Raw genomic sequence first — 117,278 nt, 5'->3', positions numbered from 1 at the left:
CCAAACCTTATTTTAGCTTCAATCTAAACAAGACTCACTAAATGAGGAAAGGTGTGCTGCCTCTCCCTGGATGTCTTGTGTTGCAGGCATTTGTGATAATGAGGGTGGAGCATCAAAGAACCAAGATCCATGTCCTTGACATAATGGTTTCCTAAACAGAGCCATATAGACAAATGCTGTCATAAAAGTATAATAACCAGTTTCTCGACATATATTAATTAATTCTCAGATATCCGGCGTGTCTCTGACCAGGTATCACGTGTAAAGGCCTACTCACACTTTATGAATCACTGGCCCGTCATAAAACAGGTTATCCAGCGACGAAACTCCTTCTTCAGAGTCTAACATCATGTGGGTGTCATTGACATCCTAAAAGAACAACTACAATATGGATAATTGAGATATAAAGCTGTTTTTAAGCATTACAAAATACTGAGGTCAAGCAAGTTATTTACTGTGAACCCTCGAGTTTAGCAGTTAGCCGGCTGGCTAATGTTTCTCTGAGGTAAAAAATAATTAGCTTATCGCTTAATGTGTGCGGTGAAATATCTGTTGGTACACTTTGTGTGAACATAAATAGCAAAGTGACTATTAAAAGTCTAAAAACATTACATACATGTACATTTTTCTGTATTGTACATAATAAAACAGCATTTTATGAGGAATACTTAGTAACTGACGTACTCTTGAAGGCGGCAATCGAACCCTTGAGCTGTGAACTGTGTCGCGCGCGCGCAAGGTCATGCGAATCATCATTTCGACATTAAAACATTAATTGTCGCTTTATTACAGAGACCAGGTAATATCAACAGGGATATACCTTGTAGCGCTATACACAATGTATTTTACGGGATTAGAGAACAGAAAGCCACACTATTTTAATTAAATTAATAAATGTAACGCCTTTTACGTTCTTTAGTCAGATTTACTGATAGCTGTCTGACTAGACGTATATGGGGGGAAACACCTTTGAAGGAATGTCTTGTGTTTCCCCAGTTCAAACTTGATATGCACATGCATTCATGACTTAACATACATCATTTTACTGTGATATACCGTGCTATGAGTGCTATTTTATTCAAAATAACTGGTTGGGAGTGCCATTGTCATTATTTCTGCTTATCTTCTGTTCACTTTACCGTCAGTACTTCTACTTGCCACCTATTTGGAATAGTCCACTTTTTGTTTAGGGGGCATTATTTACATGACTCATACAAATGATTATTTTTCTTCCGGTTAAACGTATCCAATATGTTTTTCTTGTGTAAAGTTGAATCATAAATAAGTAGCTGCCTTTAGGCAACGATACTATCAACCATTTTGAAAATACATTGTGTCAAGTTTTTGGAGTCCCCCTCAACGAGGTGCAATGCCTTTGTCTGTGGACCATCGAGCAAATATGGCGGCTTCGCAATAGATGGAAAGCTTGAGCGAGCAAAAATGAAATGATTTCACTTCAGTTTTATTGTCCACAATCGCACCTGCAGAAAGGTAGGCTAAAATGCATATGGCAACAACATTGAAAGGTGAAACCATCAAAGTGTCCCCAATATTTGGCTACGGGCAAGGGTTTTTAAGCTTGATGTTGAACATAATGGGCTTGATTGCTACCTTGCTAGCACACTCTCATAGCACACTCATGTAGTAACAGCAATGCCTAAACAGAAAGATGTCAGAAATATATTTCAAGTTATTAATGCACGTAATTCTTAATCGGCACTGCCAGTTTGAATTACTAAAATGACTGTTTGTGAGTAAATTGGTTGCAGGATTGAAGGCATTTAATGTTTTGTGAACCACAAATTATGCAATATACAGAACTTGATCCACAAAGATATAATGTGCTGTTTAAGGATTGCATCACAACAATGATATATCATGACAACTCAACTGTTAACACTTTTAACATGCTATTTAAACTGTTCGTGTGTTATTTATACATTTAGACATATATGTTTTCCTAAAGATTCTTTTCTGAGAGCATGTGATTTGCATACCTTTGTCACATTAAGAGAATAGATGGAAGAGATTTCCTCTACTATCTGTTGGTTATTCTTTGTACAGTATTGTCAGGTGTTTTATATCTTATTTATACAGTGTGTCATAATGCACATAAGTAATTTGTATTTCTTCCTGTATCTTGTATGCACAGTGTAGTACCTGTTATTGGTGTCTCTGTTCCTTCTCTGTATAAGCCATAATGTATAATGCATACTCTGTAATGTTATTATTTTATTATTAAGCTAAAACTCTGCCTAGTTGTGTGTCATTTCCACTATCACTTTAAGCATGCAAGACCAACCAGTTGGGGTGCTTACCAAAAAAATGCATGTACAATAGGAATTGATTAGCTTACTAAATTGATACATGTTGAAATTTGCTTTGGATTTTTATGAAGTTATTAACCAGCTGTCAAGAGACGTATGCATTGACGTTGTTAAAGGGTTAGTTCACCCAAAAATTTAAATTCTGTCATTAATTACTCGCCCTCATGTCGTTCCAAACCCGCAAGACCTTCGTTTATCTTCGGAAAACGAATTAAGATATTTTTGATGAAATCCGAGAGCTCTCTGATCTACCCATATAGGCAGCCTTAACATTCAACCATAATGTTATGAAGCAACAAAAATACTTTTTGTGCACAAAAATAACAACTTTATTCAACCATCTCTTCTCTTCAACGTTATTCTACTACACTATTCACGTAAGAAAACCAATGGAGCACTTCCAGGTTCTATGTCAGAACGCAGGCTCAGCATTGGTCGGCTTCTGCGTCAGCATCACACGCATGCGTTGTGGTGCTCACGTGAACAGCATCAGCCAATGGTGAGTCAGCGTTCTGGAACCGCTGTACTGTGTTTACTACGTCAACAGTGTAGGAGACTCACAGACGAGAAGAAATAGTTGAATAAAGTCGTTTTTTAAAAATTGTCAAAAAGTGTTCTTGTCGCTTCGTAACATTAAGGTTGAACCAATGGAGTCACATGGACTATTTTAATGATGTCTTTACTACCTTTTTGGGCCTTGAAAGTTGCAATTACATTGCTGCCTATGGGTGGTAAAGAAACCTCTCGGATTTCATCAAAAATATATTAATTTGTGTTCCGAAGATGAATGAAGATCTTATGGGTTTGGAACGACATGAGTGAAGGGTCCGTCATTATCAACATAGCTCAATGAGTCAGTATTTCCCGAAACCATAGTTCCAAAGAACATTCGCAAACAGCATCGTAAATTTGTGTGGTTGGAACGACAGCTCTCTACCTGTGGTTAGAAGCATAGTTTCTTCAAAACAAAGAATGCAAAAGAATGCTGCATGGGGTGTGAATTCCTTATTTCGGTGCTCTTTGGATATAAGGGATAGTACAAACTCAAAAAAATTAAGAATTTCCAAGGCACTCGGTTAATATAGAAAGAATTAAAAAGCCAGTATTCATTTAAAAACAGGTGACAAATACACCTACCTACGCGTTACGGCGTCAAGCCTTCATCAGGGTGTGAGGACCTGATGACCCTAGGTAACACGTAGGTGTATTTGTAAATCCTTGGAAATTCTTCAATTTTTTAAGCATAGTTTCTTGTTTGCATAACGTGGACTTAATAAATCCTTATCTTGAGCAAAATAAGCAAGCCTACATTTAGTACAATCAATATCTTTTATTTCGAATACATAGAAATGTCATTTATGTCTTTTAGTTTGTCAAGAGTTTTAAAGCACCGTTTTTGAAGAGTGCGCATGTGCGTACGTGTATGGAAGTAAAATAATGCCAAATGTTGGACATTGGACATTTGGACTTGTTTAATTGCATTAACCATGCTTGCATTTTAATGCATTGTATTTTTAGGGCTTGCATTTTTATGGGCTGCAATTCAACATGGTTGTATATTTAAGATGTGAATATTTCAATTCAAAACATTTCACACACATTTTCATTATTAGATTCTCAGATTTCACTTCCAAAATATTCATTTTGTTTAAAAATACAACCTATAATGCTCGACAGGCAATTTTGAGTCCATTTTATTTCGCTTTACAAATTCGCTTCCACAAATTCGACAGAAAATTCACCAGTTCACATCCGGGAATTGCAGGAATAGCAGTAGATTACCGAGCATAATCTCCATCTGCTGTTAGTCGGCCTCACCAGCAGCGGTGCAAGCGGCTGTTGGCGAAGACCAGAACAACGAAGAGTCATTCATTCATTAAATGGATTTACAGAAATGGATACATATTTGTCATGATTATCAGGGGCAGTATATATATGGAAAAGCTGATAAAGACACAAAAGCTGTACACAAAAGCTGTGTTTACATTTAATGGCGAGTTCAGACTGTATGATTTTCAAATTCGTCAGATCACTGCTCTTTTCACACTGCATGACTATCTGGGGTAGCATTCATTCACTGCTGTGTTCACACTGCACAATGAATCGGCAACAGGAGGTTTCACACTGTATGACTTTACAATAGGAAGAATCACCAACAACTCTCTCCGGTGCGCAAACTACTGTTGTCAAAAATATCAATATTTCGATATGTATCGATTCTGAAACGATACGATACTCATTTTCTACAGTATCGATACCAGCTGCGCTCTCCTGTCCTCTCCGACCGACAGCGAGTTGACACGCACCCGCCTCCTCTCATTCAGTCCGGTTAACCCTCTGAACACGACGAATGTGTGTTCTGCTGGATTTTTCTTCATGACAGCGTGTTAGTATTGGTGTGACCGGTCTGAATTTCGCACGGGATTGCACAACATTTTTTCAAGTAGTGCAATTCAACAAACTTTTGTTTCAGAAACATTTGCCATTATTCTGCTTCCATATACGTGCTCTAGTACTTAAAGGGTTAGTTCACCCAAAAATGAAAATTCTGTCATTAATTACTCACCCTCATGTCGTTCGACACCCGTAAAACCTCCGTTCATATTCGGAACACAAATGAAGATATTTCAGTTGAAAGCTGATGGCTGAGAAAGGCTTCAGATAGGCCTCCATTGGCATTCAGTACATTTATACTCCCAAGACCCATAAAAGGCACTTAAAACGTTGTTACAAAGTCCATCTCACCACAGTGGCTGTACAATAATTTTACGATGCGACGACTAGTTTTTGTGCGCCAAAAAAAATCTAAATAACACCTTTATCCAACTTGTTATTGTCTTCCGTGTATGCCTCCACGACGCATGCGCGAGAATATGACATAGCGCCTGCGTTCGGGAATCCATGAAATGCACACTTAAGCCCCATTTTGAGAACTACGGCGAGACCCAAAGCACGATCAATGTAGAATCCAACAGCTTAGACACGCGTGTCTTTCTCTGCTTGTAAACAAATCGCTTCTGGGTCATGTGTCCGAACGCCGGATCTGCGTCATATTCTCGCGCATGCGTCGTGGAGGCACACACGGACAATAGACAAGTTGACACAAGACAATAACAAGTTGGATAAAGGTGTTATTTTGATTTTTTTTGTGCACAAAAACTATTGTCGTCGCATCGTAAAATTATTGTAGAGTCACTGTGGTGAGATGGACTTTGTAACGACGTTTTAAGTGCCTTTTATGCGTCTTGGGAGTGTAAATGTACTGAATGCCAATGGAGGCCTATCTGAAGCCTTTCTCAGCCATCAGCTTTCAACTAAAATATCTTAATTTGTGTTCCGAATATGAACGGAGGTCTTACGGGTGTCGAACGACATGAGAGTGAGTAATTAATGACAGAATTTTCATTTTTGGGTGAACTAACCCTTTAAAAACGAGCCTATGATCGAAATAAAGCAAAATAGCTGAGAAAAATGAGAATTACTCCTCAGATGCCATGTCTGTAATTTATAGCAAAAAATCTAGCTTGAATTTGATCTCAAACTAATTAAATAAAAGAAGTTAATACTCCACCTGCATGACGTCATTAACCAATGTGATTGAACAAAAATTTGCGACAATACGTTTTCGGGAAACAGTCGTGACTAGCTAGTTGATTTCTTCAACGGTGCGTCGTACTATAGTAGTAGGTAGTTAAGCAGTCAGTTACGTCGTTGTATGGGAAATGCACCCCCTGATCGGAATTTACGTGGTTTGTCACTTTCTCACACCTCTTAAAACATAAACATGTCAGACGTTGTTATAGGAAACATGCTGAAACTCGCTGCAGAAACTTGTTGCAAAGTGCCGGTCGAGCAGAAAATTACAATATAATGGAGACGTGAATTATGAGACCGGCGGAGATGATAGCACGGAATTAAAGTTTCTGACACTGCCTCAGAAGGTGTAGTAGTCCAGCTAGGGGTGCACCGATCCGATATTAGGATCGGATATCGGCCGCGATACTGAAAAAATAGCTGGATCGGGGATCGGAAAAATTAACAGATCCACAAGCCGATCCAGGTGTTTTTTTCCGTCGCAGCAGAACCTACGTCATTCGTCAGCTTCACGTGTGTCGCATGCTAGAAGGGAGCGAGCCAGAGAGTCGGCTGTGTGGAGGAGATATTTCACGCTTGCCACGCCAACTAGTTCGTCGCTGTTTCGAGGGTATTACTGCAAAGTCAGGGTCTTTCCTGCATTGACATTTTTTTGACGGCCAAAGCCTAATTTGATGAGTTATTGTGATTTACGAGTGATGTAGAACAGATGCTGCGCTTGTGACTGAGTGACAGAGAGACCGATCTGAGACCTCCTCCCCCGCGCGCGCTCTCTGGGTCTTCAAAATAATCAGTGTTCGCTCTCATATTTCACATATTAATCCAAATCAAAAGCTCGGAAGACCGAAACCATGTTGCACGTGACACATTCGGACAATTTTGTCCTTGAATTATCACTGGGTGTGAATTGCGCTCAAAAAACATTGACTCTTCTCTGACCAGCTGACATAAAGAATACTTTCAATAAGCGGGAGACAAATTATATCCAGTTATGAAGTGTTTTCTGTGTGTTGACATCTTTCGCGATGTTCTAACAGACGGGATTCGCACACAACGCGTCTGCTAATGTCCGATTCGTGACCTAATGACTCCTTTGAACCGAATCATTTTAACGACTGGCCAGAACAACTGATCTGTCCAACACTGAACTCATGAACTCAGTTTATTAATTTACTCAGAACGCAACTGAAATGAGAACACAAGTGTGCTTACCCATTTTAGCAAGAGTGGGTAGTAAGAATTATTTTTAATTATCAACAGTATTTCATCTTATTTCTGTTGACAATGTGTAGTAAAATAAATAGGCCTAGCCTACAATCATTTAATCTGGAGTGAGGTGAAACCAGAACAAAGTTGTTATTAGCTAGCTGAAAATTTTTATTAAATTGCATATGGTAGAAAATTTGACTATTTGTTAATTTGTAATGCTACTTTTTAATATTGATATGATTATATACCAAAACAATTATCTGTAGTGTAAAAAATGTTTGGTAACTGTCAGATTACTATTGTATGTTTGACCAATACACTGTTTTTTGTTTCCACTGCTACATTTTATTTATTTAAAGAAGTTAGATTACATTCTATTTTAGATTTGAATGCACAATTGTTTTTTAAATAAATAAGAATTCAACACCTTACATACATATGTTATTTTGTCTTAGTTATGTTTAGTTAGTAAAGTCTGGTGCCTTTAGTCTCTTCAAGGAAGGTATAAGGTGGAAGATATACAGTTTATTATTAATTCAACAATATATCGGATCGGTATCGGGTATCGACAGATACACAAAGCCCAGGCATCGGTATCGGTATCGGGACTGAAAAAGTCGGATCGGTGCACCCCTAAGTCCAGCGTGGCAGCTACACATTGTTATTTTGTACAAGACAACATCTGTATTAACCTCAATTTTGTGAAGCAACGTGAGTGCTTTGTTTGCGAAAAAAAACATAATTTACATTAGTACTGGACGGTATACCGAATACCGGTATTTATTTTTGTTATTATATGAGTTTTGATTATACCGCAATACCGGTATATGTAGCTTAAACAATGTTCGGGACGCTGCGCAGCGCATCACTGTTTGAGAGGGGTCCCATTTCACTGTTGCACTGTAGTGAGAGCACAGCTGAGATCGCATTACAGCCTATGGCTGAATCCGAAATCGCCCCCTAAAGCCTCATTCACTATTCCCTACATTATCCACTTATATTGTTCACTTGAAGGAGTGAATGAAAACAAGTGAGTGAATTCGGACAGCCGTTGATTACAGCGGAGAATTCAAACTACACACGGTACGTGCGAGAGAGGTTTCTGCGCAGAGCGCCGTGATGAGATTAACAACGTTCTCCACATGGATCATTTTGCACATATATAGACCGGAGCTCGTTTATGGACCCATTTCATTTACTCTAGTGCTCTAAACATGAACCAGCAGCGTGTATGCGCACATATTTCATCACTACTTCTTCAAATTAAATGTATGCAAAGGACACAGATACAACCGTACGTCTGATCACGACCGCGATGACACGATGGGTTATTCTGAGACACAGAAGACGATGTAAGTTAATAAATAGACTGACAGTTCAAAGAAGAATGGGCAAAAATTGAACTGCTTTATTCCTTCTGTATTAAACTGATATGTGTAGTTTGTTCAGAGACTATAGTGCTTAAATGTATTGAAAATATCCTTAGACCTTTTAAATGTTCTTCCGCGTTTCTCTCTTGTTTTGGCAGTTTGTTGTTATATAGAGGGTTCGATTTTTAAAATGCTTAAGTTGCCCTCAACTCTCTTTTTTTTCTCTCAGTGGTCATATTTTAATATTCATGTGTCTGTAATGAGTGTGTTGCAGGTCTGTGTTTTATTGGTTGTTGTCTCCTCACAGCATCATTTTGTGGGGCTTTGCAAACCTGTATTAACTCTAGTGTGGAATCTTTCTACAATATTCACTCATCATGACAGTAAAATAGGGCATTCTAGTCAATCTCCTTCAGTATTTCCTCTCTCAATCAGTAGAAAATGTGGTTAACACCTGGTTATGCATAGGGGAACAAAATACCGTCGTATACCGCGAAACCGATATCATTTTGAAAAATACCGTAATATACATTTTTGGTCATACCGCCCAGCACTAATTTACGTCTTTATTTAGAAAATATTATTCTCCGAAACACGTTCATGCAACAAGGTCTTATATCGCGGCATCACAACACGCATGTGCTCTTGTGAACGCGCATTGGAAATTGATATTTGTAAATAAAGTGGTAGATTATGCTTTCTTGCGCAAACAAATCGCTCTCGTCGCTTCATAAATTTGAGATTAAACCCCTGGAGTCACTGATTACTTTTATGATGTCTTTTCTACCTTTCTGGGGCTTGAAAGAGGTAGTTGCATAGCTGTCAATGGAGGGACAGAAAGCTGTTAGATTTCTTTAAAAAGATCTTCAATTGTGTTCCGGAGATGGTTTGGAACGACATGAGGGTTTATGTTTAATGTCACTAACTTAATTTGAATTAATTTATATATAATGCTTTTCATGCTCATCTCGTTTTTTTTGTGTTTTTGTCCCCAGAAACGGTCCTTAGGACTCTTAGGAATGTCTGATTTGAAGGAGAGTGCCAAAGTAGAGGAGAATGACACCTCAATGTCAAGAATCTCTCAGGACCTTTTGAACAGCGAGACATTTTCTGCAGAGGGCGCTACACCAGGGCCATCAGTGCACTGTCCTCAAGATACCATGGCACTACTCTGTGACCAAGGAGACCTCCTGACCAGTGTTGGTTTTATGGACTCCATTTGCTCAGATGGACCAGCCAAGGCTGCTTACGTCAATGGATCCACCTCACCCCATATATCAGATGAAATCTTGCTGGATATTTCCAAAAACGTACCAGTATTCCTTCCCAAATCATTACAAGCTCAGCATTCTGTCACAAATAACGTCCACTTTGAAGGACCTGATACACTCAGAAAAGAGGGGGAAATAACAATCAGGCAAACGTTGACTGCGGAGGATGTGGAGAATAGGGGCATATGGGGCTTTGATACAGAATCTCCAGAGAGTTCATTAGATAATTATGATGATGGAAATGACCTTAGCTGGAATCCCCAAAGGGAATTTATGAAGTTCCTGTGGGATGATGATAACGGTCTCGAAATGGAGGAAAAACTGTCTCCCGTTCCTTCACCAATCAACCATAAAAAAAGAGTTCCGTCACCACTCGGCCATAAAAGAAGAAAACGTAAAGAAAAATTGGTGTTAAAAGTCGATCCTTCAGAGGACTTATACTCTGGTTTGAATTTTGATTCAAAAAAAGATCATCAAGGTGAAGGAAGCCGGACAGAGTGCAGTCCTGTTAAGAAGAAACGTTCCCCAAGGAAACCATCCAAATTAAAGTCACCCATTGTAAAACATACTAAGTATTTAAATGGAGCTGCTGAGGCAGTCAAACACATGTTTCCCAAACCAGCAAAAAAACCTAGTAGTAAGACTCAAAAGATGGGATTGATTAGAGAAACTTTGCCATCAGACTCATGTTCTAGGGAGGAACCTACTTTTTGTCAACGTAACAGCAGTTTTAAAGAGAAATCGCAAGAAAACAGACAAATTACATGTAATAAGGATACAACTAGTTCAAAGCCATTCATATGTAAGGAATGTGGGCAGTGTTACCATGATCGTAGTTCGCTGTTAAATCACATAAGTGTTCACCGGGGCAAGCGACAGAAAATTATGGAAGAAATAAATGAGCATCAAATTAAAGATGAAGGGAAAGATGCAAAGTTGCAATGCCCCCAGTGTACCTTTGGAACTAACTGTCCGAACACCTTTGTGCAACACGCTAAGACCCATGAGAAGGACAAGCGATACTATAGTTGTAACAAGTGTGATTTTGTTGAAATGAATGAAGTTGAACTGAGACGCCATTTGCTTCATAAGCATGGCATCAGTGGTTCTGATCTGACTGTTTGGAAATCAGATGGATTTCAGGAGCGCAAAGTCAATAAATCAACGTGTCCAATTTCCTACTCCTGTTCTGTTGAAAGAAAAACTAAAAACATAATTGGAAATCATGTTAAGGCTTCATGTCAACCGCAGTTTAATGATGAACAGGAATCCTCACATTCCCTTGACAGCAGTGATGAAGAACTATCGCTGACTAAACAGCCAACCTCTGTTTGCAAGGTTCTTACATCATGTGCAAAACCAAAAGCAAAGTCACCAAAATTGTCTGAGAAGCTCCGGGCACCGGACAAAAACGAGAGCTTGTCGTCTGATCAGAAGTGCGGCCTATTACGAAAGAAAAAGGTGTGGACGCACAAAAGTGTCCAAAGCCAATCAAGACTTGACAAATCAATTCACACACTTTTATCCAGAAAGAAACCTAGTGATCAGAGTGCCTCAGAATGCAACACTCTTCAGGAGCCTGATGGAAGCAGTACGACAGAGTTTCTTGACGATTCCCTCAATTACGAGACCCCATTCTCTGGAACTAGTTTGTCCCCCTCAAAGTGTCTGAAAAGATCGGCTTATTCTAAAGAAGGGAACACTAAAAGAACTTTTAAGTCTGATGGAAATGTAATTTCTTCAGAAGATGTTGGAAACACCAACTATACACATTTAAGTTTGGAAAAGCAAACATTGAAGAAGTCACCTTCCAAAAGGAAAATGTCAACTCCATTCCACAATATGCAGGGCCAAGATATTCTTTTAGACTTCCCAAAATGTCGTCAAAATTTAAAGAAACCTGAAACATCCAAGAGGAGTAAAGAATTTATCAGCAACGGTGACTTTATGTGCGATTCCAATGCTGATCTTAGACCTGAAGAATGTGAAATCGACAAGAATGCTAATGCACGTTTTGTAAGAAAACAGACTTCACCTGCAAAGGCAAGTCACTTTGAGAGAAATCACGGTTCCCCGAGGATGTTTTCCGTCAAAGATGAATACAAGGAAGAAGAGATCTCCGAGTCAAACTCCACTGTAAAGCATGAACCGAGCTCAGATGTTGAGACCGATCTGAAGGCTTGTCCATACTGTCCTGCTGTATTTGAGTCAGGAATTAGCCTCTCTAATCATATAAGAGGACATTTGTACCGAGTGGGTCTGAAGGCACGTCTGAAGGCTGTATCTGCAGCTAAGGTGACTTCTCCTGACAAAGTACCTCCAGTTCGACGAAGAACATTGCCACAGATCAAAGCAGGTGATGCTTCTCTTGTACTTAATAGACTTAATTTCATTATTTTTTCCAAAATTAACAAAACTTGGTGTAGAAATCAGAACAGTGACGATGTATGCCAATTTTTATGAATGGACTATCATCATAATATTTGATATTTAAGCTGTAAAATGGAAAGATTGGAGATTCACTGAGAATGGAAATGTAGAAGAGTTGGTAAATACACATTTTCTTTGAGGTGTTCCTTCTCCAAGCTGTTTTTCGGTGCCCTCATGCTGGCCACATGTACTTGATTTGTTTTATTGTCAGGAAAGGTTGTGGTTTAAAATTCCAACACAACCAATGTGGTGCAAGTCAGCTGACATACAGGCTGGTTTGTGTAGACTGTTTTAGTTTGGACAAATTTAATTGGCTTTAAAGTCATAAATATTTGTTGTGAATTAGGCTGATTACATGTGGTTTCCATTTTGCTTTCTGATCCCAGCAGAGGAGGACACATCCCAGACTGATCATTCTGCAGATCTGCCAAACGACTGCCAACAAACGGAGCTCATCTGTCCTCTCTGTAGGGAGTGGTTTGACAACAGGACTGGGCTGTCCAATCATGTACGAGGCCACCTGAAGCGACTGGGCAAACCTACTTCCACCTTGTCCAAATCTCCAGTCATCATATTGAAAGAATTGATGCGCGACAAGAAACAGTTTCAGTCGAAGCTACAGGTTCTTGAGAAGAAGTGCCGCACCAAGTCTTTCCATCCTATTAGGTTGAATAATGGACTAACCTTCACATCTACTGTCAAACGGCATAAAGATAAGGAGGAAAAGAAAAGGATAGAGATTAATAAAGGCTCCCCACCAAGTGATCTGATTGGCATTTTGAAGAAAAGAAGAGCCCATGAAGAGACCAAAGCAAAGCACTCATCCCACACGGCAAGAAAGACTCTCCTTTTATCTTCAGGCAAAGACTGTGGCCTGGAGATAGAACCTTTCAAAGCAGAGCCAAATTCACTAGAAGGTAATGTTTCATTTGTTCCACTGATCAACTGTAATAAAGCAGGACCATTCCTTGAAGGAACAGTTCTTGCAACAAAAAAGGAGATTCGGTGTCTGTGACTGTTTGCTCAGTCTTATGTTTGACCAAACCCATATGCGTGAAATGCAGAAAAAGAACAAGCATACTGGTTTGGAACAACACGAGGGTGAATAAATAATGTCAAAATCTACTCTTGAACTATTTCTTTAAACAACATGAAATGATTAATATACTCTCATATTTAGTCAATGAATGTTTCAAATATAACTATAACTATTTCAAATGTAAATATAACTGCAAGCAGCAATTATCAGGGCCAAGCACAAAGAACACAATAAGTCATGCCAACATGGCTGTTAGCACCAGACCAACAGCAACAATGAGCAATTGAAGACGTATTAAGATGATTTTAGACAAAGCGGTTTCATCTATCGACAAAATCCATAACTTTTTGCCGGCATGGTATACTATGAAGATGATACAATTAAATTTTGGTGTAAATCAGGATAAGTTTGAAAAGTAGGTTTTTAAAGAAAATCAAAATGGCGGACAGGAAGTTCGGCCAACTATGGCAAAATTGGTAACTATGTTCTCAGCATCTAGGAATCTATTAAGTTATGGTAATGGGAATCTATAGTAATGTTACGGCAATGCGTTCTTAAAATATAGCATTTTACGTCAAAATTCTAAATGACTGACGGCCAAAATGGCCGATGAGGGAAAATTGGATATTGTTCCAAGTTTATCTTTTCAGAAGTTATAAGCAAAAATAGCCATTTTTCATATCTCCTGACCACTAGGTGGCACTGTGCTGAAACTGCAGGTAGCCTCAGGTCATGGTTGTCATAACACACCATGTTTGGTCAGAATATGCTAAAGCATTACAGAGATATAGACTCGCATTCATTTTGATGGACACTTCGAATTCGTTTGCACGTTATTCAAGAACGGTTTGACGAATCGACTTGAATTCCGTAACTTTTTGTCTGTATTTTGTCTCAATTTTCATGAAAAGACTGTCCTCTATCCGTGTGCCAAATTTCATAACTTTCCTGCAAGCAGTTCTATGGGCTGCCATAGAATAAGAAGAAGAACGGCGATTACAATAGGTGCCTATGCACCTTCGGTCCTTGGCCCCTAAACATCTAACATTTATTTTCAATGTAGCCATACAATTCAGTCTGCTTGCTGATTATAGAATATATTTATTATACTCATGTACTAATTTATATGAATGACAAATGTTGGGCTTCTTCAAATATAGACTGATCGCTACTGCTAAATGATCCTTTGATGAGAGGCCTGAAATTGAGTGAATTGAACATGAAGAGTACATTGATATGTATTACAGTATCTGTAATGACCATAAGTGTTTCATTTTTGTGTGTTGTGTTTCTGTTACAGAGAAAAGTGAACTCAATAGAAAAGTTTGCGTGCACTGTAATGCCACCTTCCACAGCGGTGTTAGTCTCTCCAATCATTTGAGGGCATATGCACAAAGAAAAAAAAAAGCTCTTCTGGATGGAACTAGTATGCACCTTTCTTTCCTCCTATGTAAATGCATCTGTGTACTTGCATTTGGCTTTTTGTTCTACTTTCATAGGGCTTAGATCTTGCAGAATGCATGTCATATGCTCACTTCCTTTACTAAACTTTGCTTTGACTCTTCCAATTTCTCATAAAAAAAACAAGTAACGTAAACATTTTGAATTGTTTTTATAATGTGAAGGATAATTAAGGTGCGCAGAGCTTTACACTGACACCTGATGGTTTATCATATTGTAGTTGTTGCACGATGCCTTTGTAGAAGTATTGTTATCATTTGATTTTATTTATTCACAAATGCTCAGTAATAGAGGGTTTCTGTGAGTGGCATTCGGCTGGTCATGTGAGCCAGCCACCACGAGGGTAAGACTTTATTTGTAATATATGGAATAGGTGCTTTAACATATTTTGCTAAACATTAAAAACATGAAAAGAAAGTTCAATGTTGTTATAGGTTGAAAGCACATGATGTGCTTTTTTAAATGTTTATGTAGTTTCTAATAAATGCATTATTTATTATTGCAGCGTACGACTGTAAACAGAGAAAGCAAAGATCAAGGTCTGGGTCAAAGAAGAAAACGTATCCGCTGCTGCACACTCCAGAGGAAATCTATAGACTTACTTGCAGGTAACCTCAGTTACAAATATATACAAGTATATTTAATATAATAGTAATACATGTTGTATTTTATACAATTATTTTTGTGTAGTTTTGTTTCTTGTTGTTCCATTCTATTCACATTTGTCAATGCATCATTGTAATCTAATGCGTAATTGTTTCCACATGCAGGTTTTGTGACTTAGTCTTCCAGGGCCCTTTGTCAGTGCAGGAGGACTGGATAAAGCATTTACAGAGGCACATTATGAATACCGCTGTACCGCACACAGGGGCAGGGATGGTGGAAGTCACCTCCTTCCCCAAAGACTCTTGCTCCAACACCATACCACAGGCACAAACTTCAGTGATGCAAACATCCTCGTGAGCCCAGGAACACACACACACAAATTGTCCTAGGAATATCACTTGTGTGTAAATTAAATTGTTTGGTTATTTGGTTTAAATTTTATATCGCCATCAGTAAGGACTTCTCTTTTTAATCTTAACAAGGATCCATTCTTATCACTGACCGCTTTTTAGATATTGTTACATTGTGCTGGTGTTGTACATGGTCAAAGAACGTACGAATGGTGGGTGAATATGTTGAGATTTCAGTGGGACCCACCACCAAAAGACAACCTTTACCTCAGATACTTCTCACGTTGGGTTTAATCTGTCATCGCAGATTCATGCTCTACAAAAACTGAAACGATTATGTATGTGGATTTTTATAACAAGCCATTTTAATTTGAAAACCAACACAATTTTGTCTTTTTGTTGTCCCATCTATGAGCCTTGGAAGGTGCACAAATGATGCGTATGTGTAAAAATGTAAGTCTATATATTTACTTGATTCAGAAGTTTAACTCATGCCAACACATCAGTCATTGTGTGAAACATCCTGTTCTATTGATATTTAGCGGTTCAGACAGTATGCATGTCATAACCCCCTGTTTACACCGTTTCCGCTCCGGTAACATTTTGGTTTTCACTTATTACCCTGTTTTGATTTTATCTTAAACCTGTAAGTTTGCCACGTGTGCAAAAAAAAAAGAAGGAAAAAAAAAACATTAACTGTTACTTGTGTAGGCCATTTTTTTTTTTTACAGTTCAGATATTTTTGTGTATAAACCTTTTTAGGTAATTTATGTGAAAAATGTAAATCACTATAAACATTTTTGCTGTTGAGAATAAAATGTTTTTGTCGTCTTCAGCTTCTTGGTATGTTAAGCTGTGAATGTAATTCAATTTGTGATTGTGTTGATATTAACAGTTTGTACCAAATAATCTGCATATTGCCAACAATGTTAGCATAATTATTCTAGTCTAATAGCCTAGATAATCATCACAGACAACTTTAGATAAAGCTGAATTACTGAACTGAAATACATGCAGAAAGCAAAATCATCCTCTCTATCGAGGCAGACCTACAGTCATGTGAATGAAACTGGTGGTTTTAACAGCAGACCCTGAGAGTATAGGTATATAAATTCTTAGTTTTCCCCCTCTGGCTTCCTTTTTCCTCTAATAATACATGAACAAAAGGGTCCTAATTTTCACATTCAGGTCCAGACACACCCGTTGCTGAAAGGTACAAATAAAAGAAGAACCACGCAGCCTCCATTCACAGTGGCAGACTGTATTGAACTGAAGGGCCCAGTGTCTTGCAAATTTTTCCCCAGCTGTAACCACAAACACGGTAGAAATGTCTAGGGGCAACAACAGCAAAACTGGAAGGGGGTGGGCAAATTCTCTATAAACCAACCTGTTTGAAATAAGGCGGCAGACAAGTTGAAACATGTAGGCAGAAGTGTTGTATGTAAATCCCTGAATTTACGCAAGTAGAGCGTGCATGTTTGACTACCGAGACAAAATAAAAAAACAGAAGTCACAAACTCAAATTAATTTAATTTGTGATATTCGCAGGTATGGTTCTTTGTAAATATCAGTTTTTAGTGCTCAAACTACAGGTTGAAACCTTTGTACAGTTGAACACGCTGAAAACACTGTAACGGTAGCACTTTATCTTACAGTCCTGTTCCGCATGTACATAGGCTACTATGTACTTATAGCAATTACAAAAATTGGGTTATTACTAGGTAATAACCCTGAACCTAGCCCTAAACCAAACCTTAACCCATGTAGTTCCAATATATTACCAGTACTTGTACACTGAAAGTAAATGTATTGTAAAATAAAGTGTAACCACTGTAACATGTATCCAAACCTATTTTATACACAAAATGTAATAATCAGAATAAGACATTACATTGCAGAAAATATTAAGGGCAGTAGGCTATTACCAGATGTTCTTTGCCAACCAAGCGTGTGGCATATTCTAGGATACATTCATTACGACAACGCATAAGTAAACGTCAAGCAGCTTTACAAGGTCACTGTGGTTCTAATCTTGAGGTGCAGCATGTACATCACCCCCATCTAGCAGTTCCGGGTGCTTGATATGCCTCTTATCAGCACAATACAGCAAAAACACTTTATAAGTTTCACTGTTAACAAAGGAAATAGAAAACACATTCTCAGATTCAAAAGCGTGTTGCAATATTGCTGCTATTGCTAAAGAGAAAACGTGAGCTTTCATCACATCTTTCCTCATGTCAGATCATGTCTTTTAGATTGTATGAATTGATGATAAGCACTGCTTCTAAACTCACAGGAAACTTGTTACATATAAAAACATTTCTTGAAAAATTAAGTTAATTTTGTTTTCATAATTAAAGACCTTGCTGAAAACTGGTGCTGATGGACACTCTTGAAAATGTAGGACACTTTTTAGGATAACTACTGACCTTTATACATAGTTCATGTCATCATTTACTCAACCTCACATTGTTCAAACCTGTATTACTTTCTTTCTTTTGGGGAATATAAGAAGATACATATAAGAAGATATTTCGAAAAATGTTTCAGTGTTTTTAGTCCATACATTGAAAGTATGTGTGGTCAGCCCCACTGATGGACGAAATAACAGTTGAAACATTCTTTAAAATATCATCTTTTGTGTTCCACATTAGTAAGAAAATGGAACGCATTGAGGGTGACTAAATGATGACAGATTTTTGTATGTTTTTGTGTGCACTGACGCATCAGTCTGCATATTAAATATAGTAACATAAATGTATATAAATAACACAATATACACAAGTAGATGTGTAACAGAACATCATTTAAACTAAACATACCTCTAATTGGCAAACAGAAGCAAAGTTATTTTGCAACGTTTCTGTCATATTTTGCAACAAGCGTTTTTGCTTCCTGTCTTCGAGGCCCATTTATAGACCATAATATGTTGATGACATATTAGCAAGTCCGTAGATATGTCTGCAGATTTCAAAAGAATTTAAACGTCCATCATTCATAAAAGTGTGCATATATAGCCTTGCATGTTCGTTTATTGAATATTTTGGCTAGTTTGATTATATTTTCATCTACCAATAAGAGTGAAGTACTCTTTATAATGCTTAAATCCATTCTGAAGAGTTCCATTAGTCGCTACTAATACTTTCCTTGACCTCAATAGGCAGTGTGTCGAAAAGATGATCCTCCACGACGAGGAGGTTTTTCCGAAGAAGGCGACACTGGCCGAGCTGGAATGGAAGGCAATCTAAGCAGTTCCCTTTGAGCTCAAGTTGGGACAGTTGAACTAACTGCCCAATGGACTCTGGGATGGAGGTGATGCTGTTATGACCCACTAATAAAACCTTTAGTTTGGAACATTTAAACAGTTGATTAGGCAGAACTTCTACCTTGTTACCCGTGATAGCAAAATGTTGCAGGTTGTGAAGGTGTCCAACCTCCACTGGTATGCTTGAGATGGAGTTGTTGCTGAGGTCAATGTGCCTCAGTTTGGGCAGATGAAACATAGCTGGAGGAAGGGTCTCCAGTTTATTGTGACAGATAATGAGAGACTCCAGACTCTTCACGAGGCCTATCGAAGGTGGAATGGCAGTTATCTTGTTGTACCACAGCTTGAGGCACACCAATCTTCTCAGGTGCTGAAAGCTGATGATTTCCTCAATGGTCCGGATATTGTTATTCTTCAAATCCAGTTCTTGCAAGTTAGCCAAGCTAAAGATGGCATGGGGGATCCTCTCCAAATCACAGTTCTGGAGCTCCAAATCAGCCAGGCTGGTCATCTTCTTCAGACTGTTCAGTACCAGTAATTTAGTCCCATCATTGAGTATCACCAGTTTGATGAGATGTGGCGACAATTCTGTTAGATTTGAGGGTATTTTGTTGAGATTGCTTTTGAGATACAACGTCCTCAAGTGTCTCAGATCTCTCAGTGACTCCAGACCAATCATCTTGTTGTGTTCGGAGTTCAAGTTCCCAATCAGGTTCAGATCCTTGAGGCTCCTCAAAAGATAAATCCATGTTGGGATTTCTGCAACATCAGTAAACTTAATGTGAAGGCATTTCAGATGGTCGCGGAGAAAAGTGAAAGCGGTTTGTTCGACTTTAGCAGGGCAGTTATATAGATGTAGCTCCCGTAGGTTGGTCATCTGAGAAACTTTGGCTGAAATCCTGACCTCAGGAATAAGCTCTAACTTGAGGACTTCCAGATCAGTGAGGTCGAATACCGCATTAGGGAGACCTGACAGCATAAAGAGGTGAAGTTCTTGTTCATCTTGAGCATTGGATGTCACATGCTGACGTAGTTTTTCAAATGTCCACTCGTGGTTAAGGCTAATTTCTCGTAGTTTGTTCTCACTAACTTCGGAGAGAAATACGCCAAATCTTTTGGAGTACAGCTGATCGTATTGGTCGACCATGTGTAGGAGAAACGCAAAGTCATTCTTGACATCAGGAATATCACTGAAGCTACTTTCCTCTCTGACTTTTTCAAAAGAGTACTCCTTAAGAGGTCTCCTGAAGAGCCAGTAGAGCGTGTACAAACACACCAGTCCGTAGAGACATATCATAGCCATAAAGGTGAAGAGAAGTTTCCTTAACATGAATGCCATGTTGTGCGTGCAAATGAATTGATCATACCCGGTCAAACTTTCGATCTTAGGTTTGCATACATGGCAGAAACTGATATTTGCAGCAAACGTTGACGTATAGCTCAAAATCAAAATGATCTTCAGTGCTTTTATTGCTGTCTGAGCCACATAGAGTTTGTAGATGAAGTCACTGTCTTCGATGTGAGCTCGAAATTTCCGCACTTTCTCAAAAAGAGCCTTGGCCTGTTCTCCATCTTTTTTGTCCAAGGTGGTCAGGCTGGGAGCTTCTGCAATAAGCTTCTCGGTAGGAAACTGCACTGTTGGACTTTCCATCAAAGGAGTAGACTGACTGCTGTCCTCCGAAGATACATGTTTCTTGTAAACCGCACCGCTTGTGAACCTTTGCTTGGTTTCCTCAGAATCTTCACAAGCAGTTTCGGACAAAGCTTTCGTTGTCCATGGCGATTCGAAGCACCGTCCCAAAATGGAAACAAAGTGTTCAATCTTTGAGCTGGTCTTTGGGTACTTGAACCAAAAATTGCTGCTTACCATCAGCATTATGGTGTGTATGAGGGCAAGGTAAGGAAAGTACTTGTTATACCATGGTAGGGCCTCATGGTAGCACATTTGGTTGACAAAAATATACTGCTGATAGTCCAGGTTTGTTTTACGTCCTCTGGGTTCAGGATGAGACCTCTCTTTTGAGGGGGTAGGTTGAGTGTTAAGAAGTTCATGTGCAATGCTGTCAGGAAGGTCTTTGGTTGTTGTGGGTGCAGTCCCCGAAGCTGATGCGAAACATTCTAGTCCATTTTGAGCTGCTTCATGGTTTGTGCTCTCCTCAAGAATGGGAAGACATGCCACTTGGTCTTTGGATAACTGCATAGTCCCAGAAAAGATGGCTAACATCAACATTATCACCCCGATATAATCCATGAACACATCCCACCATGGTTTCAGAATACGGTAGGTTGGCTGGATGTCATTAAGGGAGGCAACTTCAGTGAGACTAAACATCCCTGTAATGAAGAGAAGTGCAGTCAGTGCATGTTTGAACAGAACTAATTTGATTCTTTTACTTCATGTCTTAAATGTTAATGATGTACACATTTGAAAGTCTTGGGTGTTTACTCTTGGCCATATTTTAAAAAGAGTAGTTTACATTTAGTAATTTAGCAGATCTTCATTGAAAGCGACTTGTGTACAAATGTGTATATAAATGAGTGAGTTAAAGCATACAGCAGAGTGTACTGACTGCGCAGTGAAATACCTGCTAGCCACATATGGCTTCAAGTTACAACATGAAAGGTCCGATCCATCTCAAGAGTGCGTTATGTTTGAAATGGCACTTCACTGCTACGTCTTACATGTCCGTGTGGCATGAGAAACACGTGTCCATTCACTTATGATATGATTCCTGATTCCAGGTTAAAACATTTTTAGCAGTCAATGTGGTATTAAAATTCCAATTCTGTTTTTAAACATACTCCCAGTGGCATGCACACAATTCGAGGGCAGCTTTATTGGATGTCTGCTATTTTCTCAGTGTTGCGTGAGAAATAGAGTCTGGAACCACATGGCAGCTGTTAATCATTAGAATTGTCTGTGTTAACTATTTATGGTGTTTAAGAAAGATATAAGCTAAGAACATCATTATTTTGACTTACATAGCTGGTCATTCCATAAAATTACTGCCTTATGTTATGTGCCTTTATTTTGAAGGCATAGTGAACTTTTCAGGACAATTTCAGGCTTTTTCCATCACTTCAATTCAAATTTGTTACATTTGTCAGTAGGGGGCGATCTTTAAAAACAAAAATACAGAAAACTATGTTTTAATTTAAAGTCAGTGTTAAATGATCTGTCTAAGAAACACCTAGTAGTGTCATGACAGCAAAAGGACAAATGGCTAACTATAACACTGACAACCCTGTTACTGTTTAAGTAATGAATTCCTTATTTTTATTCAATTATTAATATTATTATTAATCAACTTTTTATATCACCTTGGCTTTTCAGAATGGAAATGTACCCATTTAATCGATGACCTAGTAAATGATAAACGTTTCCAGGTTGTTCTAAAAATGGTTATTATCAGGCGAATGACTAAATGAATGAAACGTCTTAAAATAGAAATGTTCACATTCGCATAGGCTAATGCAGTAATATTATGTCGGGATCTACATAAGGTAGACCGAGTCTAAAACGCGAAACTGAACTAACATAACCTGCAACCCCTGGGAATAATATAGGAAGTAGGAAGAAATAACCCTCAAAGACCCAGATAAAAACATTAGAACGCTCTACTTACTGTCTCTGCTGACGGTTTTCACTGGGATAGAAGCGTAGGCGCTGTTATCTTGAATGTCATATTGCTGTAGACGCTAGATTTGACAAAAGTTGTCGTTGAGCAGGAAACAGACTACAAAAGTCAAATACGCAATCGCCACCAAACAAGCTTCTTTCAGCATAGTAATGTAATGTCCATGTACCCTCTGTCCATAAGACGTCTGAACTCGGCGAGAGGCTTAAGAAATGCGATTCTTTGTCCGACTTGCTCCGACTTGTAGTTCAGCAGTCAAAATGACGGAGTTGTTCCGCTCGTCAACTGCGTATTTCATTGGACGATGACAGACGAGCGTTTATGGACCCACCGGATAAAGGTGAATTATCACCAAAAAGTCCTATAGCGATGAAGACGCGCCCTGTACAAAAAGCACGCGAGAAAGGTGTTTTTCAATTATAGGTGGAGTCTATGAAATATTACAGTTATGACATCCATAACCATTTAATAATAAAGACTAACCCAGTGCGCTCTTTCTTCTTCTTTTTTCTTCTTCCTTTCTTTTATGAGGAAACTAGGACCCAGATGCTTAAATAGTGCAGCATTGTTTGGCTGGCACAGGGTGCAGGAAATGTCTTGGTAACTAAAACCAACCCACCCTAAATGGTTTTTTCAAGTTTCAGCTAGTTTGTATGAGGAACATCCTTTGCTGCCTGGCTGAAATCATGAACACGCTAATTTTTCTTCCTCTTCTGTCAGTTATTGTATTCCAGCAGTGTTTTGGATGCTTTTAATTTTTCTTTTTCATAAAATAACATGCTTTTTTTAAATATATGCTAGTTTATTGGCAAGGAGAAATGACCTATACATTTCTACTCTTTATGCAAGTTCAACACATTTTTTTACACATGCAGTTGCCATAAAAGTGTACAAGATATGTCACCACTTGTTTATCAGTGCATTTGAGTCTTTAGTGCTCTCAAGTGTCATTAGAAAGAAACAGATGATCCCTTAGAGAGATATGAGTGTTCTCTCCACAGCATGATTATACGAGGGCCCAACCCTTAGTTTTTGAGAGCAATCTGAAATTAAACCCATAATAACTTTGTATGACATATCTACAGTATTAACCACAAATGATTAATGGATTTAGGGATGGTATATAATTCTCAAATTGAGCATAGGCTAATTGTTGCGGTAGTTTTTAAAGGCTTGTCAGTAAACAGCAGAAACATGACAAATAGTTTTAAATGAGACTGCAAATCACGTGCATTTTCCATTGTCGTCATATAAAGCCATGTGCAGTTCTGCACCTGTGTTATGTTTCAGTTCAGACAATGTAATTTATTATTCTGTACTATTTAAGAACATATTTGAGTTTAAAAAAATTACACAACTAGGCCAGACTCAAACATGTCCGTTGGGCTATAATTTATGACATTTTAAGTAGGCCTATATTTTAGATTATGTGTGTGTGTGTGTGTGTGTGTGTGTGTGTGTGTGTGTGTGTGTGTGTGTGTGTGTGTGTGTGTGTGTGTGTGTGTGTGTGTGTGTGTGTGTGTGTGTGTGTGTGTGTGTGTGTGTGTGTGTGTGTGTGTGTGTGCAGGTTTATATTACATTGTGGGAACCACAAGGATAGAAAAACCTGAAATCACCAACAATGTGGGGACCAGCCAGCGGTCCCCATGAGGGAAATGGATCAATAAACATACTAAACATACAGTTTGTACAGTATAAACTCATTATGCCTATGGAGAGTCCCCCGCTCCCCACAAAGATAGCAAAACACTGTGTGTGTGTGTGTGTGTGTGTGTGTGTGTGTGTGTGTGTGTGTGTGTGTGTGTGTGTGTGTGTGTGTGTGTGTGTGTGTGTGTGTGTGTGTGTGTGTGTGTGTGTGTGTGTGTGTGTGTGTGTGTGTGTGTGTGTGTGTGTGTGTGTGTGTGTGTGTGTGTGTGTGTGTGTGTGTGTGTGTGTGTGTGTGGGCATGTTTTTGTGAAATATCAGGACACAAATGTGTATAATGACATGGGTATGACACAGGTATTACAAAAAGAGGGTGAAATATGAGGACGTTCCCCATGTCCTCACTTTTCAAAATGCTTATAAATCACACAGAACAAGTTTTTTTTCACAGAAAGTGAACTGCACAGTCTCCTGTGAGGGTTAGGTTTAGGGGCAGGGGCAGTGTAAGGGGATAGAAAATACGGTTTGTACGGTATAAAAACCATTACGCCTATGGAATGTCCTCACATTTCACAAAAACAAACATGTGTGTGTGTGTGTGTGTGTGTGTGTGTGTGTGTGTGTGGCCTAACCTGCTTCATCTGGGACTGTCACTTCAGTAAATATGGGTAGTTTATGCATAATATTCCCATGAACATTTTAGATTAACTTTAAACGATTACAAACCTAATTTTAATACAAAGAATTTGATTATGAAGAAAATAGCCAATCAAATGCGAAACACAGACACTTTAATTGAATGCCTGGAATGCCAGATGAAGAGGCGACTATAAGTGAAAAAATATATCGAATTAAATGCCTGCAGGTTTTTAAGTTTTTAACTTTTTTACATGCTGTTGAATATGAGTAAATTTGCCGAATCATAAATGCGTAAATTTGGCACTTATGACTCTCCGTCTCCACCCAGTGCACGTGACCTAGAAAACCTATAAATAGGGGTAGGTTTCGTCCATTGTGTTCACCAGAGAGTCACTGCCGTGGACAACAGATACTAACAGTATGGCGTCGACGAGCCGGTTAGTTACATTTCTGCTGGTTTTATTGCTCTCTAATATCGATTTGTAAACGCATGGCATAGACGACCTTTGAATTTTTCCGCTGTGGGCCTCTGGAGGCTTTTAGTCGAAGTTTGTTGTCATCGTGACGTGATGCGAATAAAGGAGGTCTTGTGTAATGAACACTGACATTTTCTGCTAGCGCATGTCGGCTAGCCTTTCGCATCTCATGAAACGAAACAAAATGAGAGCTGGTTCCAGTAAGTGATATCGAAACACCAGCTGTCAGAGTTTCAAATCTGCGTGGAAGGTTGAGATACCTGTCAAAACCGAATCAAATAACAGTCGTCACAGAGCTAACAGCGCTAACTGCACGTACATAAGTAACAAGAGGGACACTTGAAAACTCAGGAAGTGATTCCATTTGTTATTTATAGAATAAATAATACTTTTTATTTATGCCAACTCATGTCTGCGTTGTTGAGGCTGCAACATCAGTGTCCGAGCCCCCGTTTAGTCCACTGTTGTTATTTTTTTTAAGTTTAAACGTCTGGAAGAGCTGATAATATATGTTGAAGTTTTTTAAATAATAAATGTAGACGTTATTTTGTGGCTGTATAGATAAATAATGGATAAATAATGAAAACACTTTTTTTTGTAGTTCCATTTTTTTATAGATCTGCAAGTAATAGAAATAATAGAACAAGCCTTTAACTGAACATATGACTTATTGAGTAATAACAACAATATGAATTAAAAACATATTGTACGCCAGGGAAGGATCTTTCATATTTAAAACAAGTCAGGTTTACCTTGTTTTATGGATTTATTTATATGTATATGTAATTTAATCTGTGTAATTAATTTTTTTTTTAAACTTTTCTTTTTTATATGCACCTGCTTTAGATGAATGCTTGTTCTGGTTTGTTTGGCATCTTCCTGTACTGTATCCTAATCCACAGACAAACAATTTTTTTCTCATGTCAGCACAGATATCATGTCGATTTTTCCTGACTTTTGGAATCTTGTCTGTTTCAGTGGAGATTCTCTTCCCAAGGTGCAATGCCCCAATCACCCCGATGCACAGCTGGTGGAGGACTACAGGGCAGGGGACATGATCTGTCCTGAATGTGGCCTTGTAGTAGGTATGAGTTTCCACCTGAATATTAGAGATTTGAGTGGATGTTTTTTCATCACTGACCAAAACAATAAGCATACATTTCCTTTCTTTTCCAGGTGACCGTGTAATTGACGTAGGGTCAGAATGGAGAACGTTCACCAATGAGAAAGCAACTAAAGACCCGTCTCGTGTTGGTGACGCTCAGAACCCTCTCCTCAATGGAGGGGACCTCACCACCATGATCAGCAAAGTAAGGAACTTGACTACCGACTGATTTTATATTTTAAAGGTTTGGTGTTCTCGTCATGATTATTTAAATATATTTTCCATATGCTATTTTAGGGAACAGGTGCAGCGAGCTTTGATGAGTTTGGAAATTCCAAGTACCAGAATCGGAGAACCATGAGCAGCTCTGATCGTGCCATGCTGAATGCCTTCAAAGAGATTACCACCATGGCCGACAGGATCAACCTCCCCAGAAACATCATTGTGAGTGTCCCAGCCAGCCTACTCTTATTGAATTAGAGGCAATGTAATTATGCACAACACGGAAGTACCCTAAACCAAACCAAAGAATTATGTTGTGAACAATTCATAGTCATAGTCACGAAGCCTTGGAGGGCAAAATGGCTATATAACTCCATAGAACTGCAGCACAAGCCTGTCAAATTTCCATCTTAAAACAAAAATATTTGAACAAGATGCACGTTTTGGCCATATGATCCATATACAGCATCTGCTGCAGTATTTCAAACACTAAAAACAGCTGAATGATCTAAAACATTTAACGTGAAAAACTAGGGATGCACCGAAATGAAAATTCTTGGCCGAAACCGAAAACCGAAAAAGAGGAAACCAAAACCGAAAACCGAAAAACCGAAATAAATTATGCCAATTATTAGTACCATTGCATTTATGGCTATGACTGTGTACTAACTTTACTAAAATCAAGGCATTGCAATTGCATAAATTAATATTAAAGTTTCAAAGAATAAATCAATTACAAATTATGCCAATATTTATTTAGCACATTGCAACAATGCACAGTATAAAATAAAATTCTAACTAAAATGTTTAACTTGACCCCACTCATTTGTACATTAAATAATAATGTACAGGCCTACAGAAAGGTTTTAAAATGAAATGTTCTCTCATAAAAACAAATTGCATTTAGGTCTAGTTCATTTTAAATTTTTCTCTGTAGGACTACTACAAGAGAGTGCATTCAGAACAAGTGCAACTGCTTAAAGATACAACTATTTGCTCTGTAGGCCTTCAACATAATAGTGTATAAAAACAAAGACTGCCATAGCCCATATGTTAACTGTAGAATAGGGGTGTAGTGGTACACTAAACTGACGGTTCGGTACGGGTTCGGTATAGCAGTTTTACAAAATGGCTTATTTATTTTTATTGATTTACTGAAAAAAAAAAAGTATCTGTCCTTAAATGAATTAAATTATAACTAAACATGTATTGAAGATATTGTTGTAAACTATATATAGGGAGCCCCTTACTTGCACATTAATATTAAAGGTTAACAACAGAGCCCAAACTATTAGCCTAAATTCAGTTGCTATTTATTTTTAGGTCTAATAATCAACACTCAAATAACATAGTACGCAAACATGTAAACTTCACTTAAGGCAGTTTTTGCAATAACTTCTAAATCTAATTATAAAATAGTTTTTTATCCAATTCGTTGTTGAAATATAATCATTTATAGACAGTGTCTGTCATTTTCAAATAATCAAGATATCATTAACAGGTTAAGTAGAATATAATGAATGTAACGGCTAATATAGAGCATATATTTAGTGAAAGAGTTGATTTATTCTAGTGAATAAAATTCTGTGGACACTGAATGACTGCCTGAGGTAAATGTGATGCTAACGTTACATGACACTGTTAAGTTTACAGCAGATATATTGACGTCTTTTCGCCGTTGAAACACTGACTGAGCGATTACACCACATATGATATGTGACAGTAAGTTGTATTTTATCCTCAACACACCTTAGATGTTCATTCATGTTTATTCTTAAGGAAGAGATGATCGATCGCGCTCACAGATGATCGCGTTCACACACGCGCGCGCCGCCGCTTGAACTGTGATGTGATCAGTGATGCCACATTAAAGAGTGTCAAAACTGCATTTATCTTTTGAATTTCGTGATGCATGTTGATCGATGTTGGTGTGGGAACTCGGATTGAAGTGTGTTCCGCGCTTAAAACATGCCCACTGTTAAAGATTGCATTCGGAAACCGTTCGGTTTCACAGTGAAGTCTGGTCCTCTTCTCATCGAGAACATGAGCTCTCGCTGTCAGTGCTTGTGCATGGAGCAGACGTGGGTGTTTCTCAGATATACTGAAATGCGTCCACACCGCAGACATGTTGCTTCAGACGAGCACGTGCAGGTTGCGGTTTCTGTTTGCGTCATCACAACATTTCGGCCATGTTGTTTCGGTGATAAAAGTCTTTCGGCCGAAGATTTTTGGTGGCCGAATATTCGGTGCATCCCTATGAAAAACACTTTAGTTGGTTGCACCAATAAGGATTCAATTAAAGGTGGGGTAAGTGCTTTCTGGTAACCGATGTTTGATTTAAAATCACCAAAACAAACACGTCCCTATTTTGATAGCTCCGCCCCACACATACGTAACCCAGGCAACGATTATGGCGGAATCTGCTGTTCCAGCCATAGATATTAGGGATGCAACAATACAGTTAGTCCACGGTTCAATACATACCTCGGTTTTTAACCACGGTTTTCGGTTCGGTTCGGTTCTGATGGCTTGTTACATACATTTTTTGTTATTCTATTCTTAGGCGACAGGAACAGCAAGAGGTTAAAGAGAAAAAATACTATTTTTTACTTAAAAGAATTGAAAAACCTTACTTAAACTTAACTTTACTTAAAAAAAAACCTTGTACACATTCCTAGTGTATTGGATAATATATAATAAATATATATAAAGATTTACACTGGCAGCTCAGAGCTGTACAGCAGCATTTAAGTATGAAATTGAATGAATGAATGTAAAAATAAAACACTACATAGACTTCACTATAAAATATACATCGATTCTTAGCTACTGTATTAGTTTTTCAGTCAAGAGCAGTGAGTGATTTTCTGTCTTTTGTTGTTGTATTAACATTAAAGGGATATTTCACTCAAAAATGACAATTCTGTCATCGAGAAATGAATACAGGTTTGGAACAATATTAGAGTGAGTAAATAATGACATAATTTTATAGGTGAACTGTCCCTTTAAGGATCGCGTGTTCACTGCCCTGTTGTCAATTTAAGACTTGCGTGCATCTAATATACAGACACGATTGCGATTTTACTTTCACTTAAGATATAACCGACTGTGTTTATGTTAACCATGTGTGTATTTTACAGTATTATCGCAGTAAGACGACTACTTAGTCCAGTAATCACGTGTTTGACAGGCGCGCGCTCTGAAAAGCGCATGTTAAGACCGCGCACGCGAATGAAACCGGCAAGGCTTTAAAACGCATGCAAATAATGAACTTTAGTGATTGTGAATATGATATCTATAGTGTTCCATGAGTAAAACTCTACCACTAACGTGTGATGTGAATGTATGTCGTGTTGTTCAGTATTGGGATGGAGGCAAATGATAGAATTTGTAGAAAAATAATTAATTAAATGCGAAACCGAAAAAAACCGCAATTCACAAGCGCGTATTGAACCGTGAATGCCGTACCGAACGGTTCAATATTATATTGAGAATTGTGGCATCCCTAATAGATATGTATACGTAGATGCCTTATTAGCGGCTGTTTCTATGGGCCGCTATATGTTAGACATCCAGTATTTTCGAACGGTCAAAGTCGGTCGTGAACGCTTTGTGAACATTCAAATGTTGCCTGTGCCTCTGCAACCGTAGTTATACGGATGCATGTATGAAATTAATATCTATATATCAATAGACTGAAGCAGAGGATTTTATAGGATTTAGTTTATCATTATTGGTATATTGGTTAAAGATGTTCTTAATATCATTAATATTATTGATCGTCAGAGAACCCATACAAGACACATCAGCTTTAATGAAAGCAGTGAACTCATTATAAACAAGTTAATTGGAAAGAAATCATAAACCATCAACCAATCGAGGCAATTACAACACGGCGTGTAAGCCGTGTAAAAATCGGGGTCGTCATGATTGATCTTTTGCATTCGTCTGAACAACAACGGCAGCAGACTCGCTGAATGAAAATGCACTTTCACTCTCTGACAGAAGGCCACGCGTATGGAACAGCAGAAATGTGTTGGTTTCTCTTTTTTAACTGCCTCCACCTATCGTATATATACAATTTCTGAACAGTTTATACTGTTTTCAAGGTCTACCCAGGTCTGGTGTCTTGTGCAGAAAATGTCCATCTTCAATGTTGGGTCTGCACAGATCATGCAACACACACACACAAAAGCTCCCTAGAATCACAGCTCTCCCAAGGTTGGAGAGTCTTAACTAACTATCAACAAAACACTTCACCAAAACATGCTGATACTATGTGCTTCTCTTTCGGTGAGAGGTACAGACTGGCCAATTCTTTAGTGTTTCAGTAAAAGGAAATATAAAATAAAATAAAATAAAATGAAAGACAAATTCATATTTCATCTCTGGAAGCAGTCACCACTCAGAGAAAGATAAAGGAAGAAACAATCATTGGTCCTCTTGATTTAAGCAAAATCATAACTGGAAAGAATCATTAAAGTCATAATAATTATATAGGAGGATGAATATTGATTGAGGCTTTGATTATGAATTTAAGTAGGATATATATAATGAAGCGGCGGTACATTTCAGAATCTTTCAACACTTACCCCACCTTTAAGCAAAGTTTAATGCTAATCTAGGGTTTGTTGATATGGGTTTTATTTTAAATCCAGTTGTTGCACCACTTAATTTTAAACACACCGCACAGGTGGAGGGTGAACTGACAACAGGCTAAAGAATCCTTATTTGTGCAACCCACCTTAAGGTGCCGTAATGTACTAAAACAGTGATATTAAAAGATCAAATTCAGTTTATACCTTTTTGATGATGCATTCTATATACAGGCTAGTAGATGAGCCAAGAATATGAATGCAACCCTTTATAATGGGTTTCAATGGGAAAAACACTTAACGAGAATCCCTGTGTTGCATTAATAAATTAGTGCATACATAAATTAGAGTTTCCACCATGTTTCACATTCATCTAGAATTCGGAGTTTCCCACTTGTAAATATTAGGGCTGGGTAAAAAAATATTGAATTCTCGATTTTAATCAATTCTCATTTTTACGAACCGATATTGATTCTTAAATCTCAAGAATCTATTAGTCATCCTGTTTTCAGTTGATAAATGAACAGAACATTGTACAGAACTTAAGTTACTATTGATATGAAACAGATTTCAAGTCTCATTTCAAATTACGTCCATTTTATTACGAAATTCATAAACATAAAGACCGTTTTGGCACTGTGGCGTGAGATCGCTCTGGCTCCGCTCAAGGGATGCGGCACATGAACTGATCTTCTCTTCCGCCTTAATACCAGTTACTGCGCGAAATAAACATGAATGAACATCTGAAAGTGTGTTACAATCTGTATCATCTCATGGAATCGCTCAATCAGTGTTTCAACCGTGGAAAGACGTCAGTAAAACAGCTTGTAAACAATGTCACGTAACAATATACCTCAGAAAAACCATTTCCAATGTCCATAAATTCGTTACTCAACCAGAAAAAAATAACTCTAGAGAAGAGCATTTGGTTAAATATATGCACCATATCAGCCTACATAATCATTATATTTTTTTTAAGTTCTTCAATATTTAATGCATGTTTGAATAAATCAGGCATGTTTTTGATAGCCACCATTAAATGTATACATTTCATATAACTTTATTATTATAAACAAAACATCACTGAGTGTAATTTAAGTGTTTGTATAAAAATCTGTTCATTTTTACCTTCAATATTATAGTAGGCTAATGTAGTACCAACTGACTCCCATAGTTTACAGCATTAGTTAAGAGATTTGTTTTCCTTGAGAAAAGTTGCCATGTATTGTACCTGATATACATCCAAAATAATCAATATTGAATTGCAAGCTTGTGAATCGAATCGAATTGTGAAATTTGTGTCAATACCCAGCCCTAGGGAATATGACTTTAACTCATGCTGCATCCAAATTACTGTCATGTGACCTACCAGTCAGTTGTGTCACTTCACCTCCATTCATAAATCCTCTCCCTTGGCCTTATGGGATGGTAAAGTGTTTTATTGAATACGCACTTCAGAATCTCAGCGGAAGTTGTTGGTCATCCAGGGACTTTTCACCTCATGTTTTTCGGACATACTAGTCTTTTGGTGTACTGTTTATCACATACTATATAGCAGGGAAGTATTCGATTTCGGATGCAGCGTCAGTGAAGTGCCCCTGTTTAAAAATGTTTTTCTTTATTACAGGACCGAACAAACAACTTGTTCAAACAGGTTTATGAACAGAAGAGTCTGAAAGGCAGAAGTAATGATGCGATCGCTTCGGCCTGCCTTTACATAGCGTGCAGACAGGAGGGCGTCCCTAGAACATTTAAAGGTAGAACCTGCATATTTTTTTAGGATGTTGGTGAATTTGATAATTATACTGCACTGAATTTACTTAGCTTTTGACATGAAATCATAAGCATTTAATTACTTATTTAATAAATGTTTTCCTTGTTATAACAATTCCTCCTATCTCATATTAATATACAGACAACTATAAGCGAGCCATTTGTAGGTTAATTCTGCCGAAAAGTGTGAACACTGTGGCTTTGTCATGCTACAAAACATTGCATTGTTTGCTTGACCTTCGTGACCAGCACGACACAGCAACATTGGCTCAGCCAATAGAGTGCAACAGTTGGATTCTGGAAGTAAAATTTTTATTTATTTTCTCATTAGCGTAATTGATTTTTAGCAATAAAGTATAAATCCTTAAAGACAGACCTTACTGTGAGCTATGAGGATGTTAAACGATGGTATATGCTTGTGTTGAAGTCATTAACCTGCATTATTTCAAATACATTTTTAAATAATCATGTTTAACAGCAGAATACCATGTGAAAAACTTCATTAAACATGATTCTGCAGAATAATCTCCACCAATCAGTGAACTGTGACAAGTAATGTACACCAAAATAACACTTTAGCGCCCGATGCTCTCAAACTACTTTAAATCAGTAGTTTTATATTTTACCATCATTTGAAATTTGTGAGATTTTTAAATGGTTTTGTTCAGTTCATGGCTTAAAGATTCCTATGGGAAAAATACTTCTGGGTCCAAGGCCATTGAAAAGGTGGGTGGGCAATGTTGCTCTCAATAGCGTGAGTTTATTTGTTTGAGCGACCAATGGAAGGCAAAGGGAGAGTTCAGGAACACCTCTTATGGTGATGGTACACGGGGCAACCTTTTGAGCAATGTTGCAGGGTAATGTTGCCGAGCGATGTTGCTTGGGCACTTTCTCATCGAGATTGGGCAATACATTGTATCTGGATACTTTGGATCGGTCGTGGGGCCTGTGTCTTACCCGTTCGCCCATTGACGGCAAAGTTGCTCTGTGTATCATTACCTTTAGTTTTGTAACTCCATTTGGTGATGCTAGTAATACAGAAATGAAACCCTTTACCTTTAGGATTATGCTAATAACTCATGCTAGTTTTAAACAGGTCTTGATATACCAATTTGTTTAATAATTCGTATCTCCCTCCACCCCAGAAATCTGTGCCGTGTCTCGGATCTCGAAGAAGGAGATTGGCCGTTGCTTCAAGCTTATCCTGAAGGCTCTTGAGACAAGTGTGGACCTCATTACAACCGGCGACTTCATGTCACGTTTCTGCTCCAATTTGGGCTTGCCCAAACAGGTGCAAATGGCAGCCACTTACATCGCCAGGAAGGCCGTGGAACTGGACTTGGTTCCAGGGCGCAGTCCAATCTCAGTGGCAGCCGCAGCCATCTATATGGCCTCGCAAGCGTCTGCTGAAAAGAAGACACAGAAAGGTAAGAAAAAACAATCCACACATGTTAGCATGTTCATGTCCTTGATATATGAAGTTATTGTTCTCTCTTGCAGAGATTGGGGACATCGCTGGAGTGGCAGACGTCACCATCCGTCAGTCCTACCGTCTCATTTACCCCCGCGCTGCCGATCTCTTTCCTCCCGACTTCAAATTCGACACCCCTGTGGATAAACTGCCTCAACTGTGAACACCCATGTGCCCCACACTCACCGCTCTTTGTACTTTCAGAATTTTTGCCCTTTTCTCTTTGAAATTTGCTGTGAAGGCACAAGCCTTTTCAAAAGACAACGGCAGGGATTCGGCAAAGTGCAGAAGACACATTCCAAGATTAAACACAGATTACAGGCTGTACTTTCATTTGTGTGTATATAAATTGTACATATGTCCAAGTGGAAATTTGATCGGTGGTTCCAACTAGGCATATTTCTTACTGTAACATTTTCTTTTGTAGGAAATTATTTTGTTAGCTTGTTTGCATTATATTTAGTAACTTAAATAATAAATGCTTTTCAGAAAAGCATGGTGAACATCCAAAATCAGGTTTACAAATACCTTGAGATTTGAACGCGAGTAGCTCACAAATGGTTCGTTTCCCTCTCTTTTTTTTTAATATACGAGGGAAATGGTATGAAGTGGAAGTTTCTGTTTGTGTGTTTCTGTACTCGCAGTTCATTTATTATAAAAGTTTTCATGAAATACGAGAGGATTCTTTTTGAAGCGACAAATCATTTACAACCTCATTAGGTCTACAACTTGCTCAGAAAGAGGCTCACAACGTACAGTACATAATAAACATTTAATTTTTGCATTTGCGATGGCTGACAGTTGCAAAACCTGTTATTTACACCATTGCCAAGTCAAGCTTCACAACTGTACCATTGAAACATTTCCTTTGCATCATGCTTAGACATATAAGTAGTGGGTAGAAAACCTTTGTACAGTCCATTGTTTCCCACAATATAGATAAAACATGGATATTTTAGACAAAAATTTGTGCTTCCAGCTTGATAGTGTTCATGTAGTGTGGCCTTTATAACACACCAACCTCAAACTAGTATCTACCCCTCCATTTGGATTGCTCATTACACACATGAAGCTTGTTTGAACATCTAGAGTTATTAGTATATTCATGTTGATATTTGGTGTCTAGCATGGATTCCAGTCTGTCCTGACTCATGTCCATCATTTATGAGTTTTTTTGTGAACAAAAGCCTACGAAATGGAGGAATTTCAGTAGGGAACAACTAGTGCGAACTCAACAAATGAGGTAATGCGATTGCCTATCACATGCACGCACACACACACTACCATTCAAAAGTTTGTGGTCGGTAAGATTTTTGAAAGAAGTCTCTTATGCTCACCAAGGCTGTATTTATTTTCCTCAAAAATGCAGTATAATTGTAATTTGAAATATTACTACAGTTTAAAGATTGTTCTATTTGAATATATTTTAACATGTAATTTATTCCTGTGATGGCAAAGCTGAATTTTCAGCAACCACTACTCCAGTCTTCAGTGCTAAATATATTTTATAACTGACCCCCACACTTTTGAACGGTAGTGTAAATCCACTGACAGCTTAAGTCTGGTTAAAAAAAAAAAGACTGAAACTTGACAGAAAAAATAACTTAATGAATAAAAGAAGATACATTTCCTGTTTCAGAGCAAAATAACATACGACTAGAGTTGAAGTTATGGTAGTTAACATTTGTGGTTTTCATTGTAACTAGGATCATAATGCATTAATACTGTACTGTAAGGAAGAGTATAGACTCCACTGCATAAAAAGGGCTAGATGTTTCGGTAATGGTGGCAAATTGTACATTCACTGGATGAGGTACAATGCATCAGATACCTATTATCTCGGTCTATGGCTTTAAAATAATTAACATTGACATTTAACAGCCTTTTTGAACCAGTCACATTGTATGCTTCAAATACAAAAATATCAATATCAAGGCTCATCATTTTCAGCGTAACTGATGAAATTCCGACGGCAAGATGAATGTGGATGTGGCCTACTGAACACTAGGGGGAGCCAGTTAAGCACCTGATCACATGGTTCTCATCACGCGCTGTGGTTAGTTGTCAGTATAGTTGAAAGCTATACTGGTCAATTCATGTTTTTCTCGAGCAGTGCTTGGGTCCAATCCTTTCTGATGAAATGTCAAACAGAAAATGGGTTCTGGTATTCCTAAAATAACGCTGAAAACAAAATGGGGATATCTGCAAGTGGTCTGATTCACATTATCTGCATCTGTGTGTGTCTGTGTCTAGAGGGAGGGATGCCAACACATGGCTAACACCAGTCTGCAATATAGTCAAAGTCTACAAACAGGTCCTGCTCGTCCTGGTTTAAGTGCCGGGGTTCTCTGGGCGGTGTCAGCACCGGAGCCTCTGAGGTAAATTCATCATCAAAGTTACTAACGTCACTGGAACCTTGGATTGTCGGTACAAATGGCGGCTTCACTTTCTTTGCTAATAGTCCGTCCCAGTCGATATTCTGGAAAAAATTATGTACAAATAATATTAATATTCAGAGCGAGAGAGAGGTAAAAAAAAAAAAAAACTATTCTTGGTAAAGATTCAAGATATGCAGCCAGATGGTACCCTGAAGAACAGATGTTTCTTCACATCCTGTGCGTCGCGTTCACCAGCTCCAAGTCGTCGCTCTGGATTCCTTCTTAATAACTGTGAGCAAAGTAAACAAAATTATAACGAGACTGATTGTCCAACAAAATTTGTCTACACTTGGTAAATCCACACTGGCAAAAGCTGCTCTTGGTACCAACCCTTCTCATAATGGAGATGGCCTCTGTTGAGAGGAATCTTGGGTAGCGAACCTCGTCATTTACAATGCTGTCAAACACCTCTTCTTCATCATCACCAGGAAAAGGAGACTACGGAAACATGAATCCACTTAGTCACACAGAATGGCAAAAAAAATGCTTGGCTACTTTTGAACCAAAAAATGATCTATGATTGATATTGGTGTCACAATCACTTTTCATGATTGTCTTCTAGTATGTTTTCATAGGGTGAATTAAGGGTGAATGGGACACTTTTTGCCATTGAGATGACTTGAAAAAAGTGGCCCAATCAACCTGAATTCACCCTATGTTTTAAGTAGCATCACAATGTCCTACGCCTACGCAGTATGATGGTTATGAGTACACTACGGTTCAAAAATTTGGGGTCAGTAAGATTTGATTTTCATACATTTATTCAGGAAAGACGCATTAAATTGTTCAAAAGTGACAGTAACGACACGTATATCGTTATATATAATCTGTATAACAGATTTCACAGCACAACTGTTTTCAACACTGATAATTATAAGAACTGTTTTTGAGCACCAAATCATCATATTAGAATGATTTCTGAAGGATCATGTGACACTGAAGACTGGAGTAATGGTGCTGAAAATTCAGCTTTACCATTACAGGAATAAATTACATTTTTAAAATATATTAAATTATAAAACCGTTCTTTTAATTGTAATATTTCACAATATTACGGTTTCTTTTAATCAAATAAATGCAGCCTTGGTGAGGCTTCTTTTAAAAACATTCAAAAATCTTGTAGACCCCTAACTTTTAAACAATAGCCTATTTGGAGAGATGAAGAAGAAATGAAAAACCAAAGTGAATGAGCTCTGACCTCCCCGACAAGCATCTCAAAAATGAGCACGCCGAGCCCCCACCAGTCCACTGCACGTGTGTAGGAGGTTTCGGTTAACACCTCAGGAGCCAGAAACTCTGGAGTGCCACAGAAAGTGCTCGTTCTGTCTCGGTAGCCCATTCCTAACACAGAAACAGGTAGAACATGTGCATCTGGTGCTTGTACAGAGGGCAACACAACATGAGCAAATACCCTTACCTTCTTTGCAAAGACCAAAGTCAGCAATCTTGACAAATCCCTCTGTGTCAAGCAGTAAGTTATCCAACTTCAGATCTCTGCAGAATACATGAATTAATCCTCAAATTATTTAAATGAAAAACAATAAGCATATGTGTCAAAGGTTGAATAGTCGTAAGCCCCGATATACTTGCGGTGAAGGTTTTTTTTGTTCTTCACTTAGGGGTAAAAAGAAGTTTGACGTATATGACCAGGGGTAAAAAGAAGTTTGACGTATATGACCAGCGGTATAATGTTAGCGAACATCCTGACACTGCCATACTGATGAGTGGCGTTTAGATGAATATGTCAATATTATTATGTAAAGCATCTGATCATAGCAAAGTGGATGTTTAAGCACTCTAGTCAAGTCACGTCACGTTTGTTTTTATAGGCCAGGGTTCCTCAAACTCTGTCCTGGAGGGCCACTGTCCTGCAGAGTTTAGCTCCAAACCTGATCAAACACACCTGAGCAAACTAAGCAAGGTCTTCAGAATCACTAGAAAATCATAGGAAGGTGTCTTTGATCAGGGTTGGAGCTAAACTCTGCAGGACAGCGGCCCTCTAGGACCGAGTTTGAGGTTTGAGGGTTTTCTCAAATGGAAGTCTGCATCCTACAGAGACTGCGTCCTTCCTAGTTCAGTCCTTCAGAGGCTTGTAGGCTAGTGTCCTCCTCAGCAGTTAAACGCTAGAATGAGACGGTCTAGTAAGTGTGCGTAAAGTGTACATCACACATGTTCCCGCCCTCACGGTCATGGCACGAAAATACAATTGAAATAGCCTAGAAATCTCAAGCGGCAACCTCCCGCAGTTTCTCTAGAAGCCAATTTGGAAGTGACTTAAACTGCCATTCATCTACTGGCCGCTAGAGACAGGCTCCAGATGGGAGCAGAATCTCATTGAGCTCCATGTTAAAATGCCCAACTTTACAACAGAAAAAAGCCAGGTACAAATTGTGGTTTTGGTCTATACGGCTAATTTTACGGCTAATTTAGTTCTGTATAATTAAGGGTGTGGCCCACTTTCAGTGACAGGTGGATAGCCATTTATCTGCTGTCTGTTAGTCACCACGTCCCCTCAGCTCAACCAGCGTCTTTGCCCATTTTTTATTATCCGGGAGTGACGCGCGATGATGCGCTGGCAAGATGGCAACAGCCAGCTCGTCCCAACTTTACGCTTCAATTCTGCTCTTCAGAATCCTATGGGTGATGTCACGGACACTACGTCCATATTTTTTTTACGGTCTATGCAAAATCTAGACAAATGTAATTTGCTGCCAGGGTCGTCTAGCAACTCTCCCTTGGCTTGCGGGCTTGAAAAACCAAACTCTAGTCAGGCCAATCACATCGTGTATAGAGTCGGTGGGCTGGCTTAACATATTGACGGCAGAGTTGCGACGGTTCCGTGTGACTTCCCTGCTTTTTGAAAACAAAGAAGATGGCTGCTGCTGCTGCTGCCGAACAGCAGTCTTTCGAATCGGCTTTGGCCGCTCTGGTTGACTTAGAGTTCAGCTTTTCTTTGAGAAAAGAACGGCACTGAAGTCATTCTTAACCCTCAGAGCCCGACGGCATCGCCCACGACGTCACACGGCACCTCCGATAAATATCTATAGGCTTGTTCGACTTCACCCAGCGATGCGCAGACCGATCGGCGGCTGACTTGAAGCAGTGCATGCCGGTTAGAAATTTTGTCCGACTTGAGGCAGCGCCGACGCCACGTGACAGTGACGTATGTCAACAAAGTGCCGCGAGAGCGATTCGAGAGCAGCCGGCGATTACAGCCGGTGCAGTTTCTCGAGAGCGACTGCATGAGGCTGCACGGGCTCTGATGACGACACAGCCGTTCCACGATTGGCCAGATTCACCGCATGACAGCGATCACGTGTGTTTCGTGTTTATTCTAAAACCTTCAGCTCCACTAATGCGCACAAATCTGTTTTTTATAACAGTAAAACCTCCTTTCATGTAGTCGCGATGTTATATTGTCATGTTTATCAAAATATAACTGATTAAAAACATAGACCCCACTTCATTGATAGTGTAGGCTTATATGTTGAACTTTATTCTTGTAAAAACACACGCTGTATTAAGCAGTGCATAAAGTATTACATGACAATAATGTCTCTGAAACATCTGTGTATTGCCAAATGTTGCATTTGTTTCACTTCAGCTGATAAAGTGTGCAAACACAGCGCGAGCGTCACCGCGGGAAGCAGAAAGTGTCCGACTTCACGTCTGTGTTTGCAGCTCCTCCCCGCCTGCACGCGGCTACTCTCGCCGATCAGGTGCATCCAGCCGCAGCCGATGTCGAACACACCTAATATTATTTCATGAAACTTTTATCGATTTTCTTACCGTTTTTTCCAGCAGAAAGCTAACGAGCTAGCCATCACGGGGGTGTCTTTGGTGTCTTTGTAGCCTTTACAGAAGGTTTTCTATCCAGCCTGGAACATGTGCATCTTTTTGGAGTTGTTAGCAATAAATCAAAACGCTTACATCCAAGATATATCCACTTGATGTCCATAATTTATAAATTTTCCGTCATTTTTGCCGCTAACGCGATGCTAGCTGCCATTTTGGATGAGGGTTTGACCAATGACAGGCTGATCCGTCATCCACGTTGGTGTGCGTCATTACGCATGAACCACAGCTCTGTTATTGTGGATAGAGAGAGACACACGGCTAGTAGTGAGGAGAGAGAGAGAGAGAGGCGCTGCAGTTTTTAGTAGTTTTGTGGAGAAAGTTTGAGGAAAAAGTTTGAGGAGAAGTTCCTGATAGGAACTGTTTTGAGGCTTGGCACCAGTAAATATCCAAAATCCAAAGAGGCCAAAAGCGCCTGGACTTTTTTTGGAAAAATGTAAATAGTTTTGGTTCTGTATAAGTTATCATGTTTATTCCTGAGTTCCAGGACTCCAAAGACTTGAACAAACTGTTTTCCAGAGGAAATATGCTTAGCTTTTATTTATTTGTGTGTGTTTTCAATAAATATTTGAGTGATTAAATTTCCGTTTTATGTTTTCATTTGTCTTTATGGTCCCATAACTTATTTTACATTCAGGTGACATCAATGCAACTCAAATATACTGACAGTGCAACTTGTCTTGAAAAAAAAGAGGTGTGTCAATTGTCTGTGCACAACAGGGTTGATGTTTTACAAGCTTTTTTAGTAAATAACACCAGGCGGAAAATTTATTGTAAAAATACCCTTAGGTCTTAAAGGGTTAAAAAAGGAAGATGTGTTCTGAGTTTTGCCGACCGGATATGGCAAAAGTTTCATCTATCAACTAGCTTTGTTGCTCTGGTTGGTTGTAGCGCTATCCTATTGCGTGCAGAGGGAATTTGATAGACAACCGTTTACCCCCCCCTCGGATTGAGCCCTGCCAATGGTGTGTTCCCAGACCCAACATCTTGATGTGGGTCTGGCTTGTCAGGATACTATTGAAACCTAATTTTGGAAAAATACTTTGCACTACAAACCTTTATATTAACTGCCTTTCTGTTAAAGCAATACAGTGAAGGACAGCCGTCTGTGGTCTCCCAGTGGCTTACATTATTGGCAGTTTAGTGTTAGTGATTAATTTACAGAAAAACAAAAAGACAACATCTATGCTTTTATGTCCGAAAACTAGTGGTGGGCATAGATTAATTTTTTTAATCTAGATTAATCTCACTGTAATCTTGGAATTAATCAAGATTAAATGGCTCATTTGAATTCTGCCGAAGGCATTCAGAATATGTGTGCTCGTGAGTGAACGTTTGTCTTTTTGAAGTTTGAATAATAAATAACTTCTGTCCCTTTAAGACCTGACGCACGCATGGATCCCAAACACTGTTCCTGTGAGCTGGTTCCGACTGTGTTTACGTTAAAACTCACCAAGATGGGCATTGAGACATTTTTGAGTGTATTTGACCATTAATAAGATGGATAAAGGAGCTCATTTTTGCACTTGTATGTCAGAGGCGGCTTTTTTACGGTATGTGTGTGTGCGCTTCAGATGCGAGCGTGAAATCTGTGGGAATTAGTAGAATTAACGTTATGTGCAACCCCGGGAAAATTCAGACCGGTCACACCAATACTAACACGCGGTCATGAGGAAATATCCAGCAGAACACGCGTTTGCCATTTTCAGAGGGTTAACCGGACTGAATGAGAGGAGGCGGGTGACTGTCAACTCGCTGTCGGTCGGAGAGGAGAGGAGAGCGCAGCTGGTATCGATACTGTAGAAAATCTCGCCCCCTACAGTGCAACTCGGCTAGGTATACATTAGGGCTGTCAATCTTCCTCCATTATCCCATTAGTTTTTTTTAACATTCAAATTATATTCGAATATTTAATGCTCAAATTTGACAATACAATTTTCAAATCGAAATTTGCTCAATATCGAAAATACAAACTTATCCAAACAAATTAGCATTAAAGAAATGTAGAACAAAAGTAAACCAAAGTGCGCTGCTTAAGTGCATAACAGTGACACTAACATTAGGCTATAGGCCAGGCTATAATAATCAACATGGGCAAGATTTGGTCCTAAATGTTGTTGGCCAAAAACACAAGGCGATCTACGTTTTCTGGATCTAGTGCAGAGCGTTTTTTATTTACTATAATTCCTGCCGTGGAGAAAACCCTTTCTGCTTTAACCGAGGTGCCTGGGATGCTCAAGTAGCGTCGTGCCAGCTGGGCAATGTGAGAGTACTTATGTGGCATTCACACCGGAGAAATGCCTATTCGCGTCTTTGCATTGACTTAACATGTAAATCACTCGTGCGAATCGCGTCATTCGCGTCCCGTGTGAACGCACCATTAGACCCTGATGTCTTCCACCACGACAGTGGATCGCCGTCGGTGGGCAGCGGGGTCTCACTCTCGTAGATCAGCATTTCTTGTTGCAACATATTGCCAATGTCCAAGGTAGGCTTACCACCCCATGCGTCTGCGGCTACGCCTTGGAAATAAACAATCCCAAAAAGATCCCCCAACACTGAGAGCGGTTTTCTCCTGGCATTGTGTCCCCTTCGCCATGGCTGCTCCCTCCTCATCTTCCTCATAGCTTTCCTCCGCAATCGCTATCAGCTCCGCTTTTACTTTCTCACGTACCTCCTGCTGCTGGTCTCGTTCCAAATGAATTAGCCGATGGAAACGCGGGTCGAGGTAGCTAGCGATATTAAGTAGCATGAATGCGTCTTTGTTGTGACTGTATCGCTTCTCGAGATCCATTGAGATCTTCGCTAAAGATAGTCAACAAATAATTTTTTTAATTGTTTTTTAAACCCATTCGAATAGTAGTTTTAACAATCGATTAGTATTCATTTTTTTTAATATTCGAATTGTATTCGACTAACGAAATTCTTTTCCAACAGCCCTAGTATACCCAGCTCCCAACCCAACTTTGAGAATAGATTAACGGCGATATTTTTTTTATCGCCCGATAAGAGTCTCACGTTAACGCGGCATGTTAACGCCGATAACGGCCCACCACTACCGAAAACATTATTTTTGTCATACATTTGATCAAACGTTTTTCGTCAGATTATTTTTGTGAATTTAAATGTGTGCAAAGGATTGTGGGTGATTTAAGGCTGCGAAGGATACATCCTTCAAATTGAGATGGCCTTCAGCGACGTTTGATGACGTGGCTGTCAAGATATGCAGCCTTCTGATTGAGACACGTGTGTTTCTTTGATTAGAATTACAACTTCAGTTTTTACTATAAAAGCAGCTCTCCAGCATGTTTATATTTTTACTTGCCAACGTCTGACCTCAACGGACTGAACAGGAAAAATTAATCAGAGACAATTTCCACGTTAAAGAAGATGGAGCCTCCGCGCACACCTACCCATTACGTAATCACCACAAACAAATGGTAGTTCAAAGAGGTTTACCAGCCGGAGTGAACTTTTCTGGGAAGTTCGGTTTCAAACTCCAAATAACAAACTCCAAACAATCTTCATTTTGACCTGATTTTGTTTAAAATGTCACGCCAGTTTGTTCTTCAATTTCATCAGAGTATATCGGGCCTTAAGTACAGAGCACCACAAATTTTTCCACATACCTGTATACAATCTTGTGCTCATGTAAAAACTGCAACCCCAGGACGACACAAGCTGCATAAAACCTGCAACAATCAAAAACAACAGAAGATGTAGTGCTGATAAAGGCTTTATTACAATCATCTAAAAAAATAATAATAATAAATATAGCTGCGAGCAGCCATTAACGGGGCCAAGCGCAAATAAGCCAATATAACATGCCAACACGGCTGGGAGGGTGAGACCAACTGCAACAATGAGCAATTAAAGGCATTTTAAGATGATTTTAGTCAAAAATGGCTGAAAAATCACATATACAGTCACTAATAATATCATTTAATGGTTTGTCACTTTCGACCAATAGGTGGCGCAGTAACGAAATTGATGTGGTGTGGTCAGAGTGAGATGACAATGACAAAGGCAAAGTTTGGTGTCATTATGTCAAAGCATTGCAGAGATACAGCCTCAAGAGTAATTTTGGCATCATGGCTCAACTTTGTCGCTGCAGTATATGAAAACGGTTTTGTTTGTTGACACGAAATTAATAAGTTTTTGCTGTCATGGTCTGAAGATGTTACGATTCGATTTTGGTGAAAATCAGGCAAATAGTCTAGGAGGAGTTCGAAAAAGTAGGTTTCTGAAGGAAATTAAAATGGCGAACAGAATGTTTGGCCAAATATGGCAAAATTGGAATCTATGTTCTTGGCATGACCCAAGGAATATATTGAAACCATTTTTATGACAATAGTCAAATTTAATCAAAAGTTATTAGCATTATTGGAAAATTCACTATAACTTTTGTCCACAAGGTGGCGCTGCCTTGCAACTTTTTGTGTACTTTCAGGGCTTGGTGACAAAGACACAGACCGAGTTTCGTAACGATACGCCAATGCGTTTGTAAAACATAGCACTTTGTGACAAAATTCAAAATGGCCGACGCCCAAAATTATTGATATGGGAAAATTGGGTATGGCATGGCTCGGCGTGATGCCCCGACTCTAAAGAGACCAGTTTTGTGATATTTGGCTAAAGCGTTCTTAAGTTATAATCAAAACTAGGTGGCACTGCGCCGAAACGCTGCAGGCAGCCTCAAGTCATGGTTGGCATAACACACACCAAGTTTGGTCAGAATATGCTAAAGCGTTGCGGAGATAAGGCCTGACTTTCATTTTTGTGGGCACTTTGTCGATTTCGTTCGAGCGTTATTCAATAAGAATTTGACTAATCATCTCGAGTCTAATACGGTTTGGTCAGCATGGTCTGAAGATGATCTGGTTCAATTTTCGTGCAAATTGGAGCAACGGCCTAGGAGGAGTTCGCAAAAGTAGGTTATTCAGTTAAATAAAAATGGCGGGAAAATTATTATGACGGAAAATGACGTCATAGGGTGCAATCGAATTGGCTTGAGCCAAGGAATTAGAGGAAAAAAGAATTTTGTTTCTAGCCCTTATGGTTCAAAAGTTATTAGCACAAATATGAGTCAAACTTTGGACAGGTGGTGGCGCTAGAGGGATTGTTTTAGAGATTCCAAAATTGGTGTGGTTAATGCTGGGACTGTCCTCTATCTGTGTGCCAAATTTCACAACTTTCCCGCAAGCGGTTCTATGGGCTGCCATAGACTTCGTGGCGGAATAATAATAATAAGAAGAAATCTAACGATTACAATAGGTGCCTGCACCTTCGGTGCTTGGCCCCTAATAATAATAATTCTGTCACTCACGTTGCCCGCGGCTCTGAAAACACATCCGCATGAATATGCATCATGAGGTCTCCTCCTGCCGCATACTCCATCACAAAACACACATGCTCCTTGGTCTGGAAACACGCAAAAAGATTGACCAGGAACGGGTGCCGCACACTGTTCACAGTCTCGAATATCCTCTTCTCACACATCAAACTGGGAAAATAGAAAATAAGACAGGATAAAATAAGCTAGTAGTTGATAAGTGTTGCTCACAAATGATCATAGATAAAACAGAGGAGAAGATTTTACCTTTCAACCTCATCACGAGCAACAATATCCCCCTTCTTAAGGGCCTTGATGGCAAACATTTCACCTGTAATACTGTATTCTGCTAGTAACACCTGAGGGAAGATGTAAAGTGATACAGTCAGATGTAACTAGATGTACAACTAGACGCAGCAAGCGGCAACCTCCCCCAGTTTCTCTTGAAGCCAATATGGAAGTGACTTAAACTGCAATTCATTGACTGGCCACTAGGGACAGGCTCCAAAAGGGAGCAGAATCTCATTGAGACATTCTAAATGTAGCATGCACAAAAATAGCCAAAGTACTTGTACCTTTCCAAAATGTCCCCGTCCTAACACTGCAACACATTTAAAGTCTTTAAGACTGAAATGAAACTGTTCTTCCTCCTCTTCTTCTTCCCTAAAACAACAAAAGACCTTCAGTTAAGTGTATATATGTTAGTAGAAGAAAACATAAGAATTATAAGCAGATCACCTTATTTCTGTGTTCTTTTGGACAGTAATGAGCTGTAATGCTGACGGTTGAGTCTCACGTTCCACGACTTCCTCCAGGTCAGACTGAACAATGATGCTATTCCTGTCATTTCGGTAGTCAAATGCGGTTAAAGTGTCCTGTAAAAGAAAAAAAGCCTTTCAGCTGCCACTGTTTATACAAGATGAGACTGGATAGCCGTTATCTTTATGTTAATAAAAGTAACGGTGAAGGCATTTCCTATTCCTTTCAAATGCAAGGGGGCAGATGAGAGACTGAACATGAATTACACGTCTGCTTCTGATCTTTATCCTCAGAGTCTTTAACTGTGCTTTCAAGGAAACAGATGGCATCAATTCAGATGCCTGGGCGGCTTATCTCTACAACAACCACATGATGTGTGTGATGTTACCTGTTTGTGTTCTTTGTTGGGGATCTGGTTCTCAGACAGGACTTCTCTTATACTAACAGGAGAGTATTGCTTTGGTGTAGCGTCTTTGTCGAAGTCCAGTTTTGCCACTATTGGGTCACTATAGAGGGCAGATAAATACAAATAAAAGCACTGCCTTGACAAAAATTACTTGTTTACCAGTGTGTTTTGTGTGTCCAATACCTCCTCAGAGCAGGGGTTCCTGGGTGACTGCTATGTCCAGTCTCAGCTGCCAGCTCTGCCATTTGAGGACTAAATGAGTTATTGGGAGAGGGAATGGCCCTCCTCACCAGGCGTCCCCATGTACCGATACTCATCTGAGGGGCCCGCAGAAACGTTCTCTCTACAGACATGGGATACAAGAAGAAACACATCCATCAGACCCCTATAAACGATTTGCTTAGAGATCATGGTAATATAAACAAGAAGCAACAATGACAATAACATAACTGGTGCTTCACAAAAGAAAACTGTTAGAAGGTGCAGGAGCAGATGTGGGACTGAAGCCCAGGTCTGTTGACATATGGGAATAAATCACTTGCTTTATTACAAGCAATGTGCCTGCATTGTGAAAAGGCACTGCATTTATAATTGGCCCATTATGAGTTATTTAGGTTGAAATCAATCTCTTTTTTTGTCAATTTTTATATTTACCCCATCAATTCATGATTTCAGTAAGTGGCGTCCAGTTGTAATCTTATAAACTATATTGCCAAAAGACATCCGATTCTTAATCCGTAGGGTTTAATGTGGAGTTGGCCCACCCTTTGCAGCTATAACAGCTTTAACTCTTCTGGAAAGGCTTTCCACGAGGTTTAGGAGTGTGTTTATGGGAATTTTTGATCACTCTTCTAGAAGCACATTTGTGAGGTCAGACACTGATGTTGGACGAGACGGCTTGGCTCAAAGAATCCGCTCTAATTCATCCCAAAGGTGTTCTATCGGGTTGAGATCAGGACTCTGTGCAGGCCAGTCAAGTTCCTCCACACCAAATGTTGGAAGGGGACATCCCCAAACAGTTCCCACATAGTTGGGAGTATGACTATGCTTGAATTCACTGAGGTCCAGAGAGCAACCCATTCTTTCACAAATGTTTGTAGAAAATGCCTGTCTGCATGCATAGGTTCTTGATTTTATACACCTGTAGCCCTGGAAGTGATAGAAACACCTGAATTCAATGATTTGGAGGGGTGTCTCAATACTTTTGGCAATATAGTGTATTATTGTTCAATCAAATTATAAAGAAAATTGTGACTTATTACTTTTGGTTCATCCCGCACACTGAAAATAAAATGTTGAGTGCATTTTATTGTGGGATACAGTACAATAACAGTTGCATATTACTCTTTTTGGCAAATGTAGTAGGTCATCTGGGTATTTATTCTATAAAAACAATCAGTGTTCAAATAGAATTTTTAAATGTGCACTACCAAAACAAACAAAAAGGCCACAATTTAATTCTACAAGTCTGGCAAAAAGTCCTACAAAGCAATTTTTCCAATTGTTTTTGGTGTAAGAAACCCTATATGACCCCTCTAAGGCCATGTGTCCACCAAAGCGTTTTTTCCCGAGGTTAGCATATTTTTCCAATTGTTTTCAATGGTAGCGCTGCATTTTTAAAACGGCAGCAGTGCGACGAGGCGCTGAGCATCTATTTTACGCTGTGGCTGCCGAGAGTTAAAGAATGTTCAACTTTGGGTAAAACGCAGCTCTCACTATCACTTTTTATCCAGCCATCCAATCACAGTAGAGGAGGGGCAGGACAAATACCACACCGACCAACTGCTATATCCTGCTTGTGCAAGGGCAGCAGACGACAACAAGCAGCATAATAACAGAACAAAATAATTGAAAACAAGAGCCAGAGAAAATACCTTACATTGTATAGACACTTCTAAAGACATTTCAAACTATCTGTGAAAGGAGATACTAGATACTTCTGCAGAAATTCTGTATCATAGCAAGAAAAGTGTCTCAAATGAAGAAAAAAAACTCATTTGCCCACAGCTGGCTAAAAACACTTTGGTGGACACACGGCCTAAAGGGACTGAGGAATTGTCCAATTACAAAAACGTCATAATTCTCTACTATGTAGAGGAGATGGGCTCACCTTGTTGCTTTGAAAAGATCTTCTTCTGCCTTTGGAGTCTGGTTCTTCGCTCAATGACTGGATTAAAAAAGGTAACCTGTAATAAAAATGGCTTTCAGATCAAGCTCTGAAAACTAATCAAATTCCACTTCAGATCTACTAGGCTCAGTTTCTTTAAAGAAGCAAAGGTGGGAAAACCTGCCCGGGGGTTTCAGGGGCCACTGAGCGTGAGGAATTCCTCTGACTTTCTCACAGAGCTTCAGGCTGCTAATCAGAGGGCTCTTTGTGAGAAAGTATTGATCGCTGAGAGACAATATTGTAAAGTTACCTCTGCAAACAAAGTCCCTTGTGGCTCAAGGTAAAGGCACATTCCATGCCGCTGGTTGTCCAGGAAGTCCTCCAGTCGCAGGAATTTCACTGCACAAAGAGATCGCCAATCTCTCCAATACACTGAGATCTCCAGCTCACGAGACTACGATACAAAAACATTTGCCACAGCATATAGAAACAAGATGCAGGAGTGTTATGAATGTATTGTGTATAAATAAACATGTACTGCGAGTTTTACCCGATCTAGCTCTAATGTAAACTTCTGGTCCCACGACTGATTACTGACTGGTTTCCAACTGGTCTGACCAACTACAGTGTTGTCAAGCTTCAGAACAGCACTAATCTCATCTGGAGACAAACAGAAACACATACACACATTAAGCCCCTCAACTGGCACAGTGCTTTGATTTTTAAGATTTTTAATTGTAAGAAGTCTAATAAAAGGCTTGTGAAAAGCCACTTGAAAGTAAGCACTAAGAACTACTCAACTGGACAAGTCATCATTTTTGGAGAGATTTCGAACGCTGGTTCCTCTGCGGTTCCCACGGCTCATGAAAGAGGAGCGCGTTTCACTGGGGCTCCAACCGGGCAGCGGCACCGATGTGGCTTTTGACCGGCCAGGAACATTGTCTAACAGGTCCTGACATCCCATGAGTCTAACCTCTAACTTGCCTGTTTAAGTCGACAGCAGTCACCATTAAAATACACAGCTGTTCAAAAGTTTGGGGTTATGATTTTTTTAAATGTTTTTGAAAGAAGTGACTTGTGATCACCAAGGCTGCATTTGTTTGATCAAAAATACAGTAAACATGGTAATATCGCCTACGTGTTACGCCTCGTGACTAAACAATGGGCGCCAATGTGAGTGTGCACACCATAGACCGTAAAAAAATATGGACGACACGACTTCATTGACTTCCGCTGACCAGAGTTGAAGCTTTCGTACGCCGCACACGTCGCTGACATCTTGGGACCGAGTCTGCGCAGTAGCGATCTCGGGACCGGAGTTGCGCAGTAGAGAGCAGGAAGTAGAGGCGCGATTTTCAAAAGCCCGCCCACACTCTCACAGATGCAGAACATTTCATTATGTTGGTGTGAAATAAACAGTTAAGAAAATGGAGAAATTAAAGCTAAGCTCCAATCTCCTCCCAAAAATCCAGACAAAAAGTCTGTTAGTGCCTTAGGTGGCAACTTCACTAAGAGAAACCGTCAATCTCAGCTGTCAATCATGACTTCACACCACCCGTTTTTATAGCATCAAAATACTAACTAAAACTAAACTTATTTAAAAAGACGAACACTTGAAATGAAATCATTGTGATAAAAACTGCCTAAAATGACAGAAACCATCTTTAGGAAACAATTATTTGAAGTGTAATTTAATTGTTTAGTGTGTCTCGCGTCCATTCTAATACATGGAGAGGTGGGGTTTAGGAGCTATACCGGGACCAACAACCGGGGGGCCGATCAAGGCGCGGAGGCTTCAGTTTCTGAGAGGAGAACTACAGGCTTGATGCACACAGACGCGCAAAACGGCAGTCTACTGTCTCTCTTCTTCTGTGTGACAAGCGAGTGTCAGAAGCGTAAAGTGGCGCAGCACCACCTTGTGTACCGGGAGCAGCCTTTACTGAATTTGCACGTTCACTCTGCAAAACGCCAGTGAAAATCGCTTGGGTGTGAACACAAAGACGCGCCGAAAAACAGTGGCAATAAGCGCCCGCAAAAATCGTCCCGGTGTGGCCTCAGGCCTCAAAGATGAATTTCTACCATGAATACTTCAGTCCTCAGTGTCACACGATCATTCAGAAATCATTCTAATATGCTGATTTGGCTCAAGAAACTAATCATAATCAATGTTGAAAACATTTTTTCCAGGATTCTTTGATGAATACAAAGTTCAAAAGAACAGCATCTATTTAAAATAGAAATCTTTTTATAAGATCATAAATGTCTTTACTGTCACGTTGGATCAATTTTATGCATCCTTGATGAATAAAAGTAAAAAAAAAGTACTGACCCAGCATACAGCTTCATATAACACTTAAATAACATATTAAGCTACATCAGAAGGTGATACGTGTTGTTCACCTGTGAGTGCAGCTGGTTTGGTGCTGTACTGGTTCTTGACAGTGCTGTTGTGGTTCTGTGTGGATATGAAGCTCTGGCGGGGACTGAGGGCCGGAGAGGACATGAGCGATAATTCCTCCATGATCAGACTGCTCATGGGGTGGTTCTTCGGCAGCTCATTGAGTCTCTGCTCCAGGGAATACTTCAGTAAATCCAGCTTCTGATTGGACTCATTGAATCTGGCTTGGGCCTGGATTTCACAGAATTACAGCGGAGGAATTAATGGCAGTTGCATGGATGCATAGATTAACCTTTTTTTGTAGATGCTAAGCAGTATAAAGTTGTCTGGCTATCACCAGGCCAAGCTCAATCTTTTAAGATTGAACATTAGTCTGGGGAGTCTGCTCTGTATTTTCCACTGCACAAATGGCGTGATCAATGGGCATAGTTTAAAGGACTCTACGCAATTGGATAGTCCTTCAACCAATCAGACCAACGATCCGGGTGACATACAGCTGCAGGGCGAATTGCGAAATCAAATCACCAGCAGATCGGGCTGGGTCAGAGTCCTGCACGGGTTCGGGTACCCGCGAATATTGCTGAAACGGGTGAAAAATATCCTAACTGTGTTGGATACGGGTGCGCGTGAGGGAAGGGAGAAACACGGGTCTAAACATGTTTGTGACCCGTCACATGCAAGCGTAAAAATATATGCATGTATATTGTAGATGTGGCCCAAAAAACTATATGCATATTTTTAGGAACACATCTACAAAAATATGCCTTGCCTGTATTTCAAGTTGCTAAAATAATTTCAAATCCATATCAGTTTGTGCGAGCGCGCGCCCTCCCAGGAGAATCACAACCGCGCCCGCGCGATCTGCCTGCACTGCACTTGTCGAGATGGATCCTGAGGGGTTGAAGAAAATAATAGCTAGAGGAGATTGTAAAGTTGTTGACAATAAGTCCAGTGTGTGGGAGAAATTTGGAGTTATCTCAGATGAAGAAAACAATATTGTGAAAGGTATTGCTGCATGCAAGGGTCTGCAGGACTCTGGGCTGGGTTTACCCAGTCTAGTTAAACCCGCCAATAGCATGCCAGGTGGATAAGCCTGAGCTGAGCTGCAGGGTGAAATCAAATTGCCGGCAGATCGGGCTGGGTTTACCCAGGCTACAGTACAAGAATAGTTCACGAACAATTATTTTTCTGTCATTATTAACTAATGTTGTTTCAAACCTGTTTAATATTGTTTTACATGGAACACAAAAGGAGAGTTTTCATGCAGCTCTTTTCTGCATATAATGCTGGTCAATCTGACTGTTGACTAAACACATCATCATTTCCGGGTCCAAGTGCTCTTCAGATCCCAAAAGCAAACAACAAACGGTGCTAATATACACTTTCATGGTGTGCAGTAGAACTATCAAAAATCATGATCCATACCAAAATCTGAGATGGCCAGACAGTGATTCATCTTTTATGAATCATTAAAATATTGGTGTCCAGGGCACCATGAGACCAGAGATTGTAATGGACATTGTGAGTTTTTAAAAGCTTAGCTTGCTTAAATGTGTGCTATAAATAATTAAACAGCGCTCAAATACAGCTGTTGAGATCGTATTCTCACTTGATGAATTAGAGGCTTGGACCTGTAAACAGTATTACAAGGAGATAGTGAACATGTCTGTCAAGAACATGACAGAAATTCAATTATTATTTGTTTATTTCACACTTACATTAAAGCAAACTTACAAATTGAATTAAATGATATTGTTTTCTTTAATTTAATTTGTAATCTTGCTTGTCTGGAATAAAATAATTTATTTAAAAAATGTTAACTTTAATTTAATTTTATTTCACACAAGACTGATCCAGATTTTTTGGAAAAATCGTGAATAATGAAAAAGATTTATAGATCGGGGTTATCCCGCTGAATTGGACTGATGATGATGCATTGATGATGATTGACGATGCATTTAATACATCTTTTCAAAAGACACGCTCGGAGTTGTTAAAAAAGAAGACAAAAAAAAACAATTATTTTACCTTTATCACTTCTCATTCATCCAAGTCTTATTTGATAAGATCTATTTTTAAAATATTCTGATCCTGAATTGAGTGCCATTTTCCAGCATCCTCTGTTGATTGTGTACAAACAGGCTAGGAATTTAAAAAATCACTTAGTACATGCTCGTTTTCAGAATGCGACTCCGAGCCCATCTCAGAGATTACTCAGCCCAATACAGAAGGGTAATTATCAATGTGGTAATTGAGCTCAATGCAATGATACATTTAAAACATCTTTTTTCTGTCATCCAAGAACTGGTAAAAACAATGTAATTAATTCTGTGATCACGTGGGTCTCTACTAGGGATGCAACAATACAGTTAGTCCACAGTTCAATACATACCTCGGTTTTTATCCACGTTTTCGGTTTGGTTTCGGTTTTGATGGCTTGTCACATCAGTTTTTTACTATTCTATTCTTAGGCGACAGGAACAGCAAGAGGTTAAGGAGAAAAAAAATACTATTTTTTTATTGCAATACTCCATAAAATATACATTGATTCTTATTAAAGTTACTGTATTAAAGTTTTTCAGTCAAGAGCATTGAGTGATTTTCTCTTTGTCTTTTGTTGTTGTATTAACATTAAAGGGATAGTTCGCTCAAATGAAAATTCTGTCATCGATTACTCACGCTCAAGTTGTTTTAAACCTGAATAAAGTTCTTTCTTCTGTTGGACATAAAATATATTTTGAAGAATGTTGGAAACCAACCAGTTTCTGGTCCCCTTTGTAGGAAATAATAATATGGAAGTCAATGCCTACCATCAACTGTCTGGTATTCAACTGTCTGTGTTCAACAGGAGAAATGAATACAGGTTTGAAACAATATTAGAGTGAGTAAATAATGACATCATTTTAGAGGTGAACTGTCCCTTTAAGGACAGCATGTTCACTAGGCTGTGCTGCTGTCAATTTAAGACCTGCATGCATCACAGACACACGCCGATTTTATTTTCACTTTAGACATAACCGACTGTGTGTACGTTAACCTTGTGTTTGACAGTATTAGCACAGTAAGACTACTTGGTCCAGTAATCACGTGTTTGAAAGGCGTTTGGTGCGCGCGCTCTGAAAAGCGCATGTTAAAACAGTGCAAATTAAATGTTAAACCGGGAAGGCTTTAAAACGCATGCAAATAGTTAAGTTTCGTGATTGTGAACTATACTGCCCTACAAAGGCTAAGTGCAGTAACTACGCAAACACTGAAACTGAGAAAAATGGCTTTAAAGTTTTTACACCAGCCAGTCAAACATGTTGTGGGTAGATTAGTGGTAATGCATTCATGTATTGCCTTCTTAGGAATAATTTTTTTATAGATAAAAACCATGACCACCGATACTGCACTCTGCCTTTGGATGACCTTAAACAACTAAAACACTATTGCAAAGGCAAAGTGCAGTATCTACAAACTAAATGTGTTCATCCAACTTTTTTAATTAAATTCTTAATACATGTTTATAGTAATAATAAACTTTATATAATACAGAATTTTCATTTTCGGTTGAACTATCCCTTTAATATGGCCATACATCATTTCCTAGAATTAGAGGTTAGATAGTAAGTTAACTTACGTATTTCTTCTCCCTTAAGCCTAACTTCTAAGCTATTCTCAAACATGTACATTTCCTGTTTGTGCTATCTACACCCTTAAAGCTATAATTAATAATTAAAATATAATTATTATGTATTCTTAGCTAGCCTATCTGTGAAATCCAAAAAACTGATTGGCACCTTTTTTTGTATATTAAGTAGCCTACGAAATTAGTGCGTGAAAATAGAGTACTTTCAGTACATTATGCAAGTGTACTTTTTCACCTAGTGTGCTTGCTGTCGGCCGGCTGCGCTTGTCCCGTTGTCCGGTTGTCACCTGCTGACTGGCGCCGCTAACTTTTAGAGTAACTTTGTCTAACAAGATAACTTTACCAGACCCAGCTAACTTTTGAAGGAGTAACCCCTGTCAATACAATTGGATTAGCTGCCTGAAACGGAGAGATGTCCGTATCAACAAACACCAACGTGATTAAATCGGATTATCTTTACGTTATCAGAGGATATTGCCTTTAATAGAGCAGCACAGGTAAGTCAAAATTTGCTAGCGGCTGGCTAGTCAATGTTAACTGATTATAAAGCCGTCAGTTGCCTTATTATGAGTTATTATTTTGCCATCTTCCTTACCAGTCTTTGAATATTTGCGTTTTAACGCGAGTTCAACCATCATATGGCTGGGGGATTGTTTCTGTGTGTTACGATTGGGGCAAACCGCATCCAATCCCCATTGTGACAAGGCTGAAACCGCAGTATCTGCTGTGTCAAGAACGGGGAAACAAAGCTAGAACGCAGTAACATCACTTACTGCGGTTTGCCTTGGTATTGGCTTGGATTTTGTAGTTACTGCAATTTTGACACGCTCGTTTCTCTAAAACTGGACAAAATTGAATCAGCAAACTTTGTCACAAGACAGAACAGATGTCACAAAGCCCATTTCAAATCTTAACTCAATTTTGACCAAATGTGTAGTTACTGCGCTTTGCCTTTGGACGGCAGTATAGTGTTCCGTGAGTATAACTCTACCACTAACGTGTGATGTGAATGTATGTCGCGTTGTTCAGTATTGGGATGGAGGCAAATGATAGAATGTGTAGAAAAATAATTAATTAAATGCAAAACCGAACCGTACTGAACCGTGAATGCCGTACCGAACGGTTCAATATTATATTGAGAATTGTGGCATCCCTAGTCTCTACGCATGTTGTTTATTTGATCCGATGTCCTTGTGGTTTGGGTTATGTCGGAAAAAACGTCACGTCCATTAAAACAAAGAATTAGTGAGCGTTCTATTAGAAGAAAATATGTTAATTATCCGATTGCGGCCCACTTTTGTACATTGAATCATGATGTGTCCTCAACGTTTTTTGGGGGATTGAAAAAGTGAGTGTGCCACCTAGAGGGGGCGATATTGAATTCTTACAGAGAAGCGAGTTGTTTTGGATTTTTACCCTTCAGACTTTATCACCTATGGGTATGAATGATGAATCATTATTTAATGTGATGTAAAAAAAGAAATGTTTTGGTCGTGTTATATTTAATTCAGTCATTGAGTGTGATTACTTATCAATGGTTCTCTGCAGTGATTGGTCATGTTATCTTTGTAAATGTGATGGAGTTTGAGTAATATGTTTATATGCCTGATGGAGGTCATGAGACCTAAATTTCAGATTTTTCTCTAATCCTCTTTCCTACGCACCTATCTATTACCAACAGGTGTGCGATGGTAATTGTCAATTAATTATTTGACACAAGCAAGCGTACAAATTAAATTCTAACCTGACTTGTAATAGTCAAAAAAAATAATAAAATGTATATTCTATTCTGTCAGGCTCATACACTGCTGGGGGTCTCTCTGACCACCTTGTTTTCCAAGACTGCAAAGGTCAAAATATACTATAAGAAACTATAAACATGTTAAAACTAGTGCTGTCAGTTAAACGCGTTATTAACGCCGTTAACGCAAACCTATTTTAACGGCGTTAATTTTTTTATCGCGAGATTAACGTTCTTTTTGGTCTAACAAACTTTGTAGTTTTTTCACATGGTGTTACAACAACTAGTAACGTTAGAAAAACTACAACACCACTCCGGATGCAGCTAGACCGGAAACAAAACATCAGGCACGCTGCGGCTGCCCGCACTCGTTTGGGCCATTAAAAGAGTAGACGTGGATGGCAAGCGTGAGACGCCGAAATGAGAAACGTATTAAGCCATGGTTTAACTCAGGGGTCTTCAACTAAAAGTGCTTGTCTTGAGCGCTGCTTTCTGCTCTGATGGTGCGCTCACACCGGACGCGAATGAAGCGTTTTGCGCGAGTGATTTAAGTCAATGCAAAGACGCAAATAGACATTCTGCGGCGTGAATTAAGCGGCGTGCATGTCGCGTCATTCGCGTCCGGTGTGAGCGCACCATCAGCCTCTTCTTCACTGCATGCTTGACCGCGCGTCTGAGTCTGAACGTAGTAACAATGAGCATTGCAACGTTAACTGTTTCATTACGTCAAAAGGCTTCGCGGTCCAGATGGACGCATCTCGCGGTCCGGATTCGGACCGGAGTCCACTAGTTGGCGACCCCTGGTTTAACTGCACTATAGGCGGAGTCCTAGTTTACCTTGCATGTGCACTTTGTAATTTTATTTTGGATCACCCTGTTTTGATCCCTTAGAAAGGGCTGTTGAAGGGGCTGTTTGTGCAACAAAGTATTTTTTTCACCCTTTTATTGATGGACAGTGTTACATTGTGTGAGCGATTATTTGCTCCAAGAGTGAATGACTGCTTCAAGTGAGAATGTTGGTGTGAAATCGAACACTACAGTATGCCAATGTTGTTTTCAATAAAACAAACATTTGAACAAAGCAAGCCGATCCACTTTTCTATGTTGATAAGAGCATTAAAATAAGAAAAAATAATGGGTCAAAAAGAAATCAAGGGGCATTTAGAATAAATAAAAATGTGCGATTAATTGTGAGTTAACTATGGCATTAATGCGATTAATCGCGATTAAATATTTTAATCGTTTGACAGCACTAGTTAAAACTTAAAAAACCATTAAGTCAGTTTTAGACGATATGATGAAAATACCTCTGAGTGCGCCCTCTTCTCAGCCAGTTTGCCAGAGCCCAACAGCTTCATGACATTCTTGGCCCCCTCGGCCACAGCGTACTCTATCCGTGTGTGATGGCAGAGCTCCTCCACCCGCAGGTCCAGTGGACTGATGATGGGTTTGGCTGCAGCACAACGCCACAAATATATTTATTAGATTGTGTTTTGTTGAACTGTGAATGCTAATGCTGGAGGAACTACATTTGAGTGTTACCAATGACATCATTGTTGTCGAAGCTGAGCTCGCTGGTTTGGCTGGCTTTGAGGATCTGCATTCGGATGAACTCGATCTTTGTTTTGCTGTCTTGAAGCATCTGCTGTGCTGTCGCAAGCAGTTTTCTGTCCTGCGAAGTCAACAGCAAAGTCATAAAAGTCATGCAAATACCAATTTTATGTGATGAAATGTTGTATGAGAGGAAATTCTCTTCCTCATGTTTTTTATTTTCACTTGACTTTATTAGACATTTAGCCATCTATAATAATATTTTTAACGTTGGGAGCACTCTCGTGCAGACTGGTCAAAGGCTAAACATATTCCAGGGACTGCGTCCCGTCTGACAGACTGTGAGAAGGAAAGGCTTCCGTTTACAAGTCATTTCCTGGTTGACATCAGCCCTTGTTTAATTTCCCAAAGGGCTGCACTGTGCTTCAGGCCTCTTAACACCACATCCTGACGGAGTGTGAGTGTAGCCAGAGGGAATAAGCTCACCGTCAGCCCCACTCCTGTGGCCAAAGCTCTCAGGAAAGCTGTACTTTAACATGTCATTAAAAGAAAAGCAGGAGGTTCTGGGGTCCATGTTTCTAACAAAGTGAATTTAGATGTATTTTATGTAGTGCTGTCAGTTAAACGCGTTATTAACAACGTTAACGCAAACCTATTTTAACGGCGTCAATTTTTTTATCGCGAGATTAACGTTCTTTTTGGTCTAACAAACTTTGTAGTTTTTTCACATGCTGTTGCAGCAACTAGTAACGTTAGAAAAACTACAACACCACTCCGGATGTAGCTAGACCGGAAACAAAACATCAGGCACGCTGCGGCTGCCCACACTTGTTTGGGCCATTAAAAGAGTAGACGTGGATGGCAAGCGTGAGACGCCGAAATGAGAAACGTATTATGCCATGGTTTAACTCAGGGGTCTTCAACTAAAAGTGCTTGTCTTGAGCGCTGCTTTCTGCTCTGATGGTGCATTCACACCGGACGCGAATGAAGCGTTTTGCGCGAGTGATTTAAGTCAATGCAAAGACGCAAATAGACATTCTGCGGCGCGGATTAAGCGGCGTGCATGTCGCGTCATTCGCGTCCGGTGTACCTGCATGCTTGACCGCGCGTCTGGGTCTGAACGCAACAGTGAGCATTGCAACGTTAACTGTTTCATTAGCCTACGTCAAAAGGCTTCGCGGTCCGGATTTGGACCGGAGTCCGCTAGTTGGCGACCCCTGGTTTAACTGCACTATAGGCGGAGTCCTAGTTTACCTTGCATGTGCACTTTGTAATTTTATTTTGGATCACCCTGTTTTGATCCCTTAGAAAGGGCTGTTGAAGGGGCTGTTTGTGCAACAAAGTATTTTTTTTCACCCTTTTATTGATGGACAGTGTTACATTGTGTGAGCGATTATTTGCTCCAAGTGTGAATGACTGCTTCAAGTGAGAATGTTGGTGTGAAATCGAACACTACAGTATGCCAATGTTGTTTTCAATAAAACAAACATTTGAACAAAGCAAGCCGATCCACTTTTCTATGTTGATAAGAGCATTAAAATAAGAAAAAATAATGGGACAAAAAGAAATCAAGGGACATTTAGAATAAATAAAAATGTGCGATTAATTGTGATTAATTGTGAGTTAACTATGGCATTAATGCGATTAATCGCGATTAAATATTTTAATCGTTTGACAGCACTAATTTTATGTGTTTACTTTTTTTTTTCTTGATCATACACTACCATTCAAAAGTTTGGAGTCAGTTTTTTTCAGCAAGGATGCAATAAATTGATCAAAAGTGACAGTAAAGACATGTATGACGTTATTAAAGATTTCTATTTCAAATAAATTCTATTCATCAAAGAATCCTGAAAAAAATTAATCACGGTTTCCACAGAAATATTAAGTAGCACAACTGTTTTCAACATTGATAGTAAGCAATGTTTCTTAAGCATGATTTCTGAAGGATCATGTGACACTGAAGACTGGAATAATCATGCTGAAAATTCAGCTTTGCCATCACAGGAATATATAACATTTTAAAATATTAAAATACAAAACAGTTACTTTAAATTGTAATAATATTTCACAATATTACTGTCTTCACTGTATTGTTGAATACAGTAAAAATCTTACCAACCCCAAACTTTTGACCGGTAGTGTGTTTAGGATGAGGGCTAAGATCAGGACTATAGTGTTCTCTCCTGTGCTTTGTGTAAACAACAGAATCCCAGATTCTACATCACCGGTAAAAAAAAAAAAAAAGGGAAAAAAGGTCATTAAATAAAACCAAATGGTACATTACCTTTGAGGAGCCATTTGAATACATCTGGATCATGTTCTCAGCCCCCTGCTTCACCTTCAATTCAATGTCGTTCTGTTTTTTCAGGGCCGCTAGTCTGCTGCTGCTAGTGCATGTTCGTGCTTCACTTTTGGGGCTGTCCACCGTAAGAGGGCAGTCTGGGAAACAGAAAGTTAGTAGGAAAGGGATTGACAAAGTTATTAGGATCTGAAGAGAATGCAAGGAAAGATTTCCTGGAGCAACCTAAAGTTAAAAAGCCCCAAAAATTAAAATCGTTTGTTCACCCTTTGTCGTTCAAACCTGCATGACATAGAAGATATTTTGAGAAATGTCTAAGGTTTTGAAAGTCAATGGCAATGTTGTTTGGTTGCCAACGTTTGGAGGTTGAATGACATTGGGACAAACAAAATCAGGGTGACTAAATTATGTTTTTATTTGAGTGGATTATCTATATAAGTGTCTTGTCCAAGGGCACAATTGTGATGATGGATAACCCCTTTGGGATGCTTGAACCCATTTTGTTTAGCAGACCATATCTTCAACTACTTCACCACACAACCACCACAAGAAAGGACCAATTGAATAATGATACTTTCTTTGGGTCAGGAGTCCGAAGCTGAGTAATATGAGAGCAACAGAAATGAAGTTTATGCTGTTTTCTGTGGCGAGTTCCAGCTTTCTGGCTCAACCACAAATAATAGGAAGGATGTTGGTTGCAACAAAAGTAGCGGATTCTTTATTTGACCTTTAAGAACTATAAAGAGACACATTTAGAAGCTGCACTAATCCAACTAATCCAAGTATGGATATTTATACTTTGAATACATTTGTCATTATTTTTATTGGAGCAGCACATTTTAAAAAGCTGTCTATATGATGCAAGCACTCTTATGAGTGTGACTGCTTAAGTCTTGAAGTTTTACAGGAATGTTTTTGTGTGGTTGTGAAAACTGAAATTATTTCAATGAAGCACAGCACTACTTTACATGTCCGGACTAGAAAAAAAAAAAGACAAAATGAAACCAGTCAGACTTCTGCTAATACCAAACAAAAACATTGGCTCTCACAAAGGCACTTTATGTGACTGCAGAGCTGGGTAATATAAAAATGATGGTAGCAGGCAACACACATACACACAAATATGTTTTTGATAGCATCTCTGATTTAGACATCAACAGAAATAATGGCAAAACAGTTGTAGGGCCCTATGATTTCCGCGATCACCGAATCGCGGACGGAATCGCGGAATTGGCATATTAACGCGGAATCTATTGTTAACGCGGAATTTCCCGGAATTTGACATATTTGGAATGAAACGGTTTTGTGTGGGAGAAGAACGTATGTCTGGGGAAAATGCAGACCGGGGGAAATATGGGCGACTCAACCCCTCCCGTCATTTCAGCTCCGCCTTCAAAACAATGAAAGTATGGTGAAGCGGCTCACCACGGCTCTGCTTTCATCAGCGGAAAAGTTAAGAAACTCAACGCTAAAGCCCCGTTCACACCGCCCTCAGTACAGAGCCGAGCAGTTCCCTCAGGTAGTGCTTGCTGTATTTTGCCTTGTTTTTAATGCACTTCAATGTACTGTATGGAAAATAATGCCTTAAATGAACTTGAGAGAAAATGAGATGCGCGGATCAGCGCGTCTTATGCTGCCTTCACGTGCTCTCGGAATTATCGTAATATACGAGTTTCCTAGGTAAACATTGCACATGAACGCCCTCACATTTTGAAACTTGAATGCAATGCGCTCGTAATCACGACTTCAGAAGTCGGAATCATCAAATTTCCGATAGCACGTGAAGGCAGCATTATCCACATCATGTTCAGAAGCGGCTGTTCTTAAAGTGACAGGAGCACTGATAATGTCTGTCATTAATGTTCAAAGAACAACGGGAACAGAAGATTGTAGCTTTAATGATGATTCATCTATATTTCACTTATTATTTATGCAGTTAAGAAAGGTGTTGATAACTTTATTCAATTTCTGTGTAGACTATGTCTGACAGGGAAGGCCACAGGTAAATATAACATTTATTATAATGGGTTCATGTAAAGATTGTTTTAAGTTCAATTAAATTAAAAGTTATTTTTTAAAGCCTAATAAATGGTGAAATTGGTAGCTTTCAGTTATACTGTAATGTAACGTCATTAATGTTTCATATAGACATTAATATCAGTGATACTGGCCTTCATTCATAAAAAGATGCCATTACAACACACATTTAAAATATGCTGTCTTTAAATTGTTTCTAAATTAATTTGGAGAGTAACTGAAATTATTACAATATCAAAATATTAAAAACTCCAATGTTTTTAATTGCAATTAATCATGATTAATTACAGAAAAAATGCAATTAATTCTGGGGTTTTTTTTATTATCAATTCACAGCACTAATATCTAGTTGTGACTTGAAGTGCTTAGAGTGCAGTGTTATGTTGCAGTATTTGTCCTGAAAAGTAAATGTGATGTTTGTTACCTGTTTGATGTTTGTCATTCCTATTTTATGTTTTATGTTCTATTATATTAACATTAAAAACACTCTTTTTACGACTAAAATAACAGTTAAGGGTAAAAAAAACTGAATTTGCAAAAATTAAAACGGAAAAAAAAGGAATTAGCAAAAATTAAAACGGAAAAAACGGAATTTGGGAAAAAATAAAACGGAATTTGGGAAAAAATAAAACGGATTTCATAGGGCCCTACAGTTGGTAAAGTCAACTCATTTACAAATCACTTTTCCTCCACTTTTCTGTTAAATTAATGGATGGAAGACATTTTATTTTGTTTTAGTTTTATTTTATTAAAGAAATATTATATATATATATATATATATATATTGTTACTTTATGTTCCTCCTTTGAGCCCTTAAAAAGTGTGATAATAAAAAAAAATTATTGAGCAGCATATTAGAATGATTTCTGAAATGAATGACGCTGAAAATTCAGCTTTGCCATCAAATAAATTCAGCCTTGATGATAAGACTTCTTTAAAAAACAAAAAAAACTTGCCAACCATAAAACTTTTGAACAGTAGTGTATATTTTTCATGTCACCAAAAGCCTGAAAAAATATTGAGATATACTTAGTATTATTATAATTGTATTATTACTGCTTATATCACCCAGCCATATTTGTGCCTCTATTTATGGCTCTACAGTCAACCTCAAACAATATCAATGATATTTAAGCCATTTAATCTGTTGTTAAAGGATATGAGAGAACACAACAAACTCAAAATATAGTAAATCTCCAAAAATGCATTGATCGAAACAAAACTGCTTTACAGGCAAGGCAACGCATACAAAATCTGAAGGTTGTTGAGGTTCAGAGAGGAAGCGAGAAGGTTATCTGTTCACAGAGCACCTTATGTATGGGAAGCACATGTCAATGAGGAACAATTGTCTTTTGTTGAGCACCTGGAGAATCCTGAGTCACATCATTACACAAGGCATAAATACAGATGCCTCTGTTGTGGTTATTATAAACAGAGTCCGCAGGGTAAGAGAATAACGCGCACACACAGCAGGTATTACTAACCTTTTACAAGGAGACTTAAGAGGTGCTTAAGTAGATTATAGGCCTATAACATACTAGACTAGCAATTTAAGTTGTACTTACACTACAGGTCAAAAGATGTTTTTGCAAGATGTCTCAAGCTTAGCAAGGCTGCGTTTATTTAATGCTGTAAAATGTAGTAAAAACTGTAATATTTTTATGATGATATCATGAAATATGATTACAATTTAAACAACTGTGGCTATTTTAATATATTTCAAATATATTGCTGTGACAGCATTTTCAGCATCATTACTCCAGTCTTCAGTGCCACATGATCCTTCTGAAATCATTCTAATATGCTGCTCAAGACACATTTCTTATTATAAACCATGTATATTATAACAGCGGTGCTGCTTAATACTTTTTAGTCAGCAAGACACATTAAATTAAATAAAAGTGACAATAAAGACATTTATAACTTTTATAAAAGATTTTCTTTTTACACAAAAAATTAAGTGGCAAAAATGTTTTCAACATTGATAAAAATAACCATTATTAATATTTGAGCACCAACAATAATTGATAACAATTGAGCAGTAAATCATCATATTAGAATGATTTCTGAAGAATCATGTGACACTGAAGACTGGAGTAATGGCGCTGAAAATTAAGTTGAGGTTTTGACATCACATGAATAAATAACATTTAAAATATATTCAAATATAAAACAGTTATTTTAATCATAATATTTCACAATATTAGTGTTTTACTGTATTTTTTATGAAATGTGGCCTTGGTGAGCAGCAAAAACATTTAAATCTTAATTATTGCCAACTTTGTGTACATGCTATATGTGTGCCCTTGACTTTTAATGAGGTGCAAAAGGCTTGACCCGGGTCAGCAGCAGCCTCACCCAGTCCACTGTCTGGGCTCCTAAACAAGTGCTGAGCAACAGATAGCACCATGACATCATCGGCGAGGCACTGGCACTGGAGCACTGTTGTCTTGCAGCAGCGTCTGGAAGCAGATCTGCTGATTTCTGCTCAGTGGATACAGACTGAGGAGGTCAACACAGAGGTGTGACACATGGCGACATTCCTCTTGCGCTGAGTCACCAAACAAAAGCCCCTTCACATCAGATAAGGTTTCTATGCCAGGCTAAATCCGGTCCCATATAAGGATGTGGTTAATATGGCAAGAGATTTGATCAAGCTTCTGGCAGATTTCTTCACAACAATATATCATAGTTCAAAGAGGGCTGCTCTGTAATCATTCCGTTTAGATGAACTGCTACACCTGTATTGTGTTACTGTGCTCAAATCTCTCTTGTGTAATAGCTATTTATTATCTTCAAAGCAATCAAAAAGTGCTTTGTGGACACTGTGGAGTAAGACATCTTTTAAAAATAGCAACAATAAGGATGGAAACCAAAGGAAACTACAAGACTGCACCATTTCATAAAAAAGGACATGTTTTTTCTGTATTTCTGATCAAATGAAGGCAGCCTTTGAAACATACTATTAAAAAACATTGAATATCAAAAAATAATATAAAAAAATACTAAATATATATTTTTTAATTACCTGCACGTCCTGGAAACGGGAAGCCTATAATATTGAACTTTGCGCATCCTCCATTGTCACCGCATTTTAATGAACTCTCACGCATAGAAAATGACACCGAGCGTTGGCTACGCACAACATGTTAATCAAACCAATACGTTTGAAAACAGCTGTTGCATTTGCTGGCACCAGCTAAATCTGCAGCTCGCATGGCAGTGCATAATACGGTGCAATAATCATGCAGTCAATACATATATTTCATAGAAAACAAGCAGGGCTATAACATAACCCATTAAAAACTCAAAGTGTCTGCTCTATTACAAATAATTTATATTAAAAAAATACTCAAAAACAGCGGCATTACAAGATGGAAATACAGAAGGATATTTAAACTTGCTCTGCCCTTACGCCCATGACTCACTGCGTTGTCAGTTTTGGCTGTTTTTCCATCTTTTAACGGCGAATGTGCACTTATAGATCAACACATTCTCATGAAATGCGTATATATAACAATTTGTATTTATCGTGCAATTTATACGCCAAAATGACTTTTTATGTGCATATATTAAGGCGCTGACGCTTGCCTACAGAGCCACCACGCGCTCAGCTCCTGCATACTTTGACTCGATACTACAAATCCAGACCCCCACCAGAAGGCATCGCTCAGCTAAAAAGCGACGGCTTGTGGTACCATCACAGAGAGGCAAAAAATCTCTTTCCAGAACATTTTCATTCAACGTTCCCAGCTGGTGGAACGATCTTCCCAACGCCATCCAAAACGCAGAATCATTGACAGCATTCAAAAGTCAACTAAAAACTCAGCTCTTCCGTGACCACTTAACCTCATAAAAATAAATAAATAAATAAATAAACTTTCCTTTCCTCTTTCTTCCCCTTTTTTCCCTCCCTACTCTAGCCTGTGCTACACTGAGCAATGTACACGGTCTCAGTATTTCAGGCACTTGTTGCGCTTACTCGACTCTTCATGATCAATCGCTTCGTGTACCCCCAAGTTGTAAGTCGCTTTGGATAAAAACGTCTGCTAAATGCATAAATGTAAATATATTACACATTGTCAACTAGGTTGAGTGGTGTGGGTTACGTGCCAGCATCATGAGCACAGACAGCGCGCCAGAATCCAGTTCTTTCGCTCTTGAACAAACTATAACACACAGATTTATGCCTAAATGTCCGTTTTGTTGAGTATCCTCAGAAGAACAGTTTTAAATTAGTTAAATAACGTCTTAAATCAACTTAAAGAGTTGTGAGGAAATGGCCGTCATGTTCGGCAGTGGCAGATCTTAAAGTCACAGCAGCACTAACTACTAATGAAGTTTAAAGCCTAATAAATGTTAAAAAGCCTTCAATTACACGGTTATGTTGAATGGCTATAATTAATGTTTAAAATGGGGGAGGGTCTATTTCATAGAGACATCAGCATCAGTATTAGTATCAGTGATACTGGCCTTCATTCATAAAAAGATGCCATTGAACAAATATTTAAAATATACTGTCTTTGTTTTTTTCTACATTAATTTGGTGATTTACTGTGAAATTATAACATTATAAAATATATAAAAATGTGTTTTAAAACTAAAAATGTGTGAATAATCTAGTTTAAAACAGCACTAAAAGAAAGTTTACATAACAAATATATTATGCCTCCCCACTATCTATCTACCTTTTGTATTTATTGCATAGCATATTGTATGTTCAGACTGATTAGCAGACATGCTATTTATGAATGGATGTAACTTTTGAAACTTTGCGGTAAAAGTGGCTCTCCTATTGATTTTGTCCTATCAGTGTGGCTCTCCTGAAAAAAATAGCGAAGACCACTGAATTAGAGTAACAAATACATATTTTTTTTATTTTAAGCAATCAGGAATGTGGGGGGGGGTTCAGACATGTGACACTACGCTACTGCTTCAGTGTCACATGATCCTTCAGAAATCATTGTATAATATGCTGATTTGCTGCTCAAACATTTTTATTATTATTATCAATGTTGAAAACAGTTGCGATGCTTAATGTTTTTGTGGAAACCATGATACATTTACTTTTTGTGGAGTCTTGATGAATAGAAAGTTCAAAAGTATTTTGAACATTTAATTGAAATTTAAATCTTTTTTTTCTCAATTTAATGCATCCTTGCTGAATAAAAGTATTAATTTCTTTAAAAAAAAAAATTATATATATATATATATATATATATATAGTGTGTGTGTGTATGTGTGTTTGTGTGTATATACACATTTACACACACACAAGATGCAACAGATGGTTGAAGTTTACTTATGACAGCTTTGCTCATACCTAAGAGAAGATCCTCTGGATCCTTCACCACGATATGAGCGTTGAGTTCCTGCAACTCTTGATGCAGCTCCTCTAACTTCTTGTTGGACTTCTTGAGCATATTATCAACATATGCCAGTCTTTTTTTTTCTGTGGTGACCTTTCTAAGGTTCTCCACCCCCTCTTTCATCTTCAGCTCTTTGCGGATCTCCCTCTTGATCTGCTCCTTGATTTCATCTAGCTTCTGCTGCACCATGGTATCAGACAGGTCAAGGTTGTGCCCCAGGCCCAGCTGCTCCGAAACCATGTGAGCCTGTACAAAAATAAAACGTATATAGTCATCACAAAATATATTAGCATATTTCGCTGTCGATAGCCTACAACTTTCACATAAAGGTCTTCTTTCCATTCAAAAAACAAAAGAATGAATAAAACATTCTTAGTAAACACATGAAGGATCCTAAGGATTAATTGTTGCTTGCAGTAACATGAATCATTATATTCACATCTCCCAGTGCGCCCTGCACACAAACCCCCCCAAGCATGAACGAAAACACACACAGGTACACCTACACATAAAGAAACACAGTATCACTGACATCAGCAGGGAGGATAACTGGTCTGAGTGGGTGAGCCAAATCCTGCTTAGCCCAGCTCATCATGAGCTCATGACAACATGTAAGAGAACTGACAAGGCTCCTCTAAACTTCCTCCAGGGGAAAGTGGAGCCATAAATAAAGTTTCAAAACAAAGCGCTGAAAACTTTCAGCAGAATGTGCTCATTCAGGTCTAGAGAGGGTGAAGGTGAGGTTTGTCAAATATGCACAGACAATTAGCAAAATATATCTGAATCCATAATGGTCATATTATTCAAATAGATCTAAATCTGAAAATATAGGGATACAGTGATGATAATATTCTGGCCAATACTGATAACTGGTAAATGGCTTATGTTAAAAATGCAATACAAACTAATAAATATATATATACATATATAGCAAAAAACTGATGTGACAAGCCATCAGAATCGAACCGAACCGAAAACCGTGGTTAAAAACCGAGGTATGTATTGAACCCTACTAACTGTATATATATATATATATATATATATATATATATATATATATATATATATATATATATATATATATATATATATATATATAAGGGATGCAACAATACAGTTAGTAGGTTCAATACATACCTCGGTTTTTAACCACGGTTTTCGGTTCGGTTCGATTCTGATGGCTTGTCACATCAGTTTTTTGCTATTCTATTCCTAGGCAACAGGAACAGCAAGAGGTTAAGGAGAAAAAATACTATTTTTATTGCAATACTCTTTCTTTATTTTACTTAAAAGAATTGAAAAACCTTACTTAAAGGGGTCATAAATGGTACATGCACTTTTACAAGTTGATTATACGGAAATGTGTGTTGGCAGTGCCTGTACACAACCATCCTATAATGATAAAAATACATCCAGTGTTTTTTTTTAATCTCCTTATATGTTTTCCCCGGTCTCAAATCGAGCCGTCTGACCGTGTGACGTTACACAGTGTACGCCCCTCCCGCGATTGTTGATTGACAGCAGCGTTTCAACACAGACCCGCCCGGAGCGAGCTGTCATCAGTCCGCCATTGTTGATACTCTGGAGCAGAATGGCGTCTAAGTGATTGTGGTGTTGTGTTGTTGGGTGTAATAACGAACACAGCAGTCATTTTGATGTTCCTAAATCCGAACCGCTGAAGACCCAGAGGCTGCTGAGTTGTTTTAGAAGGGAATATTCCCCCCGATCAACGTCAATGTTTGCGCGAATCATTTCTCAGTAGACTGCTTTATAAAAGAGGGTCAGTATAATGCAGGTTTTGCTAATTTTGCAGGTTTGCGATTTCAAAACACGGCCTCATGAAGCTTCGAAGCGTTATGAATCAGTGAGTCGAATGAGCAGTTTGGATCGCCAAATTTCAGCAGTTTGGATCGCCAAATTTCAGCAGTTTGGCGGTTTGACACGCGATCTGAATCATGATTCGACTCACTGATTCATAATGCTTCGAAGCTTCATGAGGCCGTGTTTTGAAATCGTCATCACTATACAAGTCGTTATTTAGGGGTTTTTTGCGCACAAAAACTATTCTCGCTGATTCATAAAGTCATTGTAGAACCACTGTAGTGAGATGGACTTTGTAACAACGTCTTTAGTACCTTTTATGGGTCTTGAGAGTGAACCGTGCATTGTGCCAATGGAGTGCCAATGTGCCAATGGCCTTTCAAAGCCATCAGATTTCAACTAAAATATCTTAATTTGTGTTCCGAAGACGAACGGAGGTCTTACGGGTGTCGAACGACATGAGGGTAAGTAATTAATGACAGAATTTTCATTTTTGGGTGAACTATCCCTTTAAAAAAAAAAACCTTGTACACATTCCTAGTGTATAGTATAATATAAAATAAATGTATATAAAGATTTACACTGGCAGCTCAGAGCTGTACAGCAGCATTTAAGTATGAAATTGAATGAATAAATGTAAAAATAAAACACTACAGACTTCACTATAAAATATACATTGATTCTTAGCTATTAGTTTTTCAGTCAAGAGCAGTGAGTGATTTTCTCTTTGTCTTTTGTTGTTGTATTAACATTAAAGGGATAGTTCACTCAAAAATGAAAATTCTGTCATCGAGAAATTAATACGGGTTTGGAAAAATATTAGAGTGAGTAAATAATGACATAATTTTAGAGTGAACTGTCCCTTTAAGGACAGCGTGTTCACTAGGCTGCGCTGCAGTCAATTTAAGACCTGCATGCATCTAATATACAGACACACGCCGATTTTACTTTCACTTTAGACAGAACCGACTGTGTGTATGTTAACCTTGTGTGTGACAGTATTAGCGCAGTAAGACTACTTAGTCCAGTAATCACGTGTTTGACAGGCGTTTAGTGCGCGCGCTTGGAAAAAAGCGCATGTTAAAACCGTGAATAAGCACGTGAATGAAATGTTTAACCGGCAAGGCTGTAAAATGCATGAAAATAATGAACATATATACGTTTTTTAACAGTAAAAACTAAAATCAATCATTGTGAATGCTTGAAGTGAATTTAGGCATCACAACATTATAATGTACAGCATTAAAAATTGTTATTTCATTTATTTTGAGATTTGCTAGAGATAATTTACATGTAGCAATGATGACAGTGTTTTGAAAGATTAACTAAAAGTCTAAATAAAAGTAAGTCTAAAAGTAAAAATCAGCATGCGCATTTAAATATCCAATTTCAACCAATACAGATCAATTAAAATATCTCCAATATTGGCAGATTAACGATATGGTACAGTCATTATAGTCATCACAAAATATATTAGCATATTTCGCTGTCGATATTATGCTTCATTAATTTAAAATATATCTGTATTATGCTAAGTTTTTCCAACAAAGCAAAACTGGGCAAAAGCTACTAAAAAAAATGTATTTGGTGACCCACTAGTTTATAGTCTTCATTAGGGATGCACCGAAATTTCGGCACCAAAAATTATTGGCCCAAAAAAATTATCCGGTTTTTGGCAAACAGAGAAAAATGAAAATATATGGCACCCCTCAGTGCTCAGGTTTCACTCTCGCTCTAGCCATTATCATTACACGCTGTGATGATCCGCTCAATATTCCTCTTTATGCTAGGTCCGTGATCGCCCCACGGTTCGGCACACATGTGTTTTGCGGATTAATTGCTCAGTTTCACCATCAATTTGGTACTCGCGCACTGTTATCCGTTACCGCCGCAAACACCCGAAGGAAGCGCACAGATTAGTTTGACGCGCACAAATGATTTCTCTTTTGCATCTTTGCGCGATTGAACGGACATATACACATAAAAATTTTCTAAATACCAGTCAAGTATTCTCGTAAACACAGTCAGTTATGCCTTGTGAACGTAAAGAGTTGAGAAAGAAATCAGATGTGTATCATTATATTGGATCTGTGCATTCGGTCTTAAAGTGACAGCAACCTATAAATACCTGCTTCTAAGTCATTAATGTTAATCAAACAACAACACACAGCTTTAACAAATAATAAAATATATTTAATTTATGCAGTGTGTTATTTTACATTTAGACCTCATTATTACATGTCTGTACCGGAATCAGTTAGACCTTACTTTATTTGTATCTTTGTTATACTGTATTCATTCATGTTTGTAATTATTGTATTTTATCTTAACACCTCCCTGAATAAATTAATTAATAAAATGTGTGTGTGTGTATATATATATATATATATAGGCTTTTTTTTATTCAGTACCATTAAAATGCTTGAATTTCATTAAAACGTCTAATATTAATACAAAAATAAGCTAATTTAAAAATAAGAAACAAATCATTTTTAAAAAGCATTTTCCGTTTTTAAAACAAGGGCATGCAGAATTTTTTTTTCTATGGTGCATCACTAGTCTTTAAGACTTAAATAAATAAATAACTGATACTATGCTTACACGTACAGCACTGACTCATGGGTCAACTGAAGGTCATGGAAAAGCAACTTCTGTACTTCATTTTAGTTCCTATAGGAAAAAGCCAGTTGCACTTATCTCTTCCTCACTTGTACCGCCTGCTGTGCTACACTCAGGACACACACATACAAAATCAATATTAAACAGTCACACACACACACATAAAAAAATCAATATTAAAACAGCATAATCCCCAGGACAAAAAGATGGTTTCATTAATAATGCGCTTTGCTTATTAAAACTCAAACTAATGGGTTGAAAATCTCCCTTCATATGCTGAAGAGAGTCCTGAAGAGCACTTTAACAAACTACAATGTCACCAGACCTCTCATTCACCACAATTATGCAGCAGTCTCTCTTCCACTTTCCATAATACTCTTGGACTTATCAGTTCTGAGAACAATGCTGACAAAACATGTTTTTGTAACAACAGTGTCATTTCCAGTTTAAAATAGCTGAAAAACACTCCACAATTCTGCTCGTAATTTGAATACACTGGCAAAATGATGTCAGCCTGGGCATGGTTTTGCATACCAGACAACTGAATTTTCAAATGCCCAGATATCATGATTATGTCTGTGAACAACATAAAAAGTTATACAACTATTGTATAAGAGTGAAAGTCTATATCTAGAAGTCTTCCACAATAATGCACTTTATAATTCGAGTTATTAATAATGGATGACAGCTCATTGCAGTTATTGAAATGCCAAACATTTGCCAAAAACATGATCTTGACATTTAAGATGTCTCAAAAGCAGATAAACAGTTTATTTTAAAAGATGGACTGGAATAGATCATGTATAAATTGTTTCGTTCGTTAGTTTATATTACCTAACAAACCACTTAGGGTGTTAAAAGACAAGTGTAGCCTACATTATAAACACATTCAGTTTATCTTGATAGAAACAAGACTGCAGTTCAGCACTAAACGAAAAGACAAGCCCCAATAACCAAACAACTACAAAATCTTTTGTAGAAAACATCTCAAAACAAGCATAAACCACCAGAACAGAACTTAATACTACACTTCCCAGTAAACTTTACTACACTTCACCTCATTGCAGGGATGCTGTGGTGATTTTAATGGTAGATGGCGGCAGTGGACTTACTAAACAACTGTTTATTAGCTTTATTTAAATATGTTTTAGATTTTGGCTTCGACCCATTTTGCTGTCTAGTTAGGCAGCTCGCCGAGTTAAGTTGGTTCCAATTCCAATCCATCAAAACTAGTGTTTTCCACTAGGCAACGCCGCATTAAACCAGTCCAAATTTGTATGGATATACTACTATGACTGCACAGGAGAAAATACATGCTCTAAGCTTCTGTCATTAGTGTTTTTCATGACCCGTTCTCCGTTTTCCCGTGACATGAGCTCTTCGGCGGAGGGAGAAGCTCGTCCCAAAGGAAGAGAAGTAGTGATTTGAAAGTCCGCGAGAGAGCTGCGCTTAGGGCGCATAATATGTTTTTAAAGCATAAACGTCGCCGTGCACACTTTACACAATTTAAGATTCTTTACATCAATATTGCACGAGATTAAAAACTTTTCCTACCTGCATGGGATCGGCGGCCATCTTGGTTGTGAACTCTTTTGAATCAAACTCTGGGGAAGGGGAGGTGAGTCACTCCCAAAAAACAAGGCTGTTATGTTTCCGTCTCAAGCGAAAAGCTCTTTATTTGCCGTACGATCCTTATCGTGGCCGGGGGACGGAGGGGGTCCCATGGTTGAGTTGATGGTTTGTTGTAAATGTAGGGGTTTAAACCCGTGCTCAGAGCGGAGATCCGTGCATTTGGGGTGAACGTAGAGCTCTGCTGCTAATATCGGAACAAGGGGAGGCGGGTGGCAGAACGACCCAAGTGCAAGTTTCTGTTCCCGCACCCAGTTCAGCCACGGCTAGTCCACCCTCAATCATGTGATCAATAACAGCTTCACAAACACAGAGGCTTCAACACAACAGTCTGGTTCAACAAGAACTTAAGAAATGACAACTTATTTTACTATGATTTTTTTCTGTAGGAGCAGCACAACAAAATTGTGTTGGGGCTTATTTTATTGGAGCCGTATATCCATTCTAAATAAACTTTTTCTGTAGAAGTAACAAAAATTTGTTCTATCGCAGTAACACATTATATATTATTATTTCTGTTTTAAGTTATTCTATACAGTAGTATGAAGTATAGAACTTTCTATAATGACTGATTTCATAACAGTGGTTCTCAACTAGGAGGCACCCATCACAGGATGACTTAAAATGGTTTAAATTATATTAAAATGCTAACAAAAATTCAAGCAAGATGTAAATTCAAATCATATTTCTTTTTCAAAGTTTTTCACCCTCAATAACGATTGTTATTATTCAAGGACGTACAGTTTTTGGGACTGGAATTACTAAATGTATGGGGGTGTCTTATAGTGTTAGACTGAGGATCCTTCAAGTAGCCTATTTATTTGACATAATTCATTTTATTGTATTTTTTTCTGTAGGAGTAGCAACACATTATATCATTTTATTGGGATTTATTCTATAGGATTAGCAATATTTATTGCCTCTCATTCTATAAGTAGCACAACCGTCATTCTATTGTGATTCTTTAGGCAAGACCACATTCTTTTATTAGGACTTATTCTTTAGGGACTTCCTTTGTGATTTATTTTATAGGTGCATGCAACATTCTGTATTATTATTATTTTATTTTTAAAGGTAAATTAATGCTGATTTATTTAGATTTACTATGCAGGAGCAGCAACTTCCATTCAATATGGAATGTTTTAATAGGCAATAGGGAATGTATAGAAGCACCCAATGTATTTTAGCTTATAGGCATTAATATTTACGCCTGGTTTCACAGACAGGGCTTAGATTAAACCAGGATTAGGCCTTAGTTCAATTAGGACATTTAAGTAGCTTTTGTAAACGTGCCCTAGAAAGAAAAAGAAAAACATTACTGGTCTGGTGTGTATCTTGAGATAAAAAACAATGTCAGTGACATATTTTTAAGATATGTCACTGCAAGTTGCTTTCAGTTTAACCCTATAACTGGCTACATATCCTGGGGGATACAAACATTTGAGAGGCTGTGGGGAGAGGCAGGGAACGTGTAGGTTGCGATTAGATCTGGTGATTTTGTTTATACATTCTTTGTTTAGCTCACGGGTAACATTTAAAAACAACATGACCACCTATAGTGGCAAATCTACTCACCTTCAGATAAAAGTAGATATATTTTCACAAATATTTCTACAATATTTGGAGGGGACTTAGATGTTTAAAAAGTTGTTGTTAAGCATTAACTTAATACATTTATGTTGAAATTTTTGGAAATACATTTTACACTTTTCATAATCTATCTGTAAATGTTTGTGTCCTACAGTATATACGTTGCCATTTTGGGGGTATAAATTCATTGAAAAAAGAAAGCCAGTTTGGCAATGCGTTACAACATTTTAGCCACATTTTTAAAACATTTATTCTCTCATAACTACAACTAAACATTCTTTGTAAAATGATGTTGAACAATAAGCATGATGCCTATTTATGAATATATTATAGCATACTGTATCATATTTAATACACACAATTAAATATGGGCCTATAAATTATCAATATGACCAAAACTTTGCTGAAAAACCTGTTGTACACAATCTACTTCATGCTTTCTGTCTTTTGTTTGATAGTTCAGCCATTTTTTCATGAAGGTGTTGACTTGGCCTCCAAATTCCCCAGATCTCAATCCAATCAAGCATCTGTGGGATGTGCTGAACAAACAAGTCTGATCCATGGAGGTCCCACCTCGCAACTTACAGGACTTAAAGGATCTGCTGTTTTGGCAGCAAAAGGGGGACCAACACAATATTAAGTCATAATGTTTTGCCTGATCAGTGTGTGTGTGTGTGTGTGTGTGTGTGTGTGTGTGTGTGTGTGTGTGTGTGTGTGTGTGTGTGTGTGTGTGTGTGTGTGTGTGTGTGTGTGTGTGTGTGTGTGTGTGTGTGTGTGTGTGTGTGTGTGTGTGTGTGTGTGTGTGTGTGTGTGTATGTATGTAATATGATACTCAACAAAAAAAACATTTGCAATATGTTATATACTGTATATATACAGTATATGCATGTGTTTTTTGTTGAGTATCATATTTATACATCAGGCTTTTATGGCTCATACACTGTAAAATCGAATTAGTTAGACTTACTTGAAAAAAGCATGCAAACCGATTGCCTTAAAAAAACCAAGTAAAGTGAAATAGGAATATTATGTTGTGCTAACAAATGCTTAATTAGTATAGTTCACTTACACAAGAGTTCTAGTGGCTAAAAAAGAACTGTAGAGAGTACTTGATCTTTTAATTTAGGTTTACTCTTGACTTAGTTTAGCTACCATAGATGTTACCATTGTTGTGTTTTGCATGCTGAATGTTGAAGTCTGTGTGTGACTCAAGCATGATCAGCTGCAAGATATTTTGTTACAAATATAGAGGGATTATATCAACTCATTTAAAAGTTCCACAGGTGTTTATGACGTAAGTGTTAGCAATACAATTGTAAATGATCATTATATGACAAAGGAAAATATTACATAGGTTAATTTTAAAAGATGATCTTAATTTCTGACTCATTAACTATAGTTAATTATTCAGTCAGAAGCTAGGTCAACTTTTAAAAGCAACCTATTTATTACTTCTCTTCCTTTGAAACCAAATAACTGTGATTTCTTGTTGCATCGCTGCATCAGAAAGAGAGTTTTCATAATATAAATGTTCCAAGTGCTCAACCAAAGTGAACACTTATCACCATAATGGTAATTTTTTTTTTTTTTTTGCTTAACAAAATGGCACTCAAACCAATCAATTAATCTTAACTTGTTTTTTCTGAGTAAACAAGGAATAGTATGTGAATAGTACATATTACTAGATTTTTTCAATTGAGTTAAGACACTAAGTATAGTTAACTAAAAAGTGTTAGTTAGAATCACTGTTGGATTTTACAGTGTATATGCAATTCATTGCAAATCAATGATAACTGACAAATAAATGTTCTCCAAAAGCCTGTCATATTTGACATTTTCATTAACATGAAAAATGGCTGAACTATCAATCAGAAGACATTAAGTTGTTTGTGTACAACAGGTTTTTCAGCAAAGTTTTGGTCATATTGATAATTTATAGGCCCTAGAAATTAGCGTATTAAATAATGTATTCATAAATAGGCATTATGCTTATTGTTCAAAAGAATTTCACAAAGAATGTTTAGTTGAGAGAATACATTTTTAAAAATGTGGCTAAAATGTTGTAACACGCATTGCCAAACAAGCTTTCTTTTTTCAATGAATGTATACCCCCAAACCGGCGACGTATACTGGGGGATACAAAATAAAAATATTAAAATAAAAACTAAAAGTCATGTTTTTAAAAAAAATCTTGAAATTGTATTATTTGTCCTAAGAAGATGGAAAATAGCAATAAATTAATTTTCTGATGTCTCTTTATGGTCTTGGAGGGTCAAACAGCTCAAACATGCATTTTAGTCTGAGACTAGTTTAAGCCTTGTCTGTGAAACCGGGAGATAAACTCTGGGAGATAAATATAAAGGACAAATCCTTCAAATTAATCAATAATACTCTGACTGATAGTCAGACTGGCTAAGGCAGAAGCATAGAGAAGAACATTAATCAGGTAACACTTTACAATAAGGTTTCATTAGTTAACATGTGTTAACTACATCAGTTAACATGAACTAATAATGAACTGCACGTCTACAGCATTTATAAATCTTTGTTAATGTTAATTTCAACATTTACTAATGCATTATTAAAATCAAAAGTTGTATTTGGTAACTTTAGTTAATGCACTGTGAACTAACCATGAACAGCTGTGTTTTTTATTAACAAATATTAACAAAGATGAACAAATACGGTAACAAATGTATTACTCATGGTTAGTTAATGTTAGTTAATGCATTGTTAACAAATGAAACCTTATTGTAAAGTGTTACCATTTATCATTCTTTATGGCGGAGTTACAAGAAAAATATTCATATAACAATAATTACAGCTAAGGATATGATGGAATGATCCTAATGACACACCAAGCCTTTAATAATTTATAGTGTTTTATTTATTCTGTAAACATTAATACAAATATTCTTAATACTCTCCCAGTATTTTTTATGAATGCATAATTTAATAAATTAATCCTGCACATAGCTATCATGCACTAAAGATACTGAAACTCTAATTAATGCTTTAATAACCTCTCATCTCGACTACTGTAATTCACTTCTACAGGCTAGAACAATCACTAGACTACAATATGTACAAAATTCTGCTGTCAGAGTCATCAATCAAGTCAACATACCCCTTTGCTCTATAATCTTTGGCTACCTGTTTCTGTCCACATTCAGTATTCTATTGTTAACTTTTAAATGTCTTCCTCCCCATTATTTATCCGAACTTCTGCACTATTATTCTCCTCGTTCTCTCCGGTCATCTGACTTAAAACTGCTTACTGTACCTCGTTTTCATCTTTCAACTATGGGTGGTAGATCATTCAGTGCTGTGGCTCCGAAACTTCCGAAAAATCTCACTGCTGCTATATCCTCATTCAAATCTCAACTAAAAACATATCTTTTCTTACAGTATTTCCAACCTCCTCTGTTTAGTGTTCTGCTGTTTATTTCTCACTGTATATTTGTATATGTGTATCCATGTTCTATATTGATGCTGTGTATGTGTTATTTTCTTGTACAGCAACCTTGAGCTTGGGAAAGGCGCTATATTATGATGTTAAAGGGTTAGTTCATCCAAAAATGAAAATAATGTCATTTATTACTCACCCTCCAGCCGTTCCATACCCGTAAGACCTCCGTTCATCTTATATTTGAGATATTTGAGATTGAAATCTGAAGGCTCAGTGAGGCCTCCATAGGGAGCAAAGCAATTTACACTCTCAAGATCCATGAATGTACTAAAAACATATTTAAATCGATCCATGTGAGTACAGTGGTTCAATATTAATATTATAAAGTGACGATAATATTTTTGGTGCTCAAAAAAAACTAAATAACAACTTATATAGTGATAACCGATTTCAAAACAATGCTTCATGAAGCTTCAGAGTGTATCGAATCAGCGAGTCGAATCATGATTCAGATCGCGTGTCAAACCGCCAAACAGCTGAAATCAAGTAAATTTGGCGATCCAAACCACTGAATCGACTTGCTTGAATTTGAATTCGATACACTCCAAAGCTTCATGAAGCAGTGTTTTGAAATCGGTTATCCCTATATAATAGGGTGACCAAACGTCCTGTTTTCCCAGGACATGTCCTGTTTTAAAGTCCTGTCCCTAATATAACAATTTTCTATCCATACAGAGGGGGCATACTTTAAATGTATTGAAATTAATAAAGAATCTTTGAGTAAACGTTGAGTATCATTTGAGTATCTCATTGCCGGGTCGAGTGTCCTGGTTTTCGGTCATCAAAATATGTTCACCCTACTATATTCGTTATTTAGGGTTTTTTTGGCGCACCAAAAATATAATCGTCGTTTTATAATATTAATATTGAACCACTGTACTCACACGGACTGATTTAAATATGTTTTTAGTACATTAAAGGGTTAGTTCACCCAAAAATGAAAATTCTGTCATTAATTACTTACCCTCATGTCGTTCGACAACCGTAAGACCTCCGTTCATCTTCGGAACACAAATGAAGATATTTTAGTTGAAATCTGATGGCTCTGAAAGGCCTCCATTGGCACAATGCACTTTACACTCTCAAGACCCTTAAAAGGTACTAAAGACGTCGTTACAAAGTCCATCTCACTACAGTGGTTCTACAATAACTTTATGGAGTGACGAGAATAGTTTTTGTGCGCAAAAAAAACCCCTAAATAACGACTTATATAGTGATGACGATTTCAAAACACGGCATCATGAAACTTCGAAGCGTTATGAATCAGTGAGTCGATTCAGCAGTTTGGATCGCCAAATTTCAGCAGTTTGGCGGTTTGACACGCGATCCGAATCATGATTCGACTCACTGATTCATAACGCTTCGAAGCTTCATGATGCCGTGTTTTGAAATCGTCATCACTATATAAGTCGTTATTTAGGGGTTTTCTGCGCACAAAAACTATTCTCGTCACTCCATAAAGTTATTGTAGAACCACTGTAGTGAGATGGACTTTGTAACGACATCTTTAGTACCTTTTAAGGGTCTTGAGAGTGAACCGTGCATTGTGCCAATGGAGGCCTTTCAGAGCCATCAGATTTCAACTAAAATATCTTCATTTGTGTTCTGAAGATGAACGGAGGTCTTACGGGTGTCGAACGACATGAGGGTAAGCAATTAATGACAGAATTTTCATTTTTGGGTGAACTAACCCTTTAATGGATCTTGAGAGTGTAAATTGCTTTGCTCCCTCAGTGAGCCTTCAGATTTCAACAAAAATATCTTCTTTTCTTACGGGTGTGGAACAGCATGAGGGTGAGTAATAAATTACATTATTTTCATTTTTCGGTGAACTAACCCTTTAATGGTTGCTTTTACTGGAAAAATGCTCTTATCAGGCTTATTTACAGGCATTTTTAAAGAGTTACTGAATGACAGAATTATTTTCAGCCAACAGAGGGTGGTGTTCTCCATGTATTCTGTCAATATATTATATAGAAACCATTTTAAATGTATCTGAAAGTTACTGAAAAGACATCTCATATCAGTGAAGATATCCTTAATGGAGTTTTTTTTTAGGGTTTTAATTACTCTGAACAAAGCAAATATTACTTCATAGACAACACACTTTTGATTGGTCCTTTATAACAAGCTTAAAATCTATTTAACAAACAAACAAAAAAAAACATTATGCTCTTCAAGAGATCATCTGGAGTGCTGCTTCAAAGGATACAGAGAACCTGGGCTCTCTGGATGCTGCTAGGGTTGATTTATGGACAGGTTAATTGCAGTGATACTGTAATTGCAGACCCGAAAGAATATCCATATCATTACCAAAAGATAAATGTCACTCACACACACCAGTGGAAGATGGTGCTTTCACTGCCTGAAAGTGAAGTACATATCACCATTTCAAAAATAACAGACACCAAAACTAAATTGCAGGTCCACAACATATAAGAAAGGTCATTCTGTGCAAAAACCAATTCATAATTGATTATGATACGCAAGGATGCTCGCCGATATTGCTTTTCAGCTCCAATGGTTAACCTCATTTAAACTGCCAGATATTACCATATACGTTGAATTTCCACAATATTAGACCTTCACAAAATGGACTGTAGCTGACAAAGCAAGTACTGGGTTATATGAGGTCTTGAATATGAAACTAGGTGCTCCATTAGTGTCTCTTTCTCGGAGCTCAGCAAAAAAACGAGCTCAGGACTTCTGTTCGGATATGTTGTGCTCCCTGAGTGAATCCAAGTGGTCGCTTCTGTGCACACAAGCTGTTGGCCTGTCCCGTTCACAGTAGAGTTTTCCATTGGTGTAGTGAAAGCGGTCACCAGGTACTAGCTGGTTATGGCAGATGGAGCACACAAAACACTACAAGAGAAAAATCCAATTACTGTGAAGAAAACATATTACAAAGGCACCTTGCCCCCCAAAAACAAACTTTATCAGCCAATAAACTAAGAGTAAAAATGTAGATAACTTATGAAATGTATTTAAATAGGTCAGTTTAATAGATTAAATTACCTTGACATGGAAAACATTGCCCTGTGCTCGCATAACCATTTCATTTGCTGGGATAGACTTGCTGCAAGCCCCGCAGGCTCCGCTGTTACCAAATAATCTGTAGTGAATATCATAAAATCACAGATATTTTTTTAATAAGCAAATCATTCGTTTTTCTTCTTTCACAAATACAGAAAGCCATTTACAGTTTTTATGCCTACTTATTTTATTGCTGTTTGAACTTTTGCCCATTTGGTTTCCTCATTTAAAGTTCACCCCAAAATTTACCAAATTAAAGATATTTTAAAAAAAATGTTGTATCATAAAATGAAAGTCAGTAGGGTCCAATGTGGTTTTGGACCCCATTAACTTCAATTGTATTGACAAAAACAATTGAAACATATATACAGTATTTTCAAAATATTTGTGTGTTACCCTTAAAGGAATAGTCCCTTTAAAAATTCTGTAATTTACATTCTGTCAAGAATTTCATTCTTCTGTGGAACACAAAAGATTATATTTTGAAGAATGATGATAACCAAACAGTTTCAGTTCCCATTGACTTTCATTGCATTTATTGTCAATACAATGAAAATGAATGTTAACCAAAACGGTGTGGTTATCATCACTCTTCAAAATTTCTTCTTTTGTTCCACAGAAGAATGAAAGTCATACAAGTTTGGAACGACACGAGGGTGACTAAATGACAGAATTTTCATTTTTGGGTGGACTATCCCTTTAGTCTAACCTCATATTTTATTTATTACAGTGATAGACGACTATAATAGGTATACACAATAACTGCTTTCATTTGATCTAGTACATTTGTTAGCTCAGGATGTGAATGATAGTAAATTATTAAGGATGATTGTTCCTGTAGTCTGACCTTATATAGTCACTTTTGCAGAGGATCAAGCCACGCTTTGTGAAACACGATGAGCCAATTTCTGCCAACTGGGCTTGGCAGCAGGAGCACTTGAGACAGTGGCAGTGCCAGTATCCATCCAAAGCAAACAGGAGAAAGCGGTCCAAAATCTTGCATCCACATCCAACACATCGCTTCCATGCCAGGGCCCCCATTCTGACATGAGGCGGTTGAGTATTACAAGTGTTTACCATAATAAATGGGTCACTACCTAGAACAGAGTAAACTGAACAGATGTTTCAATTATAAAACTGCACAAGAAACAAAGACCGTATTCAGTGTGTAACGTTAGGCGATACATTTATTTAGCGAACCAATGGGTCTGTATGACACTGACAGATAAACAATCTTGCTAAAGTAAACAAGTTCACACACTTATACATGTTTGGCATAAGCATGAGCACTTACCTGCTTCAAAACTTCCAGGTCATTTCACAGGCTCATAAATACAGAACAAATGTTCGCATTCAGTCTGTGAGTTCGGGCAGACGCAGACGCCGGACCATATCTTGTGTTTAGGCGAAAAAATAAATAAATAAAACTTCCTTTACCTACATTTAAATTACGTCTCGTTGGCATACCATCATGAGGTCTGCGCATTATAAGTTAACGGCGGTGCTCTGTTACCAGACTTCAATCCCCTTTAAACATCCGTGAGCTGACGTCAGGCGCGCTTCAGCCAATCAGCAGTCACTTAAGTTTTGGTCTCGTGCTGATGCAGTATTTAGATGCTGCGTTTTTGATGCTCTCTGAATGGCGCAATCGTCATATGACTATATTTAATGTACTACTTACATTTTAATTGTAAATCACAAAATTATCTCGCAGAAATTGAATTGTCAAATAAGTGACTTGAAGTTTAGAAGAACTGTCTGCCTCACATTTCTCACTCGGAGTCATTTACAATGGAGCCTTAATCACCCATATTAAAGACCTAATTACACCGGCACACACAGCGTCACGGCCAAATCACTATGAAAAGAAACCTTGACAGCAGTCTGATTGGGTGGTAATAGAAAATCATCCGTGAGAAAAGGATCCTGCCTTTCTTATCATCTGTCTGTCATTTAGCCATGATTACCATCAGATTAAATACAATCAAAGCAGTTTGGTTGAAAAGTGGTAGTCATGGGAACCAAGGAAAACTGTTTATCTTAATTCAAACATGCACACTCTAGATTACAGAGATGTAGGAGCTGAGATGGAGGAAAGAGGGTTGTGTTTGTGTTGGCTTCTGTCACTCATTATGGTGTATTATGTCACTATTCAATGCAGAAAATTAGTCTCTGATGACATGACAAAGCCATGTGTGTTAGTGTTGATATATGTGCTGTTTGCTTTGAGGAACTAAAACCTTCTAACTTCAGGTTTGCTGATAATATCTGTTGTAAGCGAAAAGTGCATTATAGCCTACTACCGTTAAAAAAATCCTGTTTAATTTACATTTTAAAAAAGAAATTCACAGTCAAAAGTACAATGACAATGTTTCAGGTATGACAGGATGGCATATTGGTGCCTGTACATTTTACAATTTACAACCATACTTTTCATTGAGATATAATGTTAATATGGGAATATTGATCTGCTTTTTACATTAAAATGTGTTAAAACAGGTGGCACAATAGAAAGCCACACGCTGAATCCGAGTTCATCGTACGTGGCATGTCCAAAAACATGGCCAATACTCATATTTAGACGGTGCATATTGTCATATACAGTCAGTGTTGCCACAGTTACTTTGAAAAAGTAATCTGATTACTGATTACTCCTTTAAAAAGTAACTTAGTTACTTTACAGATTACTTGATTTTAAAAGTAACTAAGTTAGATTACAAGTTACTTTATTAGTTACATTCAGCAGTTGCCGACAACACCCCTGCCGCCTCAACATAAAAATGACAACCGTTTTTGCCAACACTCACTTTATTGGAAGTGCATTTTTAACAGTAACGTTCAAAAATGTATCTCCTGACATTTTAAATAGAAATTAAAAAATATTTACTGAAAAAAAAAAAACATGTTTTAATAAAAAATGTAATAAAGACAGTCTTTTTTGACTTCCCATGGGATGAAATTTTCATTTTATGAGGTTTTTCAACATTAATATGAGTTCCCCTAGCCTGAATATTGTCCCCAAGTGGATAGAAATGTTGATCGGTGTAAAACCGAGTTCTGGCTGTCTTTCTCTGCCTTTGAGAAAATGACAGGCCAGACTAGCCAATCCTGAAGTCTCCTGTTTTGACGTCCACACAGGAAAGGTTACCTCCCTTTCCTCCACCCAGAGAATCTGGCACGCCCATGCAAGCGCTATATTTGTCCTCGAGAGATCATGGCTTGTGAACGAGTGAATGCTGGCAGTTTCTCAGTGTTTGGATGTACAAATGAAAACAGAAGTCTTTTTTCAGTTCCTTCTGATCTGTGATCAGTGATTTCTTATGTGTAGCTAATTATTTATTATTCGTGCACACACTGCGGCTTCTCTCTCTCCCGACAGAACGGTGTTTTCGTGTTTTCTATCTTGTGAGTCAGTGTTTTTGTACGTCCTCGTCGCGTCTATCTGTTCTACAATGTGCATACAGTCATGAGTTTCTGCTCAACATCGGCAGACTCACATCTCTTTAGAAATAAACCTCACGCACGCCGAGGCTCGGGCTGCACTGACCGGTCGGCCTTCAACATCCCCGACCCCCAGTACTGCATCTGGCCCACAGTGGAGGCACCAAACGCGGCGCGAGATTAAGCAGAAGGGGGGTAAGCGTGAGGGTATCCGGCTAGGCTAGCCAGCTAGTCCCACAATAAACTGGATTACATTCGATTACTGCTGTTGTGTCTTTGTTTGCGCTGTGTACTCAATGCGCGTCACTGACGCTTTTCATATGATTGGAACATATCTAAAAATAATGCTATAATCAACACTTACTAACTCGTTCATCTCGACAGCTGTAATGGTACTTTGCATGTGTTACAAAGCTGGTAGAATAATGATGAAGACGGACTCGGCGTGACTGGGACTCGTGTTTATTCAGAACTCTCAGATACAAACACAATAAACTCGCGCTGACAGACAGCGCTCTCACAACTCAGTAGTTACTATAAATAACTTTGTTAGCAATCGCTCCGTCTCCGTGATGTCCGGTTCGCGAACAAATCATTCTTTTGAATCGGTTCTTTTTAGTGAACCGAACCAGTTCACCAAATCGGACTGAATCGTTCTAAACGGTTCGCGTCTCGAGTCAGCGCTGATCCATAATTTACTAAAGTTACTAACTTTCTGACATGAGTGACAGCCCCGCCGACTAGAAATAGACTAATAACCTGAAGTATATTCTAGTAACTACAACAGTTTTTTTACTGAAGTCTCACAGCAGACACGCCTCTTGAAACAGGGCATTCAGCCACAGGGCAAACAGCAGTATAGAAAAAATGCCTTTTATTTCTAAATTATGACATTTTATGATGTAAAAATCATACTAACAATATAAGTACACCTCAGGAAACATTATAAAATAATAGAAAAATGCCATGTCATGGGACCTTTAACCAAAATACTCTCCCCGAGACGTAAGAAGAAAGCAAAAATATATATTTTTTACTAAGGAAAATGACAAAAATAGTAACTCACAATGACGTGGATAAATTACTTTAATCCGATTACTGGTTTGAAAATAGTAATGCGTTAGATTACTCGTTACTGGTAAAAAGTAGTCAGATTAGAGTAACGCGTTACTGGCATCACTGTATACAGTACACACAAACGACAAAACACCATCAGGGCAACACCCAACACAAATAAACTATAACTAAATAACTGAAAATGTAACACAAATACACCTTATTTACAGTACTGATATCAAAAATAAGAACAAAACGTATCATATGCAATATAATGTCATGCAGGGACTTCTTGAAATGTCTTTTTACTGTTTTCACTGTAAATGAAATAGTAATTCATATAGTTTTTAAAACCTTCACTGTGATTACTATTTCATTTACAGTGAAAACAGTAAAAAGACATTTCAAGAAGTCCCTGCATTTTACAGTATTTTACAGCATTACTGCATTTTATTTTATTTTACAGTAAAATGACTTGCAGTGCACGTTAAATAAAGAGACATTGAAGGACACATGAATGTGCATGAAGCCAGACTAACCTCAGCACAAATGTGATTATCAATGTTCTACATGAGCTATTACTTTTTTTCAGGCCCTATTGTTGGTTTTGCCCGTCTAGATTTCCTGTAAATGAGACTAGCAACCCCCCATCTCCTGGATCATTATGTTTATGTAATGAGGTCACAGTCGTTGATCTAATGGCGGAGCGCAAAGTTTGAAATGTGTGTGGGAAGGGGGGGCGTAATGGAAAATAAGTCATTTTCTCCACCACAGCTCCATTACTTTAATTGTTTACTGAGCAGAGGCATGTTGTGATGTTTCAGGTAAAGCACAGGAGTCACATTAACAAAGAGCATGAGCTGTCTGAACATATACAGCTAGATAAACATCAGATGGAAACCGTGAGACAGGGGCCTCATTATTTAGAGCCGGAACCAGCCGATGTCTTTTTAGCACAAGATTTGCATTATTGCTCAATCTGCGAAACGTTCGACAATTATGTGCATTTCTGTCGCGGTAATTAGAACATTTCCAAACAAATCTACCAAATTACTTTAGCTGGTTATTTTAACGAAACAATTTCCTCTAATTAATGTATCCTTTCCCCACTGACTATAGCCAACAATTATGATGTTCATTAAAAATGAAGGGAAGCTCGACTGTCGATCAAACACAGAAAGGGATTGTTTGAAAGGCCCTTTATTTGTTGCTGTGACAGCTCAATCACCCATCATGATCTATCCGGGGGGAGGTAAAAACCGCCGACAATGACCATCAGAGGCTACAGACAGCCCTTCATTTGAGTGCTAATTAGAAAAATTGTATCTCTGAAAGGCAGCCTGGTATCTGTTCCCAGTGTGTTGAGAGAGACAAGCTGAAGAGACAACAATGAGTTAATAGAAAAATTAATTATTTACACTATTATCTAGGCCATGCCATTGAAAGAATGATTCAATAATGCTTTAATTGTGTCGCTGATTACATTTCCACTGAGATGGACTCAAAAGCGTATCACCCCTCTGATGTTTATTAAATGTATGTGCTCTGATGTGATAACATGGATATTGCGTGGTGCACATCACTTCTTGAGCACATCTCGTGTGTTAATCTCAGCGCTGAGATCCTCTGTGGAATAAGAGAGGTTACACACCCAGTTATTCCAGATCAAAGTTTGTGGTGGTTGAACAATTAAAAAAACAAAACATGCATACACCACCATTCAAAAGTTTGAGATCAGTACTTTTAAAAAACAAAAAACGAAATTAATACTTTTATTCAGCAAGGATGCATTCAATATATTGGCTTTTGAATCTAAAGATGATCTATGATTGATATTGATGTCCCTTTCACACTTAAAGGGTTAGTTCACCCCAAAATGAAAATTCTGTTATTATTTAGTTTTTGTGCGCAAAAAAACCCCTAAATAACGACTTATATAGTGATGACGATTTCAAAACAATGCATCATGAAGCTTCGAAGCATTATGAATCAGCGAGTCGAATCATGATTCGGATCGCTTGTCAAACCGCCAAACTGTTGAAATCACCTGACTTTGGCGATCCAAACCGCTGAATCGACTCACTGATTCATAACGCTTCGAAGCTTCATGATGCATTGTTTTGAAATCGGTTATCATCACTATACAAGTCGTTATTTAGGTTTTTTTTGCACACAGAAACTATTCTCGTCGCTTTATAAAGTTATTGTAGAACCACTGTGAGATGGACTTTGTAACGACGTCTTTAGTACCTTTTAAGGGTCTTGAGAGTGTAAAGTACATTGTGCCAATGGAGGCCTTTCAGAGCCATCGGATTTCAACTAAAATATCTTCATTTGTGTTACGAAGATGAACGGAGGTCTTACGGGTGTCGAAAGACATGAGGGCAAGTAATTAATGACAGAATTTTCATTTTTGGGTGAACTAACCCTTTAATACATTTGCTTGAGTGTGAACATGAATATGATTGTCTTTGTTTGTTTTCATATGTATTAAGTAGCGTCACAACATCATACGCCTGGTTATGAGTACACTACTGTTCAAAAGTTTGGGGTCAGTAACATTTGATTTAGTCAGAAAAGGACATTTATTCAGGTGGGATGCATTAAATTGATCAATAGTGACAGAGTAAAGACATCTATAATGTTCCAAAAGATTTATATTTGATGTTCTTTTGAATTTTCTAGTTTTAAAAGAAACCTAAAAAAAAATTGTATTACGTTTTTCACAAAAATATTAAGCAGCACAACTGTTTTCAACATTAATAATGTTTCTTGAGCAGAAATCATCATATTAGAATGATTTCTGAAGGATCATGTGAGACTGAAGTATGATGCTGAACATTCAGCTTTGCCAAAACAGTAATATTTTAAAATATACAGTATATAAAAGTTATTTTAAATTGTAATATTTCACGATAATACTTCTTTCAGCATATTTTTAATCACATAAATATGAGACTTCTAAATACTGACCCCAATCTTTTGAACAGTTTTAATTTGCGTTGTTAGAGACAAAAAAGTCAAAGAATATTAAAAAATAAACAAATGAAGTCTTTATATACAATGTTCTCATATAATGAATGTAGCCTACATGATGGCCCTCCTCCATCTATTTTATCTTCTCCTTTGTTTTTTTTATAGAGAGAAACAGACTGTGCCATTTTAACAAAATTATAATGATAAGGGAATAACAGAGAAGAAGAAAATCTAAACAAATCAAGCTCTTTTTATTATGGCTGACATATCCAAAAATCAATCGGTTTTCAAATCTACCTCAGCACTGTCAGCAGAAAAGAGCAAAGCTCCTGGAGTCTCATTTATTTAAAATGAAAAAAAGAAGAAACAAACACAATAAAAAAAACAAAGAATTGAGCGAATACCAGAGGCCCATTGCACAAAAGTAGAATTAAGACATCCAGGATAAATGACTGAGCTGAGCTCAATGAAGCCAAAACAAGTGCATCCAGGCTTAATTGGTTGCACAAAGACCAAGCCAGGATGAGCAGACACGGATTCATCAAGCCAGGTTAAACCAATCTTGGATAGGTGCGCGCTCACGGCTCACTCAAATAGACCCGCCGCCGATCACAGATTCACTGATTCACCATGGCAACTAGAGCGGCGTACTTTTCCCCGTTGGAGGCACAAATCCTCATGGAGGCATACGAGGAGGTAAAATACATAATTAAGAAGAAAGGCAACACCGACACAGTGATAAAGCAAAGAGAAAAAGCATGGCAAAGTATTGCAGACCTCCAGAATGCGAAAGTAGTGCACAATTACACACTCACCGCTCCGCTGAAACATCACAATTACAATCCAAATAGTTAATTCACATCTCCAAAAATGCAGTTGTACACTGATTATGAAACAGTTTAACTTTTAATTGAAATGGACAACAGATATGAGTGAAATTGTGTAAAGTAACCCCATCACACTGTATAAGGCTTTGATAAATTATTATCAAAGGCTTACATAATTACTACGCTTAGTAGTAGGCTACAGTTTAATCTTAGCCGTTGTACTCTGCTTCTTATGCTATCCACTGATTTTTTATTTTTTTTTTGGCCTCTTATGATGTTTGTGCTGTATACTGTGTGTAATACAAGCTTGCAGGGAGGCTACTGCATCCATTCATTTGTCTGTTCAGTTGATGTGTATGGATTTGTCCTGCATTTATTTCAGTGTGCAGACAAGCGGGGTGTGTTATATAATCTCTATATATTATATAATCTCTATCTTTGAATGTGTATTTATCCTTTTGTTGTATAATCCTTTTGTTGTATTGTTGAGTCACTGTGTGACTTCAGTTTCGAAAGGAGCTGATGGTTTACCTGCTTTGTTTTATCCTTATTCAATAAAGGAACCTAATGTTACACTTTGTGTTTTTATATTTATATGGAATGTGTATTTTATACGACCGAGTATTAGGGCCACACTGAGGAAGAAGGAAAAAGTCATACATTTATGAGGCTGGTTCTTTCTGCGGAAAAGATACATATTCTTTTTACAGTCCTGATACTTATGGGTTGTACTTATGACAATGTGACGCTGATGTGCCAAAAGATTAAGTATGTCCTTGTTTGTGAAACCATACTGAAGAACAATTCCACGAAATGCCCCACAGCTGTCATTTTAACAACCGTCCTCCTCTAAAACAACGGGTTACAATATTATGACTTAATTTATCGAAGTCTGTGACTTTTCTTTTTTTTCCTCTGTGGCCCTAATATTCTATCATGTTTATATATAGCCTTATAGTCTATAGGAAACCGTAAATTATCCAATGATAGCAACATCATCTAAAAATCATAATTTATCCAAAATGATTTTGAAATTATGATCACAAACGTTTAAATAATGACAGTGGGTCTAGTTATATGTGATAACAATGTATAGTGGGCAGTAGAATAACTATTGGATTCCGTTTGTGGTGACTGCTGACTGACATAAGGGATGAGATTAAATAGATCCTGGAATTTAGCCTGGTCTGGAGCAGGCTAGCTCCACAGAATAAATCTCCATGGTAATTTATACCATAACATCCAACTGCCACCCTATCTAGCTTTAGTGCAACCGGATCACGGATAAATTGAGCCAGGATCACCAAGATATCCCGGCTTAATCCCTTATCCTAGTTTTGTGCAATAGGCCTCAGCTCACATGGTGGCACTGTGAAAGAAAAACTGATAGGCTCCTCTAGTGTTTCATATACAGATTGGTTTGTTTCTCTAAAAACATTCAAAAGAACCTGTAAAACCTCAAAATATATATATATTTTTTTAAGTAGCAAGTGATAGTGTGTCACAAAGACCATACTATTCTACTCATATTTTGTCTTGGAGATTTTAGGGGCAAATGTGCAATCCAGCACCCATTTCATGCACTAATGTGTAAAGATCATGTACATATAAAAACTGAAATTGTATAATGTACTGAGGAGACAAATTTCCATTTTCAAAAAGACATCCACTCTTAGTAGCATCATTAACAAGGCAAGCAATTTCATATGATGGTTGCCTATTTCCACATTGATGTTGATAATGGCAATCTATGCAACTGTACCAACGTTTCACCTTGTAAAACAATTCCTCACCTTTTTACATGCCTAGATGTCAAGTCATATTTACACTGGCTGTAATAACAGCTCCGTGTCATAGGAAAAAAAGGCACTGTCTCAATGAATCAGTCCCAGGTTGTTTCAATGAACTCATTAAAAGTCTGTGATCTCTAAATCATAAAGCAGAAAACTAAATGGTATGTTGCCAGCCACGAGAGGCTTGAGAAGTCCTTGAAATAAAGTATGTTTGAACATTATGTAAAAAACAACATGATAATTCAGTCCAAAATATATATAAAATCAAATTTAAAGAAACTAAATTGCTGCTTACCAAGAACCAGTAACAGTACGATGATCCACATGCAGATTGAGTCATGTTTGTTTTTGTTTTTATCTTCAGTTCTTTATCCTCCCACATTTACATTTTTGGTCCAACTGTAACTGTAATGACCGGTATTTACATACATATTAGATAAAAATATATCTTCTGAAATTGCTGAAAAACTGCAGGGATGAACCCCAGGCAGAAGGTTCTGATTTAAAAATGGCAAACAGCAATTGCGGATACATTTTAAACAAAACAAAACAATCTGGTATATCAAAGACAAGATATATGTTGACAACGTAAAATACATACATTCACATCACATCTGTGTATTTCCAATAAATTCCACAAACAGTATTTTAAAAGTCCAAGAGAAAGTACTCATTTTACTATACTGAAAAAATACGATACTTGCTCAGCTTGATAAAGAATTTCAAGAATGTTTAGTAGTCATCTTTACTCTTTTTACACTTTAGAATAAGATGTAAAAAGTCCCAAAACATCAATCAGTCAAAAATATGTAAAACAACTCAAAACAATAAACACTAATGTATTAAATAAGGATCAAAGAAAGAAATGTGACAGCACCTGTATAAAACCCATATGGCAGAAAGGCGGTGGTTGTCTTGAATAATGACATGAACAAGATCTTAGTCACTTTTAATCCTTCATTGAATGATATGTATTGGGGGGTAATGCTCATGACAGCTGTTTGGCCCCAAGACTCTTGCCAGTGGCGCATACTAGTTTCAGCTGCTTGAAATGTACATACCCAGATGGAGAAGATCCAGGCAGAATGCGCATATCAATGTAATGTGTCCTCCTCCAGTGTTTCCGACAGCAGCAAACAGCGTTATGGAGCAGCGCTGAGTCTCAGGTAGTTTTGGGGTAGATTTTCTCATAGAAAAAGTTCTGTGCTAGTAGGTACAGCTCTCCATCTTTTTCTCTCACTGCATGAGCCCGAACGTACTGGAACTGCTCTAGTGCAAACTCATAAAACTCATTCTCCATTTTCCAGATGTCTGACTGCTGCAGTCTGGCTATAGACTCTTTAGTAGGTGGCTTCTTCTCACTCGTTTTCCTTAGGTGCGATTTCTTCCCTTTAGAAGTAGACAGATAAAAGTTGATCATTTTCACTTTAATGTTTTACATATTCACTTTAAAGGTGCACTATGTAAAATTTTTCAGTAAAATATTCAAAAACCACCAGGCCAGTGTTATATATTTTGTTCAGTTGAGTAATTACAATATCCAGAATGTTTCCAACTATTTGTAAACCGTGAGAAAATTGCTATTTTAACCATGGAACCGGGACGTGTGAGGGAGTCGCCTGCCAATTGACCTATCGGTAAGCCCCACCCCCCTTAGTTACTGTTGCTAACTCGGACAAACAAACGGAGTTGCTATATCTTACAATGTACAGCTGTCAGTGTGAAAACCTTATCCCAAGATGTTTTTGGACACAGATTGTAGCGTATATCGCGTCCGAATGATGGCCAAACTTAACTGATGGTTTATCAAGTTTATTGCATCGTTATTCACTCCAAAAAATCATCGTAAAAGCTGAACAAATAAAGCATAATAAGTGCGCATTAACGTCTCATTCACAAACTATCTCTCTCCGTTGCATTATCATTAACATACACAGCAAATTACACAAAAACACTCAAACAACTAACAGTAAACAAACATATACAGACCGTATGACTTTTCGGGGGTGCAGTTAATAACTGGTACACTTTGTATCTGCAAAACAACTCCGATAAACTGCGTGCGAGCTCTTCCTTTCGTTACCCGGAGACTATAATACCCATCAAAATAGGAGTCCTCCTTAGTAGGACAGATAATGTAGACCTTAAACATATCTAAAATGAAATTAATTTACATAAAACCAGTTTAATATGGAGAGGCACTGAAATGTAGACCTTCGTGTTTTTGACATAAGTTACAGTGTTACATGACGTGAGAACAGTTAGTTAGTAGGTTTGTATGTCAGAAGGGACTTTAATCGTAACTTAACGAGAGTATGACAAACACAAAATCCTCTCAGGATACCTGGAATCAGTGTTACAGTACTCCAGGCACGACGTTTTAGCATTTTTGTAGCATAAACACCATCAAACCGATGACAGCTTCGGATTTTCCAATGCATCTCTATGGCGCTGACACCTAAAGATGTCCGAGTTCCGGTCCCAGCGCAAATGATACTCAGCTGCTATTGGCGTCAGCGTATGAGGGGAGGGGCTTACCGATAGCTCAATTGCGTCATATCTGCGTTCCCCTCGGTTTCCGGTTTTATTTTGCAGAAACGCTTTACTCTCACTGCAGTGTAAACAAGTGTCATAGCAGCCGCCGAGTGAACATCATAACATAATTTTCAACACACTTAGATGTATCTAATATGATAAATAGAGCTGCGTTACCTCATACTCATGACCGGAAAAGCGGAAGTGGCGCCGGCTAGGGCTGCACAATATATCGAAATATCGCAAATGTACATTTCGCAATATGCACATCGCAAGGGCACGCAATATCTGAATGATTTTAATAGGCTACTTCAACATTCTGAAAATTGTCTGTTTTAGGTCAACGCATATAGCAGAAAATAGACTGGGCACACGACTGTTACTTATGTGACTTGCTTGACGTTAAAAAGAGTTATTAAACACAATAACTTGCGAAAAACAACTCCTTGCAGTCTCGTGCTGTCTGCGGTCTGACACATACTGTACACCGAAACGTGCGCACAAGCCATTCTTTTTTCGTGTCTTGTTACACACTCAAACTGTCAATGCTTTCTTTTCCCAGAACCGATGCTTTCTTTTCCCAGAAAGAATGTGAAACACATAAATGGTATCATCCTCAGTTTTAAAAATATATAATTTAAATAGATTTTACACACTTAAAGCATTATCGTATCGCTTATTGAATATAGGGTATCGCATTATTCATATATTGAATAAGGATATCGCATTTTTCGTCAATATCGCACAGCCCTAGCACCGGCGACTGTGGCATAATAAAAGTCCCGCTGCTCGCGAGGCGTGTGTTGCGTTCATGTTATTAACAATCGCTCCTGAGGCCTTGCTCAGCTCCAACAACACTCGGTCCAGCTCTGCTTCTTACTACAGTAATGTTAATATTCGCGTCCTATCCCGATTCTTTTCCACCGGCTGTGAGGTGAAGACCACATGTCCCAAGATTCTGCGCTCAAAAGTGGCGTCATCAAATTACGCCTTTGTTTTGAATAGGCGACCTCCAGTGGACGGAAAAGTTACATAGTGCACCTTTAAGAACTTATATTGCATCATACCTGTCCGATAGAGCTCTGTGGCCCCCTTAAAAAAGCGAGGAAGTGCCGCCTCCAACATCATAACAAAGTCTTCCAACTCCTCTGTCACCCCAACTAACATATATTCATTCACCAGGTTGTATTTGGCTTGCTCCAAAGCCCATTTGCTGCCAATGTTCCTGTGAAAAAATGATTAAGAAAATGTAACAAGAGTCCTAAAAGTGGTATACCCGAAATACGCATAAAGACACTGAACAGCCTACCAGCACTCGGAATAATGACCACAGAAGAAGGGAATCTGAAGCCACAGTTTCTCTGGAGCACAGTCAGATCCTCCAGCAGCTACACACTCATCAAAAGTCTGAAACACACACAGATCTTACAGTTTACGAATAGACTTTAAAAGGAATGTACTGGCTCCAATATTTGATAAGATTATAAGTTAAGCTCAATTGACAGCTGTGCCATGAGTGCTAATGAGCACTACACTGGTTGAGTCCCACGGAGGAGCTCCAGAAGGATAAAAGGAGTGACCAGAGGCCTGTTCCATAGAGTGCACTAAGAAAATTGGGGTTTACAGGTCCAAAACCTGACTTGAATTAACCTAACAAATCAGTTGGAGCTAAAGCGGTTCCATGAAGGACAATTTAAGATTACAAAATCCCATTAATTTGACCCAGGTTCAATGAGTCAAGATCATTTGATGTGCACGCTATTCTTAAGGTCGATCATGGATCAAATCAATCCACCATGGCAAACAGGTTATTATATTTTGTGCTGTTTGATGTGTTTGAGACATGGTGTTTTCCTCAGTGCATAACTTACATTTTCACAGGTATATTCTCCATCTGTAAATGTTAGAAAGTCATGCAATATTTCCATTTTGCTGTCATGAGTGGACGAGGCTTATGTAAGCGTGATTAATCACATCCAAAATAAAGGTTTGTGTTTACATAATATATGTGTGTGTACGGTGTATGATTATTATGTATATATAAATACACACACATGCATGTATATATTTAAGAAAAATAAGTTATATATATATATATATATATATATATATATATATATATATATATATAATATTTAGACACAGTACACACACATATATTATGTAAACTCAAACTTTTATTTTGGATGCGATTACTCGATTGCCCAGCACTAATATATATTATTATAATGAAGTGGAAGCAATTGGGAACAACAGCAACTCAGCCACGAAGTGGTAGCCAACGTAGAATCACAGAGCGTGGTCAGCTCATGCTGAGGCGCACAGTGCACAGAAGTCACCTACTTTCTGCAGAGTCAATAGCTACAGACCTCAAAACTTCATGTGGCCTTCAGATTAGCTCAAGAACAGTGCATAGAGAGCTTCATGGAATGGGTTTCCATTGCCGAGCAGTTGTATCCAAGCCTTACATCACCAAGTGCAATGCAAAGCGTGGGATGCAGTGGTGTAAAGCACACCGCCACTGGACTCTAGAGCAGGGGAGACGTGTTCTCTGGAGTGAGCAATTACACTTCTCTGTCTGGCAATGGACGAGTCTGGGTTTGGCCATTTCCAGGAGAACGGTACTTGCCTGACTGCATTGTGCCAAGTGTAAAGTTTGGTGGAGGGGGGATTATGGTGTGGGTTGTTTTTCAGGGGTTGGGCTTGGTCCCTTAGTTCCAGTGAAAGGAACTCTTAATGCTTCAGCATACCAAGACATTTTAGTCAATTTCATGCTCCCAACTTTGTGGGAACAGTTAGGGGATGACCCCTTCCTTTTCCAACATGACTGTGCACCAGTGCACAAAGCAAGATCCATAAAGACATGGATGAGTGAGTTTGGTGTGGAGGAACTTGACTGGCCTGCACAGAGTCCTGACCTCAACCCAATAGAACACCTTTGGGATGAATTAGAGCGGAGACTACAAGCCAGGCCTTCTCGTCCAACATCAGTGTCTGACCTCACAAAAGCGCTTCTAGAAGAATGGTCAAACATTCCCATAAACACACTCCTTAAACCTTGTGGAAAGCCTTACCAAAAGAGTTGAAGCTGTATAGCATTTGATATTACACAATATAATTGAATATGTTTATAGGTCTATATTGTATAATTTACCAATGTAGCTCATTTAGTTATCTATCTATCTATTTATTTTATTAATTAGATTTTCTGTATACTGTTTATTTATTTTTGAAATGATAGTGGTTAATAAAGTCAGATAATGGTATGTGAGAGAGTCAGTGGTAATATCATTGTGTTCCTGTCGGTCAGTGTTGGAGGAACTCTGCAACAACTCAGGCTTAACCTGTCAGTTAGCCTGCCATGGACCAGGTTAGTTACACAGCAAACGTTGCCAGAGTGATTGCGCTTGAGCCATGTTAAATTTGCTTTATGGAATCAAATCAACTGACAATGAGTCAGACTACCTGACAAAAAATCTTGGCTTATTTGGTAAACTTTATTTTATGGAACAGGTCTCGGGCCTGGACTTTATGTTGTTTTATTATGTTTATATGCGGCAGTCATCCGTGAGGGGCTGCCGTTTTACTTTCGTCCTTTCGTTTTGTTTTTTATTTATTTTTGGGATTAAAGTTTATTTTAAACGTTCGCCAGTTCCCACCTCCTTCTTCCATGAACACGGTACAAAAAAATAAAATAAAAACAATTGTGGAACAAATCATGGTTTCAGTAATGCACTTAATATAGTAAATCCTATATAATATCTAAATATTAATCATTTAAAAATGTAATGTTATTTTATAATATAATTAACACCATAATTTAAAAAAATAATCTATAATTTTACAATTCAATGATATTTTAAATTTTACTTATAAATATTATAGAATATAAATAACACATTTTATATATAAATATAAAATTATATTTTAAAATGTATTTATTAACAATAATTATATTATTTATTAATAATGTATTAATAATATTACTATTCATTTATCATATTTTTTACTAACACCATAACTTGTTTTGTGAACTTAAACTTCAGTACCTTATAGTCGTGAAATTCAGAATAATTAAAAATAGAATAATAAAAATAGACAAAACAACTTTAACACTTGAACTCCCAAACCAAAAACACCAGACCTTTTTGTCTCCTTGCTTTCTGCGTCGTAGGCCGGGTCTGTAGTCATCACCAAAGCGCAAGAAATAGTAGTAAGACACCAGACGCTCAATGGGATCCCGGATAACATTTATGTAAACAGGCTTTTTCTTCACTCCAAATCTGATGAAGAGATGAGAAAGGAACTGTCAAACTCAGTATTTCATGTATCATTCCTTGTAAATACCTACTGGAACAGATGTTTTTGTCATTAAGACCTGATTAAATATTTACTTTATGCATGTAGGTGCATATAGGCATGTGAATTTCATAACATTTGTAAGATTATAGGGAGTCCCAGAAAACTGGAAACTAACAATGTTTTGTTCAAAACCAGCAACCAGAAGCTTGCTGCAATTCTTTTCAAAGCCACCAGGAGTCAGCAGGATCATTTTTTGTAAAAAAACATTCTGTACTTTGGTTGTTGAGAATGTAAAGAAACCTTCCTTTCAATCACAGTGCCTATGAAGAATGTTGGCAAATCACTCTTCAGTAATTTTGGCACTGAATGAAATACCTGAAACCACTCCAAAAGACAATTTTTCATCCAAATACATTGACCACAACAGACTGAGGTGATTTGCACAGGGAACGACAAGAGCAAATAATAATACACACTTGGTGAAATCCAGGAAGGAAACATGTCCGTGGTAGAACGCAGGCTTCATCTCCTTCCATAACGTCACATTCTTTACAAACCGTACCTGAAACATCGATAAATAATTAAATCACTTAAGAATTTGCTCTGAAAAAAAAAAAAAAAGAACCTTCTTAGAGATTCATGATAGAAATGTATCCATTTCATGTCTCCTCAAGCCTCAGGATAACAAAGACACAATACCATGACATCTGCTGTTTTGCACTATTAAGGAAATGCTGTCATTTAGAAGCTGTTTACAGCATTTCAGTAAACATTTGGATTCTTCTAGCATTATAATCTGTTGTTTGGATGGGCACTAACAGTGAACATGCACAAATGATAATAAAACTGACCTGATCCTGAAGGGACATGACAGGATTGTTTTTGCTGGTATTGATGTGCAGCACATGGTAGTGGTTCTTGTTGCAGAGGTCATAGGCGATGTTGGTGAAGGAGGTACTGGCTGTTTTGGGCACTCGGTTGTAGATGACCACCAAATCGTCCTCCTCTACCAGGGCCTCCTTCGCCCCCTCTTGAATGTGCCGTTGCTCAATCTCTCGTACCTCATGTCTGGCAATGGCTCGTTCTGCAAAGGAGGGGGAGAGATGTTCGAAATAATGTGTTAAGCCTTCAAGATAAGAAGATTTTTTTTTGGTTGCATAATTCATTTCAATAACTTTCCAGCAAAATACTTCCCTAGCCTACTGCCATATAGCAGATTCATACAGGAATAGTCCAAGTACTGCATGTTGAGGGAACAATTATAAATATTCTTATGTATTTAATTATGTATTGTTATGTGTGTGTGTGTGTGTGTGTGTGTGTGTGTGTGTGTGTGTGTGTGTGTGTGTGTGGTACCTGTCAAAAGTTTGGAAACATTACACATTTATGTTTTGAAAGAAGTCTCTTATGCTCACCAAGGCTGCATATTTTATCATAAAAACAGTAATATTGAGAAATATTATTACAAATTAAAATAATCTATTTAAATAGAAATCTTTTGTAACATTATAAATGTCTTTACTGTCACCTTTGATCAATTTATTTTAATTTCTCTCTTTTTAAATCTTACCACAAATGTTTAAATGGTATCAAAATATATTAAGAAGAAAAAACGATTTACAGCACTGATAATAATAACCAGAAATGTTTCTTGCTCACCAAATCATCATATTAGAATGAATTCTGAAGGACCATGTGACCATAAAGAGTAAAGACTGGAGTAGTGATGCTGAAAATTCACAGGAATAAAATAAAATATTGAATATATTTTCTATATATTTTAAGTCTCTCTCGCTCTTTCTATATATATATATATATATATATATATATATATATATATATATATATATATATATATATTAATTATATTTATAATTATAAATTGCATTAATGTCTGAAAGGGAGCCAGGCCTTAAACTCAGAATTTTGGCCAAATAAATCCAGTGAGTTTGAGAACAAAATGTAGAGGTTGAAACAGAAAAGGTCATATGGCCTTGTAATACCCATGAGATCAGGAGATGGAAATTTGACAGCGTACACAATGTGGTGACAGTGGTGTGTGAATGTGAGCTGGAGACCGGGCAGCTGCTACTGTGAGGTGATGATGTCAAGACAACCACAGCACATTCCCACTCCACTCCGACTGCTCTTGAGTCAAAGAACCCAGTCTCTAACCATCACATGTGGACAACTGGGATCGCCCATGACAACAACTGCTGATATGCCACATTATAATGTCACGACAGCATCATACAGAGAATATCTTCTATACTTTAACATTGTGAGAGAAAAAAAACACTCCTGGAAACAAAGACTAAACCTAGAGAATTAAAAGCTTGCCTCTGACCTAAACAACCTACGTGTTTTTGTGTGTGATGAGCTGTAATTGAAAATGTTTTACTCTGAGGTAAAAGAGGAGTCAGGGTTCTTCAAGCATGTTGCAGACTGTTTCACCATCTCATTACTGGTGCAATACCAAGCCTAATGTAATAATATAATTGCAAGTTAATGAGAAAAACACTGTGAACCATTGCCTATTTCCTACATGATGGACACACAACTGCTGCTTTATGCTGAGTGAAAGCGCTCATTTAAAAACAGACAGGCGGCAAGAAGGCCCTCAGGCTGACTGTGTGTAACTGATGCTATGAATGACCACAGATATTCACTTCTTGGCCTTCACACACTGCGTTCTCTGATAAGCAGATCTTCAAGTACAATGACTTATTAAATCGTACTGTTTTCTTGTACCCTGAAAACGTTACATAAAATAATTTTTTGCGGGTGCTGTAGTGTTTTTCAAGCAATTGACATCTACACTTTCCCTTGAGAACAGTAACATGTATGAAACAAAAACTAGTCAAATATTAATAATTTATAAAAAACTGGACCAATGATACTTATTTTTTGGTCCAGATCTATCATCTTATTCAAAAACAAATATGCAATACAATGTCTTGAATACATCTCTATGATGACAAATATTTTATTGGGGACATAATTATTCATGGTATTTGTGGAAAAAAATTATTACTTTGAAACTTTATTCATTAAAATAGAAACTTTTGTCAACAGTTAAAAAAAAAAGAAAGAAAATCGGTAACATTTTATTTTACAGTGTCCTTGTTACACGTTACATGTACTTATTATTAGTTATGCATAATCACATACAACTAACCCTCAACCAAACCCTAATCCTACCCTGACCCTATAGTAAGTACATGTAGTTAATTATTATTAAGCAGTGCTTAAATATATAAATTACATGACATCTTAAAATAAAGTGTAACCAAAAAATATCATATAAAAATATTACATGAACATGCAATTTTTTACAACTTTTTTTTTTTTAATCAAAAAGGTTTTTGTTTTCACTAGCTATGTTTCCATCCAAAGTTGCGAAGGTAACTTATGCGCAAAATTGCAATATCGCATAAAACATTTGCGACTAAAGCCCCGTTTCCATCCAGTGAGTCGAAAATAACATAATTGTCACTTCCTGATAAACTACCGCTAAAAAAAAATCTCTAAGAAACATAGGAGAAGCCACCATATATAATCATTTTTTTATTTATAATTTATTATTTGCGTCTCAGAGAAACTTGTGAGTCTCAATAAACTTCTTGTCTTGCTCAGGGGCGTCAGACGGGGGGTAAAACCAGTACTAAATACCAGGGACCCAAGGGAAGAGAGGGCCCTTGAAAAGTCTGTAATATATTTTAACATAGAACATGGGGGCCCATCAGGACTGCCTATGCATAGTAGGGCTGGGCAAAAAAAAATTTGATTTTTCAATTAATCGTTTTTTAAAATGTAGTTGATTCAAAATCGATTCTCAAAGGCCACAAATCGATTTTTTTTCCATATTTGTTTCCGCAAACATTGAACATAAGATTAACGTATATCTAATTACTAGTCTTCTCCATTAGATGTCAACCTCTTATTTGCCTTGCGCGATGTTACAAAGGAGTGAGAGGCACGTCTGTCATTCATTCATTCAGTGCTTAAAGGGTTAGTTCACCCAAAAATGAAAATTCTGTCATTAATTACTTACCCTCATGTCGTTCGACACCCGTAAGACCTCCGTTCATCTTCAGAACATAAATGAAGATATTTTAGTTGAAATCTGATGGCTCTGAAAGGCCTCCATTGGCACAATGCACGGTTCACTCTCAAGACCCTTAAAAGGTACTAAAGACGTCGTTACAAAGTCCATCTCACTACAGTGGTTCTACAATAACTTTATGGAGTGACGAGAATAGTTTTTGTGCGCAAAAAACCCCTAAATAACGACTTACATAGTGATGACGATTTCAAAACACGGCATCATGAAACTTCGAAGCGTTATGAATCAGTGAGTCGAATCATGATTCGGATCGCGTGTCAAACCGCCAAACTGCTGAAATCGCGTGACTTTGGCGATCCAAACTGCTGAATCGACTCACTGATTCATAACGCTTCGAAGCTTCATGATGCCGTGTTTTGAATTCGTCATCACTATATAAGTCGTTATTTAGGGGTTTTTTGCGCACAAAAACTATTCTCGTCACTCCATAAAGTTATTTTAGAACCACTGTAGTGAGATGGACTTTGTAGTGTACCGTGCATTGTGCCAATGGAGGCCTTTCAGAGCCATCAGATTTCAACTAAAATATCTTCATTTGTGCTCCGAAGATGAACGGAGGTCTGACGGGTGTCGAACGACATGAGGGTAAGTAATTAATGACAGAATTTTCATTTTTGGGTGAACTAACCCTTTAAATGGTGGCTTCCGGTGCGTTGTCGACGTTTGTAATGCTGAGGTGAAATGCTAAAAATCTGCAGAACCATTTGATGAGACATCACCCAGACGTTGCAACACCCCCTCAGCCGAGCACACAACCGCTAAAAATAGATCACATACATGCAAATGCTTGCCTTGCAAAATATCAATAAAAACAAAATTGTATAAAATACTTCTCAGATACATTTTTTAGAATAAAGTTGCATCAAAATTGTATTGTATTTAACATAATTGTGTTAATTTGAAATATAGAGATGGGTTCTGTTTAATGTACCCAAGTGTACCTAAAATAAAAAGGAGTTTAATATACAGTTTTGTGGCTCTTAATTTCTTTTTAATTACCTACTTGTAAACTTATGTTCACTGTTGTTTTTTATAAATATAGTATTTGTATTAAATCTATATTCATTGAGTTGAATCTCGAATCGAATCGCGAATCGAAATCTCGAATCGATTTGAGAGCTTGCGAATCGAAATCAAATCGAATCGGAACATCTGAATCGATACCCAGCCCTAATGCATATCTGTCTTACTGCGTCACATCCTGGTCACAAACCTCCCCGTCTACACTCAAGCCAGCTATTTCAGTGTACAAGCAGGCAGTCAAGGTATTTGCCAGAAAACCTATGAGATCGCATCAGTGTGACATCATTCATAGACATAATCTTTTTACTTTTGAAAACTTTATACATTTTAGTACTCTGAAATTGGTTTTTAAATGTTTGAACAGTCATGTGTCGCCGCTGTTTTCTGCTCTTATTATTAGGCGTCAGGGCTCACTTAGACCCTCCACCAGAGCCTCAGTCAGTGGGGGACTGTGTTCTTCCAAGATTTACAAAATCTTTTGGTCAGTCCAGTTTCTCTTTTAAGGGATCGAGACTATGGAACACTCTGCCCACTGACTTAAAACTGCAGACAGACATGATCAGCTTTAACAGAGGTCTCAAACAATGGCTGAAGTCAAGTCAAAGCTGCACACATGGTAATGCTGTATGAAATGTATATTGATGATGTGTATTGTTTATCTTCTTAAATATTGTATTGTGTACTGTTCTGCATTGTGTTTTGTATACTGTATTGTGTTGTGTTTTGTGAAATGTGTAGCCTCCTATGGACAAGTGTTGTAAATTAGCAGTTTTGCTATAACACTAGAAACAATGTATCTGGTTTGCCCAATGCTGTTGTTATGTCCATATCAAATAAATAAATAAATAAATAAATAGGGCCCGGTATCTTGTGCTATGCCCCTGGTTTTGCTTTCAGAGGCAGACACTGATGTTTGGGAACACAGTCATGTAAGACAGTTCTAGGAGGGAAATATACCAAGCATCTTTGACAATAGACTTCTGAATGACCAAAACAGCATTTCAGATGCTTTGCAAACAAGATTCTTCCGCTGGTCAGTACAGTTATGCTGTTACATTGCGAAAGTCACATGATTTTTTTTATGCGCATCAAGGAATTTATTCGGTAAATGCATTTCCATTGGTTTATGCAGATGTTTTCGTATCGGATAGAAAATGTATCCGACTCAAACGAGCGCATTCGTTTTTTTATGCGCATCTTGGCGTTTCCATTCTGCATTTTTTGATGCGATATCCCAAAATGCGCATAAAAATAGGTGGATGGAAACATAGCTATTGACAATTATACATTTAGACAATACAAAGATATTAAACAATTCATGATGTGAAATGACAGTGCAAAAAAAAATTGTAAATGGTAAAGGTGAGTGTCTTGTTCCAGTAAGGACCAAAAATAATAAGATGAGCGAAGGAAATTGAATATCTACAAGTGACAAGCTTCTCAGGAGGAGAGGAGGATTTATTGCAGTCAGCTGCCAAACCTGACGAGTTATACTCTGACTGATGTCTTTTCAATGATTCAAATCAGGTTACAGTCTTTCCTTAGATATAAATAAATCCAGTCAGATTTCCCTCTGAGAGACTCTACAACATGGAGGTTACTGTGGGGTCATTTTTATGTTCACGCTTGAAGAAAGTGACATTATCATGCCACAAAAACATTTACAGCCTTGGCAGAGTGAAGGCTGAGTGAGAGGTGCTTTAACACTTGGCTCGATTGCCTGCAAACCGAAGTTCGATTGCTCTCCCTCCCCCACTGGATTGTGTTCACAATATATTATCTGGGTCTGAACCATAGGTCTGAACCGTGGTACGCTTGCTTCATCAAAGCAGCAGCTGTTTACCCCAGTTGCATGGTAATGACGACGCAGGAGAAGGAGTCAAAATGCATAGCGTCGATCACCTTACTTTTATATTTTGTTTTTTTGAACCTTTGGATTTGTTTTCAAATTGTTGGCACATAACGGCACTTGTCCATCTCCAAGAAGGGCTAGTATGAAAGTATGTCCTGTGTACAAAGAGGCCATAAAAATCGACTAAGAAATGCAGGCAGATGTACGCCTCTGGTATTAAAGGGGGCTTTGAAGTTTTAATAAATAGTTAGTAAAGCATTAAGTTTATAATCTGCCCCAGGTTATGTACCATCTGGTTGCACTTAGTGTGATATTTGCTATGCATAAGTAAGATTAGCATGCAAAAAGGGTTAGCACGTTACTTCTAATTTTGTTTGTTTGATCATTAATCATCACATGAAGACTAAACTGTATTGATTTGTCTTTCAGTTTATTTACAATTTACATCTAGAGGTATAAGAAAGATTTATGCAGCAACTTGTAACCCTGAATAAACTCACTGTCACACATAGTATTTACTACTGTAAAATAATGTTTTGGCGAAATAAATATTTTACATTTTGAAAGAAATTAATATATTTGTTCAGAAGGATGCATTAAATTGATCAAAAGTGACAATACAGACATTTATAATAATACAAAAATCACGGTTTCCACAAAGATAGCAGCACAACTGTTTTCAACATTAGTAAGAATAAGAAATGTTTCTTGAGCAGCAAATCATCATATTAGAATGACTTCTGAAGGATCATGTGACACTGAAGACTGGAGTAATGATGCTGAAAATCCAGCTTTGCCATCACAGAAATTAATTACATTTTAACATACAGTCAAACCGAAATTTATTCAGACACCTTCAACATTTTCTCACATTATCACAGTTTATTCACTATAGTTAGAAAATGGTAATAAAATATGACAAGAACTCACAATAAACTGTCAGAACGAATTCATCTTGATAATGTCAGATAACTTTGATAGAAAGGTATGTAATGGATTACAATCAACCAATCAGCTGTTCAATTTAAGTACACAATTAGATAATATAAATTTAGGTCAACCAATTGCCAAGCAATGGTACCTTCCGTATTCAACTTACGCAAAAAGTGTAACACCTCTCGCAGTTCAAAATGCTTACGCTACGTCTGACGACATTGCACATCAGTTACGCTTTTTCCGATCTAGCGGAAAAATATTTTACTTTATAAAGTTTTAAATATGAATATTTTTCTTACACAAAAGGAGTCAGTTACTTTTATATTTGGGTTTTTGAACCTTTGGATTTGTTTTCAAATTGTTGGCACATAACGGCACTTGCGTCCATCTCCAAAAGTGCTAGTGTGAAAGCACCCTGAAGTATGTCCTGTGTACAAAGAGGCCATAAAAATCATAGGGATGCACCAAATGTTCGGCGGCCGAATAAGTGAAAAGACAGAATAAATGTTATAGAACAATGAGGTTTTTGATGACGCGATCAAATAAAGCAACCAGCGCGTGTGAGAGAGAGGCGCGCACGCTTCTAAATGCAGCAAACATGTAAGAAGAGTGGAAATAGTAAAAAAGCTAATTTATACAATGGTGAAAAAATGTGGAAAAAATAGAAAAACCACGTTCAGTATTCGGCTAAATGTTTTATTATTATTCGGCTTCGGCCAAGAATTTTAATTTCGGTGCATCCCTAAAAAATCATCTTACACTTTGCTTCAGAAGGCCTTTATTAACCCCCCGGAGCCGTGTGGAGCAGTTATATGATGGATAGATGCACAATTCACTGCCATTGTAAAGCTTGGAAGAGCCAGGATATTTTTTATATAATATATACGTATAATTTTTTATTATACGATATGGTCATATACACCTAGGATGACTTGAGGGTGAGTAAATCATGGCCTAATTTTAATTTCTGTTAATTATAGTGTTAATTAAATAGCAGTCTATGTTAATTAAATAGCAGTCCGATTTCATCAAAAAGATCTTAATTTGTGTTCCGAAGGTCTTACGGTTTTAGAACGACATGAGGGTGAGTAATTAATGAAGGAATTTTCATTTTTGGGTGAACTAACCCTTTAAGCTTCATAAACACATGGCTATTTTGGATCTAAAATGTACAAAAGTCAATGCATTGGTGCCAAGCCATAACACATTATGTTCTTTCACAGCCTAATCAGGGCTAAAAACAGAACCAATTTGAAGCGTATTTAAAGGGAATCCAAGAACTTCCATTAGCAAATGAGACAAACTACTATCAGGTTAACTTTTCCGATGCTGATGAACCGTGAAAGTGTATGTCAGCTGCCATCATTAGAGCAATATGGAAAGATAATAAATCAACATTTCAAATCGATTCACCACTACAGAACACTCCTGAAATATTGAGTCACAATTGATAAAACAGTTTACACAAGATATATACTAAAGACCCCATTTGTTCACAGTCAAACAAGATGTGCAACAGAATGACAGTTTCAAAAACATCATCAATTTATACAGTGCTAAGACTGACAGCTCTCTCCAGGTCGAACCAGATGGAAAACCTTCCTCTCGCCATTCTGTCTGTTAACGGGTCTCTCATATTCCTCTGCAGTTGTGCAACTATTCATAGATTTAGTTGATGTAACTCAGCATGGATGGTGGGAACCAGCTAACCTAAACAACAGCTTGCCAATTTTTAGTGGAAAGAACGTTGCTTATTCAAACAAACAAAGCATTATAATAACTTGACTATGGTACAGATATATCTCTGAGTCTGCGAAGGTGCTGTGAAACAGATATGATGCAGAAGTGATGTGTTACAGTCAAACTGGTGAAGAATTCAGAATAGCCTGTACGGGACATGAAATAGCCCATATCCGATCGCTGTATAGGCATGTGGGTTTGACAGGTCTCACTAATTAGACATGTGGCCTATGTTTGAAATAACAGCACTCAACCAAAATACAAAAGCCCTGCTGATGTGTGTATACTGATCTTGTTCTTTTCAATGTATTATAAAGGGGGGGGGGGGGGGTGTCCAATGTCATTTCATGCATTCTGGCTTATTTACACTGCTAAAGAGCCTTCAGGATTCAAATAAGTTCCGGAAAGTTTTTTTTTCAAGTATGGCCCTGTATGACGTCATAAAGGGCGGAATTCCTTATATGGGCACTTTTCCCGGATGAGCACATCAACCAGAGCAAGAGCGCGCCCATCAACGAGCTTGGTTTGGTTTACAAAAGCCATTTGGCAATGCTGTCATTTTGTTTTTACATCACAAAATCAACAAAGTAAAGAAGTGTGTTTTTGGTTGTGAGGGAAAGATAATATTGTTCAGCTTCCCAAATAACCCAGCGTTAAGGAAACAGTGGATGCAGTTTGCATCTTTTAATTTCACAGACAGAATCGCAACAGGGTTAAGAATACCAGGCTGAATGTATGCTTAACTTCCCTAGATAATTCTGTACAACATCATCAGATATTTATAAATACATTTATAATAAAAAAAATATATAAATTACAAAGTCAGTCTTCATCCTGAAGATCCTGGTTCTAAATTTCACCTGCTTCACCAGCTCTTGTGCGTTTTACAGTTTAAAAAATAATAATTAGGTAACTATATTCTTATTAGCACTAAGGTCTATATTTTCTCTGACACAGCCATGGTATGCAAGCTCTGTCACATACGCTTCCATTCAAAATTGAGGTTGTTAAGAGGTTTTAAAATAAGTATATGCTCACTAAGGCTGCATTTATTTAAATAGCAATATTGTGAAATATTATTACATTTTTAAATAACTGTTTTCTAATTGAGTAGGTTTTAAAATGTAATTTATTGCTGTGATGGAAAAGCTGAATTTTAGGCATCATCACTACTCCAGTCTTCAGTGTCACGTGATCCTTCAGAAATCATTAATATGCTGATATGATACTCAAGCTACATTTCTTTTTATCATCCAAAGAACCAGGGGAAATTTTTTTTTAATTTAGTATTTTTTCATGTCATTACATTGTTTAGAGTATTAGAAACAAATGGGGGGGGGGGGGACATTTTGAAAAATTATATTTTATTCATATGTTGTGCCATGTCCTCATTAGTGGACACAAGGTGAACACTCAGTTAAAAAATAAAACGACATGCAATGACATGTATAGGCAAAAACAATGGGATTTTTTTTTTTCATCCACCAATCCATTTTTTGGTTTCAGGGGGTTTTTAACCAAACTTTTTTTAAAGATGATTCTCAACTATTTTATACAAGATATAATGGAATGAATTGATACACCATTTTACTTTATGCAATATGTGGGTACAATGGCTATATATGGGTTTTCCCATTCAATGCAATGCATCTAAACACTGTCTCTAATTTGCATATAAATGTGTCCTTGGAGCAACATGTAATGAAAAAATAAGTGTAATAATGGGAGTAATAGTTGGCAACATTTTCATAATAATATTTAATATTTTATAGGAATATTGATATGTAATTTCTTTCCCTATTCACTTGTTGTGCCTCATAAAATGCCCGATAAACATGATTTATTATAAATGTTGAAAATAGCTGTGTTGTACATTTTATAAAACATTTGTAACATGCTTTTTTTATTGTCAATTTTGATTAATTAGAAAAATCTTACTGACACAAAACATTTGAATGGTAATGGGCTTTTTTTTTTTAGGTAATTACACTTGTTAATAACGACTAATAAGGGCAGTAAATAACAAAACTAAAGGGCTATTGGATTTAAAGTGTATATAGTGATTTTGTCAAAACTGTAAGGTTTTCTGACTGTTGTAACAAGATGGTGAAAATCAGTGTGAAAGCACCATGTACTGTAGTCTCTCTCAATTCATTCATTCACCACTATAATAATTAAATAGTACTGACATGTTGTTATATCTGACAACGTTGACGTTGAGTGATGGGCAAGGAAAAAGCAAACAGTAACCCTTGCATTAGAACACTGCCAAACATGTGGAATAGATCAATCCAAAATAACGTTGCTTTTATGTGCTTCAGTTGAGTAGCAGCCCTCCCTTTTGTGTCCCAGTCCTATCAGTTCTGTAGCAGTAGTTCTGTAGTGCAAGTCAAGAGATACATGCTTCATACTGACGTAAGAAAATATCCATTGCACAACAAGGGGAGTCAAAACTGATATTGGATCTTGCTTGAATGAAAATGCAGCTGCTGACTGAGATTTGATAGACCATGTAGTCCAAACATACACAATGCCCATTACCTCCCTCAAAACAGTAATGAGGACACAAATCACACTTAATACAAATATGCTTAATGACCATGTTTACAAACTGGAGCAATACGACAGACTATGCTGATTTCTAGTCTAGAAATTATTTCAAAATATTTCATGGAAAGACTCTTACCCAGCTTCCCCCGCGACTCATCAAGCTTCTGAATTTGGTTTTCCAAAAAGATCATCGCAATGGCGAAGGCCAGCAAAGCCAGGAGCTGAAACTTCGGCGGCATCTTTAACCTTAAAAGCCCCATCAAAAAATCCAGCACAGGGAGGACATACCGCGACAGAGAACTTTATGACACAGTTCTATGGATGCAACGAGCAGTGCTGTTATTTTATGATCCCCATAATCAGCCCTCGAATATAAACACAGCGAACTACACTACAATGGACGCTTACTACACAAACGAAAACGGTTACGCTTAAAATATTGTATACGTTGTTGTATAAATCAGAACAGCTCAGACTCTCCCGTACTTGAGTAGCAGCTGTAGTAAACGTTCAGTTGTTGTTAAATCCTGGGAAGTATAGGCACGTTGTGTCAGTGCGCATGCGCATTCGCCGGGTTTGACGTCAGTCGGTCAGCTGTCGCTCTATGACTGGAGAATCTCACTTCACTCTTCTACATTCACTGTTAAAACAACAACACGTATATTTGCATTTATCCGACCGTGTTTACATGCATATATTTACAATGAAATATTTTCATATTTATTGCATATAAATAAGCAAAATCTCACCAATAAAAAAAAATCCCCAGCATTTGTACTTTGTAGTTCAAAATTCAAATAAAAAAAGGATCAACTGTTCTAATCTTCCTTAATTTTTTAGTCCCAAAATATTTTCATTCTCATTTCCTTCTTGTTCATTCTTTTTCTTTAATATAAATGTAACAATTATTATTATTAAATTGATATTCCTTCAAATAGTTATTTTGTTATGCTAAGACTTTTATTAATGAGCTCGGCGTAGCGGATGTGTTTGACGCACTTCCTGCTGAACCCAGCAAGAGGAAGAGAAATAGTCATGGCGGGGGAAGTGTACCTTCTGTGGTTACTGCCGTTATTACAAACGGTAGGTGAATAAAACAAATCTGCGCACTTTCATCTTTGAAAGTAGATAACGGTGACAAGGAATCCACATGTCTTTGTAAAATCTGGACTACTTAAGTTACGTTCAAGGCGATGGTTAGCCGGCTCGCTAATGTTAGCTACTGACGTGGCTCAACTGGCTTATTATGTAAATAACGTATGGGGAATCTTCATAATATCGCATATTTAATTTCTGGGCCCTGACATTGACTAACTTAGCACCTACTGCAATAAAATTGAGTCAATGTTTTTTCGCATGATCTCCAATGATTCAATTCTAAAGCTGTTAACTACGGTAGTTTAACTTGCCTGAAAAAAAACGAACGAGTACATTACATAGCATGGTTACTTGGCTTTTAAAATTAATATTACAGCAATGTAAAATATGTATTCCTTTAAGTTTGCACAATTCTTCCCTCTCTTGGGGATTTTCCGAGAGTAGCTGGGCTGGCATTCGTAACTAGGAAGCAAGTTCACTATTCCGCAGAGTAATCTTGTGTGGAGGAAAATGCCACAAGGGCTCGTTGATTAATTTTAGAAAGGACAAGATTATGGGGTATTACATTTAATTCAATCACGTTCCAGGTCCAAACCATTCTTAAGCCTTTTCAAATACAAATGCCAAAATAATTTAATTCCTTGATTGGTTGTGCATATTCTCCAATAACTTAACAAAGATATAGTTATGTATTTATTTTTTGTATTGTTCATAACTAGGAAGCAAGTTCACCAAGTGTAGAGGCGAGATGTCAATCACCAGTTATAAACAGGAGACTCTTGTTATCATAGCTGTAGCCAAAGCTTGCAAATTCATGCACCTGTGCTTTACGCCCCATTTGCCTGTTTCTTTGACATTACATTTGAGGGTCATTTAAAATCAAAGTGAACAGCTGAGAATTTCCAACAGGTTTGAGGTGTTGACTTAAAGGTCAACTGGTGTTAGTGCTTCGAGACTAGAGTGGTGCAGGTTTGACATCACGGTGTAGGCCAACGGGCAGTTAGCATCACACTGGTTCCCTTAAGAAAAACCCAATAGGATTTTCCCATAGGCTTTTGGATTAGCGTGAAAATAATTTTTTGTCCATCAAGATAATTATCACAGATAAACACAACTTTTATGAATTTTGAAGCCTACATGCAGTCACAGCCAGAAGTAAAAGGTTAATGGTAGGCTATAAACGAACTACACCACGGTCGTTCGACTTCACTGTCACGTCACCAAGCTTCCGAAATGCTTTCAGTTTTTATCTCTAAACATTTTCCCAGAACGTTTGAGTTCGAATAGTTTATAAGAGCACAATTATGAGCATAACGAGGCAAAATGGCATTTAATCTCCTTGACAGCCAGTTTTTAGCAACTGCCGTTTTCAAAACACCTAACCGCTTCAAAAAATCATGAGTGGGTATTTTATGTCGTAGAATAAAACATGAAAGTGTCTTAAGTTTGGTTCACCACAGGCCTTATTTCAGCCATTTAAACAAAACCCCATTAAAAAAACCCATTGACTTTGGGACGAGGGAACCGGAAGTGCTAAAATGATAATTCACGTCTGCGTTTTGGCCTACAAAGTCATGTCATACCTGGACCACTCGATTACATCTACTGCTTGTTTTCATTGTAAAGTATCTAAAATTTTGGTCTCATTTTCCCGGCTCAGCTGGCGTCTTATGGAGCAGAGCTCTCCTCCGAGGCGTGCAGGGAGGTAGGCTTCTCCAGCAATCTCCTGTGTAGCTCCTGTGACCTCCTGGGTCAGTTCAGCCTGAACCAGTTAGACCTTCCATGCAAGCAGTGCTGCCAAGAGGAGGCTCAGCTGGAGTCTAGGAAGGTGAGTTCTGCTTCTGTGCCAATCGGCAAGGTCATTTCCAACAGTGAACACCCCCTCCCCAAACAATGGAGAAATGGCTGAAACCTTTTGTCACAGCACAAACATTTAGATACAACAAGCCAAAGGCCACGGTTTGCTCTCATATCACTTGACAAGTCATTATGATGAAGACCCATGTTTTTATCTCTGGTTCTGTCAACCTTTTTGTTTAAACCCATATTAATGTGCATTTGTGATTGATTTCTTTGACAGCTCTACCCAGGAGCCATCCTCGAGGTCTGTGGATGAAAATTGGGGAGGTTCCCTCAAGTCCAAGGTAACTGCTACTTCATAATTCTTGTTGATGATTATACAAAAATGGCGCATGTATGTAGCAAAATAAACAATGTCGCTTCAAAGGGTGTTTTTTTTATTTTTCTTTCTTTTGTAGCAGCTGTTACAACAATTCAGCTGTTGTTGTGTAGCTCAGAGTGTTTGCTTTTGCACACTTGTTACAAAGCAGTAATTTTTGTGACTGTTTCCCTTCAGCTTTTGTCAGGAGTGACAAGCCAAAAATGTTCAGGGGTCTTCAAATCAAGGTAATTATTTATGTGCAAAATATTTTAGTTATTAAACTTGGCCCTTTATATTACCGCTCAAAAGGATGGGCTCAGTAAGTTTAAGGAAAGAAGTGAATGCTTTTATTCAGCATATATGCATTACATAGATTAAAAGTGACAGTAAATGTATATAAAATAAATTAAATAAATGCTGCTCTTTCATTCTATTCATCAAAGAATCCTGAATATAAAAAAAAAATATTAAGCAGCACAACTGTTTTCAATATTTATAATAATAAATGTTTCATGAGCATCAAATGAGCATATTGTAATGATCTCTGAAGTCATTTCTCATGTGACACTGATGCTGAAAATGCAGCTTTGCCATCACAGGAATAAATTACATTTTAAAATGTATTAAAAAAAGAAATGTTTTTTAATGTGTAATAGTATTTCACAATATTACTGTTAACTGTATTTTTTTCAGTAAATGCAGCCTTTCGTGAACATAAGAGACTTCTTTCAAAAACATAAAAAAATAAAATAAAAATAAAAAATCTTACAGGCCCCAAACTTTTGAACAGTACTGTGTGTCTGTATTATTTGGTGCAAAAATAATAATTGTCAGAAAAAAAAGAATATTGCTATTATACACTGGTTAATTCTAGATGCCTTTTTTTGCATTTCTTCCAGTATGTGAGAGGCTCGGACCCTGTACTAAAGCTGCTGGACGATAACGGGAACATTGCTGAGGAGCTCAGCATCCTCAAGTGGAACACAGACAGCGTTGAAGAATTTCTTAGTGAGAAGTTAGAACGAATTTAGAGTCACAGTTTCATATTTAAAGTCAGAATTTCACATTTTGCTTTTTTTTGTCATGAATCTGATTCGAAGGACCACTATTCATTTTTGTGCTCAAGAATGGATGTTAAAAAGATACATTTTTGAATTTGTTTTTTAAAAGTAAAAGCAGTAGCGTTTGGGTTGAGTTTAAGTGACCAGGACATACTGTACTTATTTTGAGTTGATATTTCTGCCACATTTTGTTTTTGAATGTGCTGTTTTTGATATGCTGAGGGCTTTTATACATCTTGTGTCCGAGTGAAGTGTGTTGAATGTGCTGGTTTAGTAAAGCTTGTCTGACTTCCCCCTAGCTCATGTTCTTGTAGATTTGCACATTAGTGAAGGCCTGACAGTAAACCAGTCCCTGGAATGTGAGGCCTGAAGACCCTGTGTAACTCTCATAGCATGCTGTTATGGTGGAAATCTTCAAGATCTACCCCAGTATGAGAAGGTGGAATCTGTTCATTGTTGAAAAAAATATAATTGAAACTCAATTTCATTAGTGCACACGCAAATAAACCTGTTTTTCATATGAATGATTTTGTTTGACTTTGTTTTATTTTTTTACATAAGTAGATGTGTGAATGTGTTTAAGTGATATGGGTGTTCAAGACAAACAACTAGATTTAATCAATTCAAGTGTTTTCATTTCGGGGAGGTGTTTATGTATATCTAATGTGCACTGATAAATGCAAAAATGTTAGTTTACTAGAATTTATTTCGGTGTGAGAGTCAATTAGTATAATTCTTTGCCAAACCTTCCACATATACCCCCGGTTTCACAGACAATGCTTAAGCTAGTCCTAGACTAAAATGCATGTTTGAGCTGAAAGAATCTTGCACTGACAAATCTTAAAATATGTCAGTGGCATTGTTTTGTCTCAAGATGCACACCAACAATGTTTTTTTTCTTGGGCACGTTTATAAAAGTTACTTAAATGTCCTAATTGAACTAAGGCCTAATCCTGGCTTAGTCTAAGCCCTGTCTGTAAAACCGGGCCATAATGTTCTTGGCTCCAATGTACAGACATCTTGAGCAGTAACATTTATCCTGTGATGTTTGCGTTTTCACCACTAGATGTCAGCAGACATTTTGATTATTTTCACTTGTTGGACAAATGTTGGATGAGATGCTAACCCTTGGTTTCACAGACAAGGCTTAAAGTGTTAGTTCACCCAAAATGAAAAATTGGCCCATGATTTACTCACCCTCAAGTCATCCTAGGTGTATATGACATTTTTCG

General features: G+C 37.8%; 7 protein-coding genes across 13 annotated transcripts; 3 read left to right on the top strand and 4 right to left on the bottom strand.

Moving 5' to 3' along the window:
• The first annotated feature begins 1,371 nt into the window (after window positions 1-1,371).
• znf644a (zinc finger protein 644a) lies at window positions 1,372-16,492 on the top strand. 2 transcript variants are annotated; one of them, XM_079819836.1, is made up of 6 exons: window positions 1,372-1,491; window positions 9,496-12,127; window positions 12,591-13,118; window positions 14,541-14,666; window positions 15,207-15,309; window positions 15,472-16,492. In XM_079819836.1, exons 2-6 carry the CDS (start codon window positions 9,520-9,522, stop codon window positions 15,662-15,664), a joined length of 3,558 nt encoding a protein of 1,185 aa, XP_079675962.1. In that variant the 5' UTR covers window positions 1,372-1,491; window positions 9,496-9,519; the 3' UTR covers window positions 15,665-16,492. The 2 variants fall into 2 exon arrangements, with proteins under 2 accessions (XP_079675962.1, XP_079675961.1); XM_079819835.1 differs by having other exon boundaries at window positions 12,588-13,118.
• Window positions 16,493-17,168: 676 nt separating this feature from the next.
• On the bottom strand, window positions 17,169-23,088 carry lrrc8da (leucine rich repeat containing 8 VRAC subunit Da). 2 transcript variants are annotated; one of them, XM_079819838.1, is made up of 3 exons: window positions 23,044-23,088; window positions 22,549-22,942; window positions 17,169-21,256 (listed from the first exon to the last, which is right to left on the bottom strand). In XM_079819838.1, the coding sequence occupies exon 3, from the start codon at window positions 21,252-21,254 to the stop codon at window positions 18,783-18,785; it is 2,472 nt and encodes an 823-aa protein (XP_079675964.1). In that variant the 5' UTR covers window positions 21,255-21,256; window positions 22,549-22,942; window positions 23,044-23,088; the 3' UTR covers window positions 17,169-18,782. The 2 variants fall into 2 exon arrangements, with proteins under 2 accessions (XP_079675964.1, XP_079675963.1); XM_079819837.1 differs by having other exon boundaries at window positions 22,549-23,088.
• Window positions 23,089-25,178: 2,090 nt separating this feature from the next.
• On the top strand, window positions 25,179-35,159 carry gtf2b (general transcription factor IIB). The gene is made up of 7 exons (XM_079820377.1): window positions 25,179-25,280; window positions 26,298-26,404; window positions 26,496-26,629; window positions 26,722-26,868; window positions 32,869-32,998; window positions 34,160-34,441; window positions 34,515-35,159. Exons 1-7 carry the CDS (start codon window positions 25,264-25,266, stop codon window positions 34,646-34,648), a joined length of 951 nt encoding a protein of 316 aa, XP_079676503.1. The 5' UTR covers window positions 25,179-25,263; the 3' UTR covers window positions 34,649-35,159.
• A 64-nt stretch (window positions 35,160-35,223) lies between these two features.
• Window positions 35,224-74,745, bottom strand: pkn2a (protein kinase N2a). Of its 4 annotated transcripts, none has more exons than XM_079820372.1 (22): window positions 74,403-74,745; window positions 68,363-68,654; window positions 60,988-61,142; window positions 58,692-58,821; window positions 58,457-58,602; window positions 51,783-52,011; window positions 50,184-50,366; window positions 49,933-50,042; window positions 49,693-49,836; window positions 49,386-49,461; window positions 47,459-47,618; window positions 47,258-47,375; window positions 46,849-46,985; window positions 46,686-46,773; window positions 46,378-46,469; window positions 46,105-46,281; window positions 44,408-44,470; window positions 38,341-38,417; window positions 38,122-38,264; window positions 37,254-37,361; window positions 37,072-37,152; window positions 35,224-36,964 (listed from the first exon to the last, which is right to left on the bottom strand). In XM_079820372.1, exons 1-22 carry the CDS (start codon window positions 74,421-74,423, stop codon window positions 36,761-36,763), a joined length of 2,934 nt encoding a protein of 977 aa, XP_079676498.1. In that variant the 5' UTR covers window positions 74,424-74,745; the 3' UTR covers window positions 35,224-36,760. The 4 variants fall into 4 exon arrangements, with proteins under 4 accessions (XP_079676498.1, XP_079676499.1, XP_079676500.1 ...); XM_079820373.1 differs by having other exon boundaries at window positions 58,679-58,821; window positions 74,403-74,447; XM_079820374.1 differs by having other exon boundaries at window positions 58,692-58,816; window positions 74,403-74,447.
• Window positions 74,746-81,215: 6,470 nt separating this feature from the next.
• lmo4 (LIM domain only 4) lies at window positions 81,216-84,115 on the bottom strand. The gene is made up of 4 exons (XM_079819314.1): window positions 83,864-84,115; window positions 83,417-83,681; window positions 82,552-82,648; window positions 81,216-82,398 (listed from the first exon to the last, which is right to left on the bottom strand). Exons 2-4 carry the CDS (start codon window positions 83,647-83,649, stop codon window positions 82,234-82,236), a joined length of 495 nt encoding a protein of 164 aa, XP_079675440.1. The 5' UTR covers window positions 83,650-83,681; window positions 83,864-84,115; the 3' UTR covers window positions 81,216-82,233.
• Window positions 84,116-90,281: 6,166 nt separating this feature from the next.
• On the bottom strand, window positions 90,282-112,281 carry hs2st1a (heparan sulfate 2-O-sulfotransferase 1a). Of its 2 annotated transcripts, XM_079820125.1 has the most exons (8): window positions 112,213-112,257; window positions 111,863-112,041; window positions 100,351-100,583; window positions 99,976-100,061; window positions 99,342-99,480; window positions 96,507-96,604; window positions 96,265-96,422; window positions 90,282-94,051 (listed from the first exon to the last, which is right to left on the bottom strand). In XM_079820125.1, the coding sequence occupies exons 2-8, from the start codon at window positions 111,984-111,986 to the stop codon at window positions 93,825-93,827; spliced, it is 1,065 nt and encodes a 354-aa protein (XP_079676251.1). In that variant the 5' UTR covers window positions 111,987-112,041; window positions 112,213-112,257; the 3' UTR covers window positions 90,282-93,824. The 2 variants fall into 2 exon arrangements, with proteins under 2 accessions (XP_079676251.1, XP_079676252.1); XM_079820126.1 differs by having other exon boundaries at window positions 111,863-112,281.
• A 446-nt stretch (window positions 112,282-112,727) lies between these two features.
• Window positions 112,728-116,570, top strand: selenof (selenoprotein F). Its single transcript, XM_079819065.1, has 5 exons — window positions 112,728-112,809; window positions 114,485-114,652; window positions 114,905-114,968; window positions 115,181-115,230; window positions 115,885-116,570. The coding sequence occupies exons 1-5, from the start codon at window positions 112,762-112,764 to the stop codon at window positions 116,014-116,016; spliced, it is 462 nt and encodes a 153-aa protein (XP_079675191.1). The 5' UTR covers window positions 112,728-112,761; the 3' UTR covers window positions 116,017-116,570.
• Window positions 116,571-117,278: the final 708 nt, after the last annotated feature.

The sequence above is a fragment of the Gobio gobio genome, assembly GCF_949357685.1.
Source record: "Gobio gobio genome assembly, chromosome: 6".
NCBI lineage: Eukaryota > Metazoa > Chordata > Actinopteri > Cypriniformes > Gobionidae > Gobio > Gobio gobio.
The sequence above is the reverse complement of the archived record's forward strand: the minus strand, read 5'-3'. Positions and strand labels throughout refer to the sequence as shown.

Excerpts from the sequence above, each read along its gene's own strand:
- hs2st1a (XM_079820126.1), bottom strand. The coding sequence starts at position 111,986 with ATGGGGCTTTTAAGGTTAAAGATGCCGCCGAAGTTTCAGCTCCTGGCT. Across the intron at positions 100,584-111,862 it reads TGAGTCGCGGGGGAAGCTGG|AACGAGCCATTGCCAGACAT; the intron begins GTAAGAGTCTTT and ends CCTCCTTTGCAG. Across the intron at positions 96,423-96,506 it reads GGTCATTATTCCGAGTGCTG|GAACATTGGCAGCAAATGGG; the intron begins GTAGGCTGTTCA and ends ATTTTTTCACAG.
- gtf2b (XM_079820377.1), top strand. Across the intron at positions 32,999-34,159 it reads CGTCCCTAGAACATTTAAAG|AAATCTGTGCCGTGTCTCGG; the intron begins GTAGAACCTGCA and ends CCTCCACCCCAG. Across the intron at positions 34,442-34,514 it reads TGAAAAGAAGACACAGAAAG|AGATTGGGGACATCGCTGGA; the intron begins GTAAGAAAAAAC and ends TCTCTCTTGCAG.
- lrrc8da (XM_079819837.1), bottom strand. The coding sequence starts at position 21,254 with ATGTTTAGTCTCACTGAAGTTGCCTCCCTTAATGACATCCAGCCAACC.
- pkn2a (XM_079820372.1), bottom strand. The coding sequence starts at position 74,423 with ATGGCCGCCGATCCCATGCAG. Across the intron at positions 58,603-58,691 it reads CGACAACAATGATGTCATTG|CCAAACCCATCATCAGTCCA; the intron begins GTAACACTCAAA and ends GTTGTGCTGCAG. Across the intron at positions 49,462-49,692 it reads AAGGGACTTTGTTTGCAGAG|GTTACCTTTTTTAATCCAGT; the intron begins GTAACTTTACAA and ends TTTTTATTACAG.
- znf644a (XM_079819835.1), top strand. The coding sequence starts at position 9,520 with ATGTCTGATTTGAAGGAGAGTGCCAAAGTAGAGGAGAATGACACCTCA. Across the intron at positions 12,128-12,587 it reads ATTGCCACAGATCAAAGCAG|CAGAGGAGGACACATCCCAG; the intron begins GTGATGCTTCTC and ends TTCTGATCCCAG. Across the intron at positions 14,667-15,206 it reads AGCTCTTCTGGATGGAACTA|CGTACGACTGTAAACAGAGA; the intron begins GTATGCACCTTT and ends TTATTATTGCAG.
- lmo4 (XM_079819314.1), bottom strand. The coding sequence starts at position 83,649 with ATGGTAAACACTTGTAATACTCAACCGCCTCATGTCAGAATGGGGGCC. Across the intron at positions 82,649-83,416 it reads TGCAAAAGTGACTATATAAG|ATTATTTGGTAACAGCGGAG; the intron begins GTCAGACTACAG and ends TATTCACTACAG. Across the intron at positions 82,399-82,551 it reads GCAATGTTTTCCATGTCAAG|TGTTTTGTGTGCTCCATCTG; the intron begins GTAATTTAATCT and ends TTTCTCTTGTAG.